The sequence below is a fragment of the Halictus rubicundus genome, unplaced genomic scaffold (genome assembly GCF_050948215.1).
Source record: "Halictus rubicundus isolate RS-2024b unplaced genomic scaffold, iyHalRubi1_principal scaffold0022, whole genome shotgun sequence".
Taxonomy (NCBI): domain Eukaryota; kingdom Metazoa; phylum Arthropoda; class Insecta; order Hymenoptera; family Halictidae; genus Halictus; species Halictus rubicundus.
In genome coordinates this window covers 1,880,422-2,024,600 of record NW_027488563.1, presented here as the reverse complement: position 1 = coordinate 2,024,600, position 144,179 = coordinate 1,880,422, and the positions used below count along the sequence as shown (strand labels likewise).

The following is a 144,179-nucleotide window of genomic DNA, read 5'->3' as shown; positions in this document are numbered from 1 at the left end:
TCCTAGAACGAGAACCGGGCGGGCGCTGCACCGCGCGATGCAGCTGTTCAGCTCGCCCAGGAATCCCCGAAAGTGATCGAGGCCAGAGTTCGGCGAGATGTAGATCCCGACAACTGCGATGTCTCCCCACTGTACCGCCACGAATCACGCGCCCCGCTCCCGAAGGGTGACTGACGGGGATCCGGGGCGCCCTCCCGCCACTATGACGACGGAGCCGACCTCGTCCCCCACCCAGAAGGGGGGTTCAGGGACGGCGTACGGCTCCACTGCAACTGCCAGCCCTGCCCCCCGCTCGCGCATGGCTTTGACGAACAAGTCCTGTGCCGCGCGTGAGATGTTGAGGTTCACCTGCATAACCGGAGTAGGATTAAAGGTCCCTACTCTGACATGGGCTCTACAGGCTCACCTCCCTGGGGGGGGGGCTGGGCCCCCGTCGCGGCCTGCGGCTGCTGCGCGGATGCAGCCTTAGGCGCTCCCTTCCCCTTCATTGCCGCGCGGCCCCTCTTGAGAGCCGGGGCACACGCTTTGGCCCCAAATCTTTTTACCCCGGCCTCCCATAATCCGCCGAAATGCGGCGCCGAGGGGGGGATGAAATGCCAAGCGACTCCATCGCTGGCGGTACGATTTTGAAAATCGGGGTCGCGAAGCGCAGCGCTGGAGGCCGAAACCAACTCCCGATTTGCTCCGACGAAGGTTGTTCCGTTGTCGGAATACATACACTCTGGGAGACCTCGACGGGAACAGAAGCGAGTGTAAGCGTTTAGAAACGCTGAGGTGGAGTAGTCCGCGACTAGCTCCAGATGCACCGCCTTGGTGGACATACAAACGAAGAGCGCGATGTATGCCTTGCGGGATGTGATACCGCGACCAGCGGAGGCGCGGATTTGAATAGGACCGGCGTAGTCCAAGCCGCAATGCGAAAAGGGTTTTTTAGCAGGGGACACTCTCGCTGCCGGGAGATCTCCCATGATCTGAATCGGTATCGCAGCTCGTTCTCGGATGCATCGGACACATGCGTGAATCACGGCTGTTACCTGACTCCTTCCCCGGAGAAGCCAGTATTCTTGCCGAAGAATGTGTAAGGTGAGTTGCACGCCGGCATGCAGGGCGCGGGCGTGCGCTTGCTCGATAATGAGGCGCACCAACGGGTGTGGCGACAATAAAATGGGGTGCTTTGATTGATGCGGAAGGGGGGAATTTCGCAGACGACCTCCCACGCGAAGAAGTCCGGTCTCGTCGAGGAACGGGTGTAGCTACTCGATCGGGTCCTTTGGCGGTAGCGGTTCACCATTAGAAAGCGAGGAAATGGCTTTAGCGAACTGGCTCTCTTGGATGCGTCGCAACCAGAAGAGTTTGGCCGCGGTGCACTCGCTCGCTGAGAGGGCGCGTCCTGGATGTCGTTTGCGATTGTCGGAGCGACATCCCCGAGAGTTTCGGACGAACCTTTGTATATAAGCCGTGACTCTTATTAATTTGGGCCAGCTCGAGAATCGGGAGTCTAAGTCCCACGCGGGAGTGGGGACCACGCTGTGATGCACGACCTTTGACTCGGACGAGTCCTCCAAAAGGAAATGTCGCGGTTGAGTTGGCCATTCCGAGGGATCGCAAGGAAGCCAGGCGGGGCCCTTCCACCAGAGGTGAGAGTGGAGCAGTTCGTCGCAGAGAAGTCCGCGCGACGCACAGTCAGCGGGATTGTCCGCTGTAGGAACGTGCCGCCATATAGCGTGGGGAAGACGAGTTTGTACGTCAGCGACGCGATTTGCGACGAACGTCTTTCATTTTGACGGGTGAGACTGCAACCACGAGAGTGCTACTGGAGAATCGGTCCAACAATGGCAAGGAGCGTCGCGAAGGTCAAGGGCGGACGAAACGAAATTCATTAAACGTGCCAGAAGGACTGTGGCCTGCAACTCAAGGCGGGGAATGGTCAATGGAGTCAAAGGGGCGACCTTTGACTTGCCAGCGAATAAAGAGACAGTGATGCGTCCGCTAGAGGAGATACAACGGGCGAAAACAACAGCGGCGTATGCGACTGTCGACGCATCCGCGAACCCGTGAAGTTCAATCCGCGAGGCCTCCGAAATAAATCCGATCCATCGGGAAATCTGGAGACCGTTCAGGACTGTAAAGCGATAATAAATAGATTTCCACTGCTCGAGAGACGGCGGCGTGATTGGATCGTTCCAACCGATGCGGACGCGCCACAATCCTTGTATGAATATCTTTGCGCTGATTATCGCGGGAGTAACCCATCCCAAAGGATCGTATAGCTTCGCGATAGTCGAAAGAATGGCTCGTTTGGTGGACGGTAGCGGCTCGGCTAAACTAACCTTGAATTGAAAGGAGTCGCGAGAGGGGTTCCAACTTATCCCGAGGATTTTGACTCGACCGTCGGGAGCGAGATTTTTGGAACATGCCAAACCGTGGTCTTCCGGATCAATATCGGCAAGAAAATCGACCGAATTGCTCGCCCACTTACGTAGCTTCATGTGACCACGTTGGAGAAGCTGGATTAATTGATCCCAGGAATGGCGAATAGCTAAAAGGTCGTTGTCTACCTGAACTTGATCCATTGAAATCGTTGCTTGTTGATTTTCATTTACATATTTCCGAACGCACTTCTGTGCTATTGACGTTAATTCTCTTGTTGTATTTCATATAAGTAGCTAATCATTTTCTATTTTCAAAATTCAAAAGCGGTATAAAATAATACAGTCAAACCTGTTTTTGTATGGTAGATAGGGACCGCATAACTTTATAGACAGCTATAATAAATAATTTTTTACAACATATTAAAGAAAATTTTTTATGCGGTGGAGAGGGACCGCATAAAAAAAGTCTCAGAAAGTATGTCAAAGATTTACGAAATAGCGAGAAAGTGCTTTCCAAACAAAATAAATAATTAAATTACACTTGCAAACATTTAATTTCACATTTTAAACATGGAGAAATTTTCGAAATGCACATAATTCAATGCTACTCGTCGTAGTCCAAAACGCGCATCTTCTTGTGATGAGAACATTACAAGGATGTTATAATGCCAACACCGTTGACATTCATATACCGCATAAAAAAAAATCGCACAAAAAAAAATCGCATAGAAAAGGACGGCACAAAAACAGTCTAGTTAATTTTAATTTAAAAAAAAAAAGGAAGCCTCGCACGGGAGAAAAACGTTTCGCACTACAATCAGCCTGTCGTAGGGTTCCCGGATGAGGAGGGGATAAAAAAGGATAGTATTAACCGACAATTAGCGGATAACAGTAATTGACTTATTGGTATGCGGCCGGGCTAAAACTTCTCGCAACCGTCCGTCGATCGTTAATTCCTGTTGAAGCCGAGGGCGTCGTGACGCTGACGATCCTCAAGGTGTTCGCGAGCGCGCCAATCGAAACTATAATTAGCGTGTAATGGTGGGGGCAGTCCGCGGAATCGGTCGCATAATTGCGGCCAGGAAGAGGAGGCCACGTTCACATACAATATATCGGATGACAGCGCATTCGCAATGCTTTATTCTTAGTCCGACGAAGACACGCCTCATTATGCATAGAGAATCCGCACACGGCCTGCATAATATGCAAAACTCCTTCCATTACCGTCCACGGGCGAACGTAATACGCCGGCCCGAAAGGGTACACGCACGATTCGACGGGAATAACAGGTCTTCCCCGATATTATACAGGGTGGCCCACATAACTCTGAACAGCTCAATATCTCGAAAACTATGCCATCGATGTTAAAGTTCATTGTTTTAAATTGCATGGAACTGAAGGGCCTTTCTGACTACATAAACGTGAAGTGGCCTCCCTTCCCCTTTAACGGGGGAGGGGAGGTACCTTTGTAATTTTAAATGGAACCCCCTATAAAATGTTACATATTTAGATTCTACCGGAAAAAACAAGTCAATTTTGTCTGAAACATTTTTTTGTCAGATACTTCCATGATGAGATATAACAGTTTGAAGTTTCGAGTTGTAGGTACTTGAAGCGCTCGGAAATAGCGTTATGGAATTATACGCGCTTGAGTCCTTTGCTTATTCATGAAGAAACACAAACAATAATATTTACAATTCTTGAGTTTGACTCACTTATCTATGAAAACGTTTTCAGTTTAGAGCTGTTATTCAAGCAGTAACATTGTGATTATGGCTACTTTTGACACAGAAGTGAATATGTTATTAACGTTAGGTGTTTTTTGAACGTTATGGGATCAAAAAATGTCATGCAACATTTCATAATTTAGAAAAGCGGCTTCGCGAGCACGGTGAATTGTGTAAAAAAACTCGCAATAAACCTAAAGCTGTCACTAATGAAAATAATAGTGCCAGTATTCTTGCTGCAATTACATTAAATCCTCATATTAGTCAACGTACACTTTGCACAAACATCACATATTAGTCGTTCATCAATTCAACGAATTTTGAAACGGCAAAAATATCATCCATATCACATGGTTTTATCCCAAGAGCTTTCGATAGCAGATTACGATCACCGCGTGAGATTTTGTGAGTGGCTGCAGGGTGTTGTGGAAAATGACTTTTTGTGCAAAATACTTTTTTCCGATGAGGCCACTTTTATGAATTCAGGGCATGTAAATAGACATAATCTGCATTATTGGGCCGTGGAAAACCCAAATTGGATGCGATGTGTTCCCTTTCAACATCGATGGTCTTTAAATGTTTGGTGTGGCCTAATAGGAGATTTTGTGATTGGACCTTATTTTTTTCAAGAAACTGTAACATCTGCAAGTTATTGTGATTTCTTAAAAAATCATTTGCCTGCGCTTTTGGAAGATGTGCCACTGCACGTTAGAAGAGAAATGTGGTTCCAACAAGACGGCGCTCCTCCACATTTTGCAATCATCACCAGGCAATTTTTGAACGAAAAATTTGGGAACAAATGGATAGGTCGTGGGGGACCTCGTCAATGGCCTCCTCGATCCCCCTATCTAACACCATTAGATTTTTTCTTATGGGGATATGTAAAGGACAAAGTTATGTTTGAACCACCGACGACAAAAGAGGATATGAAACAAAGAATACGTGACGCTTGCGCTTCAGTGACTCCCGAAATGTTAAAAAATGTTAGAACAACTTTGATGTTTCGAGTAAATAAATGTTTACAAGCCCGTGGTGGACATTTTGAACATTTAATTTAAAGTACATTTTATTTCTTCACGAATAAGCAAAGAACTCAAGCGCATATAATTCCATAACGCTATTTCCGAGCGCTTCAAGTACCTACAACTCGAAACTTCAAACTGTTAAATCTCATCATGGAAGTATCTGACAAAAAAATGTTTCAGACAAAATTGACTTGTTTTTTCCGGTAGAATCTAAATATGTAATATTTTATAGGGGGTTCCATTTAAAATTATAAAGGTACCTCCCCTCCCCCGTTAAAAGGGAAGGGAGGCCACTTCACGTTTATGTAGTCAGAAAGGCCCTTCAGTTCCATGCAATTTAAGACTAAGAATTTTTCTTCGCCTCTTTTTCTCTCCTCCTCCCCCTCTCTCCCCCTGTTTCGTGGTTTTGCCGTTTTCGCCGCTCTCCTCCGCGACTCCTCCGTCAACGATCCGCTCGCGGGAACGCGGAATTTCGTGAAACCCGAACGGTACAAGCCGTGATTCATCGAGCGAGGCGTATTCCGCGAACGCGTAAACCCGTCGCGCGAGTACCCCTTCCCTCTTTCGATTTCGTTCGCTGAATTTGCAAATTTGTCCACCTCCTCTTCGCAAACGAAGATACACCGTGATGCCTAACTGTAACTTTCCTTCTAACGTTGCTCGCGCGGATTGTATAATTTTATTTTATTTTAATTCCACATGTGTCACTTTCTTTCCTGTTGTCATTTTTCGCGCGGCATGACAATGAGACTGTTGCGCAACCACGCAGCATGGTGGACGTTACACACGGTCGATAATAATGTCAATTCTTATTGGAATGATTTCCTGTTTGTTTAGGACATTTTTTCCTATTCTCTGGCTATTGATTATTGGACAACTGTAAAGATTTCCTGGACGTATAATCATCTTGAAATTTTTCGTTTAGTTTCATTATAATTTTCTTTTTTTTTCCTTCTTCTTCGATATTTTTTGCAATATCCTGTGCAACGATCAGAGTAAATTGTGTACAGGCATTTAAAAATCGCTTGCGCCGTGCCATTCTCGTGCGGCAGTTAAAAGTAATAAAGTAGTCGGGCGATGTTCCATTGTTTTCCAGTTACCCAGCTCGCTGCTTTGTATTCAAGTAATTCACCGGCGTTGTTGTGACATTGTTTCTTAACGATATGGCGTTTGACTTGAATGTAACTCGAGAAAGATCGCGACGATGTGGTTTATTAAGTCGGTGCTGGGATAAAGGAATCGGAGAAACGAGGATCTACATCATCGTGTGTTACAGCTACGATAGTAATGACTATCGCTCCTTTCAATAACCGGCTAATTCTTCAATCGTGACATCCAATTACGGTGTAATTGCCGTTACAAACAACAAACTATATGCATAACTTCGAAGTGTTAAACGGACAGCACTGTCGAACGTCTCGAAATTATTATACCTACTTCGACTTATGTGAATTCCCAAAAAACTTTCTACAATGTTCAGCAACATTGTGCTTCATAGTTCCAATGTGTATTTCTAGGTGTGTCACACCTGAAATGTACCTCAAATTATGATCCATACAAGAAAATAGAGATTTATTTTACCTCTTATCAACAAGAACATTAAATAAATTTTGAAAACAAATTAGAAGTAGACACTTGGATATTGATACAAGGATTAAATTATAAAAATCGAAAAAACCAACGTCCATAAACGGTCAAGGATATATCTCCAGGAACCACAAATAAATATTGAGAATTTCAAACCTCTCTAAAACTTTCCGATCGCAAAACAAACACATCACTAAATAAAAGTAATCATGAATATTATCTGTCTAGCTGAAATATTCGCTTCAAAGTCTCCACTATTGACACAGGTGAGAAACAAAATTCTCAAACGATGCCCAAACACGTCGCGAAGAATGTCCTGCTTTGTATGCGTTCGACGCACATGCCAATTTGCAGAATCCCCAAAAAAACCGAGCACACAAAATTCTATCATTACAACAGCAATCTTCTAACCCACGAATTTACGTGAAGAACCATGTCCCGTCGATGATGTAGACGCCAAAAGCTAAGGGCTACTGTCAGACTCGTCACACCCTAAAAATTCACTTAAAAAACGATAGCCTGCTAGCACCTAATCCAGCAAACAGCTTGGAAACGGGCGAACAAAAGGACGATCCAGCAGACAATGTATCCGACGATCATGACTGGGATCATGAACCGCTTTGCGAGGGGGCCAGCCTATGGGGAGCCAGCGAAAAGCCTGGCCGGGTGGCAAACCCGTTATCATCGCCAATTTGCACCACTGTTCAACAGCCGAATTCGATTAGATACGTCTCGGTGATCTGGCCGGAGGTGTTGGCAGAAAACGCGAGCATAAAAGGTCCAAATGGAAAGAAGGAAGAAGGGCAACATGGAAGAAGAAGGAGGGTACGAAGAGCGGAGAAATAACGCTTTGAGCAACTCCACCGGCAATGTTCTCGCGGGTCCATGCGGACCCGGCATTACGCCTTGACGAAAGGACGAAGAAAAGAACCGCGGCTGCGTACCGCGAGATTATAAGGTTGTTAACGACGCGCGCGGTTCTGTTCTCTGCCAACTGAAACTCGATGCAAATTACGGCGTAATATACAGGCCGGCATGCTAATAACGTTCCAGTAAATATCACCGAGCGATCCGCGCCGGGAATACTGGCCGAGGACGCGTTCATTTTGCCCGCGAGACCGCGACGCTTCTTCTTTTTCAATGCGCCTAATGTGATAGAAAATCGGAGGCCGCGATCGACTCGCGCCGTTGCGTTCTGCACGGGATACACGCCAGCGGAACTGATGAGCCCTTACACAGTCTCGAGCTTGTAACGCTGTTACATTGTAGCATTAACCTTCATTTTACGATTTTTACCCTTGGCGCCAGAATCTTACCGCCAACCATCGAATTTTCGACCGTTCTCTTAAGTACACCGCTGAGAGTCTTCAACACCATTTACGGCATCGTTTGCCGATTTTTAGCGGAACGAATTTTCCATGCTGAAACGCCTTTCTGTTCCTCCTAATGGTACAGCCTCCAGGATTTGCCAGGAGCTCGGCCGCTGAATGGCAATTTTTAATCTCTGAATGGATCTCTGTTGTCCAAGGATTAATTTTCTTGACAAATTGACAAATTGTTCAAATTTTGTGTAACATAAATTTTAAAGAAACATCGCTCAGTTTTATCTCATTGTTGATCATCGAAACGCATGATATGCGGGGCGCTATAAACTTGCAGGGTTACTCAAACACTTGTTACATTATTTTTAATATTGCTCCTTTTTCATCCGACTGTTCATACTTTAAGACGTGGCGCATATGTTCGTCATGAATAATAAATGTTCACCTTGCAGCTGCAGACTTCCAAAAAAATAAATATGAAATTGCACGATACATACAAGTGCAAGGTGGACTTAGAAAATCATGCAAAACGCAAAGAGCGTAACAGGAAATAAATGTCGTCTGCGAACGTATGCTGGTGCCTACATCGCTTGCGGCGGAGCTTAATTGGGCATTAATTTTTTAAGTTGTTGCAACATTTTTCTATAACAGCGAATTATATGCGAATACGATCACATATGTGGTGCGGCTCGATCGTTTGGGCTGACGCGTGATCGCCATTGTACCCCGTGACAACGAGAACGAAAAGACAGTTCTGTCGTCCTGCTGATAACCGGCAATTAACAGAATGATTTACGGACCCGCCACGGACCGGTGCTCTGGTCATGCTCGACCGATTATTTTGTAAACGGCGCGGCGAACAGGTAGGCGAACAGGCGCCGCGACCAAGTCTGATATACTGCTGACCCTCTTTTCTTTAATTATCCTCGTTAATGGCGGCCCGCGATCGAACATCCGAAATTTCTGTGTTATCAAGCGAGCCACGCGACCGCCATATTGGTACGCGTTACTTCTCTCCAGGAATAACGCAATCCGTAATTTTAACCCGGAATAATTAACAGCCGACGATACGGCGTTCTGTGAGTAATGAACGAGAGGCAAACTTTCTGATTTGCGAAAAGAAGAAAGTGAAGAAATACAATATAAAAATACAGTTGGCTTAAGTCAACAATTTTCGCAACGGGCCGCAACCGAGCAATACTTCGTGCAAACATTTTGTTTACGGGAAACTTTCTGGAGGACACCGGGAAGTTCGGCGATATTTGTCGAACCGGAACGACAGCCCGGAAGTCGTCGATGCAGAAGAGTTCCATCCCCCCGCCCTCGCCGCCGAACGCGTAACCAATTACAGTCACGACAAACTTGTAATTAATTCGCGGCGAAGAAACTTTATCCGGTCCGGGATGATCGATTAATCACCGGCGGACCGTACAAATTGATTAAATCGCTTCCCGGCGAGTGTGCAGCGATTATAAACGACTCGGCGATGTCCGAACTAATGAACGCGCTGAAACAGATTAGGGTCAAACCGCGGATGAAGCGTCGGCCACGAAAAATCGTCGCTTCCGCGATTCCTCCGCGTTCCGGGCCACGATCGCGGTGGTTCCGCGTCTCGTTGCAACGCGACGCGATTAATCATCATCCGGCTCGTCTTTATCCCCCCGCCTTCATTCTCATTTTCGTCGTGTCGCGACGCGTGTGTTAGCGTCGCCGGTCGTGGATTTATTGGATAAAGTAGCGGGCCCGATCATTTTCCAAGCGACACGTCCCCCGGGTACACCGCGAATCATCAATGTTACGCAGGAAACTGGCCGCGATTAATCATCGGCGGGAACGCTGATCGAAACCCGAGCCGGCGGGTTTATCGCCTTCCGGCGGCCTCCTAATCAATTAAAGTCGTCAGGCTTGTATCCACTCTAAAATCGAGACGATTCGGCCCATTAATCCCAACTCTACGACGCTCGAGAGCGTGTGGGCTCGTGATTCAGGTGGGAGCATGCTGCTACTCGTATTGTTTGCTTGTAGTTGCTTCTGTCATAAATTACAAATAAAATCTCCTTGTTGAGGAACTCGCTTGGTCCTGGAATATTTTTAAATAATTTAGAAAGCAGCTGTCCTGTCGAGGATACTTTCGAGAGTCTAGAAAGACTCTTCTTAGAAAAGAAGTAACATTTTTCTCCTAGAAAGATTCTTTCTAAGAAGACAATTTTTTGGACATACTTTTAAAGAGAAACGTCTTCGAAAGATCTTCATGAGGATAACCATCTTTCAAGGATCCTTTCAAAGGAAATAATTTTTTAAGGACTCTATTGAAGACCTTTTCAGAGAAAATAATTTTTTAAGGACTCTATTGAAGACCTTTTCAGAGAAAATACTTTTTTGAGGACTCTATTGAAGACCTTTTCAGAGAAAATAATTTTTTAAGGACTCTATTGAAGACCTTTTCAGAGAAAATAATTTTTTAAGGACTCTATTGAAGACCTTTTCAGAGAAAATAATTTTTTAAAGATCCTTATAGACAAGGAAATTTTTTAAAGATCTTTTAGATCTCTTCAGAAAAGACAATTTTTAAAAAATTCCTGATGAATATTTCTTATGCCATGACAACTGAAGAAAACATTTAAACAGCTACTTAAAGATGAATCACCCTGTATAACAAATTCTAAATGAACCTAAAAATGCTTCAAGACCTATTTGGATAAACATGTTCAGCATCCTGATGATTGAACGTGCACTTCGAACATGTAGCAACCTATAAGACAGGATCGCCTCTTTTGAACCGCGCTGTACACCACGGCATAGCAAGAAGGTATAGTAAGGTCGTCGCAACAGTTGAACAACAGGTCTCGCTACCCCGTCTTCTTAATTATCGTCGGAACACCGGTACATCTACGTGTGTCCGTGTGCGGTGTTCCTCGCGGTGTTTCCTTTTGGTTCTGCTCGGTTCCGCTGATGTCAATCATGTCCTCTCGGTCCGGTCACTTGCTTCTGATTTATAACCGTGTAACAGGTCTTGTTGGTCGCGCTGCAATAGTTCGAGGACAGTCCCGCTCGGAATTACGCTTGACGGCTGGTTCTGCCGAGCGAACACCGAAAAATACAGATAACGCGGTTCGCGCCTAGAGTCGCGTGTTGCGAACGTTAGTCGCGTAGAAAATCTGTTTCCCCGATCGAGACCGTATAGATCATTTCGGAGGAGAGCTAATTTACATCGACGAGTGTAATAGCACGTTTAATAGCTTTCAATTATCATCTCGAGGAAAACTGATCGGTACCGGTCATTTTTTGCTCGTCTTCTGGATGCTTCGAAGCAGCGGTTTTAAATATTCAAATATTATATGAAAATGCATCTGGTCATCAAGTCGTTTAATTCAATGTTCGTATCATGGGAAAATTTAATAGGAAAATGTTGCTGGAAAACTGTTTAAAGTTCATTAGAGTTTGAACGTCTAATTGAGAATGCTGCAGTATGGTGATCATCAGACTATCAATTATTTTTAAATTAGTGCTTTAAATTTCACCTACTCGTGTTTTGGCGCTAGTGCATACGCAATTTCATAATCGTATTGTTAATGTTTTCAGTTTTGATTAACTAGACGTATGTGCCACACGGCTCAACGCCAGTTCGCACGTTACAAAGGCAGTCAACCTCGCACGCTTCACACCAACTCACAGAACACGGTGATGCAATAATAAAACGCTTTAAACAGAAGCAAAAGAAATACAGTATACCTCGCAATAAACTGCGATACGCAAAACACGTCTATGCACGACGAGATCACACCAAGGAGAGAGAGACAGGCGCAAACCCCACGCTACCCAGTCAAACAGACCTGCTTAAGCACGCGTGCCATCTATCGCACCACACGCGTATCTCCTCCCCACTCTTACTGTAATGCTCGTGTGTGGAAGGCGGACCAGTTAACTGTTTACTTTAACACGTATTTCTGCATCGGGAAAATTAAAATAAAATAAATTTCTAAATGGACGCGCTGACAAAACTAAATTAAAATCGTGTTCCTTGCTCGTTAACAGAGACAAAGTACAGTCGAATGCTACCGTGTTCGCCGATTAATCTATCCAATTTGTTCATTGCCTCGTATTTCCGACTTACAATCCGCTTTTAATTGAATATTAATGACCAGCATCAATCCAGTGATCCGACAGAAAATATGAAAGGTATCGCGCACTAAATATCCGTAATTTGATCGGAACATCGACGACAATCATCCGGAACGTGCTCCGAGCTCCGCCATTGTCCACCTGCTCTCCCTATCACGAGACTCTCATCTGTTTTGTTAATAGGCATCTTTTAATTACGCAAGGCTAACACACCGCGCTCCCGCTAATTGCGATGCGCAGACTCGCTGCCCGCTGGGCAATAAAAAACACATAAAAATGCGTTTGCATAATGTGCACGGCGTGGCCGGCCGTCAGCCGGCAGAACAAGACCAAGTTAAAGCTCTTATATCCGAATGTTACGTAGAAGCCAAGAAACCAGAATTTCCTAAAGTACGATTGCAAATGGATATAGTTCTTAAGTCAGACCACAGAAGTTTTTATTTTAATCCGAGACCCCTTTCCTATGCGGAAAAACGAGCAGTTACCGAAATTATAAATGATTTATTACATGGAAAAATTATTAGGTCGAGCGATTCACCGTACTGTAGTCCCACCGTGCTCGTGAGAAAGAAGTGCGGACAATTTCGCATGGCAGTTGATTACCGAACACTGAACACAATGACAGTTCGAGACAATTTTCCGATACCGCGGATTGAAGATCAGATAGATACTCTACGCGGAAAAATGTACTTTACCAAGTTAGATCTAAAAGACGCGTTTCATCATATTAGTATAAAAGAGGAATGTATTCCATATACGTCTTTCGTGACATTCCTGGGCCAGTTCGAGTATGCTTGTATACCATTTGGGCTTAAGAATGGACCATCCACTTTTATGCGATTTATTAATAAAGTTTTCCGTCCCTTATTGGAGAAAGGCAAAATATTAGTTTACCTGGACGACCTTCTGATTGCTACCGAAACAATAGAAGAAAATCTCTCTATTTTACGGGAAGTTTTATGGACCGTAACCGAGAATTGTCTTGATCTGAAATTCTCAAAATGTACATTTTTGTTCACAGAAATTACGTACTTAGGTTACCGAATAAATAATAAAGGTATACGACCGAGCAAGGAGAATATTAGCGCAGTATCAGAATATCCGACACCTCGAACATTCGGAGAACTCCAGAGCTACTTAGGATTTGTATCCTATTTTCGTAAATTTATCAAGAATTTTGCAACCACTTCCAAACCATTGTACGACCTGTTGAAGTCAAAGAGTGATTTTAAATGGGACGATGAAAATTTAGCCGCTTTTGAGAAGTTATAACAGATACTCATATCAGAGCCTATACTAGCAATTTATTCACCGACAGCGGAAACTGAACTACATTGTGACGCTAGTTCACATGGCTATGGTCCAGTACTTATGCAAAAACAACCTGACGGTAAATTTCATCCGATTTCTTATTTTAGTAAGCGTACCTCACAAACAGAATCACGTTATCATAGCTTTGAATTGGAAGCTCTTGCGATAGTTTACTCCCTTGAGCGATTTAGAATATATTTACAAGGGGTAAAATTCAAAATCATCACTGATTGCAATAGTTTAAAACAAACTTTAGAAAGAAAAGAAGTAAATCCGAGAATTTTACGGTGGTCTCTTATTTTGCGGAATTACGACTACGAGTTAGAACATCGATCGAATGAGCGTATGCGGCATGCAGATGCCTTAAGTCGTCAATATGCGATACTAATTATAACCGAGAATAGCTTCGAGAGAAATTTGACAATTTTACAAGGATTAGATAATACCATTATGGAGAAAAAGAAAAAATTAGAACAAAACGAAGATAAATATTTTGAACTAAATAACGGATTAGTTTATAGAAAATCAAAAAATAAACTATTATTCTATCTACCCTTAAGCATGGAAAACAACGTGATACGGGCAAGTCATGAACAAATTGGACATCAAGGAGTAAACAAAATTTCAGAATATTTATTGCGAGTATACTGGTTCCCTAACATAAAGAGCAAGGTTCAAAATTTTATTGCAAATTGTATTAAATGCATTACTTATAACACTACCATGAATCGAACAGAGGGAAAATTACATTGTCCGGACAAAGGAAATCTTCCATTTATTTGTTTGCACCTAGATCATTATGGTCCATTAAATCGAACGAACCATCGACAAAAATATATATTCGAAGTAATAGACGGTTTCACGAAGTTTGTAAAATTATATCCGGTGACTAGCACCAACTCAGACGAGGTTATTAAGCATTTGAAGTCGTATTTTAAGGTGTATAGCAAGCCTACCAAAATTGTAACCGATCGAGGAACTGCTTTTACTTCTGTTAAGTTTAAAGAGTTTATGGCGGGAAATGGTGTACAACACGTGTTAATCGCGACAGCCACACCACACGCGAATGGGCAGATCGAAAGGGTAAATCGATCACTAACACCTATGATAGCCAAATTAAGCAATAGCTCAGCTAATTGGGATAACATTATTAGCGAGGTAGAGTTCGCGTTGAATAATTCGGTAAGTCGTGCGACTGGGGATACACCGGCTCGATTATTATTTGGGACAAACCAAGTAGGAGTAGTAAATGACGAATTAAGAACGCTATTAGGAGAACAACAGACGGTAGATCGAAATTTAGAAAATATCCGATCCAACGCGGTGCAGAGAATAGAAACAAGTAATAAATATAATATACGATATTACGACAGTAAACACAAATCTCCAACCAAATACAATTTAGGCGATTATGTAATGTTAAGAAACGTTGATGTAACACCCGGAGTTAGCAAAAAATTATTGCCGAAATTTAAAGGACCATACGTGGTTAAGCGTGTATTAGATAAGGATCGATATGTTGTATGTGATCCGGAAGGAGAACAATTAACTCAAATACCTTTTGAGGGAATTTGCTCGCCCGAAAATATGAAACGATGGATAAAAGAAGAGTGCAATTGAGACAAGATGTTAAATGATAAGCGTAAATTATTATAAGAATATACAGTTAAGTTAGGTACGTTATACTTTAATCTTTTGTAGGTAACCTTTATGTAGTTTTCACGATAATATTATTATTATTAGCAATAGTAGTAGTCTTATGTACCCGTATGTATTGTCATGTATGGCTACGCATCATTGTGTAATCTTATGTACCCTTAAGCTGCGATATGATTGGGGACAATCATTTGGTCAGGATGGCCGAACTGTAGTCTCGATACCTAGGCTAGACGTACCGGCGAGTGACGAGTGCCCCCGAACGAACCGGCACGAGATCGGCCGACGATAGCCGAAGGTAAAAAAAGGAAGAAGACGACCGAGCGGCGACCATCATTGTAGTGGCCGCAGTTAGTCCGTTACGTACCCTTATGCGCCTTATGTTTTCTTTTGTCTCTCAATATATATACTGTTACTGTTCTCCATTCGCGTCAGTTATTCAGGTTTCCCTATTTTTCGCCCACATCCTGACTCAACCACTACAAGTAAAACTGAAGAAACAGCTTCGGCACAGGATTCTTCTATAGAAAAACTGTTAAAAACATTGATTGAAAACAGCAAGAGAGTAGAAGACAAGCCATTAGATAAAATTGCAAAGGAAATCACCATACAAAAATTTAATAATAAAACACAGAATGCAAGTCAATGGTTGGACGAATTTGAAGAAGAATGTGAAAGATACAATATATCAGAGAATAAAAGAAAAATTAAATTACTAAAGCTCTTCCTTGATAAGTCTTGCTTGGATTGGTATGAATGTGTTTTAATTAAATTAACAATAAACTCAGAGTGGGAGGAATGGAGAAAAAAGTTTTGTGATACCTTCGCAAATAAAGGCTGGTACTCAATCAGATATGCTATGATGTTTAGATATCAAACCGGTTCTCTGATAGAATATGCATTGAGAAAAGAAAAACTACTTTTAGAAACAAGAAGATCAATTGATACTGGGACTTTTTAATTGATCTCATTGCAGTCGGTTTACCGAATTTTGTAAGTGATAAAATCGATAGAGAAACTCTGCTTGAAACAGAGGATTTATACAATGAATTAGGAAAACTAGAGCATCTAGTTTACAAAAATTTTAGTGAAATCAAGAAGACAAACGGACAAAAGTTAAAAACAAAAGTGCCATGTGCTTTCTGCAAAGAAAAGATTTAAAAAATCCGTTTTCATCCAGAAGAAGACTGCTGGTTCAAAAATAAGGAAGGAACAGAGAAAAAAGTAAATAACTCTTTATTTGAAATTGAAGCAGAAGGACAAGACCCAAAAAACTTACAAACACACCATTAATCAGTTTGAAGATAATATTAAATGGAACTTTTGAAATAAATGGGGTATATGACACAGGATCGAATGTGTCACTTATCAACTCAAAAGTACTGAAACTAAAATTAAAAAAAGATAATGATAATGGAAAAGTTAATCTTAGAACAATTAATGGTGTTAATATGACAGAGCAATTGATAAAAATGAAAGCAAAAATTTTTGAAATAGAAAAAGATATCAATGTTTTCATTATAGACAATGAAAATTTTAGATTTGATTTCCTCATTGGTCTAGATATGATAAAAAAATTTAGATTAACTCAAGATGAAAATTTAAAGATAGCACAGAAAACGGAAGATGTTATCACTGGTCATGAAGAACATGAGAAAGGTGAAACAGAAATTCCTGATGGAGCTAATGAAATAGACGAAAATCATCAATAGAGAAACAAGAAGTTTTCTATGAAATAAATTTTAATGAAAATTTAGATACAACAAATTTTGTATCCATAACGGAACACTTGGATATTGAAAAGAAAAATTCAATCGATAAATTAATAAATAAGTATAAGCATGCATTTGCTAAAGACAAATATGATATTGGCACTGTAAAGGAATATGAAGCTAGAATAGATCTGACAATAGATAAATATTGCAGCAAGCGACCATACAGATGCACAATACAAGATAAGAAAGAAATAGAGCAACAGATATCGGAGCTGTTAAAGAGAAATCTTATGGAAGAATCGTATAGTCCTTTCGCAGCTCCAGTAACTTTAGCGTTCAAGAAAGATGAAAACAAGAAGTCACGGCTTTGCATTGACTTCAGAGACCTTAATAAAATTATAATACCTCAATCGCAGCCATTTCCGCGAATTGAAGATTTAGTAACAAAAACAAGAAATTGCAAATACTTTTCAAAACTAGATATTAATTCGGCGTTTTGGTCTATTCCACTAAGAGTAGAAGACAGGAGCAAAACGGGGTTCATAACTCAAGAAGGGCATTATCAATGGACATGTTTGCCCTTTGGGATGAAAACATCACCAGCCATCTTTCAGAGAATATTAAATAATATAATAAAAAAACACGAATTGTCGGAATTTACTGTGAATTATATAAATGATATATTGATATTCTCAAAAACCTTTGAAGAACATCTTAGACATTTAGAAAAGTTGCTGAAGGCTATCACAGAAGAAGGATTTAGACTAAAATTCTCAAAATGTATGTTTGCGTCGAATACAGTAAATTATCTCGGGCACGTTATAAGTTATAATACGGTTGAACCAATGAAAGATAATCTAAGAGCAATAGTTGATTTTCCAACTCCAACAACTCATAAAAATATACGTCAATTTTTGGGAAAAGTAAATTTCTATCATGACTACGTACCTAAGATCGCAGTCATATTGGAACCGTTGCACAACCTGTTAAGGAAGGATCAAAAATTTGTATGGTCGCAAGAATGCCAAAACGTTTTTGACCACCTATAGAAATTTTTATGTACTAAGCCAGTATTAACAATTTATGACCCTTCGTTACTGATAAAAATCTATACAGACGGAAGTATCCAAGGATTGGGCGCCGTACTAAAACAGCCTCAACCGGAAAGTGGTACAGAGAAACCAGTTGCCTATTTTTCAAAAAAATTAAATAATTCACAAAAAAAAAGTGTTAACGACAATTCGAGATTGCCTCGTAGCTGAGGCAACTACTGTCTGAGTCGTAATAAGAATAACTGGGAAAACGAAAAGGACGAAATCGACGGACAAACGGTGGATCGCAAGAAAGAAAACTCGATGCTCAACGTGTGTGGTCGTGATCGAACTGAGATCGATCAACCGTCGCGCGGCGCACGCGCCACACCCGCCCGCTCCCCTCGCACGCCGCGAGCTGCTCGATCCACCCGTGGCGCACGGGGGGGTTGAGGAGAGGTGCGTCGAGGCAGGCCGCGCGCACGCGTTGTCGATCAGCCTTTGTCGTACGTTTATTACAGTTATGTACATAGTCGATTTAACAATAAAATATAATATAAACTATAATGCCTTGCACGAAGTGGGTTTTATGTTATTCCCGAACAAAAAGAAAAAGGCAATATATATAGAAGCTCTAGCAATCGAAGAAGCAGTACAGTTTTGGCAATACTGGCTTATGGGTAGATCTTTCGAAGTTTACTCGGATCATAAGCCATTAAAAGACTTAAACATAAAAGCTAGACCGGATGAAGAGCTAGGCGACATTATATACTACTTGTCACAATATGATTTTACGGTGAAATATAATCCAGGTAAATTCAACATAGAAGCAGACTGCTTAAGCAGAAACCCGGTATTTGAAGCAGAAGAAAATAATGAAGATAACTTGCAAACCGTAAATCTAATAAATTTAAGGAGTATCATGGATGATCAGAATAAAAACGAAGATTTAAAGAAACAAAAAAATGTGTATGAGGAAAACAAGATATATTACAAGAAGAAAAAAATCATAATATCAGAAGAATTCAGTAAGAAATTAATAAGAAATCTGCATGATCAATTCTGTCATATTGGTGTAACGAGTCCGTTTCCCGGCGGATCTCGTCACAACGGATTCCTCGCGGCCGGATTTGGCTCGCCGTGCCAGGGTTCACGCAGGATAACGCGAGGGTTACGGCGGGACGCGGACGGTCGGGCACGGGTGATTAACGACACGAGTATTCCAAATGTTCGTCACTGTCCCGGCTTCGCGCTTCGGCGGTCGGCGGTCGCGGTTCGTGCCTCAGGTTACGGCGGGGTCGGGGCCGTACGCGGCGACGTATCCGGACCAGGGTAATTTCGGCGGGCGGAGAGCCCGTGCCCCAGGACGGCCGGCGAGGGGCCGGCTGCGGGTGGTTCGCTCTCCGTGGGTGTGTGGGCGGAAGCGGAGGTATCGGGTTAACGGGAAAGTAAGGTACTTACCCTGGGTCCGGTCCTCGATCGCTCGGCGTTCGGGGCGGCTCTCCAGGTGGTCTGGCACGCAGCGGCGTAGATCGGTGTTCGCGGGTCGCGAATAACTCGTCACACTCGCGGTTATAAGACCCGCGGGTAAAATAATACTCCGCGAGAATCGGCGGGCGGTTTCTCGGCGTCGGAACAGCGCGGGTTCGAGCGTATCCGTGCGGTCGATATCGGCGGCTGGGGAATACGGTTCGATCATACGACTGATCGCTATGACGGCGGAAAACCCAAGAGAGCGTTTTCCGGTTCGTCTCGCTCGTCTTGCCGGGCGAGGGGGTGTGGTGCGGTACGGTTCGCGGCCGGCTTTTCCGGTGTCGTCACGCATCCGGCGCGCCGGTGTCGCATCATGGCGGGTTCCGGTTCCCGCCAAGATCGGTTCGGTGATGCGGGGCTCGCGGGGGCGCTCGCGGGTACCAGCGGATCTCGGTATCCGTCGGTCGTGTTCGGGGGCTCGGATTCGGGCGCGTGCGGTCAGGAACAGGCGCAGCCAGGTCTGTTACACCCCCCCCTTACGTCGCGGTGGCGAGCGCGAGACAGTCTTTTTACTTCGGCAGGACGGGATCTTACGTGCTAAGCTTAACCTAACTTATCCTAACGCGGGGCTGTACACTTAACCTAACGGACTTGGACTACGCGGATCTGTACACTTAACCTATCTTAATCTACGAGGAGCTGTACACTTACTGCTAGCTTAGCCTACGCGAACTGTACACTTAACACTAACTTAATCTACGAGGAGCTGTACACTTACTGCTAGCTTAGCCTACGCGAACTGTACACTTAACACTAACATAAACTATGCACACCACACATGACTTAACCTAACTTAGCCTAGGGTATGGCGTCCGTTCACCCCCGCCGGGGTGAAGTCGCGGGTGCCCCGTGGGGCCACGTCCTCGCGCACCTCACTCACTGTCGTGGCAGCGTCCGGGTTGGCGTCGACGGCGTGGTGGGGCTGGTTCGGCCGGTATCCGGACGGACGGCGGGCGGCGGACACAGCGAGTCAGGCGGCCATCACTCCCGAACACCAGCCGCCAGCGCTCGAACCCGGGCGGTACCGTCACATAGGCGCGGCCTCGCGCGATTAGCCGCAGCGTCACCTCGGCCTGTCGTCCCGTCGGCAGCTGAAACCATGCGCTCGGGAACGTGGGGAATGGTCCCTGGAAGGGGATCGGATCCCACCGTATATGGGGGCGGTCCGCGTCGCGGACCGGGTATCCCCCGTTGGGGGGCGTCACTCCTTCCGCCGCCCCCGTTGGTCTCGCCTGGCGGCGCCGGGTCGTGGGTCCCTGGGACGGCCTCGGGGTTTCCCGGGTCCGGGCTGGCGTAGCTGCGGTGCGTGTCGGGGTCGGCGGGGCGTCCTCTGTTTGACTCCCGGTCGTCTGTGTGGCGGGGGTCGTGGTGGCGGCCATCGGTCGGCGTCTCGGTGCCGGTACCGGGCGCGGGATCCGCTCTGGCGGGGGCGGTTCCGTGACAGCCCAGACCGCGACGGCGGGGGCGGGCTGCGCCTCGACGGGGCCTGGCTCCACTGGCCTCCCCAGGGCCTCCGGCGGGAGGGGGTCCGACCAGTGGCTGAAACTGGCTGTCTGGCGCTCGTCGCGATCTGCTCGGCGCCTCCTCCTCGGCCTGCGGCGGCGGGTGCTCCGGTTGCTGTGCGGCGGCGGCGACGGCGTCGGGGTCCACCAGCCCGGGGAGCTGGGCGGGGTGGTGAGCCGGGGCCAGGGGCTCTGACCCAGCCAGTACGCCGCCGGCGGTGGCTCGTCGGGCACCGACGCTAGGGTGGTGAGGGAGTCCCAGTTCCTCAACACTGGGCCGTCCCGTGAGGTCGGTTCCTCGGCGGGTGGGTCGACGGCCGGGGTCGTCGGGTCGTCGCTGCGGCGGCGTTCCCCGGTGGTCGGCGGGTCGGCGGCGAGCTGGAGCTCGCGGAGCCGGTCGGCGGGGCCCCTACTGCCCTCCATGCCGTGGTGTCCTGGGTTGCCTGAGCAGAAATGAACGGGGGCGGTTAATTTCCGGGGGCGGCCTCGACGCCTGGGAACCGGGTTGTCCGCGGGGGCGGGCGTGGGTGGTCGGGGGGGTCCCGCGAGGGAGGGGCGGCGCCCGCGCGCGGCGCTTTCCTCCGGGGTGTGGTCGGGGTCGTCAGCAGGGCCGGCTGCGGGCTTGAGGTCCCGGACATGGATGTGGCGCAGCCATCGCCTGTTCCGGTCGCGCAGGTCCACGATGACCGGCGATACGACGCGCTCGACGGTATACGGGCCGCTGAACTTCGGCGCGAGTTTGGCGGCGACGCCTTCTTCCTTGTTGGACAGCGTGTGCTCCCTCTTCCAGACGGTGTCCCCCAGGGCAGGCCTCCAACCTCGACGGCGCAGGTTGTAGTATTTGGCCTGTCGGTCGAACGCCCGGGCCAGGTGTACTCGGGCCAGTTCCTGGGCCTCTCGGAGGTTCTTCCACCGCTGCTGCGGCGGGGCTGCGGCTCCTTCCGTGGTGGTCGATCCTGGTGGCCGAAGTTCCCGTCCTTGATTGAGGTACGCCGGGCTGTACCCTGTGGACTCGTGCCACGCCGTGTTGATGGCGAATCTGGCTTCGTCCAGTTTCTCGTCCCAGCGGTTGTGTCGGTTTCCGGTGTACTGGGCGAGCATGGTCTTCACGACCTTGTTGGCTCGCTCTACCGGATTACACTGGGGCGCGTACGGCGGGGTCCGGCGGTGCTGGGTCCCGGCGGTTTTCAGCAGAGCGGTCACGGGTTCTCCGATGAACTGACGGCCGTTATCTGAAATCAAGATCTGTGGGGCTCCGTGTCGCAGGATTACCTCCCTCTGGATCGCAGCTGCGACGGCGGTACTGGTGGCTTTCCGGAGCGGGGTGAACTCGACCCATTTGGTGAAACGGTCCATGGCCACTAGCAGCCACCGGTGGCCTTGTCGGGATCGCGGCAGCGGGCCGATCAGGTCGACGGAGACGGTGTGCCACGGTTCGGTCCCCGGGTTGGCGTGCAGCTGTCCTGGTAACGGGTGCGGCGGAACCTTGTACCGCATGCAGTTCTTGCAGCTCCGGACGTAGCGGGCGGCATCCCGGAACATCCCCGGCCAATAGAATCGCTGCGCCAGGCGCACGATGGTTTTGGCGACTCCCAGGTGACCGGCCGTGGGGTCGTCCTGGTACTGGGCCAGGGTAGCCGGGCGGTCCTCGTTCGGTACGCACAGCTTCCACGTTGTGCTCGGCTCGGGCTCGTTATAATCGAGCTGGTGCGGGATGCGTTTGTAGAGGCGCCCCTCTCGTATCTGGAATTCTGGTTCGGCGGCTGGGTCGGTCTGGGCGGCGGCTAGCTTCTTCTGGTACCACGTGTCGGTGTGCTGCTTCGGCCGGAGCGAATTCACTCCGGGCGGCGGCGGGATTCTGGACAGCGTATCCGCCACGTGGTTATGTTTTCCGGGTCGGTACCGCACCTCAAAATCGTATTGCTGGAGCTCTAACGCCCATCTCGCCAGGCGGCCGGTCGGGCTGTCGAGTTGGCGGAGCCATTTAAGGGCTTGGTGGTCGGTGATGACGGTGAAGCGGTACCCCTCCAGGTACGGCCGCATCTTCCTGATGCCCCAGACCACGGCGAGACACTCCTCGGTGGCGCTGTATTTGCGCTCGGTCTCGCTCATTGTGTGGCTGGCATAGGCGATCACCCTCTCGTCGTCCTCGGGGCCCTGCGTGAGTACGACCCCCAGCCCGTAGTCGCTGGCATCGGTCTGGAGGGTGAAAGGCTGTTCGAAATCTGGGCAGGCCAGCACCGGGGCGGCTACGAGGCGTTCCTTCATCGTGCGGAACGCCGTTTCCTCAGCGGAGGTCCACTGCCATCTGGCGTTTTTGCGGGTCAGGCGGGTTAACGGCTCGATGACCTCCGCGAAGTTCGGGACGAATCGCCGGTACCACGAGGCCATCCCGTGGAATCTGCGGATGTCCTTGATTGTTTTCGGCGTCGGGATCTGGGCGATGGCTGCGGTTTTCTGCGGGTCGGTCCGGATGCCCTGCTGGTCGACGATATGGCCTAAATACCGGAGGCTGTCGACACAGAATCGGCACTTTTCCGGATTCAGTTTCAGTCCGGCCGCACGCAGGCGCCGGAAAACGTCGTGGAGGTGGCGTCGGTGGTCGGCCACGGTCCGGCTGACGACAATAATGTCGTCCAGATAGGCGAACGCGTGCGGCTCGAGCTCCGGGCCGATCACGCGATCCAGGAGGCGCTGGAAGGTCGCGGGCGCGGAGTGTAGGCCGAAGGGCATCACCGTGAATTGGAAAAGGCCGAGCCCCGGAACGGTGAAGGCGGTAAGCGGTCGGCTCGCGGGCTCCAGGGGCACCTGCCAATATCCGTTCTTCAGGTCCAGCGTCGTGAGGAACCTGGCCCCTCGCAGTTTATCCAATGTGGCCTGGATGTGCGGCAGCGGATACGCGTCCTTCTCCGACCGTTCGTTCAATTTGCGGAAGTCGACGCAGAATCGCGGCCGGCCGTCCTTCTTCTTTACAACGACGACAGGCGAACTCCACGGGCTGCTGGACGGCTCGATGACGCCGTCGCGCAACATCTGCGCGACCTCTTCGTTGATAATTGCCTGCATGGCCGGGTTCCGGGGACGGTACCGCTGCTTGACCGGCGTCTCGTCGAGCAGCTTTATCCGGTGCCGTATAAGCGTCGTACGGCCCGTCACGGCGTTGAAGCGTTCCAGCTCGGTGTCGAGGAACCGGTCGAACGCTTCTCGCTCGTCTTTCGGCAGCGGTCGTAGTCCTAGTTGGAGACACGGCTCGGCGTGGTAGTCCTCGGTCCGGGCGGCGATTTCGGCGGGCGGCTCAATCCTCAAACGCAGGGCGGCGAGGGCGTGGATGCCGAGGAGCACCGGCATCCCCATCCTCGGTAGTACGTTGAACTCGGCTGTTTCCTCCCGGTGTCGGACTCGGAACGGCAGGCGGATGCGTCCCGTCGGACGCGTATCAGTTCCGTCGGCTAGGTTGACGAGGCCGGCGCGGTTATCCGCGGGGAATCTCCCTTGCTCCTGCGCCCAGGCCACGACGTCCTCGTTGATGCAGGAGATCTGTGAGCCCGTGTCGAGGAGGGCATCGAATCTCCGGCCGAGGATTCGGACCGATAACACGGAACGCGGCGTGTATCGGATTTGACAGGTCATCTAGCGGGCCCGGCGCTCGCCCCTCGGCGACGGGGCCCGTGCTCCGTTTCCCGGCGGGTGACACTCCCGGGTTAGCACTCCGTCGCGTCCGCACCGCGAACAAAATCTCCGGTACGCGTTCCGGCACTCGAAGCGTGTGTGTCCTCGCTGCTTGCACCGCCAGCAGTGGGTGTCGACGTCGTACGGTTCCGACGGCGGAGCGCGGCTCGTGGTCGGCGTTGCTAGCTCGGTCGCGGCGGCGTGGGCCGGGGTTCGGCGCGGCCGTCTTTCCCGTTCTTCGATACGCTCGAGTTCCTGCACACGCTCGCGGAGCGTCCTCACATCCGGCACGGATCCCCGGGGTATGAAATATTGAAACTTCGTCCGCATGTTCTCGTGTAGCAGGTCGAGTCTCTCGGACGGCGGCACCTGTGCTCGTCGCATCAGCGTGGTAACATCCGTCACGAAGTCCGTGAACGGCTCGTCGTCCCGCTGTCTCCTTTCCCGGGCAGCCCGCTCGTGCTGATAGCGGGTCTGCGGCGACGCATGGGCCCGGAGGAATGCCTGCCTGAACTCGTCCCAGGTGGCGATTTCCTCCCGTTCGTTCCGGTACCAGGCCTGCGCTCGTCCGCTTAACATTTCCGGTGCGGCTCGGAGCATGTCTTCGTCTGGGAACCCGTATGTCAACTGGAGGTCCTCCACGCGTTCCAGGAACGCATGCGGGTCTTTCCCGTCGGTGGTGCAACCGCTCTTCCGGATCCGGTCGATGTTGCGGAGCGGGTCCGGTTTCTCGGCCGTCGCGGCGGCGGACAGCATTTTCCGGGTCTGTACGCCGGGCTCCATTATCGCGTACAGATCGTTCGTCAGGCGGCTAATGCAGTCGGCCCACCGTCGTCCCCGGTCGTCCGGTGTCTCGGGGGATGGTGGTCCGTCGGCGTTTCTTCTGGTGCGGCTCGGCGTGGGTGTCCCTCGGGGCATCCACGTGGGTTTCCTCCGGCTGCGATTCAAACTTTCGCGCCCGCCCGACGTTCGATCGGCGGTCCTGCTTCGTCGCGGCGGCGGCAGGCGGCGCGCGTGTACCGGTAGTATTTCGGCAGGGCGACACTGGGCGGCGCGCGTGTACCGGCACTATTTCGGCAGGGCGACACTGGGCGGCGCGCGTGTACCGGCACTGTTTCGGCGGGCTCGCACTAGGTGGCGCGCGCGCGGTTCGGTTCACTTCACTCCGCGGCACACTTAACCTCACAAATTCCCACGTGGGCGTAATCCAGCCTGTCCCACGTGGTTAAACAGGTCCCTGTTCGGGCGCCATGTAACGAGTCCGTTTCCCGGCGGATCTCGTCACAACGGATTCCTCGCGGCCGGATTTGGCTCGCCGTGCCAGGGTTCACGCAGGATAACGCGAGGGTTACGGCGGGACGCGGACGGTCGGTCACGGGTGATTAACGACACGAGTATTCCAAATGTTCGTCACTGTCCCGGCTTCGCGCTTCGGCGGTCGGCGGTCGCGGTTCGTGCCTCAGGTTACGGCGGGGTCGGGGCCGTACGCGGCGGCGTATCCGGACCAGGGTAATTTCGGCTGGCGGAGAGCCCGTGCCCCAGGACGGCCGGCGAGGGGCCGGCTGCGGGTGGTTCGCTCTCCGTGGGTGTGTGGGCGGAAGCGGAGGTATCGGGTTAACGGGAAAGTAAGGTACTTACCCTGGGTCCGGTCCTCGATCGCTCGGCGTTCGGGGCGGCTCTACAGGTGGTCTGGCACGCAGCGGCGTAGATCGGTGTTCGCGGGTCGCGAATAACTCGTCACACTCGCGGTTATAAGACCCGCGGGTAAAATAATACTCCGCGAGAATCGGCGGGCGGTTTCTCGGCGTCGGGACAGCGCGGGTTCGAGCGTATCCGTGCGGTCGGTATCGGCGGCTGGGGAATACGGTTCGATCATACGACTGATCGCTATGACGGCGGAAAACCCAAGAGAGCGTTTTCCGGTTCGTCTCGCTCGTCTTGCCGGGCGAGGGGGTGTGGTGCGGTACGGTTCGCGGCCGGCTTTCCCGGTGTCGTCACGCATCCGGCGCGCCGGTGTCGCATCATGGCGGGTTCCGGTTCCCGCCAAGATCGGTTCGGCGATGCGGGGCTCGCGGGGGCGCTCGCGGGTACCGGCGGATCTCGGTATCCGTCGGTCGTGTTCGGGGGCTCGGATTCGGGCGCGTGCGGTCAGGAACAGGCCTGGCGCAGCCAGGTCTGTTACATTGGAATAAATCAAATGACAAGTATGTTGAGACCGTACTACTCAGCAAAGAATTTATCAGAAAATATTAAAAAATTATGCAAAAACTGTAAAATTTGTATTAAAAATAAAACCAGAGGTCAAGTAAAGTACGGATTAATGTCACAGCTTGGTCCAGCGAAAAAACCGTTCGAGATAATATCCATTGACACAATCGGAGGTTTTGGTGGCACAAGATCCACAAAAAAATATTTGCACTTATTGGTGGATCATTTTACAAGATTCGCATACATCATAACTTCAAAATCACAGTCAGCTCATGATTTTATAAAATTAACTAATATTATAGCAGAAAATGAAGAAATCGGAAAAATTCTAACGGACCAGTATCCAGGAATTAATTCAAAAGAATATAAGGACTTTCTAAAAAGCAAGAATATACCGATTATTTTTACAGCGGTCAATGCGCCTTTTTCCAGCGGTCTAAATGAACGGTTAAACCAAACTCTAGTAAATAAAATCAGGTGTAAAGTGAATGAAAATAATGGAAGAAAAGCTTGGACAACGGCGGCACATGAATGTGTGCGAAAATATAACGAAACGATACATACAGTGACAAAGTTTAGTCCAAACTACTTATTAGAGGGAACGATCACGTCAATATTACCAAACGAGTTATTACGAAGAAAAACACAAAGTGAGTTAGAAGAAGACAGAGAAAAGGCTTTGGAAAATAGCATAAAATACCACATATTTAACAAACAATTTTACGACAAAAATAGGAAGAACTACAATTTTCAAAAAGGCGAGTCAGTATATGTTGAGAACGGCAATCGTTTGAACAGAAGAAAATTGGACGAATTAAGAATAGGCCCATATAAGACAGAAGAAAAAGTGTCTGAATCAATTTATCGAATCAATACAGGACATACGAGAACAGAATCGAATCTCTTCCATATTTCAAAACTTATTCCAATACAAGATACGATGTATAAAGAAGGAGAACAGGATTTTTCTCTCCCGAAGGGGGGAGATGTAAGGAGTGCGCTCCTTAATTGATTTAAATCTTCCCGCTCAATACAGTGAGTCGATAAGTAAGGGCCCGCAGTAGCGGCAGAGAAATAAAAACAATGATTCGGCAGACACGTGTGAAGATTGCCAATTTAATAATCTCCAACGAGTTATTCCTTTTATAATAGAGTGAATGGTTCATACGAGGAACAAGATTGCGAAGAACAAACTTTGAATGTTGTTTCTTGTATTTTTACAGGTTTGTAACCATTGTAAATAGATTAGGCAAATAGTTTATGTTTGGGATCGGAAGGCGAACACTAAAGAGCCGCGGTTTACTGACACAACGACTTTATTTCACCGCGAGGATCGTCGAACTATAACCGATTACTTTGTACAGTTTGTAAACACAAATAAACACGTTTGAACAGTTAGCTTGACGTGGATATCTCCCGTCTATTTCGGGAGCCGTAGATAGCTCTTGTAGCACGAAACCGGTCAAAAAGACGCGAGGCGTTCACGCGAACAAGAGGTCGAGATCAAGATCGATTGCGAGATAGTTTGATAGAGCGTTAGAAACGAACTGGACGAGCAAGCGGGCCGGCGAAACGATGATAATCGATCGTAACCCGTCTCGTCGGCGCGGGCCAATTAGAGAGCGATCTAATAATCGATTCCTGATCTCGCTTCTCTCCGCGATCCAGCCAATTGCGGGGCGCCGATCCGCGTCGGCGCGGAAACGCTGCCGACACATTCAGCCAATCTCAAACATTTCCGCCCGCCTCGTCAGCCAATGACGAAATTAAACCGCTGTGTGGAGGTGGTGGGGAGATGCGAAACAGATGAATGGCTCGGCTGAATGGGTCAGCAACGTGTTGCGTAGTTTCTACAACAGAAAGAAGTGCGTAGTAATTTACGAAGTTACAAGTGACGAGTGAACGCGAAGATGGTGCCGAGTGATGCAGTGATGATTTACAGAGTGAGCTATGTACCAGGTGAGTGAAATGACTTCATGATGGAATGAGGTGAATCGACCACGAAATGAAAAAGTTACATGATTTTTTTTAGTTACGCCGAGAGTCCAGCCTCGAGGTTGTTCCCGTGGCCAGTCTCATCGATTTCCGGAGCCAGGAGCGGGATGAGCTTGTGCACCGGTCGCAGCAGTTGTGAAGTGGAGGTGCGTAAAGTGACCACGCGAGTCGAGCCGTCTGGCCCCGGGTGTACGTGGACGACGCGCGCTAGTGGCCATTGTGTGGGTGGCAGTATTTCGTTTTTTACTAGGCAGAGGGACCCGGCCTTGACCCATGCTTGATCTCGTCGCCACTTGCCCCTCGGTTGCAGTGAATTCAGATACTCCCGGGACCAGCGCCTCCAAAAGTGCTGCTGCATCTGCTGTACCAACTGCCACCGAGATAACCGTGAGACTGGCAATTCCTCGAGGCTGGGCTCTGGAATAGCGAGGAGCGGTTCCCCGACTAGGAAATGTCCCGGAGTTAGAGCTGCTGGATCCTCAGGGTCATCGGACAGCGGTAGTATTGGCCTAGAATTTAAACAGGCTTCGATACCAGTCAGGAGCGTGGCAAGCTCCTCGAAGGAAAGCCGCTGTTCGCCGATGAGCCTCCGCAGGTGGTGCTTGACCGATTTGACGGCCGCTTCCCAGATGCCCCCAAAGTGTGGAGCGGGAGGGGGATTGAATTTCCAGGTGATGCCCTCCCTGGAAGCTGCAGCGAATGGGCCACCTCCCTGTGCCACGGATTGCTTTAGTAGCGTTCGGAGCTCGTGGTTGGCTCCGATGAAGTTTCGACCACAGTCGCTGTGAAGTTCTGCGCATCGGCCTCGCCGAGAGATAAACCTCCGCAGTGCTGCCAAGAAGGTTTCGGTGGACCCATCCGAGACAGCCTCCAGGTGGACAGCCCTGGTGGCCAGACAGATAAATACCGCGATGTATCCCTTCGAGGTCAGCTTGCCACGACCCCGACTGGTTCGCACGTGTATGGGTCCTGCGTAGTCGATGCCTGATCTGAAAAAGGGACGACTAGGCGTTATTCGAGATAATGGAAGGTTTCCCATTCTTGGCGGGGCTGTTTGGCCTTTCCAGCGTATACAGGTGGTGCACCGATGGATGCAGGCCTTAACTAAGTGGCGACCCTTGAGGATCCAGCACTCCTGGCGCAGCGTAGCCAGTGTGAGCTGTGTTCCTCCATGCAAGCATCGTTTGTGGGCAGCATCGACCCACAACCTAGCTAAGGAGGATTCGTCAGGAAGGATCGCGGGATGAGTCCGGTCGTATGGGAGGTTCGCGGCCTGTATCCGCCCTCCCACGCGCAGCACCCCGTCTTTGTCCAGGATTGGACACAGCTTGGCTAGCCGGCTTCTGGCGGCTAGCGGTCGACCCTTCCGAAGGTTGGCGATGTCCTCCGCGAACGCTGCGGCCTGTTCCAGTCGTAGAAGGGTGAGTTTGCTTGTCCGAATCTCGGCTGCCGTGATGAATGACTCTCCTTGTCGATTTCCAGGAACCCATCGGCGGCACCAGGCCAGGACCCGGAGCAGCCGATTCAAACTTGAGAAGCGTTCGACTAGTTCCGAGGAACTGCTCTTCTCCCGGCTGGTGACGTGCAGAACCTGGTGCTCCTCTGCTTCGTGCGTTGCCTCTGACCTGGTTTCCTCTGGAAGTGGACCGGGTGAGGCGAGCCACTCGGGTCCTCGCCACCACAGCGAGAACTTCGGTAGTTCCGCCGGAGATAACCCTCGGGAGGCACAGTCCGCCGGATTCTCCGCGCTCCGGATGTGGTGCCACTTCGCCGCTGGAAGCATCCTCTGGATCTCGGTGACCCTGTTGGCCACGTAAGTGGGCCAGCGTGTGGGATGTCCTCGGATCCAGCTGAGAGCCACCGCGGAATCCGACCACAGATGTACGTCGACGGACGGCCAGTCCAGCACCCGGACGACGTGTTCGACGAGTCTGGTCAGCAGGAAAGCGGCGCAGAGTTCCAGTCTTGGCAGCGAGACCCTTTTCAGAGGAGCCACCTTAGACTTGGCGATGATGAGCGACACCGTCGCCACTCCCTCCGGGTTGACGCTGCGGGAGTAGACCACCGCAGCATAGGCGCGCTCGGAGGCATCAGCGAACCCATGGAGTTCGGGAGGCGAACTGCAGGAGCTGGTTCCGAGCCATCGCGGTACCTGGAGATGCTGCAGTTCCGGGATTCCATTCTGGAACTGTCGCCACAGCTTTTCCTCCTTCTCCGGTAGTGGCGTGTCCCAATCGACCTTCAGGAGCCACAGGGACTGGATCAGCACCTTGGCTACGATCGTGACTGGCGCCAGCCAGCCGAGTGGGTCGAACAGCTGCGCTGTCCCGCTGAGTACTGCACGCTTGGTGAATCCCGAGCTCGGAAGAGACTTCACAGCGGAGACCTGGAAACAATCAGATGAGGGCAACCACTTGATACCTAGGACGCTGTGGAGCGTGGGAGAGTCCCACTCGACGATGCCCTTCCTCTCGTCGCGGGACAGTCCTTCAAGTAGACCCGGCGCGTTGGCAGCCCACTTGCGCAGAGGAAAACCGCCCGCCATGAGGAGCTCCCGTAGTTCCCTTTGTTTGGCTTTAGCCTCTGAGGGTGTGTCCGCCCCAGTGAGGACGTCGTCCATGTAGACCTCCTCGAGTAAGATGCCAGATCCCAAGGGGAAACGCTGTGCCTCCACCTTAGCCAGTTGGTGCAAGCATCGGATCGCCAGATATGGAGCACTGGTGAGTCCGTACGTGACCGTGTTGAGATCGTAGTCAACGACGCTGCTTTTCCCTGCAGGCCTCCACAGGATCCTCTGCCATTTCCGGTCGTCAGGATGGACGATGATCTGTCGGTACATCTTCTCTATGTCCGCTGTGAACACGAGAGCATACCGCCGCCAGCGTAGAAGGATGTCCGCGAGATTCGGCAGCAAGTTAGGTCCCCGAAGCAGAAACTCATTCAGAGACTTCCCGTTGGAGGATGCCTTCGAGCCGTTGAAGACAACCCTGAGTTTCGTCGTGGTGCTCGATTCCCGCATTACTCCATGGTGCGGGAAATTGGATGCGCCGTCGCGGCCATATGCCCCAGAGCTTCGTAGGTTGCCAGAAATTCACCGTAAGCTTGGCGGAATTCGGCAGAACGCTGGAATCTGGAGCTCAGCGAGTCCAGTGTACGCAGTGCGATGAGGCGAGAGTCTCCCAGTTCTGGTGTCCTTGCAAACGGCAGACGCACCATGAACCGTCCGTCAGGAAGCCGTTGGTGAGTGTCTAGGAAGTGCTTTTCTGCCTTCCTGTCGTCAGCGGTGGCTGGAATCGAAGTTTCGACTTCCTCCTGCTCCCAGAACCTGGTGAGAAACTCTATTAATTCGCGGTCTATATTGCAGTGATGGACCGGAACCTCCGCCCTGCTCGATGACCCATCGGCGTTTCCCGAGTCGATGCCTCCGGTGAGGATCCAACCCAGAGCCGTTTCCTGCGCTACAGGAGTGTGTGGCGGCCCCCGTCTGACCCCCTCTCGAAGGATGATGTTGTAGGAGTCCGCTCCTATCAGGATGTCGACTGGATCGGCTAGGTGGTACCCCGGATCGGCGAGCTCCAGTCCTCGGATATGCGGCCAATCGACTCGAGTAGGTAAGTTGTACGGCCGGTATCGCGAGAGCTCAGGCAGGATATAGACAGGGATCTGGAAGCGGAGTTCTCCTCTGCCAGGGGGAGATATGACCAGCGTGGTTTTCCCTCGTGTGAACTTTGCCCTTGCACCTCCGACGCCGAGAAGCGGAACTCGAGCTTGGCTCCGCTTGACACCGAGCCGCTGCGCGAGCGCTTCCGTGATGAGGGAGACTTCACTGCCAGGGTCAATAAGAGAACGAGCTGAGCAGCCCTGTCCCCGTGGGCCTGAAACTGCTACGCGCGCTGTACTGAGGAGAACTGAGAAGGAGGAGCGACTCACGTGCATGGAGACGTGCTGCACGAAGGCTTCCGGAGACTTCGTTGACTTGGTGGATGGTGCGGCCTCGTGGATAGTCGTGTGGTGCTTTCCTTCGCACTTTTGGCATCGCTTGGAGGACGTGCACTCACTCGCAGGATGCTTCCCGAGACAGTTAAAACACAGGTTCAGTGTCTTGGCTGTTTCCTTCCGCTCGGCAGCAGTCTTCGCCTGGTACCGGCCACAATACAGGACAAAATGATTGCCCTGGCACAATGCACAGACCTTCGCGGACGAACTCGCCTTGGACATCGTATGCACCTTCGCAGATTTCACGTTGACTTTCCTCCCGTCGGACGCTTCGTCCGTCTGAGGTTCGAGCGCTTCACACGTTTGTATGCGCCCTTCCATAAAGGTTCTCAGCTGTTCCAGCGTAGGATGGTCCTTGGAGTGCTTGAGAGAATCCTCCCATTCCCGACGCGATTGCCGATCCCATCGCTCGACTGTCAATTCGACGATCCAGTCGACTGCATTAGTGACAGGCCGGCCAAGATTCTCAAGCGCGTCAATGGCATCGAACGTTTCGTTAAAGAGACGTTTCATCTCAGCGGCCGACTCCTTGCGCAGCGGAGCTACAGAAGATAGAGCTCTTATTTGCGCCTGAACGAGCAGCCGGGGATTGTTGAAGCGATCCTCCAACTTATTCCACGCGATGTTGAAATTGTCATTCGTAGTTCGAATGTTCTTCAGAAGCGCCATGGCTTCGCCCTTCATGCATGTATTCAAGTAATGCAGGCGCTCCACCGGAGACAACGAAGAGTCGTTGATTATAAGCGAGGTAAACAAGTCGCGGAAGGATGGCCAGTCCTTGTAGTGACCCTCGAAAGTAGGGAGAGCCATCTTTGGCAACACTGCGCGTGACCTCTGGAACGTCGCCTCGCCGGGCGTTACGTTCGAATCAGAGGGCACCTTAACGGCTGCCGCCGTTTCAAATTCGGCGATCATGTCGAGGAGAACTCCAGCTTGCTCCAAATATGTTGTATGTACATCGCTGAATTCGTCTTCCGCGATGTAAGCGCTATCCCTCAACTTGGCGTCGTTCTTAGCCGCTTTTCTTATTTTTAGATCCCCCTGGGAGAAGTCAGCCCAGAATTCTTGGATCGAAGAGTGAGCCGCCCGAAGCATTCCCAGAGTAATGTTCGCCTTACCCTTCTTCTTAAGGTTGATCGCGACGCGGGAGATTCGCTGCGCGAGCGTACGTTGTTCGTCGACAAGGTCAGCCATTGTCTCCTTCACGAATTCAACCGAAGTCTTTTACGATATATTTAACGTTTGCTTTTAGTGGACTGTATACTGGATCCGGCTCGAAGGACCAAATGTTTGGGATCGGAAGGCGAACACTAAAGAGCCGCGGTTTACTGACACAACGACTTTATTTCACCGCGAGGATCGTCGAACTATAACCGATTACTTTGTACAGTTTGTAAACACAAATAAACACGTTTGAACAGTTAGCTTGACGTGGATATCTCCCGTCTATTTCGGGAGCCGTAGATAGCTCTTGTAGCACGAAACCGGTCAAAAAGACGCGAGGCGTTCACGCGAACAAGAGGTCGAGATCAAGATCGATTGCGAGATAGTTTGATAGAGCGTTAGAAACGAACTGGACGAGCGAGCGGGCCGGCGAAACGATGATAATCGATCGTAACCCGTCTCGTCGGCGCGGGCCAATTAGAGAGCGATCTAATAATCGATTCCTGATCTCGCTTCTCTCCGCGATCCAGCCAATTGCGGGGCGCCGATCCGCGTCGGCGCGGAAACGCTGCCGACACATTCAGCCAATCTCAAACAGTTTAATTAATAAAAACACTTGTATTTTTACAGTGAAACGTTTCTGTTTGTTATTCTCTACAATCCTTTGACGTTCAACAAATAATTCAATCACACATTACATATATATACAAAATAACGCGTTGATTGCGACCGAACGAGACGACTAGAAAGAGCGTAGTACAAAAGTGACCGAATCGCACGACGGTTGAACAGCGAAGAAGGAAACCTATTTCTAAGACAGACCGAGTCTGCCTTCGTAACGATGGAGCGTCGCTCGCGTGAAGCGCGAGCGGTGCTCGCGGATGCCCTCTCCTGGATTCGCTCAGCGGCCAGGGTTGTGGAGAGGGCGCGGGTGTTTCGAAATGAATTGACAACGGATATGGAAAAATAGATTCCTTTTATTACGCCCGGCGGTTCGGGTTACCAGATGGTCCGGAGTGGGCGGGTGCGATCTCCCGCTCTGGAGCTCTTCGACACGATACGATATATATAAAGTAGTACGGATACTACTTTACAAACCCTCTTAAAGTTTGTCGCGGGACGGGTAGGTAGGTTAGATTACAGAGGAGACGAGAAACACGTGCACGAGGATAAGAGAGAGATTGAGACTGAAAAGTATTAAATACTATTAGTAAGAAATATAGGGAAGAATAGGCCGTAAATGCCGTTTCTCTATTTATAGGTTATGGATCTGTAAATATTATAAATATTGTTTAATTATTGTTTAATAAATATCATCTCTATTTATAGTGAAACCCAATTTGGTTTATTCACCCACAAAACGCCACATAAAAGAAAGAGACATTATAAAACGGCATTTTGCTTACTAGAACAATGGATAAACTACGTTTTGAAATTGAGATAAAAGCAGGTCAAGATCCAAAATCAAACATCTATGCCATAACCTCAATTGAAACGCCACGTGGAGAGGTTTATGGCATCCCAGAGGAGCACCAATATGCGGCATATCATACAGAACTGATAAAAACAGAAGCGTTTCAGAGAGCAAGAGCCACTATCAAATTGAGACACCAATCGAGGAAAATTTGGATAAAATTAAATAAAGAATTAAAGAAATTCCAATTAATACAGGATGAAAATTTGGAAATCAAACAAAAAATATATAAGGATATCACAAAAGAGAACTTAGGAAGAAATAAAGATAACAAAACTACAGATAAGTATTTCATAAATTTTAACGAACATATAAATACATCAAATTTTAGAATTGCTATAGATCATCTAGACTATAAAAGAAAAACAGAAATAAACAAATTAATAGAAAAGTATAGTGCAATATTTGCCAAAGATAAATACGATGTAGGGAGGGTGAAAAATTATGAGGCTAGAATTGATCTATTAATGGACAAATTCTGTAGCAAAAGACCATACAAATGCAGCATTGAAGACAAAAAGGAGATAGAAGCACAGGTTGCAAAATTATTAGAAAATAATCTGATAGAAGAATCATACAGCCCCTTCGCGGCTCCAGTAACTCTAGCGTACAAGAGAGAAGAAAATAGAAAAACAAGATTGTGTTGCGATTTTAGAGACTTAAATAAGATAGTTGTACCACAATCACAACCCTTTCCGCTAATAGAAGATTTAATGGTAAAAGCTAGAAATTGCAAATTTTTCTCAACATTTGACATTAATTCAGCGTTCTGGTCGATTCCTTTACGAATAAAAGATAGAAAAAAACAGCGTTTGTCACGCAGGAAGGACACTATCAATGGACGTGTCTACCATTTGGGCTAAAAACATCGCCAGCAATATTCCAAAGAATATTAAGCAACATAATCAGGAAACACAAACTTACAAATTTCACAGTAAATTACATAGATGACATACTAGTATTTTCTAAGAATTTTACAGACCACATACACCACTTAACAAAATTACTAGAAGCAATAAGAGAAGAAGGATTTAGACTAAAATTCACTAAATGCAAATTTGCAGAGAATTCAGTAAAATATCTGGGACATATAATTGGTAATAATTCAATAAGACCAATGAACGATAACTTGATTGCAATAAAAGACTTTCCGACTCCAAGAACACAAAAAAACGTCAGACAATTCTTAGGAAAAGTGAATTTCTATAATAAATATATACCAAACATAGCCAGAATATTGGATCCACTACACAACCTATTGAGAAAAGGACAGAAATTTATTTGGACCGAAGAATGTGAAAAAGCATTTGAAAATATGAAAAAATTATTATGCTCTCAACCTGTATTAGAAATATACGACCCAGATCTACCGATTTACATTTACACGGATGCGAGTTTACTAGGCATAGGAGCAGTAATGAAACAAAGACAACCAAATAATGAAGAGAAACCAGTAGCATACTTTTCAAGAAAATTGAATAATAGTCAAAAAAAGAAGAAAGCAATATACCTAGAATGTCTTGCAATAAAAGAGGCGATAAATTATTGGCAATACTTGCTAATGGGAAAATCGTTCATAGTTTATTCAGATCATAAACCCCTAGAAAACCTAAATATAAAGTCGAGAACAGATGAAGAGTTAGGAGATCTAACATATTATCTATCGCAATATGATTTCATAGTTAAATATGCCCCAGGAAAATGCAATTTAGAAGCCGATTGTCTTAGTAGAAACCCAGTATTAGAAGCTAAGGAAAACAAAACATTAAAAACTATAAACTTAATCAAGCTAAAAGATATAATTATAGACCAGGAAAAAAACAAAGAACTGCAAAATAAAACAAATAAGATGATAAAAAAAAATAACGTATACTATAAAAAAGTAAACAGAAAAGAAAAAATAGTCTTATCAGAAAATTTTAGTAAAGAATTTATTAAAAAAGTACACGAAGAATACTGCCACATAGGAATAAAACAAATGGAAAATAAAATTACACCATATTATACAGCAAAAAAATTAACAGAAAATATAAAACACATTTGTAAAAATTGTGTAATATGTATAAGAAACAAATCGAGAGGACAAAGGAAAAATGGATTAATGTCACATTTAGGACCTGCAAAAGAGCCATTCGAGATTATGTCAATTGACACAATCGGAGGATTCGGCGGATCCAGATCAACCAAAAAATATCTACACCTTTTGGTGGACCATTTTACGAGATATGGATATATTCTAACATCCAAGACACAGAACGCAAACGATTTTATAAAACTAATCAAGATGGTCACAGATAATAACGAAATTGGTATAATCTTGTCGGATCAATATCCAGGAATAAATTCAAAAGAATTTAAAACATTCTTAAAAGAGAAAAATATTCCAATAATATTCACGGCAGTTAACTCACCATTTTCTAATGGCCTCAATGAAAGACTAAACCAAACTTTAGTCAACAAAATAAGATGCAAAATTAACGAACAAACAAGAAACCGGGCATGGACAACAATAGCACAAGAATGCACAAGGAAATACAATGAAACGGAACATACAATAACAGGTTTTGCACCGATATATTTAATGCAAGGAAAAAACACAACAATTGTACCCGAAGAACTCCATCAAGAAATAAAAAACAACTTATACCAAGACAGAAAGCTTGCTTTAGACAGAACCATTAAATCGCATAATTACAACAAAACATTATTCGATAAAAATAGAAAAAAAATGGAATTCAACGGTGGAGATCGAGTGTACGTAGAAAATGGACATAGATTAAACAGAAAGAAATTAGATGAACTAAAAATCGGACCTTTTGAAATAAAAGAAAAATTATCCAACTCCATTTACAGAATTAATACAGGGCACAAGAAAGAAGAATCAAACATTTTTCACATTACGAAGCTCATTCCAATACCAGAAAGCATCAACGACGATGATGAAGAAAATCATGAGGAATACTAGCAGACTTGTTGAAGGATTTTGTAGCCAGAGAAAAACTCTTTCCGCGGTGGGGAGATATAAAGTAGTACGGATACTACTTTACAAACCCTCTTGAAGTTTGTCGCGGGACGGGTAGGTAGGTTAGATTACAGAGGAGACGAGAAACACGTGCACGAGGATAAGAGAGAGATTGAGACTGAAAAGTATTAAATACTATTAGTAAGAAATATAGGGAAGAATAGGCCGTAAATGCCATTTCTCTATTTATAGGTAATGGATCTGTAAATATTATAAATATTGTTTAATTATTGTTTAATAAATATCATCTCTATTTATAGTGAAAATCAATTTGGTTTATTCACCCACAAAACGCCACATAAAAGAAAGAGACATTATATATATATCCTTTATTGATTCCCCTCGGGGTTACAATCATTTACACTTCTCCTTCTTGCGATCGCTCTTAACCTAAACTTATTGTTAAACTTATCCTAACTTAACTTAACTTAACTAGCTTAGCTTAACTTATCCTATATACATGAGAGAGAGAGAGAGAGAGAGAGAGAGAGAGAGATCTTACGCCTAATGTCACCCCGCGTTCTTATTTCACCCTCTCCCACACATTCATATCTCTCTGATCCCCCTTTCCTAACCTCACTCATCCTTCCCTAAGACCTCCTGGACCCCCTCTTCCGGTTGCTCTTCTCTTTCATTCCATTCTTACTCATTCACTCCCTTCATGTAACATCTCCCGTGCCTCTTCCACTCATGCTCTTTCTCCACTCATCCACCTTCCTCAGCCATTCCTCTCCTTCTGCTTCCTCCCCTAATACTTCCCCCATCATCCCCTGCCAACCTCTTCCTTCACCCCCTCCCATACACATTTCCCACAAGTGCTTCCACGTTTCCGTCTCCCACCCACACACCCTACATAATTTCTCCTCCTCCTCCAACCCATACTTACCACCTCTCATCTCATTTCCCAACCTGTACCTGGCCACCCTTTGCCATCTGCTATCTCCCCACCCTTTCCTCAAATAACCTGGTATCCCCTCTCCCTTCACCCTCCCATACCACCTGTTGTACCTTCCTCTTCCTATCTTTTCCCATCTCTCCTCCTGCTGCTTCCTCTTCTCCCTCTTCACTATCTCCCCACTCACTGTCTCTATCCTCTCCTCCATCAAAACCTCCGCCTCCTCCGCTGTCCACCCCCTCCCTCCCCAAAATCCCCGTCCCTCCTTCTCCCAACCAGTTACCACCCCCCTTCTATCCCTTCCTCTTAACTGCTCCCAACATAGTCTTGCTAGCTCCCCCCCTTTCCCCTTCCTCAGCTTCTTTTCGTAGCCCCACGCGCTTAACCCCGCCATCCCCCTCAACATCTCCCTCTGCAGCTCTTCCCTTACCATACACCCCGGCGTGCACCTCTCTAACCCTAGCACCCACCTGAGGAACCTATCCTTTTTTCGCGAGGAAATGCTTTTCGCATACCCCGGCTCCCTGGGGGAAGCCGGGGTTATGTGGGACTACACCTGGGGACAATCCCCAGAGGCTACCCACTAAAACCTCATGCCCACCTAAGCTAAAGGGGAGGTGCCTGCATCACGCGAGTACTCAACAGGACACCCCCCAGCTATCATCATACCCCGGGGAGGTTGTTAGCCTCCCCCAATTCCTACTCTACAAGACTCCGGGCGGAGGGACCCCCCCCGGTGTCCCCATCCCTGGAGCCTTCGGATTGGGCTTCCCGAGCCCCAGCACGGTCCGCCCACAGCTCCCGGAGTCTTCGTGCCCCGCTCGGGGTTGGTGTCCCGAAATAACCATCCTCGGCCGAGGCAAGAAGACGCCGCCACCGGAAGGAAGGGCCGTCGGAGGCGCGATCCGGCACGCACCGAACCTTTCCACCCAAAACTCGCCACGGATCCCCCTCCCCTACGGGAGGGACGGACCGGTACCCCCCCCCCCCCACACCGAAAAATATAATCCCGGTGGGTGCCGTCCCTACACGGGGGGAGCCACGCTCCCCCCGGAGGCCCGGGTCAGCTCACATCCCGGGCCCCCAAATCCACCGCCCCCCATGACGGGGGCACATCAGGACGCGGGGAGTCCCCCCGCGCCGACCCCCACTCCCGGGGGCACCATTTGGTGCGGGGGAGACCCCCGCGCCCTCCCATCCCTCGTCGCCCCCCTCGTGGGGTCACACGTCGGAGCGGGGGTCGACCCCGCTACCATACTCTCCTAGCGGAGCCCGGGTCCCGCTCCCGGGCCCGCCCGGCGGCCTCCTTCTCCGTCATCACGCCTTCGGAGAAGGAGGCCACCGCCATCCACGACCTCTCGCCGGCGACCATGTGGTCGATCATGGCCGCCAGCGAGTGTCCCAGCTGCCCACTGCGTCTCTAAGGGGACGGCGTGGCTCGGCCCAGGCCGGGCACTTCTCTAAGGTGTGCCGCGTCGTGTCAACGCCTTCACCGCAGTGGTGGCACTGCGCAGTCGGTTCCCGCCCCATCTTGTGCAGCTACTGTCCGAAGCAACCATGGTCGGAGAGCACCTTTTTTTATGAGCTATTTCTTACAGTTTATTCACTTCCAAGTTTTTACATTGCTTAATCTGAATCTAAGTCTAATTCTAAATCTATCGCTGTTATACAACTATTTCCGCAATTGCCTAAAACTATCGCTCCCTCTCTCTCTAACTTATTAACTAAAAATAGTCCAAATCGGGGGTCCGCGCAAGAGGGAAGTGGGGGATTTTTCTTTATTAAGCCCCACTTTTTTGACGGTTTTGGATAGCCCTAGGGCTACCTAGCAATCGGCCTGTATTGAGTTTTTTGTGGACCCAGCCCTTCTCCTTGTAGGTACCGTTATCTCGAAAACGGTGCGGGGGGTGGGGATTTTCTTTTCACCAGGGGGGAACCCAGTTACCCTGTCCCCGCTACTGTCTTACGATCCCACCCCACACACGCCCACGCCCTCAGAACAAATTTTTCGCAAATATATTTCTCGGACACCCGTTATATGCCGAAACTAAAAGTCTTTCTATCTCTTCGAGATACGGCTCGTTGTGAAGCCCGGGCCGAGCACTCAAAGAGTGATCCCCACTCCTAAAAGAGTGGGGATTTCGGAAATTTGTCCCCAGGGGGGAGAATACTTCTCCGAATTCACCCTTGGTTACTCCCCACCCTCGGAAATATCCTGGTACAGATTTTCTTTACGATCGGAGTATTTCGAAGTGTTTATACATCTGTCCTATCGTATCATTTAAAATCTACACTATTCTATATCTATATTTACATTAACCTATACTAACCTATTCTACTTTTCTAACTCTAGCCTACGTTTTCCCTATATCTAACCTTAATCTTTAGTCCACTTTTCTTTTTTAAACACTTCACTTTGGCTACTGTCTATTCTGTTTATTGTCCACTAATTCAATGTTTATCGCGGTTTATCCCGGGTCAGGGGTAACTGTTCGAGTTTTCCTTCGAAAGTTATTTCACTTCACTTGTAGCTGGTTTACCGTGAATATTAAAATTTATTTTGTCCCTTTTGAATGTTCGCGTTCGTTAGCATTGTTCCTTTCAATAACACTATCTAATACTTTAATATCAACTTCCCAATCTCTACTCGAAAACTGGCCAATTTCGCAATCGACCGTTCTCTTCGAGCACTCAAGTCCGTCTAACGCTACAAAATTTCGGGTGGCTCGACCTCAACCCGGTCTTTCGCCTCGTAACGGTTTCCTTCTTCCTAGGTTTTTATTGTTTTTCTACTCTATTTTGGGGTTGGGTTATAATAATTAATTACTTATTTAATTAATTATTTATAGAAAGCTTCTTGCCGAGGAAACATAGCGTTAACATTTTGAACGCCCTTGTACGCTTTGCAATTTTCCCTAATCCAACTTAATTTGCTACTAGCTGCCAATTTCGTTTCTCGAGCAACCAAAAATACTCAGATCCTTAGTAGAGAGATTGCAGGGACTGCAGGGGTGTTCCCCCCGCCTTCTTTTTCTTCTTCTTCTTCTTTTTCTTCGTCGCCGCTCGCGCCACCGGGTCAAGGGCGTGCGTCGGCGGCACCGGAGGCACGGGGGACGGCGGTTGAGGGGCCCCATGCGCGCCCGAGGCCGAGGCAACGGCCACGACCTCGCGCCGCAGCTCCACCCGCATCTCGTCGCGGATGGAGTTCAGCCCCGCTTCCAGGAGCGCCTGCATTTGCGCCATCACGCCCACCGCCGTGGTATCCCCGCTGGAGCTGGGGGCTGGTATTTCCGGCCGGGGGGGAGGGTGGAAGCGTCGCGCAGTCGCTTCATGGCCATCAGCTCCCCCTTGATGGCCTCAAGCGTCTCACGCGTCCCTCTCAGCTCCCTCTCGAGGGCCGCACACCTCTCCAGTAGCGCGGCATTAGCGGGATCGGAGGGGACGGAGCCGGCAGCGGCTCCGCTTCAGCTCCCGCGCAGACTCTACGATGATGCGGGAGTTGTCCCTGAAGGCCTTTTGAAAGGTACCCTTCAGGTTCCCGCATCTGCCCGCCATATCCTCGATCTCGAGGCCACGCTCCACGATCTGGGCGGACAACTCCCCCAGGAGGAGGCTTCGGATCTCCGGCCAGGGCTGATACACGGGTCGTGGCCGTTTATCCACCGACGGGGTCGGTGAGGTCCTCCCCGGAGTCGCGGTCAGTGGGCGTTTCGCGCGCCGCGCCGCTGCAGGAGGGGCGAGCCTACTTGGTCGACTTCACCGAGGCTCTGTCCCCCTCCAGGTCCGGGTTATCACCTCCCGGCGTTCCCTTCCCAGGCCGGAGCTTAGGTCGGTCGGGGCCGAGGGTGGTCCCATCTTCGATGGTGCTGGCACCACCAATCTCTCCACGACTACTTCCGGGCGTGGTAACCCCTCGACAACCTCTTCAAGATTTCTCCGAGGCACGTCCTTTGAAAAATCCATAGTTATCTGTTTCGGATCACGCGAGCTCCGCGGCGGCACGAGACCCAAGTCTGGGCCAGGGGCAAGAGAGGTGACGGGAATGCCCAAACATAACAAGGCGCTAGACCACCGAGCCTCTCGTCACCTCTCCCCACCACCTTCAGCGCAACCGACTCCCGATAATTCGTTATATAATTAGTCCTTTGAATTGCGCTCTCTAACACGCATCGCTTAGCTAGAGTCTTGCTGTTTCGCTTAACAAAAGGAAACTCGTTGCGCTTCTTCGGGTCTCCGCGCCTCGTTTAGTTATAGTTTTCTTACTTTGTGTTACTCATAGTCTTAAGTTGGTGACGGTATTAGTTAATAAGTGACTCACGCAAGTTTTGAATAAAATAGACGATATATTTAGAACACCACAGTGCTCGCATCGAAGTTTCTTAACTCCCTCCACGACTCCTACTGCATCCTTTAACATTATCATTAGCGGGCCTGGTTACTACGCCCCCATTTCTGGAAGCGCCTCACTTGATACCCTAAATACAGCACGCGGAAAGGGGTGTCCACCGTGGCAGAGCCGCATGCCCCGGTAAGCCTAGGTACAATGGGAGGTCGGCAGGTGTCCCGAGGTTGTACAACGCTTAAGGGCTGGTGCATCCACCGCCCACCCCCGGCGCTTACTCCGGGAGTTTCCCATCGCCACGTTACGATAACTTGGGATAGAGACTTTTTTATAAAGGTTTATACTCGGCTCGTTACGCGTTCGTCTCGCTCTCATTTCCGTCTCTGTCGTTCTAGAGAAACCACGTGCGACCAATTGTCCCGAGTTTTGCCTTGCGCCACGCACGCGGACCGACTTTTGTATTTTGAAGGTTTCATTAAACCCACCGGTTATTTCAACCACCTTTATTGCCAACCGCAAAGTTACATACGTTCACATTAAGTGCGCGACCGTGTGACTTATAATAAAGACACGACCACACCACGTGTTCACTTTTCAAAAAGTGTATCGGAAAAGGTCGCCGACCGAACGATACATGAAATGAGGAGGAGCCGGAATCGCACAGCGCTGTGCGTCGAAGTTGAGTGAAAAAGAGTCTGTGACGAACACGTTTATTTTGGATGAAAGTGGACTGTATTTTGAACTGTATGAACGTGAAATGAATGTGAAAATGTACGAACACTGTACTTTGAAATATACAAGATATATACAGAATAACGCGTTGAATAACGAGTTTAAACCCAACGATTAGAAAGAGCGCAGAGAAACAGGACCGAGTCGCACGACGGTTGCACAGCGAAGAAGGAAGCAGAATTCGGAGCGCGACCGAATTCTGCCTTCCTGGAAGTCGCGTATTGGTCCTTTTTGGATCACGCGATGATCCATGGTCGATTATTGGGTCGCGATCGATGGATCCCGAGGGGAAAGACGGGGGTAACGCGAGCTGGCGTAACGGCTTTCCGCGACACCACGTTCGGTGGCCGACGTCACGGCGGGGCAAGAGGAGCGCGAGACGAAAACCCCACCGCGAACGTTCGCGCGATCGCGAACAAAAAGCTAGTTTTCTTTCGGTTCGACCAACCTTGAGCAGAATTCCCCCATTCTGGGATAGATCCAGCCACGAACATTTTTGTTCCTTCGAGCCGGATTTCGTCGCGGAAAATTCAGTTGAAGTGAACCGAAAGGCCACAAGTGAACATGAGTGCGTTAACATCCACGCTGACGAAGCAGACGTGCGCAATGCGGTCAATCGAGCGCGCTCTACCCAATTTTAAAAAATTGGGTAAAGAAAAGATGACCGCCGCGGTCACGAAAAGCCGCATGCAAACGGTGAAGGAAATCTTCGCCGAATGCACGAGATTGGACGCCCAGCTGCACGACCTCGTGAGCGACAAGGAGAAGGCGACCATCCCTTACTAAACGGACGACCATTTCGCCGCCAGCGAGACTACCTACAACGAGACCATGGACTTCATGGCGGAGTGGCTCACTGGTCTGGCCCCAACGAGGCCAAACCCTGCAGACGAAGGAAAGACGACCGCTTCGACATCCCGTTCCGGCAGCCATCTTCCAAGCCTGCAGCTGCCAACGTTCGACGGCGCCCTCGACCTCTGGGAGAGCTTCCACGATCAATTCGCGTCCATGGTAACGACAAATACAAATCTGTCTAGTGTAAAGAAGATGCAGTATCTGTGTTCCGCGCTCAAAGGTGAAGCGAAAGCCGCGATAATGCATCTTCCCATCACAGCCGCGAATTTCGACATAGCGTGGAAAATTATCATATCGCGATACGCGAACCACCGTCGACTAATAACAACACACCTCCACGCTCTGGTTTCCTTGCCAACCGTTTCAACCGAGTCGCCGAAGGAATTACGCAACCTTCGCGATCGGTTGAACGGAGCCATCCAAGCGCTTAAGAATTTAAACCGCCCGGTTGATTCTTGGAACGACATTTTGGTGTTTCTCGGGGTACAGCGCTTAGATCGATCCTCTCGCAAAGCGTGGGAATTAACTTTGGTAACCACAACAGAGTATCCCGCGTATAACCATTTCGACGAGTTTCTCGAGTCGCGAATTAGCGCGCTGGAATTTATTATTCCACTTCAAAAAGAAAGACCGATCGATCTAAACACCAAACCCACCAAATCGAGGGTCCTTCCCGCTCACGCCGCCACCGCTGTTGCAATCACTTGTCCAGTGTGCAAGGGCGGGCATTTAATTTACAAATGCGATCAATTCCTCGCGAAAACGCCAACCGAAAGATATAACTTCATAAAATCGCAACGTCGATGCCTGAATTGCTTCTCCGTGAAACACGACGGCGCTCAGTGCCGGAGCGTCCACCAATGTAAGGAGTGTCACCAGCGCCACCACACGCTCCTGCACTTTCCAACCAAATCGCTGAAGCAAAACAAAAGCGGTCAGGATGACTCGGCGACCTCTAACCAAAACACGAGCGAGACAAGTTCTCACACTGTCACGAAAACATGTACTAACCGTTCTGTCTTACTTTCGACAGCGCGAGTACATGTGTACTCGATCAGCGGTTACCCCATAAAAGCGCGTGCGTTGCTGGATCAGGGCTCTGTCGCGACACTGATCACCGCTGCCCTATCACGCCGAATCCGACTGAAGCGCGATCAGCAGTCCGTCTGCGTCCGGGATCGGATCATCAGTGTCGACTTCAACGCACTCAGCGATCGTGCGTCTCTCGTCCACGGATCAAGTTGAGACTGCATATTCGACTACGGCAATTATACTGCAAAATATAACTAGGTATACGCCGCAGTCCAACGTAAGCATCACTAATTTGGGTTACCTTGCAGGGTTAAAATTCGCCGACGACGATCCCATGAGTTCGGACCCCATTGAATTACTTATCGGAGCTGACCTCTACGGCCAGCTGCTCACCGGTGAGTTGCGCAGACGTGGCGATGACGAACCCATTGCGCAGTCGACGACATTGGGTTGGATCATGTCCGGTCCCATCATCCCTTCCTCAATTCCGACGCGAATCGACGTGCATCACGGCGCGGTTTTCGAGCGGCTGGATGAGAGCAGTCGGAAATTTTGGGAGGTTGAAGCGATAACCGATAAACCCGCGTTGTCCCCCGACGCTGAGTTATGCGAACACCACTTCCAGACAACGCACACACGGTCAACCACCGGACGGTATATCGTTCGCTTGCCATTCAAAACGACTCAACCGGTGTTAGGAGATTCGCGTTCCGCCGCGACGAGGCATCTCTTCCAATTAGAAAATCGTTTTCGTCGCGATAAGTCCCTAGCTGACGAGTACAGAGAATTCAAGCGAGAGTACGAATCGCTCGGGCACATGAGGCGCGTAGAATCTAGTGCCATCGCGGCTCCCGGATATTACATTCCCCACCACGCGGTACGTCGCGACCACAGCGAGACCACTGGCACGCGAGTTGTTTTTAACGCATCGCGGAAAACCACCAACGGTCAGTCATTAAATGACTTACTGTTGAGCGGACCGAAACTGCAGCAGGACCTGTCGGCTATTCTAATGCGATGGAGGCAATACGAATTCGTATACACCGCCGATGTCGCTAAGATGTACCGCCAAATCCTGATGCATGACGCCGACGTTGATTTCCAACGCATTCTATGGCGAGAACAACCGGGCGAACCGATCTCCGAGTATCAATTACTCACCGTGACATACGGTACTACGTCCGCCCCGTATCAAGCTATTCGGGTTTTGCAACAGCTCGCTCGCGACGAAGGGCATAATTTTCCTCTCGCGATACCGATCATCCACGAGCAGACATACGTGGACGATTGCCTCTTCGGAGCTGATGACCCAACTCAGCTCCGCTCGCATCGCGACCAATTAATCCGACTTCTCGAAAAAGGCGGATTTCGCTTGAGGAAATGGGCCAGTAACGGCCCCGCGCTCCTATCAGATATAGATCCGTCCGATCATGGCTTAGCTGGCGGAAAGGATTTTGCTAACGGCGATACACTCTCCGTCCTTGGGATCGCGTGGAACCCAGTCCAGGACAGATTTCAAATAACATCTGTCACGATCCCGGATGCGCCGCGAACAAAACGATCAATCCTATCTGTTATCGCGAAGCTCTATGACCCGTTTGGATGGATCGCTCCCGTCGTTGTCACCGCCAAAGTTATCATGCAGCAGCTTTGGCAAGCGCGCTGCGAGTGGGACAACGACGCCCCGCGCGAAATCTCAGAGCAATGGAAATTATATTGCAACCAACTTCCCTGCGTGAAAGAGCTGTCAATCCCGCGTCAAATAGCTTCCGGTGCTATCGTCAGTCGCGAGTTGCACGGTTTCGCCGATGCCTCGACCAAAGCCTACGCCGCGGTTGTTTATCAACGTAGCATAAAGGATAACGGCACAGTTGATATCGGGTTATTCACGGCAAAAACCCGAGTCGCTCCCGTAAAGACAATTTCTGTTCCGCGACTCGAACTGTCCGCAGCATTGCTACTCGCCGAACTTCTCTGTACCGTCCAAAAGGCACTTCGATCACATCGCTTCGATGTTTTCTGCTGGAGCGATTCAAGCATCACTCTGTGGTGGCTCAGTAAACCACCAAACCAGCTTAAAACATTCATCGCAAACCGAGTGACTAAGATTCACGAAGCCTTGCCCGATGCTTCATAGCGTCACCTCTCCACCGAGGAGAATCCTGCCCACTGCGCGTCCCGTGGCCTCCTCCCATCGGAATTAGAAAACCACCCTTTGTGGTGGCCCGGTCCACAGTGGCTACGCGAGTCGGAAGAAAAGTGGCCAAAGACGATGCCTTCGTTACCACCCGATACGTGTCGCGAAGAACGATCTACCGTCCCGTCATGCGTTACCGCAACCACCGAGTCCTGGAAGCTGGCCGAACGCTACTCGTCGTGGCCGAAGCTCCTTCGCGTAACAGCGTACGTGCTCCGATTCACCGCTGCAGCTCGAAAACGCGACCGCGAGCACTCGACGTCCAGAAATCCCAAGTCCCAATCTCCGCTTGTCCTGCTCCCAGAAGAAATCTCAAAAGCCAAAATCTTCTGGTTAAAGACCATGCAGGCCGAGACCTTCCCGTCCGAACAAACCCAGCTGTCCAACAACCGCCCATTGTCGAAGACCAGCGCAATCGGCTCATTGATGCCATTTATCGACGACGACGGGCTCATAACAGCAAGAGGGAGATTAAGGCACTCCTCGCTCCCGGCTGGAGAAAAAATCCAATTATTCTCCGCTCTCATCGCCTTTTAAGTTTAATCATTCGCGATACTCACCTCCAAACACTCCACGGAGGACCACAGCTCACGCTCTCAGTGCTGCGGAGAGAGTACTGGATTGTGAGAGCGAGAGCCACTGTCCGTGCAGTATTGTATCAGTGCGTTGCCTGCACACGTGAAAAGGCCGCAGTACCTACCGAACTCATGGGAGACCTTCCGACAGCGAGAGTCACACCTGAAAGGAGGGCTTTCATCAATACCGGAGTCGACTATGCAGGGCCAATTTTAATTCGCACCACGCCCGGTCGAGGCTACAAAACGCATAAAGCATACATGTAGGATTGAGACGGGTAACGGACTAACAAAGTGTGTAACAGACCTGGCTGCGCCAGGCCTGTTCCGAGCCGAACGCGGCCGACGGATACCGAGATCCGCCGGCACCCGCGAGCGCCCCTGCGATCCCCGCACCACCGAACCGATCTTGGCGGGAACCGGAACCCGCCATGACGAAGTACCGCCGCGCCGGATACCGGACGACGCCGGAAAAACCGGCCGCGAACCGTACCGCACCACACCCCTCGCCGTGAAGACGAAAGAGCCGAGCCGGAAAACGGTCTCTTTGGCTTTCCGCCACGCGCAAGTACGGACGCATGCTACGACAAGTGCGAACCGAACCGAACGCGAACCGCCGGATCCCGCCGAAGACCGCTCTGCCGCGACCCCGAAGCCGCCGGAGTCTAACCCGCGTAGTCCGCGTAAAAGTAGCATCGATAGTTTACCCGGGAGTGAACCGACGTGTGTCAGCAGACCACCGCACCGGCCACGCCGCAGCGTGCCGAGCCTCCCGAAACGCCGACCCGACCGCCGAGCGATCGAGACCGGATCCAGGGTGAGTAGCCCTCCATTCTATCACTCGGTACCTCCGCTCCCGTCCCCACACCCTCGGAGAGCGAACCACCCGCGACCGGCACCACGCCGGCCGTCCTGGGGCACGGGCTCTCCGCCCGCCGAAATTACCCTGGTCCGGATACGCCGCCGCGTACGGCCCCGACCCCGCCGTGATACGAGTCACGAACCGCGACCGCCGACCGCCGAAATGCGAAGCCGGGACAGTGGCGAACATTCCGCGTGAACGCGACACGGAACCGTCCTGATCGACCGCCCGCACCCCGCCGTGACCCTCGCGTTATCCGGCGTGAACCCTGGCACGGCGAGCCAAATCCGGCCGCGAGGAAATCCGTTGTGCGAGATCCGCCGGGAAACGGACTCGTTACAAGTGTTCAACAAAACAAGAATTTAATATGAAAGGTCCAGAAAATATGTTCAACGTATAATCAACTGCTCACGCTCGTGGTTCGAAGACGAAAGACCCCCAGGCCCGGCGCCTCCGCGCGTTTTATTTGTTTTTCCGCGTTCTCGAATCTTCGATGATCGCAACGGTCGCCACGCTTCTCGAAGCTTCCCGAATCACCGATGCGTCTCTATGGCGGGAACGATCGCAACGTTCCGAAACGTCGCATCGAGACGCCTTCGCGGAGGGAACGCTCGCGCTCCCACATACATAGCTGTCTTTGTATGCATGGCAGTTAAGGCAGTTTACATTGAATTGGTAAACGACTATTCGGCTAGTACGTTTGTCGCCGCGTATCACCGCTTTATTTCGCGTCGAGGAAGGCCTAGAGCCATTTATTCCGATAATGGCACCACGTTCCAAGGAGCAAACCGCGAGCTCTCTACCGCGATTCGATTAGCATCGCAAAACATAGATTTCGCGAACCATACCGCCGTGAGGGGAGTGCAGTGGCATTTTTTGCCTCCCGCTGCACCTCATTTCGGTGGGCTGTGGGAAGCCGCCGTAAAGAGCGTGAAGTATCATGTTAAACGCTGCATGGGGTCCCACACACTCACTGCCGAGGAAATGACGACGCTCCTATGCCAAGTCGAAGCCTGCCTTAACTCGCGACCAATATCCGCCGTATCCGACAACATCGACGACTACCAAGTCTTGACACCGGGGCATTTCTTAATCGGCACTGCGATCGTTACTGAGCCTCAACCTAGCGTGGTACACCTCGCCGAAAACCGACTCTCGCGGTGGCAACTGGTACAACGCATTACCGAGAACGTTTGGAAATCGTGGTCAAACGATTACCTCCATACGCTGCAACAACGTCCGAAGTGGAGAACGGTCCAAGGTCTCGCAAAGGTGGGGCAAATGGTGCTTCTCCGGAACACAGCACTGCCGCCCAGCACGTGGGAACTTGGACGGATCACGGCCTGCCACCCTGGAGAGGACGGGCTCACCCGAGTCGTCACTATAAGGACCAGCAGATCCGAGTACAAACGTCCTCTCGCCAAAATTTGTTTCTTGCCAGTTGCCATCAACGAGCACGATGAACACCGCAGTTCATCCCCTCTCGTTACCACTGCGTCCAAACCGACTACGCCGTCGTCAGTGTTATGACCGAACATAACCTCTCGACACCATGCGACACTTGCACGGAAAATTTTGTAAATAGTCGTATCTAGTCCATATACAACGTGTACATAGTGTAAATAATTAGATTAAGTTAGAATAATTAGGTTAAGTCGCGCTTACCGTCCTTTCCATCGCGATGTCGTCTCACCAACCATCAACTCTGGTTGTCACGTCGCTCAAATTGGACACTTTGTAACGCACTGCGTACGTGAAATGCGTAACACCGTGCCGAAAGGCACAAACCCCGCCACCGCGCGTGTGCCGCACCGATTCCCACCGGTACGGTTCGTTGAATGAATTCATTCAATAGAGGGGCCGGTGTGTTCAGATTTGAACATCGCGCCGGTTTGGCAGCTCAGCCGTCGCGAACGTAATGACGCGATTCGTCGACTCGGCCGAGTCCGCGACTTCGCAATTCGCGATTCCCGTGCGAGCGCACACACGCGTGCCAATTAATTAGGCCGGTGGTCCCCTCCCCCAAGACTAGGCAAGACGAACGTCGGCTCGTTACGCACTCGTCTCGCTCTCATTTTCGTCTCTGTCGTTGTAGAGAAACCACGTGCGACCAATTGTCCTGAGTTTTGCCTTGCGCCATGCACGCGGACCGATTTTTGTATTTTGAAGGTTTCATTAAACCCATCGGTTATTTCAACCACCTTTATTTCCAACCGCAAAGTCACATACGTTCACATTAAGTGCGCGATCGCGTAACTTATAATAAAGACACGACCACATCACGTGTTCACTTTTCAAAAAGCTAGTTTTCTTTCGGTTCGACCAACCTCGAGCAGAAATCCCCCATTCTGGGATACATCCAGCCACGAACAATTCTGGTTATTGTTTTGGCTAACAAGTATATGCCATATTTCTACTCGGAAGTTAAGGTGAATCCTGTACGTTTAATTGTGGATTTATCATTCCCAGAAGATAATTCTAGATATTTTCGCGACTTAGAATTAGAAGGGGTAGGTATTTGAAGTCTTAAACAATCTTTCAACAAAGTATCACACTACATATTTATAATTTTATATTTGCAGGTTGTCTGTGTTGCAGATAGTAGAGTTAATATGTTTTGTGATAGAGTAGAAATCGAATTGAGGAAAGCCGTTCCCGGTTCATGGGAGAAATTACATATTCCTAGAGGAAATAAGAAAATATTTGAAGAGATAGTCCATAATGATGAGGCCACCATTAGTGCATCAATTGTCGATCCCAATTGAACACGTGAACTGAACTGAACTCGTTGCGCGCGACACCTCTCGCTCGCCCCTTGCCCCCCGCGGTGTTCGAGCTACTCGGTCCACCCGTGGCACTCGCGGGTTCTGGGGGGCGAGGCGAGAGGCCGCCGGGTGCGCAACGTCAACAGCGTCGTTCGTGTCGGTTTATTGTCCTGAGTATATGTACAATTTTAAAACAATGTAAAGTGGAGACGGCGAATTACATGTAAGATATGAAATAAAGATGTAAGATATAGAGATCGTGTTACATGTATAGAATGTGAGACTGTGCTTAAATATATCTCAAACAATAATCTACATACTTTCTCTTTACGTGCAATCTGAAAAGGAATCAAATTATTAATATATTTCGCAAGTAAGATATAATCAGGTGCAGGAGGCGACGGTACGCAGCCGGAGTGGCCACCCAGGCCCGTGTAAAAATGGTGCCGGCGCAAACGCAGACACCACAAGGGGGACCGGCAATGCCACGGAAAACGTGGGCAAGCCTCGGACGAGGGAAAATTCTGGACGAAGAGGACCAGAAACCGGAGGAAGAGAGGCCAGGCACCGCCAAAACCGGGGGCACGAAAACAGCCGACTTGGACCTGTCATGGGAGGTGATCCCGGAAGAACCACGGGAAACTCGTGAGCCACCTGCAGCACCCGACACTGACCACGACGAGTCTTGGGAGTCATGCCGGTGGGAAGACGATCCTACAGTGGAAGTCCCCGACCTAAATCCCCGGGATCCACTAGGACTGTTGGCCCTTACGAAGAGTGCCATTAACAAACTCCTGGAGTCGCCACCGACAGGGGAGTAGAGACGCTGCAGTGATCCACATGGTCCACGAAGAAAGTGGTTAGTGAAGTTTCATGCACATACAGACTTTTTTTTGGTTTTTCTCTTTCTTTTACATTGCGTTGCGGTAAGATACTGCTTAGCAGGTCATAAATGACAGTGCTTTTATTCCTTTCTTTTTTGTTTCATCGCCATAAATATTTTTCCTTATACTGTAATGACTAAGATCGTAGTCAGTTTAGTTATCGAATTCAAGTGATCTCGCAGTCGCCAAAAGTACATTTTAAGTTACGCGTACAGCACTACAGCTGCATATATATTTTTTTCTCTTAGCGAGAGTTTAGAATTTTTGTTTAGCGAGACACACGGCGCGGTCGAACATCGTGACGTTTCCGTTGAAACACTGCGATACGCCATTTTTTTTTATTTTCGCAACAAAGACTGAGCAATCATTAAGTACTTTAGTACTTTACTTTGTTTTGTACTTTGCTTTGAGTTTTGTTTTTTGCGGTCTCCTTTGCGTACATATCTGCGATCTATTTGACGAAAACTATTAGACGAAAACCGGGGCCACGACGGGTTAGGCACGTTCGGCCGCGCGGAACGTGTTTCGCCCGGTGACAAACGGTATCCCGTAGGTTCGACTTTTTCCCCGACGGAAGACTTTACCAGGTTCGGGACTCGAAACGGGCGCCAGACACTCGCAAGTGTCACACGAACAATTTCGAAGATTACGCGAGACGCTAATTATTCGGCCGAACCTACGAGAACCGCGCGAGGGCCTGAATAGCGGCAGCCTGGGCCAGGAAACTACGCGGAGGGAATGCGGGACGTTTCCCGCGGCGGAAAGGTTTCTCACGAAAGAAAGATAGACGAGAATGGGCTTCGACTTTACATTTATTAATCTTGCTGATTACAGAAGGCTGCCGGGGCGACCCGGCAGCGATGGAAACGAAGCCCGCGCGGTATAGTACAATAGTTCGACAGTTGGACGGTCGCTCGCGCTTATTTCTCCCGATGCTACTCTCCTACGCGTCGAATCCGATCGTGGGCGCGATGTACGGCAGCTACGAGTGGCAATTAGCCGGTCGAGAAGCGACCGGATTCCGATAGAATACGCGGCAGCAAAGTTCTAAAGACTGTGACCGTCGGAAACAGCCGGAAACGGCGGTACGGCCTACGTCGCGTCGTCCCACCGTGGGTCACCCCCAGATTCGCAAATATCGCCAAGGGTCGGTATCGGAACGAATCTCTCGCCCGATGACCGACGGACGGTCTCACCCCCTTCGCGAATTCCCTCGAACCGCGATTCCCGGCGGGCGAGATTCCGTCTTTATTTCGACGGGAAGTCCGGCCGATTCGCAAAACGCTTACCGAGCCAACGCGAAAATAATAAGGGCACGAAAAGCCTAGTCGGCACTTACCACCCGGCAGCGTGGTTAATAAGCTGTGTCGCTCGCTCGGTGGTCTGCAGCGTTACCACGTCCTTCCGGCAGCAATAGGTCGTACAAAAACTGACTCTCTTAGGCAATTGTAAAAAGTCTAAACCCGACTAGATCTGGCGGCACAGTGACCCATTTCGCGAAGCCTCGCAAACGCGGAAGCGAGGCGTCCCCCACTTTCCTCATTTTTCCCGCTCCCACGCGACGCTCGGACCTATTACTCGCTCGCACGCGGCAGGGCCGCACCTAGCGGTCCGGGGCCTCCGGCAACAAACTTATTGGTTAACGCTCTTCCGATGACACGCGTCGATTGGCTAACTCCCGCTGAGGAAGACCTCGGGCCTATCCCTTCACGGATCCTCTTCAATTTTTCCGGGCGAGGCGACGACGAGGTCGAGACGAAGGCCTTCTCTGATCCGTAATTCCTCGGCGGCGCCTCCGGGTTGGCAAACCCGGGCTCGGTGTCGTCCTCGATGTATCCTTGCGGGCGTCCTTTGTAGCCGGCCCCTCAGCGTTCCTTTCCGGATTTTCCGCGCTCCTGGGAGAAGTGAAAAGTATCCGGGCCCCCCAGGGACCCGGCCACGGTCCTGCAACTTCTCGTCGCGCCAAGTGGCGCGGCGTTTCAACCGCGTCAATTTCTCGATCTGGGGTCTCGGGTGCTCCCAGGGAGATCGATCACGGCAGCCGTTGTTGCCGCGGTGCCGCCAAAGGGTGGCCCGGTCTTTCGACCTTGATCGGCGGGACGTGGACAAATATGCCACGTCACAGCACATAACGCTACTGCCACATTTATATATGTATTTTATTTATTTTTTTTTCTCTCTTTTCTCTTGTTAAGACTGCGATGCATTTAGTATTAGCAAAAGGAACATTTCAGTTCGTTCAGGTCAGAACATTGTGATAATTTTTTTTTTTTGACTGCGTTACATTCTCGTTATATTTTTTTTTGCGTGGTTCCTGCGTTGCTACAAAAACTGAATTGTCTTTACGGATCTCCGTGGTCGTGTTCGAGATTCCCAATGCATATAAACTGCGTACCTGCACTGGTAATCTCGAGCGTGGGGGAGGGGGTAATATGTAACCGTACAGGTTACATATCGATACACCCCATATATCGAACGTCGATGTCAACCCCACCGTAACACTCGGTGACGTAACCCGCGAGTCCTGACGGAGAGAAGGACCGCGAGATATCGCGACACTTGTCGCAATGCGCACGCATCGATCCCCACTCGATACCGATCGAAGGAGGTCGATGCGTGCCGCAGATAGATCACTCTACATCTGGAAGCGGTTCTAGCCGCACGCGTTCGCGAAGTGTCCCGTCGGCGAAACACGGTAGGCGATCGAGGGGTCAAACCGACCCGATAGAACAGGCAAACCGACTGTTCTATCCTCGACGCGTAAGCGCCTCAAACCGAGGAGTCACAGGTGCAAACTGCGCTGTGGCATTGCCGACGATTAAGACGCAGTTTGTGTTCTGTGGAATTATCACGGGTTATTTAGAATTTATAAATCGTTCGTCGTAATCGTGGTACCGAGTGGACACTTCGTCATCGTAAATAGCGTGGTTCTCGTTCGAAATGCCCATCACTGCTTCGGTAGGAATTGCACGGTCGTGATCATTCTGCCGCCATCAACAAGGAATACGTTCGGAGGCCACGTATCGTGCTGAAGAGCATAGTCCTTGGTAGCGTGGCGTGACTTACGGCTTGGTGTGCGTCTCTATCCATACCACTCATATGAGTATTCGGACGAGTGTATGGATGGTCTGACAAGTCCACAATCGTGCAGTGCTTAGTACGCATACGGATTGCTCGAACGAACTCACAATTTCCCTTCGGGTCGATTCGATACGACCGAACCCTGCACAATCCTTGTCATTCTGCCGCTACTTACACGGAGATTGCTCGGAGGCCACGTATCGTGCTGAAGAGTGAACTTCTTGGTCGCGTGGAGTGCCAGGCGTTTTTAGTGTGTGTCTCCACTTGGGCCATTTGTACGAGAATTCGGCCAGATACTTGGGTGGTCTGACAGGTTCGCCTTCGATCGGTTACGAGGTCGAAACGAGTCGTTCAACCGTCACTGCGTCGGGCACACGGGTCGGATTAGAGCGAGCGGACTGTGCACGATTCTTGTCATTCTGCCGCTACCGATACGGAGATTGCTCGGAGGCCACGTATTGTGCTGAAGAGTAAACTTCTTGGGCGCGTGGAGTGCCAGGGGTTTTTAGTGTGTGTGTCTCCAACCGGACTACTCGTACGCATTTGCGGCCGGGTGCACGGTTGGTTAGACAGGTCGCGAATTCGCATATCGCGAGGCGCGATCCGCATTCAAATCGTTAAAATCGTTCATTGAAAAACCAGGGGTAGAGGCAAAGCGAGCGAACTGCGTGCGTCGTAACACGGTATACACTGCGTGTTTACGTGTTACCAGAATTCGGTGCGGATTACCGATACGCGGTATTCAGCGCGTCATCATAAAGGAATTTATTGCCCCGTACGTCGGGAAAGATCACGGGCCGTCCTGTAAACAAATAGCTCGTCTCCGAGCATATCGGAGAGATCGCTCTTCGAAAGAGTATAAATAGTTCTTCCAAGAATATACTGCCCTTTTACCAGAAATTTGTCTACAAGCTTTATTTGTCTCGTCCAAACCTCGCCGCTTTCCAGTGCCTGGAGGCACGAATCCATCTCCTTCGCGAATTGACACGCTTTGGGAATTGGGAGTAGTAACCGGCCCCCGTGTCTTAGTATAAATAACCCTTAAGTCGTCGGAACAGGGATAAATCGAATCAACGCAGTCAAGAAAGGAATGTACGGTTACAGGTCCGAGGACCTGAGCCCTCTATAGTAGGACCATCTGTCCTACTGTCGAGCCGTCCTCTCTATTTGAGGGATCTCACAGGTCTAAAGTCCTCTCGCTTCACCTCCTCGTAGTGGACCCTGGGAACACACATAGTTGTGTGTTGCTAACGGAGCGAGGGGCATTCCGCGATAAGTAGTCCCAATGATGTGTGAGGCGATGCCGGCGGGATCTTCGGATCCTGACAGGGCCTTCCATGCCGGTAAGGCTCACACGGAGGGGTGAAAACCGTGGGCTTTCAATGTGTCCTACGAAGGACCGGGAGGTCGCCGCAGGGCCCCATGCCGTAAACCTGTGGTCATGTTTTACCGCGAACGTTCGCGCGATCGCGAACAATCTGTCAATCCTTCCGGTGTCCGGGCCTGGTGAGGTTTCCCGTGTTGAGTCAAATTAAGCCGCAGGCTGCACTCCTGGTGGTGCCCTTCCCTCAATTCCTTTAAGTTTCAGCTTTGCAACCATACTTCCCCCGGAACCCAAAAGCTTTAGTTTCCCGGAAGCTGCCCGCCGAGTCATCGTAGGAACTTCGGCGGATCGCTAGCTGGCATCGTTTATGGTTAGAACTAGGGCGGTATCTGATCGCCTTCGAACCTCTAACTTTCACAGTTAACTCTAACATTTACCTCTAACATTTTTGGCAAATGCTTTCGCTTCTGTCCGTCTTGCGACGATCCAAGAATTTCACCTCTAATGTCGCAATACGAATGCCCCCATCTGTCCCAATTAATCATTACCTCGGGGTTCCGAAAACCAACAAAATAGAACCGATGTCCTATTCCATTATTCCATGCACACAGTATTCAGGCGAAGATAGCCTACTTTGAGCACTCTAATTTGTTCAAAGTAAACGTACCGGCCTACCTCGACACTCAGTGAAGAGCACCGCGATGGGATATTAGTTGGACCGCCCCGTGAAGAGCAAGCCCACCGGTAGGACGTACCACATAATGCCAGTTAAACACCGCGAGCGGTGAACCGACTCTGTGACACACAGATTCAACTACGAGCTTTTTAACCGCAACAACTTTAATATACGCTATTGGAGCTGGACTTACCGCGGCTGCTGGCACCAGACTTGCCCTCCAATGGATCCTCGTTAAAGGATTTAAAGTGTACTCATTCCGATTACTACAGATAAATTTTAACATTTCTATGTTATTTTACACAAAATAACCAACTTTTCATAATTCACCGAACTTTGAAAATTTGTCTAAGTCCCACCACTAAGAGGAAAATTATTACGTATCGGTCCTAGACGATTTTCGACGTGATATCACTGTAATATAGACGGTTTCTAACAATATATATCATAACACCAAACTCGCTACTACTATTATTTACCGAGTTATTAGCAAATAATGGACGGATGTACTACTCCGTCGACACAACTCTGGAAATTTTTCTAAGTCCCACCGCTAAGAGGAAACTTTTTCCGTATCGGTTGCAACGAGGCACGTACGTCTCGTTGCGAGCGAGTTTGCGACCATGCCCGCACCAATCACCGACTAGGACCAGCCGCGCGCCAATCCGCGAATCCGGCCCGGGCGCGGACCACTCGACGTGTACCGAAGATTCGCGAACGAGCACACGAGGTCCGCGCTCGGGCTATAAAGATCGCGACGAAACCACCCGAGAGCGGAGTTGCTCTGGAGCAGCTCTCGGGCGAACACCCGAGCCCAGATCCTCTCGCAGCCCCGCAGAATCATGCTAGCCTCGGTATACTACCGGACGAACACGCCGAAGCGCTGGGACCGGCCGAGGCGTACGTGGGTTTACGTCCCATACGCCGAAACCGAGACCGCGAATAGGTTCTGGGAGGCAGTCGATCGACGGCCTGCTCTTTTCAGAGCACCGTAGTTTCGACACTCCGGATCGTCATCCCCCACTCCTCGGACCCGTTTCCGCATCCCGCGCTCCTGACCGGAGATTCCGCGCCGCGCTCCAGGAGTCTAGTCTCCCACCGACCGCAGCAGCGTGTCGAGCTCGCCTCACGGTATACTACCGGGGACGAGCGACCTCGCCGGTTTCGAGTCGTAGACACTAGGTTTACGTCTGCGTCTACGTACTCGAGCCGCGGCCGCGCGGGGACGAGAAACGGAGCGTTCCGCGAATCCCGCAAATCCTCTCCGCGCTCCGCGAGCCCAGCCGACGCAGGAAACGTCACCGATTCACGATCTTTTGCTGGGCCGCGGCCGTTCCGATCACCTCGCTGAGGCGACCGCGCGACGGGAATCGTGGGGGTTCGGGACCGCGCCGAGAACGCCCGATCGCCGTGCCGACGCCAGGCGAGCCCGACTCGCCCCGCGTTCCCCGCACCGCCGTACCGCGCACCGTACCGAACACGACTCCGGTTTTCTGCCGCCGTCCACCGACGGACGGCGCCCACCGCGATACTCCGGACCACCGATACCAGTACCAGTACCGGAGATAACGACGCTCCGCGTATAGATTAAGATTAAGCCCGCGTTAGTAGGAGATAAGTGCGCTAGATTTAGGTGTTCTACCGATTAGGTTAAGCTCGCGTCATTCGGCAATAATTACGTTAGATTCGCGTCGTTACCGGGCGTCCACACTCACAGTTTATTTTGTTTCTTTGTAACCAGGCCGGCCGAGAGATAGGCTCCCTCCGAGACTCCGTCGCCGGACCAACGGGGAATCCGGCCGACCGAGATTAACCCTTTGCGGACGGGGGCGCTCGACGGGCGAGCGTCACTGTGGACGACAGGTATTGGAGCGCGCAGTAAAGAAAATGTTCACGTCGCACGTTTGCGTTATAAAATCTAAAGCTTTATTCAAATAACATTTTTATAAAATCCAATAAAATCATAAAGAAACAAATTTAGTCGTCTGTACAGGGTGTCAAAAAATTATATGTCACGGCCACCATAACGTGATTCTACACCTACGATTTTGTGGAAATTGACATAAAAAACTCCCCGCAAAATTGACCTCGACCTTGAAAATCAAGGTCAAAAAACAAGAATTTTTTGTTTAATCGTGTTCTACTAGTCATAACGTTCAACTTTGTGAAAGAAACCGTCGCATCTCAACCGTTCTCTTAAAAAATGATGTTGCATTTCTTATCATTTTTGCAGCTTCTTTCTTTCATTCTGTAGTTAGGGAAATAGAAGTATCATGATTATGATAATTTCATACCGAACGAGATTCCTTACTGATGGTACCCGCTGTATGATAGTACGCTATTTACTTATATATTGGCGCTGGATGTAAAAAATTGACAAATAAAGAAGCTGCAAAAATTATAAGAATTGATTTCTAAGATTTCCTTGATTTTCAAGGTCAAGGTCAATTTTGCGTGGACTTTTTTATGTCAATTTTCACCAAATCGTAGGTGTAGAATCACGCTATGGTGGCCGTGACATATAATTTTTTGACACCCTGGACATAGGCGATGTTTTATATTCGTGCTTTGTTTGATATAATTCGAAACAATCACCTATGAAACAACCCACCATGGTCTCGCATCGTAAGTTTACACTATAAGGAAGATAAGATCTTATCGATACAAAGACTATAGGCCGACACTCGTCCGCAAAGGGATAACTATGCGTATTATATCGTTCAGAACGATAAACATATGCCAGCCGCAGCACGAGAATTGGGCGGCTATATGCCGACACTCGTCCGCAACGGTAAAAAGACTAGGGCGGCTATTTGCCGACACTCGTCCGCAAAGAGTTAATAATAAACTATTATCATTTCTTTTTACTTTAATTGAGCGTTTCTCATTTAGTCACCTTGTCCCCCCTCCCCAAAGAACCCTGGCCGCTGAGCCAATCCGGGGAGGGCTCGCACGCCTCGCCGCGCTCCACGCAACGAGGCATGCACCGTTACACGGTCCTAGACGATTTTCGACGTGATATCACTGTAATATAGACGGCTTCTAACAATATATATCATAACACCAAACTCGCTACTACTATTATTTACCGAGTTATTAGCAAATAATGGACGGATGTACTACTCCGTCGGACGTTGGACGAAAATTTTTCTAAGTCCCACCGCTAAGAGGAAACTTTTTCCGTATCGGTCCTAGACGATTTTCGACGTGAGATCACTGCGATATAGACGGTTTCTAACAATATATATCATAACACCAAACTCGCTACTACTATTATTTACCGAGTTATTAGCAAATAATGGACGGATGTACTACTGCGTCGGACGTTGGACGAAAATTTTTCTAAGTCCCACCGCTAAGAGGATGTCACGTTCCCGTGCATTTCATGCAGCAAACGCAACGATTTGGCCGAAAGTCGCCCAGAAGACACACTTTCGACGCTCCTGCCTGACGCTGAACGCGGCTAACCCCCACCACTCGCGTGCCGCTGACCCCAATAGCTCTGTCTCTCGCACCAACACATAGTACCTCTCTCTCGCACGCGCAGCGTTCACTATAGTAGCTCTGTCTCACTCGCACCCACGGTCAGCATAGTCCCGCGTTCTCACTCGCACACGCGGCTATCGCTTTCCCTCTCGCACCCGCGGCCAGTACCGGTTTGCGTCTCCCTCACAAGAGCGTTCCCCGCTACGCTTCATTCACACAGGAACGATCCCGTTATATTTCATTCATAAGCTTTCACGTACATCTCTCTCGCGCCCGTGAAGCTTGCACGATGCGTTCTCACTCGTATGTTACGCGCTACCTAGAGTCTCGCGCTCAGTATATATACACATATATATTGTAACGGGTATATCGAAGGCCCGCGACTTCCCCGCCTAACACCGCGCCTACTACCGCCCCACTCCCAGCGAGCGCGCCGCGAGACCACGGCCGAGCACAGCCTCCCGTCGCGGCCGCGAGGTGGCCACCGCGACGATACGGCTGCTCGCGAGTGGAAGTGGGCGGTGGGAGGAATAAATAGGCCACGAGAACAGCCAAACGGGGCAGTTGAGGCAAGGCATCCGATGCGAGTCCGAGAACCGATCTCCGCCGAGCACCGCTACTGCCACGTAAGACCTCCGCTGTACCTCCAACCACACCGCACCCCGTTCCTAACGAAACCACCGTTCACGCCAGACACCCCCGTTCCCGCATCCGAGCCTACACCGTGCAAACGGGCAGGAATCCCTCCCCCGAGGGGCGCAAGCCTACGGGAAACTAGTCCGAGCCGGCACCGTGCAAACGGGCCGGAATCCCTCCCCCGAGGGGCGCAAGCCTACGGGAAACTCGTCCGAGCCGGCACCGTGCAAACGGGCCGGAATCCCTCCCCCGAGGGGCGCAAGCCTACGGGAAACTCGTCCGAGCCGGCACCGTGCAAACGGGCCGGAATCCCTCGCCCGAGGGGCGCAAGCCTGCGGGACCGTCCTGCTAAACCTGACCGACTCCCCGACACCCCGAGGCGATACCGCCGCAGGACCGTCGCGAGTCCGAACCGCCGCCGCGATACCGCGCCGTCGCGCTATCGATCCGCCGCCGCGATCACGCCACCTGAGGGCAACCGTTGTACATAACAGGGACAATAAAGACACAAGCATTCTACCAGAAAAAGACTACTCTTCATTCCTCCTCGAGGCACTACCGACCCCTGGCAGCCGGCTGAGTCGGCACTTCCTCCACCCCGACGGATACCCGTCACAATATATATACATATATTCATTCATATAAATATACATATACATATATTATATACTACGACTATTCTCTTACCGTTATTATAATTATATCTTTTACTTACTTTCATTATCATATATTAATTATCTAAAGTATAGCTATTATTAAATAACAATACACATGCGTTCTTTATTAATTAAACAATCTTCTTGCGTTTTATTATTTATCAATACATATATATGTCGGAGGTTGGGCGGACTCTTCCGTCCTCGGACCCGCCGGAGATTGTCCAGCGTCGTTCTCCATCGATTCGACCCTTTTGCGCTTACGCGATTGTCGTATGGACTCTACGTACACGCTATGCCCGATCTCGTGGTGCAACGAGAGACACGTCAACGAGCACACGGGCCTCACAGAATGTTCGCGTACGTCTTTACGTTTTCTACCCACGAAAAGTGACTTTCCTCAAAGCTGGTGTTCGGCCTACCGTTGCCCAAACTATTCTGCCGCCCGTGGTCACGTTCAACAGGGTCCCAGCCCATCATTCCAGGCACCCTGTCTCGCATCTCCCTTTGCCCCGCGCGCGAAGAGGGGTAGCGCAGGTACGCAGTGACTGTTTTATTGCCCCTTCGCAGGGCAATTATCAGGGTACGGTAAATCGTTATTTTACGATTAAACTAAATCCTATACGCGTTACGCGTTGTTGCCGACGGGGTGCATCGCTGCCATCACGCCCCGACATATATATCTCATGCGTTCTTTTACATATATACATATATTAAACATGCGTTCGTTCATTAACAACTTACTTTATACTGCGTTCTTTTATATTTTATAATTATATCTTGCGTTACGTCTTAAACAGTTACCTACCGCCTGTATGTTACCATCTGCCAGTTATATACCTACGTTCTAGACGTTACCGTTCGTCTTTCGGTTATCCACCACCTATATATTATCATATCAGCAAACTTACCTTTAGCTTCTTACCAACAGTCACGCCCTACTTATCACGAGAACACCAGCGACATCCCAGAAACCAGAGAGTAACTACGAAGTGGCGCTATCTCTCTCGTACTCGTAGCCCAAAACCTCTCACGCACACTCATTAACTCTCAGCGCTAGTGCGATCGCACTCACACCAATGGCCAGTGCGCTCTCACTCGCACCCATTGCATCTCCCCTCTCACTCTAAACAGATACCGCCTCGCTCGCACGCCCAGCCGAATACAAGACTAGTATTTTCTCCCTCGCAACCATTCAAGCATACAATCATGCTATCTTTCTGGCCCTCATCGTGCTCCGTCCCATTCATTCTAACAGCCACTTTTGCTTTTTCTCTCTTCAGGCCTTTTAGTTCCTTTTTCGGAAACTAGATGGTCAAGGACCCAACATTTTTCTCGCTTCAGAAACTGAATCTCCTGAGATACACCCTCAGGACCCGAGCTTTCTCGCTGCTAAAAATATTCGAGGATACCTATAAGTACCCCTAGCGGCGAGAGCAGAAGACGGAAAAGATCTCTACAAGCTAAGCTTAGAAATCTCTACCCCAGCCTCCACGATCTTGCTCTCGGTGCGTGTCACTAGCACGAGGACGAAGACTGAGACGCTGCCCCCTTATAGAAGCACATAGTTAGTATACTAATGACCGGCGTTGTAATATCTCGAGTAATTAAGAAGAAGAAGACTAGGCGCGGAGGACGCCGACACCAACTGAATCAGCTTAAGAAGCTGTTCTTTCAAACAACCCCTGGAGAAGCAGCCGAAGAAGAAGTCATATCGCCGAAGAGAAGGAAGAACAATCAACGCCACCCATCGAGCCACTCCCCCTCCCCACCTGGAAGCTCACCCCCATTTCTTTCCCCGTAACGAGCGTTCCAGATTTTAGACAAGCCGTCAAATCGGATCCCCGTATTAAATTCTATGCGCGAAAACTGTTCCCTGTTCCCCCTTCTAAAGTTAAGGGCCAGTTTTCCTACGTGGCCTTGAGTCGCCACGCTCCAAACAGGAACTAGGAGAAGCTTCCTAGCGATCTTCACGCTACAAACGGCTGCATAGGAGAAGCTCAAATGACAGTGTGTGTGCCGTGTGCGTGCCGTGTGCGTGCCGTGTGCTTGTGCCATGGTGTGCTGCACACAACGCTAGATCGTACAAGGTTGCAAGGGTTCGGGAGGCCACGATTTATGGCCCGATAATGCAAAGATCGGGCTTTTCAAGGGTGAAAAGCGTTAGATAAAAGATAAATCTAGATCGCTTGACTACCGGCAGGTCCTACTTTTGCGTTTTCTAGGCGTAATTTGCAAAATTCAGACATCGTAAACGACGGCCCTGCCGTAGCTTCGTTCGAACAGCCGTGTCGCGGCACGCTCACACACCGCCAAGTCGGCGTGTACGTGTACCGATGAGACTAGCAAGGGTCCGGGATGTCGTGTGGCCGACATCGTAAACACGTTGCCTCGACACACTCACACACCGCTAGGTCGGCGCGTACGTGTATCAATGAGAATAGCAAGGGTCCGGGATGACGTGTGGCCGACAACGTAAACACGTTGCCTCGACTCAGTCACACACCGCTAAGTCGGCGTGTACGTGTATTTCCGAGAATCTCAAGGGTTCGGAATCCGTATGTTATTTCGGGATAATGCAAAATGGCAGAGTTGGGCAAAATATTTATCTACATAAAAATTTCGATTAACTAATAAAAGATAAAAAAATTTTTATTCTTCATTGGAATGTTCGAATAAAGAAAGTATCTTTATTCGACGAGAATTTATCCGACGAATAAATATAATTTTTTTTATTCGAAAAAAGAAAAATACAAACAATCGTACATTAAAAAAAGAATAAACATATAAACGTGAATATAATAGAATATAAATATAAATAGACGAAAAAAAATATAAATATTATAAAATATATAAAAAAGAATATAAATAAATTACAATTTTAAAATAATTAATAAATTGTAAAATTAATGATGCGGCTGCCGTGGCCGCCTCTTCAGTGGGAGTTCCTTTTGATACCCCGCCTCAGCTTGTTCTGAAACATGTAAAATGTAAATTAAAAAGAAGCAATCTAACAAATATTTTGTTATTTTGTACAAACATATGTGGCTTCGGTAACTCACCAATAGTGGCTCGTCGAATACTTTCTCTGGCTTTCCACTATCGCCTCGGAATCTGGGTGAGGCGGAGAGCAATCGGCCAGTGTGGTCCTTCATCGTCTCGACGACGAAGCAGCCCAGATGATTCGTGGCTGCAACTGAAACAGAAATCAAATATAGAAAAAGAGAAAAATGTTGAAATCCACGCGACAGTGTGAAAAGTAAAATTGCATTTGTCTACTTATATTAGCAGCTGATGCTGCATCCATTGTCGCCTCGGAATCTGGGTGAGGCGGAGAGCTGTCGGCCATTGTTACCATGCCAAAAATGTCGCTGAAATGAATCAGCGATTCTGCACACTTATTTGCATGTGTGCAGTTCGACGTCGAACAGCTTTTGGATCACATACGATCCTTGGGCTATAATTGTAGTAACTTTATAATTTCATATTACCAGCTGATCGAGTCAGTGGTACTGCACTAGTATGTGCAATTCGACGTCGAATAATTGCAACTGTATAATATTTGAATATTATTTTCATTCGCTGATGGAATCAGCGATACTGCACACTTTTTTGCATGTGTGCAATTCGACGTTGAACAGGTTTTGAATCATATACGATCCTTGATCTGTAATTGTAATAACTTTAAAATTTCTTATTACCAGCTGATCGAGTGAGTGATGCTGCACTAATAAGTGCAGCTCAACGTCGAACAGTTGCAACTTTTCTTTTTCTTTGTGAATTTTGTATTGCTTCGATAATATATTGGGGCTCCCGAATGGACATGCCTCTCGTATATCTACTGTCAACTATTTCGGGCAACATACAATCTATATAAAAGCGCGTCAATTTTGGCTCCATTTTATGTTGCCAAAATTCGTCATCTCTGTCAACTTTAATGGACTTTATACCTTTCCTCGTCCATATACGGAAGAGGCAGTACTTTCTGGCAGTGATATGTGTTCAGGATTCAAGCGTTGGAATTCGGCGGCTATTGTCTTGGCGGGCGACCGCTGTTTCATACGGTTTTTGTCTCGTATGTCAACACGCGGCAAGAACGCGTGTCGCTCTAATTGACCGGATTTCAACGCTTGAATCCTTCAAATCGAGACAAACAAGGATTATCCGATTCGGGAGCACCAATCACGGTGCTCCACATTCGATGGTCCTTGTGATTTAAGGCACCTGCGCGTGCCTTCTCGCTCTCTTCATGTTCGCCTCTCGCATCGCTCTTGTAACTTTCGTCAGTCGTCAAGGTATATTCGAATAGTACTGTACTAGTTCTCGCGCCCGTTCGCTGATCTCTCGCGCTCTCAAAACACTCGTTTGTATTTTTCTCGCGCTCTTTCGCGCCGCGTTACGAGCCTTCTGCTTCGCGCCAAGATCTCCGTCGTTCGCGTCGAAGATTTCCGCCTCGCGACGGCACGTGTTTCGTGTCGTTCAAGATCTCCGCTTCGCGATCCGACGGCAGAAGTTGGCTCGCTCAAGATCTCCGCTCGTCCGCCGGCTCGCGCCTCTCACGGCGCATTGTAAGTGCGAGTACTCTATTAAAAGTGCAGTTCCACCTTTAATCCTCGCTCTCTCTCTCTCTCTGTCTCAACCTCTCATTGACCCATCCTGTGGATTCGTTTGCGCGCTCAAATCTGAGTGGTCCCGGCAGCAGGCTGCTCCGACCGTCGGTCGACGCCGAAACATTCTGGTCCTTCGAGCCGGATCGCAAACATCCACGTGGTCAGTAAGAAACGAGAGAGAGCTCGCGCATTATGGAGGAAGTTCTCGAACGTCAGCTGTTGGCGCAGCGCGCGATCGAGCGCGCGCTCGTCAACCTCAATAAATTGGGGAAGGCAAAATGGACCCGCTCGACATTGCTGACTCGGATGGACCATCTGAAGGCCAACTGGACGCAGTTCGAGGCCGGGCACGCTCGACTCCTCGCCTCCACCTCATCGGACAAGAAAGATGCGCTTCCGTACTTCTCCGATGACTCTTTCTCGACGACGGAGGAAACGTACCTCGATGCTCTGGCCTCCATGCAAGCCGTGCTCGACGAGCTCACCGGCGCTTCTGTAAGTCGTCCTAATTATTCTTCCGACGGACAAGCGAGTCCCACGACCGCCGCTCCGCACCTGCCGAGCATTCAGTTACCTGAATTCGACGGCCGTTATGAAGCGTGGGAGACGTTCCGCGATCGTTTCACCGCGCTCATTATCGCGAATCAATCACTCGCGAAGGTCACGCGCCTCCATTATCTCGTGTCGTCGCTCAAGGGCCGTGCCCTCGAATGCGTCGGGAATCTCCCCGTGACGGCCGACAACTTTGAGATCGCGTGGAACGCGCTCACCGCGCGTTACGAAAATCCTCGGCGTCTCCTCAGTTCGCATCTGACGTCACTACTCGCTTTGCCAGCGCTGCCTCGTGAGTCCGCGTCCGACCTTCAGAATCTACGCGACCGTGTTTCGACTATTGTAGCGTCACTTCAAAATCTCGGGCGTGGCCCAGCCGATCTCTGGAACGACTTTCTCGTTTATATCGTGTCACAAAAGTTGGACGCGCCGACTCGCAAGGCATGGAAAATCAAGACAGGTGACGATGCCGAGTCTCCTTCGTTCGACTCACTGACGAAATTCATCGACTCTCGCGTTCGCGCCCTCGAGGAATTCGCGCCCAGTGCATCGGCGAACTCTTCTGCGTCTCCCGCCGCATCGAGTCGGTCCTCTGCCGGTCGATCTCGCGTCCATGTCGCCACTGCGTCTCCGTCGGATAAAACCTCTAATCCTCCGTGCCCCGTCTGTCGAGCTTCGCATATGCTCAGCTCTTGTTCGCAATTTAAAGCACGCAGCCCTCGCGAACGGCGCGATCTCGTACACCGTTCCGCGAGATGCGAAAATTGCTTAAGCTCAAAGCATCTTGTACGGGATTGCCCGAGCAAATATACGTGCCGCGTGTGTCATAACCGACACCATTCACTCCTCCACGACACTGAGGCTCTCCCAGCGTCGATTTCTCCGGTATCGACACCTCTTCCAGAGGTGAATTCTCATCTTGCGTCCACTCTGACCGAGCCGCGCTCCGCCGTCTTGCTCGCCACCGCGTGGGTCCAAGTTCACGTCCCGTCGGGCCAATCGATCCCTGTTCGCGCGTTAATCGACCAAGGATCAGAGGCGAGCTTCATTACTGAAGCTATGGTTTCCCTCCTGCGCGCGAAACGCCTCCGGGTCGAGACCTCGATTTCGACCGTCGGTGGCGTGCATGCCGGTCGAGTGCGTCACGCTGTGCGCCTCCGCGTGTCACCCCGGACATCCTCGATCCCTACGATCTCCGCGGTCGCTCTCGTGCTTCCGTCGCTCTCGACGTATTCTCCGAAGCGTCTTCTCGACTCGCGTTCTCTCGCGCATCTCTCGCATCTCAATTGGGCGGATCCAGACCCATTCAGTTCCTCCGCGATCCATCTCATCCTCGGCGCGGACGTCTACGCTGACCTCATACTCGACGGCGTGCGTAAAGGCCCACGAGGACACCCGATCGCTCAAGATAGCGTTTTCGGCTGGATTATTTCTGGATCCTGCTCGCGCCCGGATCGCGACGCTTTCCGTTCTCGCGCTTCTCCACACGCAGCATCTCGCCTCTCAATGCATCACTGCATTCCAGAGGACACTCTTTCCCACGATTTGACTCGATTCTGGGAAATTGAGGAAATCCCTCGTCGGACTCTCCTCACGCTAGACGAAGAGCAATGCGAAGCTCATTTCCGCGCCAACACTACACGAACGGCCGACGGCCGCTACGTGGTCCGTCTTCCCTTTCGCGACGGTCCTCCGATCAGAATCGGACACTCCTACTCGGTTGCCGCGAAGGTTAGTAGATCGCTCCATCGCAAGCTTTCGTCAAAGCCCTCTCTCGCTCTGGAGTATCGGACCTTTCTCCGTGAATACGAAGAAATGGGTCATATGCGACGCGCTCTCTCGTCTGCTCAACCCTCTCCGCAGTGCGTTTACATACCCCATCACCCCGTCCTCCGCGAAGGTAGCGCGACTACGCACCTACGCGTAGTCTTCAATGCTTCAAGTGTCACCTCAGACGGCACGTCATTGAATGACCACCTGTTTCCAGGCCCGAAGTTACAGTCGGACCTTCCCTCCGTAATCTTACGGTGGCGGAACTTTCGCTACGTGTACACAGCGGACATCGCTAAGATGTACCGTCAGATCCTCGTCGATCCTCGCGACATCGACTATCAGCGGATCCTTTGGCAAGAGTCTCCCGCAAACGCGCCAACTCCGTTCCAACTTTTGACGGTCACTTATGGGATGACGTGCGCCCCTTTTCTCGCGCTTCGAGTTCTCCAGCGCCTTGTCGAAGACGAGGGCTCTCGTTTCCCGCTCGCAGTTCCGATCTTGCGCTCGAACATTTATGTCGATGACGTTCTCTTCGGCGCCGATGACGTACAATCTCTCCTGCAATCTCGATCTCAGCTTAATAATTTGCTACAATGCGCTCATATGACCCTGCGGAAATGGGCTAGCAATCATTGCGCTCTCCTTGAGGACATCGATCCGTCGGATCATGGCCTTGCCTGCTCCAAAATTCTCGCTCCTGACGATCACGTCAAGGTGCTCGGGATTAGTTGGAATCCTTCTCGCGATTCCTTCCAGTTCAACGTCTCGTTGTCCGAATCGCTCCCCTCAACCAAGCGGACGATTCTTTCAATTATTGCTAAATTATACGACCCTCTCGGATGGGTCACGCCTGCCATCATTCGTGCGAAAATACTCATTCAGGATCTCTGGCGTCTCCGTCTGAGTTGGGACGACCCGATCTCACCTCCTCTGCTCGACCGCTGGAACGCGATCTATACGCGTCTCCCGTTACTAAGCGGCGTTCAACTCTCTCGTTGGACCGGTCATTCTCCTGCCGATTCCCAAATGGAGATCCATGGCTTCGCGGACGCGTCGACGGTCGCTTACGCTGCCGTCGTCTATGCTCGCTGCATTTCAGCCGATGGTCGCGTTACCGTCTCTCTGCTCGCTGGCAAGTCCAAGGTCGCTCCACTCTCCCCTATGACCATACCGCGACTCGAACTGCAGGCTGCGGTACTGCTCTCACGCCTCGTGACCTTCGTGCTCTCCTCCTTCGACAATCGGGACATTCCTTGTTTCTGCTGGACCGATTCAACGGTCGTCCTCGCGTGGCTCCAATCGCACCCCTCTCGGTGGAAGACCTTTGTCGCGCACCGCGTTGCCGATATACAAGCTCGCTTGCCGCACGCTAGTTGGAGGCATGTGACGACCGCGGATAATCCCGCTGACTGCGGCTCGCGCGGTCTTCTCAGCGACGACCTTCTGAATTTCCCCCTCTGGTGGCAAGGCCCTGTCTGGTTGCACCACGACGCCTCCACCTGGCCGCCTCAAGTGCTCCTTCACGAGGACACTGACCCACCAGAGGTTAAAGTATCATTCCACTGCTCGGAAACCCCTCTTCCCGAATGGGACTTAGCCTCTCGGTTTTCGAGCTGGTCCAAACTGCTTCGGGTTACAGCCTACGTTCTGCGTTTTACCCGATACTGTCGCAGGGATCGCTCCCACCCTTCGGGACAAGCATCAGAGCGCGCGCTCACTGCGGACCACATTTCCTCTGCCAGACGCTTCTGGATAAAGCATCTCCAATCCGTCGCGTTCTCCGATGAGATCCGCGCTCTCATCCGAGGTTTGCCCCTCTCCACCAAAAGCCCACTTCATTCGCTCAACGCGTTTATTGATTCTGACGGCATCATTCGGGTAGGAGGACGATTGCATCACGCTCCTTTCCCTCACAGGATAAAACATCCAATCGTGCTCGCTCCTCATCGTTTAGTGACACTTCTCGTCGAGCAGGCTCACTTTCGGACTTTGCACGGTGGTGTGCAACTCACTCTCCTCACCCTTCGTCAGGACTATTGGCTCCTTCGCGCTCGAAGCCTCGTCAAACAGGTGATTCACCGCTGCATCACCTGTGTTCGGGAGAAAGCCGCTGTTCCCGAACAATTAATGGGAAATTTACCTGTTTCGCGAGTCTCCCCTCCGACCCGCTGTTTTGCTCATTGCGGTGTCGACTACGCCGGTCCCTTCAATGTTCGCGCCTCCGCCGGTCGCGGTATTACCTCGCGGAAATCCTACATCGCGCTGTTCGTGTGCATGGTCACCAAGGCCATTCATCTGGAGCTGGTCGTGGATTATTCCACCCCGGCTTTCCTAAACGCGTACTTGCGATTCTGCTCTCGCCGCGGTCTTCCTGAAGCCGTTTACTCTGATAACGGCACCACGTTCGTGGGTGGTGACCGCGAGTTATCAACCGCCTACCGCGCTGCGCTTCGGAACCCTGAGTTCCAGAACAAAACGGCTGGCGACGGGACCGCGTGGCATTTCATCCCCCCTTCAGCGCCCCACTTCGGTGGCCTGTGGGAAGCTGGGGTTAAAAGCGTGAAGTACCACCTCCGCCGCGTCATCGGTGACCGCACGCTCACGTTCGAAGAGTTCAGCACACTCCTCTGTGCGATAGAAGCGTGTCTCAACTCGCGACCGCTCTCCGCGCTATCGGACACTCTCGACGACTACGAACCCCTTACTCCGGGGCACTTCCTGGTAGGTTCCGTGCTAACCGTCCCTCCTCAACCTTCATTTCTGGATCTCGGAGAAAATCGCCTCTCACGCTGGCAGCTCATTCGTCACGCTGCTCAACGCTTCTGGAAGCTGTGGCAGGATGACTACGTCAACTCTCTCCAGCAACGCGGGAAGTGGCGTACAGCGCGCCCCGCTATAGCAATAGGGCAGTTAGTCCTAATTCGGAATCCTACCATACCCCCGTGCAAGTGGGATCTCGGTCGCGTCATCGAGCTGCATCCCGGCGACGACGGCCACATTCGCGTCGTGACTGTACGCACTGCTACGTCCACGTTCAAACGTCCGCTCGTAAAAGTGTGTCCTCTACCCGTTGCGTGCGGTCCCGACTCTAATTCATAAGTGCGTCGATTCCGAAAGTGTTCAGTACACGCACCGTGCTCTACGTGTCAAACTCAATGTTATTCGTGACTCATGTACCATTGCGATTATCTCTACTCTACTTTATAATGTATCTCTCTTTTTGTGTTTTAAGCGTCTCTCGCTATTTTCCGTCACACCGCTCAACGTGTGTACAACTCGCGCCCCCGAGCCGACAAGGCGGGCGGCCCTTTCGTAACTTTCATGTCTCTGTTCCGTATTGGAAAACGTTCGCGTTTAGTTCTTAGCCGGTACTCGCACGGCGGGCGGTCCGTCACTCGCTCATGGGGACAGGCGCTCGGGCATTGTACAACGCTGTCTCTTTATCGTTTAAGTTCGCTAGGCCAAACTTGGCCGCTCTTTCGCGCTAACGCGCTTCCGTGCGCCTCCACTGCATTTCGAAATTAATATTTCGAGGCGGGCGGTATGTTCAGGATTCAAGCGTTGGAATTCGGCGGCTATTGTCTTGGCGGGCGACCGCTGTTTCATACGGTTTTTGTCTCGTATGTCAACACGCGGCAAGAACGCGTGTCGCTCTAATTGACCGGATTTCAACGCTTGAATCCTTCAAATCGAGACAAACAAGGATTATCCGATTCGGGAGCACCAATCACGGTGCTCCACATTCGATGGTCCTTGTGATTTAAGGCACCTGCGCGTGCCTTCTCGCTCTCTTCATGTTCGCCTCTCGCATCGCTCTTGTAACTTTCGTCAGTCGTCAAGGTATATTCGAATAGTACTGTACTAGTTCTCGCGCCCGTTCGCTGATCTCTCGCGCTCTCAAAACACTCGTTTGTATTTTTCTCGCGCTCTTTCGCGCCGCGTTACGAGCCTTCTGCTTCGCGCCAAGATCTCCGTCGTTCGCGTCGAAGATTTCCGCCTCGCGACGGCACGTGTTTCGTGTCGTTCAAGATCTCCGCTTCGCGATCCGACGGCAGAAGTTGGCTCGCTCAAGATCTCCGCTCGTCCGCCGGCTCGCGCCTCTCACGGCGCATTGTAAGTGCGAGTACTCTATTAAAAGTGCAGTTCCACCTTTAATCCTCGCTCTCTCTCTCTCTCTCTCTCTCTGTCTCAACCTCTCATTGACCCATCCTGTGGATTCGTTTGCGCGCTCAAATCTGAGTGGTCCCGGCAGCAGGCTGCTCCGACCGTCGGTCGACGCCGAAACAATATGTAATTGCCCTTGTACTTGGTAGAAGTACGCGTGGCTTTTATTCATAACGCTGCCAGTACTGTCTGTAAATATTTTAGTTACTGCTTCTATTGTTGATATTGCCTCTTCTGGTGTAACTTTTTCCGCAGTTTGTGGGCACTTTATCTCCACAATGCCGTCGTCATCGATTACACCATCTGGCGATGCTCCCAAATAGGGAATCGATGCATCGATAAAAAGACCACATGGTCTAATTTCGATGTTTTCCTTTCTGAACAATTCTTCGCGAGCTGTGTCTTCATTCTGCTTTCCATACGCTACAGCGGAAACGTCTAGCAGGCGTGGATATAGCAATGTCCGCACTAATTTCGAACATAGCGTTGTCTTCCTTCTTTGGCACACGGCGCGGAAGTTGGACGCTGTCAAAAGTTTAGTTCTGTACGCCATCCACTATCTGTTCTTGGCCTGTCCAATAGTTTCTTGTTCAATCGTCTCTCTATCTTTCTGCCAATCGCTTAGCATTTCCATATGCTTTTCCTTTTGCAGATTGAACATGCATTCGTCCATATCTGCCTTGTGGGCATTTGGTCCGTAATCGGAATCTTGTGTTGCGCCGAACTGCTTCCTTGTGTTTCTCGTCGTGCTGTTTTGTTGAGCTTGTTGCTCGAGTTGTCGTTTCTTTTTGTGCCGTTCTTCCATCTGTGTTACAAGTAGAGGCGGCTTCTTTTCCATGGCCCGTTGTAGACGAGATAATACTTCTTGCGTATTGTACTGGATCACAGCAGCAGCACATCTTGCAGTGTAAGATCCTCTTTGGCCGAAATTTAATCTTTTTCCAGCAATATATTTTGCAACAATATTATTGAAACTCTCCACTGCGTTGTTGTTGCTTCGATAGAGGATGCTTTCTCCGTGCGCTGACAGTGACCGGATGATATCTTGGATGTTCTGGTAAACTCCAAGGTCCAACAATTCCGGAACAATATTCTGCTCATCCTTCTTCCTGGTTCCATCGCAAAAGTATCCTATTCTACTACAGTGTTTGTGCTCTCCAAACACGTGGCTGGGCATATTCATTATATCGTCGCATAAATTTTTTATTTTTTGTACCATCGGCAGATTCTCTTCGAATCTATACTCCGCAGCTTTCATTATCCCCGAGCGCATCCGCCGAATATTATTTTCTACGGCTTGCCTGTAGTGACCGGGCGGAGCCTTTTTCGCAACATCTTTCATTTTGTTGCAAAAGTTGCGCAACAAATGATTTGTGCATTCAATTTTCTTCACGCGGATCATCCATGTTTTATATGGATCACAGTCGAGAATTTTCTTGTAGACACTGCTGTCACCGTCAGCAATTAATGTCGAATAAATCAATCCACGTTTTTCCACGCTGGTATTGAAACCTTCTGCGATGGCGTCACTCTCCATTCTGGTGGACGGCTGGTTTCTGCCCCAGTTTTTGAAGCATGCGTGTTGCCGCGGCTCTTCTTTCTTTTTCGCCGCGTTCAAACAAATGGAGCACGTTTTGTTTCGTACTCCAACGAATAGAACTTTCCTCGTGTGATAGCCTATTATCACGCCGACACCAGAGATTGAATTGTACTTTCCTGTGCGGTAGGACCGCTTCATCCAACTTCCGTCAGCCACGACGGGAATGTGTGGAATTCCACATGCTAACACGTCGCCTCTTCCAACGGCTAGTCTTTTCTCCTTTTCAGTCGCTGCTACCATTTCCGCTTCCGCAGTACGGATTAATTTCTCCACGATGTCGTCATGGCATTTGCTGTATCTCTTCGTTGACATACCGGGGACATTAATGGCAGTGAGGAATTGTTCCATTTGTGCGTAGCCGCCTCCGTTGAGAATTGTTCCTGCCGCTGCATTCCGATTGATATCCATGACCTGAGGATCATCAGGTTGACTGTGGATATCGGCTCTATAATCGCACATCATGCGTTTCACGGTCAGGGTGGTCTCCAACCCCGTTCTCTTCATACGTATTATGTTCAAATCTTCCATCGAACAATCTAATATTTCGGAATGTTTGCTTATGCGTTTCATTTCTTGAAAAATATGAGGAATGTCCACAATGCTGAGAGATCCGTCCCGAAGACACAATTCTTCCTGTGGGTCGACCGTCGTTTCTCTTTCCACGACGAGCTGGTGGGCCTGCACCTCCGCTTCTTCCTTCAGGATGTCTTTGATGGTTTTTTTACGTTTGGCTATTTTTTTTGTCATTTCTTGACTATGCCCGGCGTCAGAAGAGGTATTCCGTAATATTTCTTTCTCTTGTCCACTTGACGACGGCGTTATACTTTCCATCGTGGATGGCTCGATCGTCGTTTCGTTTTCCTCGACGAAGTGCATTTCTTCGTCGGTGGCAGTTTGCTCCCCGAGTTCTTCAACGTTATCGGTTTGTTGTGTAATTTCTTGACTACGCCCGGCGTCAGAAGAGGTTGTCCGTAATAGTTCCTTTTCTTGTCCACTTGACGACGGCGTTACATTTTCCATCGTGGATGGCTCGACCGTTGTTTTGTTTTCTTCGACGAGGTGCACATTTTCTGCTGACCCTGCCTCTTCATATGTTTGGAGACGGCTTGAAGTATCCTCCACGGCAAAATTCGCTATCCGCTTCATTCTACATACAGATTACAAAAAAAATTGCTTTAGGTGGATACGGCCCCCCTTTACAGATGCGTTTTTAAAAATGGTAACACTTTAAAAATGGCGAAATTACAATTATTTCAAGTGAACGCTGCATCGCAATTCAGTTGTTCATCATAATGTTGCGAACTTCCAAGTGTCACAACATTTCTCATGCGGTCGGTACTTCTCGAATACTGTTGCTCTCGCGTCTTCTTCTTGACTCTTCGTTTTGGGGCTTCGATACTTTACTTCTTTCTTGAAGACGATTTGCGCACTTCTTTCTTGCCGTCTTCACGGGTGTTTTCCCCTCCAAACAACCACCGAAACTTCTTTCAGGATGCTCCAATTACCGCAAAAATCAATCTGCAGTAATGTGGGAGCCGGTGCATCGCTTTTTGTGGACCGGTCGGGAAAGGGGGTACCCTCCTGGGGACGTATCCCCGCGAGGATACCACTTCCTCCCCCGAATACCTGGGACCGTATCTTCCACAAATGAAAGGAGTTCGATGCGTTGGTACAGAGATCACACCCTCGCCTTCTGTGACGACACGTCCTCTTCACAACGAGTCATTTCTTCCGTCTTCATTTCCGTCTGTCTTCTTCATTATTTCCTAATGGAACGTATCCTCCACTTTCTCATGATGTCCATTGAGCAATGAATAATAACTGTTTTACGATGCAGCGTCCAATTGAAATAATTTTAATTTCGCCTTATCATTTTTAAAAACAGGTCTGTAAGAGGGAAACTGTAGAGAAACACCTCCTTTGTTTAAAATAATTGCAGAAACTTAACCCTTAGCACTCGAGTGGTTACTCTGAAGCACCACTGGAGATTGTTGTGACATTATTTCAAAGAAATTACAAAAAATATTACAAAATATTTGTTCTATTGCAAAATTTGTATTTCATAGATTACTAAACATTTCAATATTATATGTGGAAATCGGATCAGTTTCGTATGAATAAAATGAAAATATTCTAAGACGGAAGAAAAATTTAGTTTTAGAATGAAAATAGCGCCGAGTGCAAAGGGTTAATTATTGCCTAATATTCTAATCTAATAATTGAACGTTCCCACACGATACAATCTTACCGCTCGGATTGTATTAATTAAATTATATATGACTTACGAGGCCTATAAATCTTAAATTCAAATCAACACAGATTGCAACATTGAAAACAAATTGAAACCATACTCCGGGGGTAATAACCCCCTCGCCGGCGTCTCGCGTTGCTCGCAGCCCTGGCTGATAACAACAAATTAGAGCAAATAGTTGACCACATGACGTGAAGAAAAATATTTTGAAAGAAATTCTAGGCGCCCTCCTATCGGCGCCTAACACCTGCTAATTACCCCGTAGGCCCTAATGTTTTCGCGGGCATGCTGCGCCAACCCAACATCTTTGCCGCTCACACAGGCACGCACGCACACACTCACCCGCGCAAGGTCGACGTACTCAGCAGAGCCCGCCGATGTCCGTCAGCTGTTACGGTAACGACACACAGTGGTTCAGATAGGAAAATCGTGTGACATTTCCTTAAAAAATCGACTATCGCATATCAATATTTAATACTTATATACTATTTCTTAAATGTCTATCAGTCTATTTGATCTTTTAGTGGCAATGTACAAAATTATGAATGGTATTACATGCCAGCGTCGATTCATAAATTACTAGTACATGGGGCGGAAATTATAAAAAATGCGTTGTTGCCAATAGGGCAACTTTCAGAGGAGTCCCAAGAAACGCGTCATACAGATTTTACGGAATTTTTTGTTACCTATGCACTTAAGGGTTAACCTATCCGTAGGTTAGCAATTCAACATTATCTGGTTCAAGTTTCACGCTAATATCACATACGGTTTAAAAGTCATACAAAAATGTCGCACGATTTTCCAATCTGAACCACTGTACGACAGTTTGCTTTCTTTTTTTTCCGGCGATCAGCTGAGAACGTCGATCCCCCCCCCCCCCCCCACACCTGTGATGCTCGATGAATTACGTTGTATATATATGTATATACAGTGACAGTTAGCAGGTGTTAGGCGCCGACAGGAGGGCACCTAGAATTTCGTTCAAAATTTCTTTTCCACGACATGTTGTTAACTAATTGTTCTAACTTGTCGACAAAATCCAAATCGTATGATGCAATATTAACCCTTTTAGTGCCGGGCGAAAAATAGGTGCCTATGCGAAGTTAACCGGCCGGATTTCACGATTTTACTAGGATTTGGAAAAAAGCTCATAAAAACCAAACGAAAAGCAATATTTATATAATTCAAAAAACAGTGTATTAAGGACGAAATAGATAAGAAAACAGTGACGCTAATTTTTCTACATTCATTGAAAATTAATCTAAATGCAATGCAAACCTAACCCAATCGGAATTTTATAATATCGTTGTTCGGATCTGGTCAACAACTACCACAAAATACAGTCAGTCAAAAAAGTCTCCGTACAGAGACTGTGAGCGTGTAAATTTATTTCCTTTGTTAACGGTTCAGCTGAATGGTTACAAATAACTCTCAAGGAAACACTCTATGGTCAAGTACAATTTAGTTGCTTGGCTGTTAGCAAGAATAAATAACGTTTTCGCGAAATAATTTCTCCGAAATGGAAGTAGCACTTGCGACCAGAGATTTAACTTTAAAATTAAGAGAAGATGGATTATCTATTAGAAAAATAGGTCAAATAGTAAAAAGGACAAATTCTTCAGTACAATATATTCTTGAGAAATACGCAAAAACTAAATCTATTAAAAGTTTACAACGTACAGGTCGACCACAAAAATTAGAAACTAATCGTAAACGTGCAATCCTACGAACAATTCGTTGTGATCCACAAACGAGTGCACCAAAATTGGCCAGTATGATAGAAAATGACTATAATATAAAAGTAGTGCCCGAAACTATTCGAAATGTTATAAGAAAAGCTGGACACAATGGTCGTACAGCCAGGAGGAAACCGTTCGTAAGTGAAGTTAATAAAAGAAAACGTTTATATTTGCAAAGGCACACGTTAATAAGGATCAAAGCTTTTAGAATAATGTTATATTTAGTGATGAATGTAAATTTACTATTTTTACTTCGGATGGAAATGTTAAAGTGTGGAGAAAACCAAATGACCAGATGAAACTCGAAAATTTACTCCCATCGTAAATACGGAGGCGGCAGCGTGATGGTGTGGGGGTGTATGAGTGCAGCAGGGGTGGGAAATTTAGTCTTTATTGACGGTATAATGGATCAGCATAAATATTGGAACACTTTGAAAGAAAATTTAAAAACCAGTGCCAGAAAATTACGTCTTAAAAAGTCGTTTATCTTCCAGCTGATCACTAATTAACAAATTATGAATAATAGTGTTACATGTACGGACACTTTTTTGACCTCGTTTTCATTGAGTTTTACTTTTGCCTTTGTTTATTTGTCAACAAATAAATGTAATATAGCTTTTTTTGCACTGTTAATAAATGTTATGTTTATGAACATAATAACGCAAGAATTATTTATTTATTACCATATCCTTTAAAATTATGCAACTTTAAATAAATTCTTGTACGGTGTACAGAGACTTTTTTGACTGACTGTATATAAAAGTCTATAATTTTTAGTAACGTAAAATTCAGCTGATAATTAAGAAACCAAACCTTCATCATTTATGTATTTAAAAAATAATTAGTTGTCTTAATTTATTATAATGTGTTTATAGTAAATAATTCATTTAAATGTAAATTAGAACAGAACACGACTTCGAAAATAGTTTGTCGCTAAATGATGATTGTGGCGGCCCGCGCAAAGAGCACGCCGACCACCGACAACATACATTGTATACGCGGCGGCGACCGTCCTCGGAAAGCCGCAGCGAAACACGTGAAGATCGGCTTCGGGGACGGTCGCCATCTGTTAAACAATCTACTGACGCGAGGGAGAATTGGTCGGTCGAAGGCATGCGATCGACACTCGCTCGCGAACGTCGGTATAGGACGGTTGACGGTCCACCGACGAATAAAGACGTATACCCGCGAACACGGCCTCAGTCATTTCACCCGACTCCCACAATGATTGTTTGGTTTCTTATTTATTTGAAAAGTTCACACAGTATATGGATTGTTTGTCACTTACCTATTCAGGTGTAATCTTCTTCTGCTGTATCTTTTCGCTGAGATGCGAAGTTTTTTGGTTGATGCAGTCGCCTTGGATGCTCGCTTGGCCGCCGTTTTTCCCGCGTGCTCAGTAGAAGACGAATCACCAAACTCCATTTTTTAACAGTTTTCACACTTTTTCACAAAAACTGCAAACTATACACACTCCCGCTGACAGGCCAGTTCTGGCATAAAGCGTAATAAAAAAAAAACTACACACACTCGCGTCACCACAAGTCCGTATACTTATCTTTCCGCGCTGTGTATAAATTGTTTAACAAATGAAACAGGAATGATTCGCACGCGACACGAATGCGTTCCTGTCCATCAGTAAACTGAACGAAACAAACAACGCCCCAACTAGCTGTTGCCAGTTGCGTCATCGCCCCCCCCCCCACCAACAGGTCTTTCGCTCTTGATTTGTTTATCTGTGTATACTGAAAAATGTGTTGTAATTTTTAAATAATTTTTTTTTCTTTTTTCGGTATAGCCACCTACGATCCTCAAAAGTGACCCCCGAATCAAATTGATTTGTAGTCACACCGTGCCGAACAAAAAATTACGAAAAAATTCATGGATATTCTACTTACTAGCATACATGAGTGAGATTTTTTCCGAATTTTAGGTGGAAAAATCGATTTTTACACAAATCCGAAAGCATAAAATGCCCGATTTTATATCAAACTTCTCGATTGACCCCCTTATATTGTTATGTTCGCTGTGTCTTCATTGTGATTATTAATGTGTATTTTTTTACAGTTCTTTCGGATTATGCAAACGTGTTTGTTTAAAAAAAAGTGGAAATCTCCAAACATTCGAAGAAAGTGCGTATTTTGTATTGAAGTTTCAGAGACACCGGTTTCATAAAAATTCAGTAGTTTCGAAAATTAACAAACAGCATAATTTCTGTTCATAAACCTTAATCAATTAACTGTTTGTGATGGGGTAGTTAAATTTTCTACACCCGTAAAGTCATTTCGGAAATAAAATAATTTTGCCATCCTGCAAACGTCAGGGTAGGTTTTATTACCTTAGACCCTAACATCTGCAGGCGGTCAACTCTAACATCTTGCGATGCGAATCGCGTACCGCTACACACGCACAAATTCGAAGTATGAATATTCGAGAATTCATGATGACTCGTGTGTAAATTGTAGAATATGATCTTGTAGAATTAGTAAAAAGTAATGATGTTGAAATCGTAAATTCGGTATCATTGCAGTTCAAAATTGGTCATTGCTATTGAGTTTAGGTATACAATTAAAAATACATGTTCTAATATGTTAATATTTTTATAAGTACGCGACATTAATTACCAACCAAATTAAAATATGGCTTGATCGTCTAGTGGTAAGCAAAGGATTACATGTGGTAGCATTTGGAAAATATTCTAACATTTAATTACAGGGAACTGTTTTTGTTACTTCGAAAAAATAGTCAAATTTGCATACATTTCTAAGCCGTTTGTTATGTTCCCAGTGCGTTCTAGACAATTTTTTTTCCAAACGTCGAGAATTTATCTAACTGTAATGCTAAAAAAGAAAAAGTATAATTTGGTTGGTAAATAATGTCGCGTACTTATAAAAATATTAACATATTAGAACATGTATTTTTAATTGTATAACTAAACTCAATAGCAATGACCAATTTTGAACTGCAATGATACCGAATTTACGCTTTCAACATCATTACTTTTTACTAATTCTACAAGATCATATTCTACAATTTTCAAAAAGATAAACAAATTTTTATTCGTTATTCGAAGGTTCGAATAAAAAAAGTATCTTTATTCGACGAGTATCGAATGAATAATTTTATTCGACGAGAATTTATCCGACGAATAAAGAAAATTTTTTTTATTCGAACTTCGAATAATATTTTCATCTTCTATCTGTATCTTTTATTCGAAGGCTTCGAATAACGCATAAAGATGAAGTGTCTTTTATTCGAATCGTTATTTAAACAATTTTTTATCTGAATAATGCCTAACTCTGGATTGGGACATCTGGTTATGGCATGGGTATTGCTTTACGCTCTTGGAACATGACTTTTGGGATTTTTAGAAATTAAGTACGGAGTGGCCTTGTCACCGTAAATTTAGCTAATTTCCCAATCGTGTCCGTTCCCAAGGCGTACAGTTAGCAATTGTATGTAGTTTTCTAGGACCGTGCCATAAACTTGCCAGAGGTCCCATCCTGCCCTTCTTTAGCTTTGCGCTTGACGATTGCCAGACGCTCTGGGTTTTTCCCAGGGTCTAGCAACTCTTTGTATTTAGCAAGTGGTTGATGGCGCTTAGCCGATCAGGAGGGCCTTGGGGCTATCAGGATGTTCCTCAGTCCCATCTCCTACTTTTCTACCGTCCACTCCCTACTGGTCCTCGTCCTGGCCAATCCAGGGATGTTTTTTGTCATCTAGGAAGGGAGGAAAAATCCCGAAGCAATAGGGAGGATCTACGGTTCGCTCGATCCTCCAAGTCAATTCGGTTCCAAACGCGCCAGAGCCAACGACGAATTGAAATTAGTCAAGAGTTTTCCTTGAAGAACCACGCAGTCGTACGTATCCAACTTGTTGTAGAATATACAGGGTGGCCCACATAACTCTGAACAGCTCAATATCTCGAAAACTATGCCATCGATTTTAAAGTTCTTAGCCTTAAATTGCATGGAACTGAAGGGCCTTTCTGACTACATAAACGTGAAGTGGCCTCCCTTCCCCTTTAGCGGGGGAGGGGAGGTACCTTTGTAATTTTAAATGGAACCCCCTATAAAATGTTACATATTTAGATTCTACCGGAAAAAACAAGTCAATTTTGTCTGAAACATTTTTTTGTCAGATACTTCCATGATGAGATATAACAGTTTGAAGTTTCGAGTTGTAGGTACTTGAAGCGCTCGGAAATAGCGTTATGGAATAATACGCGCTTGCGTCCTTTGCTTATTCGTGAAGAAATCAAATGTACTTTAAATTAAATGTTCAAAATGTCCACCACGGGCTTGTAAACATTTATTTACTCGAAACATCAAAGTTGTTCTAACATTTTTTAACATTTCGGGAGTCACTGAAGCGCAAGCGTCACGTATTCTTTGTTTCATATCCTCTTTTGTCGTCGGTGGTTCAAACATAACTTTGTCCTTTACATATCCCCATAAGAAAAAATCTAATGGTGTTAGATCGGGGGATCGAGGAAGCCATTGACGAGGTCCCCCACGACCTATCCATATGTTCCCAAATTTTTCGTTCAAAAATTGCCTGGTGATGATTGCAAAATGTCGAGGAGCGCCGTCTTGTTGGAACCACATTTCTCTTCTAACGTGCAGTGGCACATCTTCCAAAAGCGCAGGCAAATGATTTTTTAAGAAATCACAATAACTTGCAGATGTTACAGTTTCTTGAAAAAAATAAGGTCCAATCACAAAATCTCCTATTAGGCCACACCAAACATTTAAAGACCATCGATGTTGAAAGGGAACACATCGCATCCAATTTGGGTTTTCCACGGCCCAATAATGCAGATTATGTCTATTTACATGCCCTGAATTCATAAAAGTGGCCTCATCGGAAAAAAGTATTTTGCACAAAAAGTCATTTTCCACAACGCCCTGCAGCCACTCACAAAATCTTACGCGGTGATCGTAATCTGCTATCGAAAGCTCTTGTGATGAAACCATGTGATATGGATGATACTTTTGCCGTTTCAAAATTCGTTGAATTGATGAACGACTAATATGTGATGTTTGTGCAAGTGTACGTTGACTAATATGAGGATTTAATGTAATTGCAGCAAGAATACTGGCACTATTATTTTCATTAGTGACAGCTTTAGGTTTATTGCGAGTTTTTTTACACAATTCACCGTGCTCGCGAAGCCGTTTTTCTAAATTATGAAATGTTGCATGACATTTTTTGATCCCATAACGTTCAAAAAACATCACTGCTGCACGCCGATAATTTTTTTCGCATTCACCTAACGTTAATAACATATTCACTTCTGTGTCAAAAGTAGCCATAATCACAATGTTACTGCTTGAATAACAGCTCTAAACTGAAAACGTTTTCATAGATAAGCGAGTCAAACTCAAGAATTGTAAATATTATTGTTTGTGTTTCTTCATAAATAAGCAAAGGACTCAAGCGCGTATAATTCCATAACGCTATTTCCGAGCGCTTCAAGTACCTACAACTCGAAACTTCAAACTGTTATATCTCATCATGGAAGTATCTGACAAAAAAATGTTTCAGACAAAATTGACTTGTTTTTTCCGGTAGAATCTAAATATGTAACATTTTATAGGGGGTTCCATTTAAAATTACAAAGGTACCTCCCCTCCCCCGTTAAAGGGGAAGGGAGGCCACTTCACGTTTATGTAGTCAGAAAGGCCGTTCAGTTCCATGCAGTTTAAGACTAAGAACTTTAAAATCGATGGCATAGTTTTCGAGATATTGAGCTGTTCAGAGTTATGTGGGCCACCCTGTATATTAGTGTTGATACTTCTAGTTAGTGTTGATTAGTGTTGATATTTGACTGACTGTGGCAATTCTTCAGATGGAGAATATACACTTTGCGGCGGCACCAGCACCGGCGGCTACGGCACCTGCACCGGCAGTACCGGCGGCGGTGATGGCGGCCGTCGCCCGCCTATCTTTAAAATCTAGGCGTCAAGAAAATGTAGTGAGTAGACGGTATATTTCGTCATTCCTAAACGTTTATTTATTTCTAAAACTTTTCATTTCATTTACAGAAAATTGTAAACGGCCGCTCCGGCGAGGGGACATCAATAGACTTGAGGACCGCGCCCAACCCGCCATCCAGCCCGGTCGTACAAATGACCGAAGATATGTTCGTGAGTACAGAAACATAAAAATGTTATATACAGTAAGGAGCAAAACTGAGTCCACACTATTTGAAACAACATAACTTTTTTTATAATTAGATCAAATGACTTGAATGTTATTGAGAAGCTAGAAGGATTAGTTTATTAGACGAGGTGTAAAAAATTTTTGAAAAAATTGAAATTGGTCGGAATCGCAAAGGAGATAGTAAAAGTTGGATTTTTCACCTTTTTTTCTAAGCCTGTATTGAAAATTTAAAAAATGTGTTTGATTCGCTCGAATAAATTATATCCATGCTGAAAATTTCACCGATATTGGTTAATTCGTTTACAAGTTATAAACGCTTAAAAGTGGGAAAATTGCCATTTTTATAACTCGTAAACGAATTAACCAATATCGATGAAATTTTCAGCATGGATATAATTTATTCGAGCCAATCAAACACATTCTTTAAATTTTAGATACAGGCTCAAATAAAAAAGGTGAAAAAACCAACTTTTACTATTTCTTTTCCAATACAAATTTTTTTCAAAAATTTTTTATACTTCGTCTAATAAACTAATCCTTCTAGCTTCTCAATAACATTCAAGTCATTTGATCTAATTATAAAAAAGTTATGTTGTTTCAAATAGTGTGGACTCAGTTTTGCTCCTTACTGTACATGTTGCATATAAATGTTGTATATAAATGTTGTGTATATCTTTCAGACCAAGATAATGAAGGAGATGAAAAGAAATTCGTACCGCCGAGGAGGCTGGAAACAAAGGCGCGGTGGCCGCGGGGGGCGTGGCGGCGGCGGGTGGCGTGGCGGCCGCGGGGGCCGCGCGGCCCCTTACATAAATATTAGTTTGTAACTAATAAATATAGTTTATTATTTTTAATATATTTAAATATACTTTATTCATTTATTGTTCCCCTCAGGGTCACATTTCTATTACGCCTCCTTCCATTCCCCGCTACTATCCTAACTCTAACCCTACCTAAGAACAAAATAAAATAAAGAAAGTTGTCTTTTTTCTCACACATCTACGCCTCCCCTTCCCTAACAAGCGGAAAGAAGGACCTGCCGGTGGTCAAGCGATCTAGATTTATCCTTCGTCTACCGCTGTTGACCACTGACAGGCCCCACCTTTGTATTGTAGAGTCAGGAATCGCGGCATCCCGGACCCTTGCTAGTCTCATCGGTACACGTACACGCCGACTTGGCGGTGTGTGAGAGTGCCGCGACACGGCTGTTCGAACGAAGCTACGGCAGCGCCGTCGTTTACGATGTCGACCACGCGTGCCCAGATCGCGTCTATTGTCAGAGATCATGCGATCGAATCAAAGAGGATACTCGGAAAATGCCACTCGACACTGAATGTGGAAAGTGCACCCAGCTCCCCATACTGGACGAAAATGTTACTATTTAGCTTCTTCTAGTGGCCGTTATGGCGGTACTATCGATTCTTCAAGGCCACCTGGGAAAACTGGCCCTTAAGTAAATTAATGTAAATATTAGTCAAGAATTTTAATTATAAGTTAGTCATAAGAGTCAGCTATTGTTATTTTTACACGCACAAATAAATCTTGTTAATACCAGTTGTTGTCAAGAAGCCTCAGTATCACCCTCACCTTCGTTGCTCCGTTTTGGTTCCTCCTCAGACGAAATTACGAACAAATCCGCCCTTACTCAGGCCTCGTTACAAGCTCTACTTCAGGGAAGGCTTAGCACGTGACAAGGAAACTTTTTCCGTATCGGTCCTAAACGATTTTCGACGTGATATCACTGTAATATAGACTGTTTCTAACAATATATATCATAACACCAAACTCGCTACTACTATTATTTACCGAGTTATTAGCAAATAATGGACGGATGTACTACTCCGTCGGACGTTGGACGAAAATTTTTCTAAGTCCCACCGCCAAGAGGAAACTTTTTCCGTATCGGTCCTAGACGATTTTCGACGTGATATCACTGTAATGTAGACGGTTTCTAACAATATATATCATAACACCAAACTCGCTACTACTATTATTTACCGAGTTATTAACAAATAATGGACGGATGTACTACTCCGTCGACAAAACTCTGGAAATTTTTCTAAGTGCCACCGCTAAGAGGAAACTTTTTCCGTATCGGTCCTAGACGATTTTCGACGTGATATCACTGTAATGTAGACGGTTTCTAACAATATATATCATAACACCAAACTCGCTACTACTATTATTTACCGAGTTATTAGAAAATAATGGACGGATGTACTACTCCGTCGACAAAACTCTGGAAATTTTTCTAAGTGCCACCGCTAAGAGGAAACTTTTTCCGTATCGGTCCTAGACGATTTTCGATGTGATATCACTGTAATATAGACGGTTTCTAACAACATATATCATAACACCAAACTCGCTACTACTATTATTTACCGAGTTATTAACAAATAATGGACGGATGTACTACTCCGTCGACAAAACTCTGGAAATTTTTCTAAGTGCCACCGCTAAGAGGAAACTTTTTCCGTATCGGTCCTAGACGATTTTCGATGTGATATCACTGTAATGTAGACGGTTTCTAACAATATATATCATAACACCAAACTCGCTACTACTATTATTTACCGAGTTATTAGAAAATAATGGACGGATGTACTACTCCGTCGACAAAACTCTGGAAATTTTTCTAAGTGCCACCGCTAAGAGGAAACTTTTTCCGTATCGGTCCTAGACGATTTTCGATGTGATATCACTGTAATATAGACGGTTTCTAACAACATATATCATAACACCAAACTCGCTACTACTATTATTTACCGAGTTATTAGCAAATAATGGACGGATGTACTACTCCGTCGACAAAACTATGGAAATTTTTCTAACTCCCACCGCTAAGAGGAAACTTTTTCCGTATCGGTCCTAGCCGATTTTCGACGTGATATCACTGTAATATAGACGGTTTCTAACAACATATATCATAACACCAAACTCGCTACTACTATTATTTACCGAGTTATTAGCAAATAATGGTCGGATGTACTACTCCGTCGACAAAACTCTGGAAATTTTTCCAACTCCCACCGCTAAGAGGAAACTTTTTCCGTATCGGTCCTAGACGATTTTCGACGTGATATCACTATAATATAGACGGTTTCTAACAATATATATCATAACACCAAACTCGCTACTACTATTATTTACCGAGTTATTAGCAAATAATGGACTTGAGTAGGGTGACACCCGAACGTACTACATTCTGTTCTACAAAATGCACGGGTAAACGGCGGTTGCAAATGATGCTCCGTATTGTTAGGTAGTGTATCCCTGAAGGTCTATGCGTACCGCAGCGTTGGATTGACGAGATTCCCTCTGTCTCTATCTTTTGGCGGGGACAGCTTTTTGGCTTTCTCATGGGTCGAAAGGAGCGCCTCTGGCAGTCCAAACAGACCGTATTGCACTCACAGAGCTGCTATGGTGCGGTGGCTATGACATAAAAGTGAGTACGACCGGCAAAGCCCGGTCGAGACTGGTTTTCGCGTCCATCTAAGCGAACCAGCGTAGCGGCAACGCGTATATTGTGAATACAGGCTGAAGGAATCATTTCTGCCAACCTTCAGCCGCTGAGGGACACGGCCCCAGCAAGAAAAATGCCGCTACAACTAAAGCAATACGTGTCCGGGAGGATTTGCTAAGGGATGAGCTCTTTTCCTCGGAGAAGCCGGAGTTGTAAAGGAACACTATGTGTTCTAGCTGCGCTTGTGCCTCCACGTGGTACCGCTGGAAAGCAGGCTCTTCGGAGTCGAGCGAACAAAACGAAGCGCAGTGGAGTGGAGGAGACAACCACTCAAAGTCCACGTCTCCCACGTGTTTGCCGTGCGTGGCGACCCTTGTCGTCGGAAAAGAGGATCCTGGGATCTGAGGGGGCCCTCTCCTGCGGGAGAGACGTCGCCAACACGTACCTTTGGCCATCTGCTTCGACTAGATGGGCGGCTAAGCGAGATAAAGTAACCCTATGCTTAGTCAATCGGCTTGGAATATCATGAGCTACTAGCGAGTGGTGTTCCGTTTGGGCGAGGAAGTGGATGGTGTTCGAGTAATCGGCTCCAATATCCGCGGACTATATTCCGGGTGATGTCCTAACCTAGCGGGATGCAGGTTCCATTTGAGGGTCCGAGGAGGCCGGGACACGCAGCGGAATGAAAATCTCACAATATCACATGGGTATTACACGAAAATCAAAGCGAGTCAAGACGGTGGGTCCAGCGCCCGGCACTGCCGGGGGTGAAGCCACCGCAACTAAAATCGAGAGGGCCGAGGTAGATAACGATGTAATCGTTTTGACACCTTGTGTGCCCCTCGTAAGGTGCGATGCACTTTTGCCGGTGAAGGTCGAGGTCGAGGCTGATGGGAAGGAAGAAGATGTACCACAGCCGAAGCCAAAACCGGAACCGAAACCGAAGAAGAAGAAGGCGACCAAGTCGCCAAAGAAGAAGGGCTCTTCCTCAACGTCCGGGAAGAGCACAAAAGATCAGGGGCAAGGTGCTAACCTTGTCTCTGACAAAAATGGCACGGTGCTCGACGGGGATGAAAACCCAGAGCCCAAAGGTGACCATGGAAAAGGAGGGGATAAGGAACCGGTCCCCTCCGAAAAAGACAAATTCGACCCCAAGCCAGCACCAGGCAAAGGGAAGAAAAAGAAGAAGGGAAGGAAGCCGAAGGAGGCGGCTTCCGGGCCCAATGAAAGGAGCCTCGATCTCATTAGAGAAGAGGCCTTTCAAAAAGTCTCCGAGGTCACAAAGATCTGCGTGCGCGGGAAATCGCGTCTCGCTAAGATCACGGCCAAGGAGATTATCGAACAGGCAAACGCACTCAACGAGCTGGTGATGGAGCTCATTCTTCGGAATGGCTACCTCGAAGGGCAGCTCGTAGCGGCAAGAGCAGAGAAGGCTCGAACCGCGGTGAGTGCAAAGACTGTGTCGCTGACTGCCCCGCGGTCAATGCCGACCGGTCAAGCTGGTATGCGCGTACAATCGACCTACGCCGACAAGGTAAAGGTCGATTGCAAGAAGGTTTCCCAAGACGCGGTGAAGCCACCACAACATGTGGTGAAGATCTTCCCGCCGAAGGGCAAGAAGCAGGACAGCGAAGCGACCAAGCGGACTGTCCTCTCCTTGGTGAAACCCAACAAGGAGAAGATCCGCGTGAAGTCGGTTCGACGCATCCACTCCGGTGGCATAGTCGTCGAGACTGAACGCAGTGAGGATCTTCGGGCCTTTACGGGAAGTAACAGCCTGAAAGATGCAGGACTCTCTGTCTCTCTGCCAACCAAGAGGAACCCGTCACTCATAGTGTACGATGTTCCTCGAGAGTTGACGAGAGACGAGGTTGCTTCCAGTCTCTGGAAGCAAAACCTTCCAGAGATGACCCAGAAAGAGTTTGCCTCTAACCTGAAGGTCGGCTTTCAAGTCGGTCCCAAGGGCAGGGAGGCGGCCAACTGGGTCATCGAAGTCAGTCCGCAGGTTCGCCGGCGGCTGAAAAGTGGGGAAGGCCGAGTATACATGGGCTGGTCGTGCTGTCGTGTACAGGACTACGTCTCGGTAACTCGGTGCTTCAAGTGCCAGAAGTTCGGCCACACGGCCAAACGATGCAAGCATAAAGAAGACGTATGCGGTCACTGCGCCCAATCGGGGCATACCTTTGCCTCGTGCAAAAACAAGAAGAGCGGACCCGTCTGCTCTAATTGTAAGGATCGAGGCAAGCCGCACGATCATAAGTCGAGAGACAAGCTGTGCGAGTCCTATCAGGTCGCGTTACAGCAAGTAGTAGCTCGAACCAATTATGGTTAGACACACCGAAGATAGACGATCTCAGAGGCAGATTCGAGTTGTGCAGCATAATATGCAGCGCTCTCGGGTCGTGACCGACGAAATCATTTCTTTGCTGCATACCAGGAGACCCGATGTGTTACTAGCACAAGAGCCGTACAGCTGGCGGGGCAAATTGCCCGGACTGGGCTCAGCGGGAGTGCACACGGAAGGAGACCAACCTATGGCGGCAACAGTTGTCATAAACCGGGATCTAACCGTGGTCAAACTCACGCATTTGTGCGACACGCATCTCTCCTGTGTAAGCATTCAAGGCAATTTCGGAAACGTCTACCTAGTCAGCCAGTACTTTCAATGTTCGGAGGACATTGAACCAAGTCTGGCTCGACTGGAGAATGTGCTTGCGGCGCTAAACCATAACCGAGTCGTGATTGCAGCCGACGTCAACGGAAAATCTACCCTTTGGGGGAATTCGAAGACAGACGCGAGAGGCCGAAAGCTCGAAGAGTTCATGGCCCGACACGACTTAGTTATTTTGAACGAAGCTGGTAGTATGCCCACGTACTCCAGCTCACTGGGAGAGTCCTATATCGATGTCACATTAGTGACTAGCGACATGTCCGACAAAGTGCGAGACTGGGAGGTCCATGACCTAACATCCAGCGACCACCGAGTCATTGAGTTTTCGTTGCAGTTCGCAGTAGAAAGAGAGAACCGGGGCCAATTGGGGCGGTTCAACCTGAACACTGCGAACTGGCCCAGATTCGAACGAACGCTGCTGGAAAGCAGGAGGAACTTAACCCTCCGGCCCAACGGCCGAGAGGAGGTCGAACGCCTCGCACTGGGAGTCGAGCAATCGATTATCCAAGCGTGCGAATCCTCCATGCGATCCAAGCGGTGGCACTCTAAATCTGTCCCATGGTGGACACCAGATTTGACGAGACGGAAGAAGCGGGTCTACAAATGTAGACGCGCCTTCCAAAACCCGAGATGTTCGGAGGTCGAGAAGGCAGAACGGAAGGCTGAGTATCTCAAGCAGAGAAAAGCCTACACGGCTGCCGTGCGAGCTGCGAGGATACAAAGTTGGAAAAACTTTGTAACCGAGCAGGGGAACAAAGAACCGTGGGGTCTTGTTTACAAGATCACACGAGACAAGCTGAATGTTGGAACAGTGATGTCCAACATTCGCACAGACCAAGGACACACGGTGGACTTCGAGTCCACCGCGTCCGCGCTACTGGATGCGTTAATCCCGGACGATTCGTCCGAGAGCGACACTCCAGAACAAGCGCGAGTCAGACGGGAAGCCACCACCGAGCCGGCGAGTGAGGACGATCCAGTCTTCACGAGCAAGGAGCTTGAAGAGGCGGTGAAACGTCTGAAGAGACGAAAATGCCCAGGCTTAGACCGGATAGAGCCGGAGCTTGTAAAAGGCTCGGTCGGAATACTCCGCACCGAGCTGCTTCGGCTCTATAATGGTTGCCTCGAGCACGGGACCTTCCCCTCCAGGTGGAAAGTCGGCTCAATCAGAACTATTCTGAAAGCGCCTGACAAACCGGAGACGGAGGTGAAGTCCTATCGTCCGATTTGCCTACTATCCGTAGTAGGCAAAGTTCTTGAGAAGCTAATCGCTATGCGATTAGCTAAAGTGTTCCTAAGCCCGGAATACGCATCTGACCGGCAATACGGATTCAGACCTGGGCGATCCACGGAAGATGCCGTGGTAAAGCTGAGGGGTCTGGTATCCAGCTGCGAAGATAAGTATGTCCTGGCGCTCGCCTTCGACATCTCAGGTGCATTTGACAATGTCTGGTGGCCGAGCATCCTCAGCGAGCTGAGGAGGCGAGGTTGTCCACGCAATCTCTTTCGGCTAATGGTGGACTATTTCTCCAACCGTGTGGTGACCATAGTGTCTAATCACGGAGAAGTGAGGAAAGTCGTAACCAAAGGCTGCCCACAGGGATCAATTCTCGGTCCAAGCTGTTGGAACTTAGTCTTTGACGGAGTTCTACAGCTCTTATCGAACACCGGGCTCGCTTGCGAGCCCATAGCCTATGCGGATGATCTCCTCGTACTTGTCAGTGGCAACACGAGGAAGGAACTCCGGCTCAAAGGCCAAAAGGTAGCAGATGCGATTTCTGCGTGGTGCAAATCACAAAAGTTATCGCTATCTGCTCCTAAGACCGAGATGATCTTGCTAAAAGGCTCTCTGCATAGAGAAAGGCCGCCTGTGGTGAGGATTGATGGAAGAAGTATCGCCGTAAAGGATACCATTCGGTACCTCGGCGTACACTTCGACAAGCAACTGGGAATTACCTCCCACGTTGCGTACGTGAGTGCTAAGTCTATGGAGACGTGTAATGCGTTTTCAAAGATTGCTCGTTCGAACTGGGGATTGGGACACCGGGCCATGCGTACTATGTACCGTGGCCTATTCGTCCCAATCGTGGCGTACGCTGCTGCGGGCTGGGCAGACCTTCTCACCTTTGCATCGAGAAAAGCTCTCATCAAAGCGCAGAGGAGAGCTCTGCTTGGCTGCATCAAGGCCTATAGAACGGTATCGACGGATGCGGTCCCTGTGATCGCCGGTGCGGTACCGATAGACTTGGTGATAGCGGAGCGAACATGCGCCTACAAGATACGAAAAGAACTCGATATCGAATATGAGACATGTCGTATTAGTCAAGCCGATCTGGCTTCCGGAGCTGTGACGCCCACCGATGCACTAGCTGAGGTAAGGCGAGCAGCTCTGGCTGTGTGGCAACGGAGATGGTCGTCATCGACGAAGGGAAGGACTACCTTCCAATACTTCAACGATGTATCAGACCGTCTCCGCGCGCGATGGGTGATCACCGATCACTACGTCACACAATTCCTAAGCGGACACGGAGATTTCCGTGCGAAGCTCAAGGAATTCACTTTGGTGGAGGACGAGCACTGCGAGTGCGGCGAAGTGGAAACACCTAGCCACATCTTGTACGCTTGTCCGCAGTACGATCAAGCGCGAGAACTCCTACGCCAGGAAGCTGCTGCTAAAGGTCACTTGTGGCCGGTGCAGCCAGCACTCCTGGTAAGCGAAGCACTATTCAAGAGCTTCCGGAACTTCGCGCGAGACGTACTAAAACTAAAGTGGAGTCGAACGCGTGAACGATTGGACACCACCAGCGGTTAAGATCCTTCGGGATCTTAACTCCTCGGGCCAGGATTCAAGCCCCTCCCGCTTATAGCGGGAGTTCCTGGAAAGGGTTGGACTCGAGGTGGCAGTGGAATCGACGTTGCATGTCCCTCCAATAAGGCAGGCAACGAGAGAGTAGAGCCATAACATCTGGCATGACGAAAAGTAGTAGTAGCCGGTATGAACTGAATGTTCGAGGTACGGCGCAGCCGGGGCAACCCGACTCATATTCTACAACACTATCTGTCTCTATCTTTTATGACAGAGAAACTAAACGAGCTATCTGCAAAGATAGACTCCATGCCCGAGAAGAGTCGCGGCCAGGAGGTTCCACCTCCGAAACCGTTGCTCTACTCAGACATCATTAGAGCAAATAAGACAACAAGACAAGTGGCCAAGAAGACTACCGTTAAGGAGTCGAAACCAGTGGCTGCAATCTACCCCGCAAAGGGCAGCAAAATAAAGACAAGCGAAGAGACAAAGAAGCTCCTGTCGGATTACATTAATCCGACAGAGCAGAAAATAAGGATCCGGAATCTGAGGAAACTCGGAAACTCCGGAATCCTTATCGAGACAGACACAGCTGGGGACCTTGAGCAAGTCCTCAGCAACAAGGAATTACTCAACCAAGTGGATATTAGCCCTCTCCCCAAGAGGAGACCAAAAATCATAATATTTGGAGTCCCCTCGGAGACATCTGAGGAGGACATCCAAAAGGCAATTAAAAACCAAAACTTGGAACTCGACCCAGAGGCAAAGTTAGAAGAGGAGTTTAAACTCCTCTTCAAGACAGGAAGAAAAGATAGAGAAGTCACCAATTGGGTGGCCCAGGTTACACCGAAAACCCGGAAAATCCTGCTGAGCAGGAACCGAGTATTCATTGGATTCCACGCATACGGACTCAAAGACTACATTGCTGCGAGTCGATGCTTCAAATGTCAATCATTTGGGCACGTCGCGAAGCATTGTAAAGCGAAAATAGACACCTGTGGCCACTGTGGCAAAGACGGGCACCAATACAAGGAGTGCCCGGATAAGAAGGAAAAACCAATTTGCATTAATTGCAAAAGAGCTGGCAAGCCAGCCAATCATGGCTTAAGAGAAAACAGTTGCCCGGCATATAAACATGCAATAGAGAGATGCCTCAGTCGCATTGACTTTGGTGGCGAAAGAGGAACTTGAACACGGACCAAGACACACAACCCTGACGATCCCTCGCAGGTAATACCCAGGTATTCGAGATCGTAGGGTTTAATAGGCAAGCACGGCTACCATTTTTTTTTTTTTTTTTTTTTTTTATCGTGAGGAAATGTTTTATACATACCCCGACTCCCTGGGGGAAGCCGGGGTTATGTGGGATTCTCTCCGGGGGCGAGCCCCCGGAGACTACCCACTAAAACCTCACGCCCACCTAAGCTAAAGGGGAGGTGCCTGGATCACGCGAGTACTCAACAGGACACCTCCCAGCTATCATCATGCCCCGGGGGAGGGGTTAACCTCCCCCACTGCCTACGCTATAAGACCCCGGGCGGAGGGACCCGCCCGGTGTTCCCATCCCTGGAGCCTTCGGATTGGGCTTCCCGAGCCCCAGCTCGGTCCACCCACAGCTCCCGGAGTCCTCGTGTCCCGCTCGGGGCCGGTGTCCCGAAGGAACCAGCCCCGGCCGAGACAAGAAGACGCCGCCACCGGAAGGAAGGGCCGTCGGAGGCGCGATCCGGCACGCCCCGACCCTTCCTTTCCCCAAACCCCCCACGTATCCCCCTCCCCAATCGGGGAGGGACGGACCGACACCCCCCTACACCGGGAAACTAACCCGGGGGGTGTCGGCCAATCACGGGGGGAGCTACGCTCCCCCCCGGGGGCCCGGGTCAGCTCGCACCCCGGGCCCCCACAGGTGGGGGCGAAACAGGGCGCGGGGATACTCCCCGCGCCAAACCCCCTCCGCCCCCCACTCCCGGGGGCAATGGTTGACGCGGGGGAGACCCCCGCGCCCTCCCATCCCTCACCGCCCCCCTCGTGGGGGGCACACGTCGGCGCGGGGGTCGTCCCCGCGCCCACACCCTCCTCGCGGAGCCCGGGTCCCGCTCCCGGGCCCGCTCGGCGGCCTCCTTCCGGGACATCACGTCCTCACAGAAGGAGGCCACCGCATTCCACGACCCCACGCTGTCGACCATGTGGTCGACCACGGTCGACAGCGCGAGGTCCCACCCGCCCACTGCGGCTCGCAGGACACGGCGCGGCCCGGCCCAAGCAGGGCACTCCTCGAGAGTGTGCCGCGCCGTGTCGACATCTTCGCCGCAGTGGTGGCACTGCGCCGTCGGCTCCCGCCCCATTCTGTGCAGGTACTCTCCAAAACAGCCGTGGCCGGAGAGCACCTGCGTGAGGCGGAAGGTCAACCTTCCCCGCCTCCCGCACCATATATAAAATATGGGCAGGAGGGCCCGGACAATCGGACGTGTGGAGGGCGTTAGCAGCGCCCTCCACTCCGATAAACTTTCCGTCCGGGCCTGGCGATTCTGGCCCTCGAGCTCCTCCTCCTCCTCGCGCGTGAGTTCCACCCCCGGCGGGCGGCGGAAGGAGCGGGCGATGTGGTATAGCCTCGCCCGCTCCGCCGCCACCACAGTGAAGGGTGGAATCACGGCGAGGAGTCCCGCCGCCTCGGTGGAGATGGTGCGGTACCCCCGTATGACCCGCAAGGCCAGCCGCCGCCGCACTCTTTCAAAGAGCTTGCGGCTGGGCGTGCTGGCCTCGAGCGAGCGGTGCCATACGGGGGCCCCATACAGGGCTATAGACCGCACCACCTCCACATGGAGGCGGCGTACTTTCAAATCCGGCCCCCCGACATTCGGCAGCAGCCGCGCCAATGCGGCTGCCGTCCTCTCTAGTCGGGGGGCGAGGAGCTCAAAGTGTCCATCAAATCGCCAGCGGCCGTCTATGATCAGGCCCAGGTACCTCATCCTGGGCCCGATCGCGACGGAGGTTTCAGCGACGCGAATCCGGAGATCTTGACCTCGGGGTAGCCGCCACACCCGAGGCGAATATAACCTGTGACGTTGCAATTTTGGCGACGTCACTTCTTCGTATTTCCGCGAACGGCGAAGGGACCGGGCTGCCGTTGGCGCCAATTACGACTGTTCGAAAGGGCAGGAGGTGCTCCCCGAGGAAGTACAAAATCACCCCGGGATACAAAATAACGAATTTCCGCGCGCCGAGTATGGCACATTCGCAGGAATACTCGACGATGGCGACCCAGGAGGACCAGGAAACCCGGTACCGGTAACTTCTTCGGATGGGACGAGACACCGAGAGGCGAGCTGCAGGACGAGGACCCCCCTCACCGAACATCCAGACATTTTGTCGCGGTCCTGCCGCCGCCTCACCTCAGCCACTTGAAAGGGGTCCCGGCGGGGGTGGTGTAAGCGGACCCATCGGGGCAGATCGCGAATCTGCCTCCTTTCGCGATTCGGGAAAGAATTTCCCAAGAGGGTTCGGGGCCCGCGTATTCCTCGAGTATACGATCCTGTGCTCCCGGAAACTCGCGAGAGGCGCGCCCCATTAGGGAAAAATCGGCACTAGGGCGAGGAGTGGGGATACCTAGTCCTCGCGACCGAACTACGAATTCCGAAGGATCACTGTCGTGGTACCTCCCGCTTGAATACGTCACGTTACGAAGTTCCGAGTCTCGCGTTCCGACGATAAACGCTCGCGCCCCGCGTGTTCCGTGTTCCCAAAACGCCCGTGTTTCCGGCCATCCGATCACGAGATTTCGCCAACGTTCCGGACTAGGAGCTTTTGGACGAGGGGCAATAATCCGGAGAATTAGAGACTTCTGAATTGACCGTCCCAATCCCGAACTACGGAAACGGTAAGTCCGCGCAGTGGTCCTTCTGTCCGACCCTTCTTGGGGCGTTTTATTCTCGCGAGTTGGTTCGAAGATTTCGCGGGGGAGCGAGGCGGGTGTTCCCCGTCGCGTTCTCCAGGTTTCGCGCGCCGAGACGGACCACCGTCTCGAGCGATATCCCTCACGCCGAACCGTCGGCGTTTTGAGACAACCGGTAAAAGGCCCTTCGCGACGTCTTCCTCGGGGGAATCCGTCCCAGTCGTAATTGGAAAAGGGATCGATCGTACCGCGTAATTACATCTGCGCCGTTCAGAACATCGTGTATGCGTTCCGTATGTCCGTGCGAGAAAACCGCGACAGTCCCCTTGTTATCGCGCCGACCACCAGCGTGCCGCGAGATTCCGTTCCGACGGACGGAATACGGTACCGTATTACCGTACTCGTGCGGAGAATCACGTTTTAACGAATGACCACGCGCGGCGAGTCTTCCACCTTCTCGCAATAATTGTACAAAGAGCGCGGGCTCTCGGGTGCGGCCACGTGGCCGGGTGCTTGTAAACGACCCGATTTTATAATAAAAGACCTAATAGAGCCGACGTCATCTCTCGTTATTACAACCTGCGCGATCCGCCCTGCCGTGAGGGCTGCCCCCGTTATCCCGTGTCCGAACCATTGGCCCCTTTCGCGTTTTCCGTCGTTCCGCGCATCTCGGAGATTCCCTCCGCGAATTTCGCGTGGCACCCTTCCGGTGCCTGGCGCCCGAGCAGAAGGCTCATGTAACGTAATTTCGTCGTGCGTTATTTTCCGGGGAAATTTCCGAGATCGCTTTGTACCGGGAGGACCGTGCATCGCCACGGCCGAGCGCGGCCCGGCCTACGAGCCTATAAATTCCCGGAGTCGTCCCCGATTCCCGTCCTAACACGCGGCGAAAAAGGGACGACGTTACAATTTGGCGCCCGAACAGGGACCTCTCTCTCGAAAGGGCTCTTCCCGAGAAAGGAGAGAGGCACGGTAATAGCGACGGACTCGCGCAGGAGGTTCCGTGATTCGCGAATTCGGGGAAACTGTCGCGGGACGCTTAGGCTACGGTCGATCCAAATTCCGACGACGAACCAACTCGACAGAACGAAAATTGTGTAAAATCTTAGTGGGTGGCATTTGTGTTAATTTATTATATATCATTTGGTGTACGTGGAGTGTACGTGAGGTGGCTGGGCTAAGAAAGTGCCCCGTGTTTCCCGCTAGCGATTTACGTGTAGTTCCAGTAGGTTGTTTTTTTTTGTTTTTTTTTTTGTTTTGTTGTTTTTTTTCTTTCATATCGCGTAGCGACCGGAACGCGTAAATAGGGATAATAGGTTCCCCGTTAGGGTCGGTTGGAGCGATACGAAAGCGAGAAGTAAATATCGCGAACAATAATTGTTTACGCGACGCGATTCCGACACCGATTATTGTTGAAAGATAATCGCTTGGGTTTGAATGGCAGGTCGGTTGGGATAGCGAGTTCGGACGGGGTTCAATAGTAACCGTCGTAAACGCGTAAACATTCCGAACGACCGCGCGCCCCTGCCGTCGCGTGTTTACGACTTCGAACGCGGGCATACCAACGGTCGCGCTTTGTTTGGGTTACGGTTCGTAGAAATTCTCGAGAATGTTGGCGGACGAGGAGCGTTCAGATTACGAAGAGTGTTCGGGCGAAGACGGGGGAAGGGATGCGTGGCCACCCCTAGGGGACGGACGTAAAACAGACCTCCCGGAGAAATTCGAACATTTTCCGGAAAATACGAAATCGGCCCTAAATCTGCCGAGGGGTCCATTGTACCGCACAATGGCGACCCTCCCCGTACCGACCCCTCGACACTCTCGGGAAGCGGATTTGCACCGTCCCACCCGCACGAACGAAACTGGCACCGGCTGGGCCGTGCCCTTGGGAACGCGAAAGCCTGCGGCGTACGAGGTCATGCGCGACTGGCGTTTGCATTTTTCCGGGGCGCCCGGAGAGGATCCCGAGGCGTTCCTGACGCGTTTAGATCGCATGCGGGGATGCGCCGATTTAGATGAGCGCGACCTCCTACGCTGCTTGCCGATGTGTCTCTCCGGCATGGCCGCCCACTGGTATGAGACCAGCAGCGAATTCCGTACGTGGGATCAGTTCGTGCGCGCGTGGCGGGAAAATTACGTTGGTCCCGATTACCAGGAACGCCTGGAACGCGAACTCTTAACGCGAAGGCAGGGCCGCGACGAACCGGTCCGGGATTACGTGACCCTTATGCGGGTCATGATGAAACGGCTCGCGACACCGTGGTCAGAGTCTAAACGAATCGACACTGTATATTGGGGGGCAAGGGAGGAATTGCGCGCCGTGGTGTCCCTACGGTTGGCAGCCTCGCTGGAGGATCTCGAAAGGGAACTCCGAGAAGCCGAGGTTCGCCTCCGTCCCGCCGACCCGGCCCCGTACCGTACTCCGGGAAAGAGTTATGCGGAATTCGCGTACGATCCGCGAAGATACCACCCGCGGACCGGGGGCAACCCTAAAAACTCAGATCCGGTACCCCCTCGATACGAGCGTGTAAATATGGTGAGCGAGGAGCGGGGGGAGTCGCGCGGCGAACCGTGGTATGAGTCCGGGCCCTCTCGTCCCCGCAACCCCCGGGAGGCCCTATCGGAGAATACCGCCGTAAGGCGAGCCGTCTCGCCCGCAGAGAGATCACGGGAAGGGCCGAACAACACCGAGCGCACCCGACCGCGGTCCGATATGCTTCGTCCCGCCGAGCGCCGGGGAACGGCGACGAACACCGATTCCCGCCGAGCCGTTGTGCCGTCGGACAAACAACCGTCGGCCAACGACACGTGTTGGAATTGCCGTCGACCAGGCCACAGGTCCCGGGTCTGTCCCCAACAATTACGAATTCATTGCTTTGGGTGTGGGCGACCAGGGGTACGAGTTCCGGATTGTCCGCGTTGCGGCCCGGGGTCGGAAAACCGGCGGAGGAGCCGCTCGGGGGAACCGGGGCGGCTCCAATCCCGTTAATTTCGGCGCGCGTAGTCGACCACGAATACGAGAACTTTCGCGAGTTGCGCCCCTCCCTCCTCATCCTCGACGCTCACATTGAGGGAAAATCTTTCCGCGCTCTTATCGATTCCGGGTCGACGGTATCATTCATAAGCCAACGGGTGATCGACGAATTAGGAAATACCGGGAGGGTTATCGCAGCGGAGCGCCCTTGTTTCTTTCTCCTGGCCACGGGGTCGGTAGACCGAGCCTCCGAGCAGGTAAATCTCGCGATACGCATCGGGAAAGAAACGCGGAAAATGACCACATACGTTTTAGAAAATCTCGTGAACCCCCTCCTACTCGGAATTGACGCCATAGCGACATTCGGTATCGTGGTCGAATATCATCGAGCGATTTGGTATTTCGCGTCGCGGCCGCGAGAGGAACACCCCTTCAGTCCGGTTTCCCGTGAATCCCTCTGTTGCGGGTTACAGATTTTAACCGCGGATGAACAGGGGCGGTTACGAGAATTTTTGGAAACCGAACTCACGGATTTTGCCGCGTTACCTGGGCTAACGGATTTGACAAAGCACCGGATTGACGTTGGGGAAAACCGTCCCATAAAACAACGGTACTATCCCGTCTCGCCCAAAGTTCAGGAGGCAATATACCGCGAAGTCGACAAACTTCTTGCGGAAGATATAATCGAACCGTCGAACAGCGAATGGTCGAGCCCGATCGTGATGGTTAAGAAATCTAACGGCAAATACCGGTTTTGTTTGGATTTTCGGAAAGTGAACGAGGTTTCCAAAAAGGACGCGTACCCGCTCCCAATTATGTCAAGTATTTTGGATAAATTACGGGCCGCGCGATATATTTCGACCCTCGATCTCAGCCAGGCGTATTTTCAGATTCCGCTCGAGGAATCTAGCAAGCCAATTACCGCGTTTACCGTCCCGGGAAAGGGCCTATTCCAATTCAAACGAATGCCGTACGGGCTTTCGGGAGCTCCCGCCACGTTCCAACGACTATTAGATCGTTTAATCGGTCCGGAGATGGAACCTCACGCGTTCGCGTATTTGGACGATATAATAATCGCAACGTCCACCTTCGAGGAGCATCTTTCGTGGCTTTCGCGAATTTTCCGGAGAATAAAATCGGCGGGGCTCATCGTGAATCCGGAAAAGTGCGAATTCTGTCGGGAGGAGGTGCGATATTTGGGGTTCGTGGTCAGCAGGGAGGGGCTTAAAGTAGATTCCGAGAAAGTCGCGCCGGTGCTGTCCTTTCCCGTTCCCCGGAACATAAGACAACTGAGGCGATTTCTTGGGATGGCTTCGTGGTATCGAAGGTTCATCCCGGATTTCGCTACGGTCGCGGAACCGTTGAACATCTTGTTACGGAAGGGGCAGCCCTGGAAATGGGAGGACGGACAACAATCCGCCTTCGAGAAAATACGGCACCTTATAGCGACAGCCCCCACCCTCGCCTGCCCCCACTTCGACGTACCATTGGTCCTCCAGACAGACGCGAGCACGGTTGGATTAGGGGCGGTCCTGGTACAAGAGATCGAGGGAGTAGAAAGGGTTATCGCGTTCGCGAGCCGTGCATTAACCGAGCCCGAGAGGAAGTATTCCGCGACAGAGCTGGAATGCCTCGCGATTGTCTGGGCGGTTCAAAAATTCCGACCATACCTCGAGGGTTATCATTTTACGGTCGTCACTGACCATCACAGCCTTCGATGGCTGCGTACTTTAAAAAACCCTTCCGGACGATTAGCGAGGTGGGCACTACAGCTGCTAGAATACGATTTCGCGATCGCGTACCGTCAAGGCGCGCTAAATCACGTTCCCGACGCTCTGTCCCGAATGTTTGAGAACACCGAAGAGGGTTCCTCCGAGGGGGGCATTCCGGTCGTGGCCGCGATCGAAACAAATTGGTATGACGCGAAGTTCAGCGCAGTTACGGAAAATCCGAAAGGGCATCCGGGATGGGAAATTCGCGGGGGGCAGCTCTATCGTCGGAGAGCAGATCCATGGGTGCAGGAAGTGCTGGGAGACGATCTCGACGAGTGGAAACTCGTCGTACCAGAAGACCGAATTCCCGAAATATTACGGGAAGCGCACGACGAGGAGCAAGCGGGCCATTTAGGGGTAGAAAAAACCTACCGCCGTATAATAACCCGTTACTTTTGGCCGGGAATATTCCGTACCGTGACCGAGTACGTGCGGCGTTGTCCTACCTGTCAGCTTACGAAGGTGGAACAAAAACCCCCCTCCGGGCTGATGGGGCGACGCCGCGTAGAAGTACCGTGGGTAGTGATCGCCGCGGATATAATGGGCCCGTTTCCTCCGAGTCGTGCCGGCTTTCAATACTTGTTAGTAATCCAGGATCTGTTCACCAAGTGGATCGAGTGTTGCCCCCTTCGGCGAGCCACCGGGCCAAAAATTTCGGAAGCGCTTGACGATCTTATATTTTCGCGATGGGGGACGCCGGAGGTTATTCTGACCGACAACGGTACCGAATTCGTGAACCGCGCGATACAAGATCTCGCAAGCTCGCGTGGTATCGCGACAACGACAACCCCGCCTTACCACCCCCAAGCGAATCCCGTCGAGAGGGTTAATCGAGTCCTTAAAACGATGATCGTATCATACATCGGAAAAGATCACCGTAACTGGGATCAGAATTTATCGAGTTTTCGTTTCGCATATAATACCGCGTATCATTCGGCGCTCCAATCCTCCCCGGCGTTTCTGAACTTCGGACGAGAGCCGCGCCCCCGCACGTGCCGACGAGCCGAGGGAGAAGGAATACCGGAGCTGGAGACGGCGGATACGGAAAACTGGGGGAACCGCGTCACGCGCTTAACGACCCTACGGGCCTGGGTCGCGGAAAATCTAGAGCAGGCCTATCAGTCCCAGGCGAAACACTATAACCTGCGGCGCCGAGATACGCAATTCAAAATCGGCGATCTCGTTCTACGGAAACAAAGAATACTGTCATCGGCCGCACAGAATGTCGCCGCGAAACTATGTCCGAAATATTGCGGCCCCTTTTGCGTGGGAACAAAGTTATCCACGGTTGTATACGGGCTACGCACCATGGAAGGGAAGGAGGCCGGAAAAGCTCATGTGTCCGACCTCAAACGATACACTCCACCACCCCCGAAGAACGTCACCCCTTCTACCTCTGCTTTACAACCTCCCACAGATGCCGCATATTTCCGAGGTAGCCGCCCGGGGGCAATGCCAGGCGATCGTCCGGCAAATCCGGAGGTTCCGCCACAACCTCAAAGTGGTGGAGGATTTCTTCACGTGCCTGCCGGACGACTTCCAGTGGCCGCCGACCGAGTCCTCCGACGACGAGGACGTCCCCGTGGAGGACCTCCTAGGGCTGGGGCTCCCAGAAAAGAGAAAGCTGCCGATACCGCTGCAGCCCAGGAATCGACTAGTTCCGGGGAAGAGCGAGTCCCGCGCCACCGTAATCGTAGAAACGATCCCAACCCCTAGCGAATCGGCCGACCCAGCCAAGGAAACAGCCACCCCGGAAACCCCGTCCGAAGAAACGCCACTTACCGAAGCTCCGGCCACCGTAATCCCGGCTCCGAAGGACAGGGCCACGCAAAGTCCGGAAACGAAGGCCCGACCCGAAAGCATCCCGGAAGAAAGGGAAGCCCGAACGGAAAAGACCGCAGCCGCGGAGCCTCCGATCAAAAAGGCCGCGACCGGGGAAATTCCGGCCAAGAAGTACTCGGCCGAAAAGGCACCGGCCAAAGTAGCCCCGGCCAAAAGCGGGAACGGGTCACGGCCGCAAGCAACCACCAGTGATACCCCGAAGGAAGGACCTCGACGGGCCACGGAGCGCTGGGTGGAGTATTGGCGAAGGCAGGCAGGGGAGAGAAAACCAGAGGTACCACGTCCGGACCAATGCTGGAACTGTGGGGAAATCGGACACCGGCGTAAAGACTGCCGACAACCACCGCGGCAACACTGCTACCGGTGCGGCCGAGCAGGATGCTCGGTAAATACCTGTCCGGTATGCGGTCCGGACTGGTGCCAGGAAATCCTGGACCATCCGGAACTCTTCGTCCGTAAGGAGAGAAAAGGATAGCGGAATTACGCGGCGACAAGATTGCGGACCCCCCCCATGATTCCCGACTATCCCGAAGTATATTTTTTTCTTCTTTTTCAAGTTTTTTTTTCCCTCTCGAAGTATTTTAGGGGAAGCGCCCCACTTAAAATAACCAACTTACGGAAGTATTTCGTTCTCCCTTTGAGGGGAAGCGCCCCACTTAAATAATTATACTACGGTAACATTTTGGAGAAAAATTTGTTTTTTTTGTTAAGTTAATTTCGGTTCCGCCGTTCGGAACTCGACTTCGGAACGTTACGTAGCTTATCCCGTCCGTGCCCCCCCTAACCGAGGAAAAATCAAAAAAAAAAAAAGAAAAAAAACCGTGTGGCGACGATTCCGGGGCCAACGTTGGCCAGGGTGTAAGGACAGGAAACGGGGGGCACGAGACAGAAAAATAGAAAATAAGATTATAATAAAAGAGCATATTTTTCAAACAGTATCACCATTCATTTAATCACCTCTGGCTTCCGTCCCACTCACAAGACGCGAATAATACCTCTCGTCCGAGATCCGTAAATAGGCCACCCCGTGCATGTTCGTTTTGTCGATTGGGATTATTCGTCCATCGGTAAGGGTTCCCAGTACTGTAAGAGAAAGACTTCCGAAGGGAGATGCCTCCGAACCAGCTGAGCGGGGGGATCAGTGCGCGGACCACCGGGCAGTCCCGGTCCACTTTAAGGGGGGGGGGAGTTGTGACGTTGCAATTTTGGCGACGTCACTTCTTCGTATTTCCGCGAACGGCGAAGGGACCGGGCTGCCGTTGGCGCCAATTACGACTGTTCGAAAGGGCAGGAGGTGCTCCCCGAGGAAGTACAAAATCACCCCGGGATACAAAATAACGAATTTCCGCGCGCCGAGTATGGCACATTCGCAGGAATACTCGACGATGGCGACCCAGGAGGACCAGGAAACCCGGTACCGGTAACTTCTTCGGATGGGACGAGACACCGAGAGGCGAGCTGCAGGACGAGGACCCCCCTCACCGAACATCCAGACATTTTGTCGCGGTCCTGCCGCCGCCTCACCTCAGCCACTTGAAAGGGGTCCCGGCGGGGGTGGTGTAAGCGGACCCATCGGGGCAGATCGCGAATCTGCCTCCTTTCGCGATTCGGGAAAGAATTTCCCAAGAGGGTTCGGGGCCCGCGTATTCCTCGAGTATACGATCCTGTGCTCCCGGAAACTCGCGAGAGGCGCGCCCCATTAGGGAAAAATCGGCACTAGGGCGAGGAGTGGGGATACCTAGTCCTCGCGACCGAACTACGAATTCCGAAGGATCACTGTCGTGGTACCTCCCGCTTGAATACGTCACGTTACGAAGTTCCGAGTCTCGCGTTCCGACGATAAACGCTCGCGCCCCGCGTGTTCCGTGTTCCCAAAACGCCCGTGTTTCCGGCCATCCGATCACGAGATTTCGCCAACGTTCCGGACTAGGAGCTTTTGGACGAGGGGCAATAATCCGGAGAATTAGAGACTTCTGAATTGACCGTCCCAATCCCGAACTACGGAAACGGTAAGTCCGCGCAGTGGTCCTTCTGTCCGACCCTTCTTGGGGCGTTTTATTCTCGCGAGTTGGTTCGAAGATTTCGCGGGGGAGCGAGGCGGGTGTTCCCCGTCGCGTTCTCCAGGTTTCGCGCGCCGAGACGGACCACCGTCTCGAGCGATATCCCTCACGCCGAACCGTCGGCGTTTTGAGACAACCGGTAAAAGGCCCTTCGCGACGTCTTCCTCGGGGGAATCCGTCCCAGTCGTAATTGGAAAAGGGATCGATCGTACCGCGTAATTACATCTGCGCCGTTCAGAACATCGTGTATGCGTTCCGTATGTCCGTGCGAGAAAACCGCGACAGTCCCCTTGTTATCGCGCCGACCACCAGCGTGCCGCGAGATTCCGTTCCGACGGACGGAATACGGTACCGTATTACCGTACTCGTGCGGAGAATCACGTTTTAACGAATGACCACGCGCGGCGAGTCTTCCACCTTCTCGCAATAATTGTACAAAGAGCGCGGGCTCTCGGGTGCGGCCACGTGGCCGGGTGCTTGTAAACGACCCGATTTTATAATAAAAGACCTAATAGAGCCGACGTCATCTCTCGTTATTACAACCTGCGCGATCCGCCCTGCCGTGAGGGCTGCCCCCGTTATCCCGTGTCCGAACCATTGGCCCCTTTCGCGTTTTCCGTCGTTCCGCGCATCTCGGAGATTCCCTCCGCGAATTTCGCGTGGCACCCTTCCGGTGCCTGGCGCCCGAGCAGAAGGCTCATGTAACGTAATTTCGTCGTGCGTTATTTTCCGGGGAAATTTCCGAGATCGCTTTGTACCGGGAGGACCGTGCATCGCCACGGCCGAGCGCGGCCCGGCCTACGAGCCTATAAATTCCCGGAGTCGTCCCCGATTCCCGTCCTAACACGCGGCGAAAAAGGGACGACGTTACAAACCATATCGCCTCGGTTTTTGTGGCGGCCACGGTCAACCCCATTCTCCGGATTCGCCCGACCACGCAGTCCAGGGCAGCCTCACCCAGGTGCCTGGTTCTCCTCCAGTCCTCCCCCTCGGCATAAACCAGGGTGTCATCTGCATAGCAGATGACACCCGTATCCGGGGGGAGGACAACCCGCAGCACCGCGTCGTACGCCAAGTTCCACAGGAGCGGTCCGAGGACCGACCCCTGTGGAACGCCGCGGTGCGTCTCCCTCGAGTGCACAGTACCGTACCGGCCGGTAAATACCACTTCTCTGTCGCGGAGATAGTCACCGACCACCTCCCGGAGATAAGGGGGCACCTGGAAATAGTCCAGCGCCCCCATTATCTCCGACCAGGGCAGGGCGTTGAAAGCGTTGGAGATGTCCAACGACACCGCGATCAACACCCTGCCCCGAGCGACAGCCTGCTCACGGAGGAGGCGCAGACGCTCCAGAGCGTCTATAGTGGAGCGCCCCCTCCGGAACCCATACTGGCTGTCACTCAGGTCGGGACCACCCCGCGACAGATGCTCGACGAGGCGGGCGGCAATTATCCTTTCGAATATCTTGCCCGCCTCGTCGAGTAAACAAACCGGCCGGTATGCAGAGGGAGACTCTGCGGGTTTCCCCTCCTTTTGGAGGAGAACCAGGCACGCCTCTTTCCACACCGTGGGGAAGACTCCCCGGCGCAGGCTCGCGTCCATGACGCTCCTGAACGCCGGGGCGAGGACCTCCATAGCTAAGGCCATTACACCACCGGGAACCCCATCGGGGCCAGGGGCCTTCTTGCCCCTGGCCCGGAGCTCCCGGACGGCCTGGTACAGCTCCCACTCGGTGACCCGGAATTCGTCCGACCATTCAATGGCCGGACCCGGGGCGCGTTCCCTCCCCCCCTCACTCAGGGGGAAGAGGGTATCCACTACGCGCCCCAGAAGTTCCGGGTCTAACCGCTCCGTGACCGGGGACGCCCAGGGGCGGAGCTTCCCAAGCACCGCCTTATACGGGCGTCCCCACGGATCCTCACGGAGGGTGAGCAGGAGCTCATCCCAGGCCTTGGCCTTAGCAGCGGCAATCGCACGCTTGAGGGCCACGGCCGCCGATCTGTACTCCCTGTACAGCTCGGCGACCCTCGGCTCCGCGTCGCCGCCCAGAAAATGGCGGCGACGGGCGCGGGCATACTGGCGGCGGGCTCGGCCGGCCGAACTGCGGAGTTCGGCCAGCTCCCCCGACCACCAGTAAACTGACTTTCTCGGGGGCTGAGCTCGGACCCGGGGCATCGCCACGTCGCAGATCATCTGCAACGTGCCCCGGATCCAAGTCGCCCCCTCATTTACCCCGCGCTCCCTGGCCGAAGGCCAGGCGGAGCCGATTATCACGGCCCTCAGGAGGTCCCCGTCCAGTCGTTTCAGCGCCCATCTGGGCGCTGACGGGGTGCCACGTCGGAGGGGCGTGTCCAATGGCGAGTCCGAGACCACAGCCACGTCCATCAGGACGTAGCTGTGGTCCGACAAGGTCTCTCCACTCCAGACCCGCCAATTGGACACACGGCGTGAGGCGGCGGCCGTCGCGAATGACACGTCCACTATGGACCAGCCATTCCACCTCACGCACGTAGGCACGGAGCCCCGGTTTAACAACCGGAGCTCCATCCCCTCCGCCCAGTCTTCCAGGACTCCGCCTCGGGCGTTGGTCCCGGGGTTACCCCAGGTGGAGGACCTCGCATTGAGGTCCCCCAGGACCAACACTGGACCGGCTATATACGGGGCTATCATAAGCCCCAGCCGGTCCAGGAACATCCCTAATTCGGCGGAGTCGTAACTGGGTGGGCTGTAGCACCCCACGACCAGAAATCTTCCCCACTTTACCATAACCATCCCCCTGCCCCGTTCGACCACGGAGCAGGGGGGCACAGTCGCCGAGTGGCGACGCCACCATATCGCCACGGAGCCGTCATCGTCCCCGGACCAGTGTGGGTGGTCCGGGACTCTGTACGGCTCCGTGGCGACGGCCAGGCCAACCCCCCACTCCTCCAGGCATTGGACCATTAGGTCCTGCGCCTGGCGGCAGTGGTTGAGGTTGGCCTGGAGTACCGGGAGAGGGGACCAGCGCGGAATATGGGCCATTAATTGGCCTTCGCGCTGGTCCCCTCCTTAGCCGCCGATGCGGGTGGCGGGGGGTCATTACCCCCCGCCCCGCTGGGGGCCGCCTCCACCTCCATACTTTCCCCCTCCTTGGAGGTTGGGGGAGCGGCCGCTTTCGCCACCGGGGTATCCGGTGGCGTAACTGGGGTGGGCGCCACACCGCCCGCCCCCTTTTTCCCCTTCTTGGCCTTTGGTGGCGGGGAGCACGCCTTGCTCCCCGCCTTGTGGCCCGCCGGTCTCCCCAAGGCCGCGCAAACGACGCAATGGGGCGGCGCCTTACACTCCACCGCCCGGTGGGTGGCGTCACCGCAGCGGTAGCAGTGACCGCTGCGGTCGACCTCCGCAGTGCACCGCTGCCGAACATGCCCAAGGGCAAGGCAGCGGAAGCACTGCAGCGGCCGAGCCGCCAGCACAACCACCTGGGCGGTGGACCACCCCACGCGCAATTTCCCGGCCTTTTCGATGGCCAAGGCCGCCACGGCCGGGCACTGCACCCATACGGTGCCGAGCCCGCTGGGGGGAGCCTTAAGCTCCCCTACCCTAACGGACTCGGCGGTGCAGCCCCCGGCTTTTGAGACCGCCTCCACTACCTCCTGGGGGATCACGGAAACCTCCAGGCCCGTGAGGCGGAATTCCGCCTTCTTCACGGGCCTGGATACCTTAACGTCCATCCCCCCCAGGACGGCGGCCATCTTGGCGGCCAAGGCATCGGCCTTGGGGCCCCCATCGGCACCGGGGACCTCAATAATGAGGCCCCCGGTTACCGCCCTCTTCCAGTGGAGGGCCCCGATGCCGAGGGCGTCTAAATCGACGCCCTGGCGGGCCCTCCTAATGGCCTCCTCATACGAGGCCCCGCTCCCCTCCGGGACAGTCACGGTGACTGCCGCGGAGCGTGGCGGGGCCCTGACCTTGGCCGCTGATTTCCCGCCCTTCGGGGCGGGAACAGCGGCCCTCCTACCCTTTGGGGCGCCAGCCGAGACGGCTGCCGCCACCTCAGCCGCGGCCTTAGCAGCGGCCTTGGCCGCAGAGATGGCCCGCCTCCCGACCACCTGCGCCCAGGTCCCCGGCTTAGCTGGGGTACCCGGTGTGGGCGCAGGGGGCGGGGCCGGGCGGGCGACCGAAGGCTGGGGAACCTCCCCAACCTTCTTCCCCTTCTTCTTCTTCTTTTTCTTCTTCTGCCTCTCCCCCGGCCCCGGGGCAGGGGCAGGGGCAGGCGTCGGCGGAGCAGGCGCCGGAGCGGGCCGCGGCGGCGCCGGAGGGCCCGGCGGCGGCGGCCGGGGGTCCCCACGGGCACCATGTCCGGCTACCCGTCGCAGCTCCCTCCGCATCTCCTCGCGGAGGGATCTGAGGCCCTCCTCCATGAGGACCCGCATCTGAGCCACCAGGTCCAGATGCATTGTCGGGGTCGCGGTGACCTCGGCGACCTCGGGGGCGGAGACTAGCGGCAGGGGGGGAGCGTCCCGCAACCGCTTCATCGCCATCAATTCTCCCCTGATGGCCCGAAGCGAGTCGCGGGTCTCCAACAGCTCCCTCCTCAGAGCCGCATTCTCTAGCCGCAGTGCGGCGTCACCAGCGTCCGCCTGGGAGACAGGAGCGCGGGAGTCGGCTGGGGGTCCCACCTGGACGCCCCTGCGCTCCATCTCCCTCACTGCCGCCTTAATGTCCGCGGAGGCCTCGCGGATCCCCTTAAGGTGAGTACCCTTAAGGTTCCGGCTGGCCTCCGCGAGCTCCCGGGCAAAGTCCGATTTTTCCGCGATAAATGCGGACAGCTCGCCGGGGAGCATGGACCTAATGTCCGGGCGGACGTCGTCCCCCAGCCGCTCCCGTTTGCCGACCGATGGAGTCGGCGACGTCCTGCCCGGAGTTGGCGGCAGTGAACGTTTGACGCCCGCAACGCTGGGGATGGGGGGGGGCCGACTGGGTCGAGACGATGGACAATCGGTCCACCGACTCGCCGCGCCGGCCACGCCCCCTCGTTCCCCTCTCCGGCCGGAGGAAGGGCCGGTCCCCAAGAGCTGGGGTCCGGTAAGCACGGCTACCATACCGTCGCCGCAACCTGCTAGAGACCGAGCGCTAAGCTGGTAACTCCGCCTCCTCGTGGCCCCCGCTGGTAACGCTCCTGGGTCGGCGCAAGTCGATTCGGTAGCGGCTAAGCGAGTTACCTCCCGTACGGGACGGTCTACCCTTGTGATGATCCTTAAGTGGTGAACGAGGGGTTTTTCCAATGCCCAAGTCCACAACATCTACGGGCTGTTTCCTTTGCAACTGATGGAGCTAGAAGACCGTACGCCACCAGTAGTGCGGTGCAACTGCAAAATGCAAAAACTGGTACTCAACCTAGGTTGAGGTGCGTTGATCGTGCATCAAAACGATCCCTATCCCTGCGTTCCGAACGCCTTTAGGAACAAAGGGGAGGCGTGTTGGCCAACAGGCTAAGGTACCGCCTTTGGAAGAAAACGAAGACACTGTCTCTATCTTTTTTTTCTCTACGATAGCATGTATCGCGATGACAAACGACTAGGGAGCGTGTTTACCGAGTTATTAGCGATCCGAGTGACACCCGGCCGTACTACATTCTGTTCTACAAATTGCACGGGTAAACGGCGGTTGTAAATGATGCTCCGTATTGTTAGGTAGTGTATCCCTGAAGGTCTATGCGTACCGCAGCGTTGGATTGACGAGATTCCCTCTGTCCCTATCTTTTGGGTCTTATAAGCGTCAGGGACTTATATCATGGTATAACCCTGACGCACCAACCCCTCCTTCACGTGGTAGGACCTGGACACCTTCGGGTGACTAACGGGGCTCTGGTAAGAGAGTTCCTGCGAGAGTTCTCGCCATGCGACAACCGCAGCTCTGGGAAGAGAGCTCTTGCGGAGTTGTCGCATGGCGGGGACCGCGGCTCTCAGAGAGCTCTGCGACAACCGCGGCTCTCTCATTAAGAGAGTTCTGGCGGAGTCATCGCTTTGCGATGACCGCGGCTCTCAGGGAGCCCATGCGTGTGTTATCGTTCGCGATAACCGCGGCTCTCACCCGGAAGACGCCCCTCTGCCGCGACGACCCACCGGATACATCCGGTGGTATGTTGCAGAACGGGAGAAACGGGGGGCTTACCTTAACCGGTCGGCCTAACGGGGAGGCGAACCCCTTGAACAAACCCTTAACCTCTAAGCTGAGAACGCGGCGAAAGAGGTCCCGTGCTTACACAGGCGGTCGGTGGGTCCATCGACCATTAGCGCAAACCTCAGGATACCAGGCGAAACCTGAGCGTAAAAAAGCCTTCTCCCCGGAAAGGGCGTAACCCGGGGAGCGACCGTCTTTCGTCCCTACTCGTGGGAACAATTATGAACACTAATACAAAAACTCAAAATAAAACGAAGAAGAAGGGAGGAAAGAAGGAAAAGAAAGGAGAAAAGAAGACGGGCTGGGAGGTGGAAAAAGAAACAACCCAGACAGGCGGGAACTTAGCTACTGTCTGGGACGACGAATCTGACGAATACACGGACGATCCCTACGATTCAGAGTGGGACATAAGTCAAGAGGACTTTAAATGGGAATTTCCCATAAATAGAAAGAGGAAAAATAAGCGACCAGGTGACTCGTGCAACGAGTCACACAAGAAACTTATTAAAGACGTAAAGATTGAGCTGGAGCGGCTCGAAGAACTGACTCTAAGTCCAGAGGAAGAACTTAGAAGGTTCCTCAGGGGACTCACCGAGGAAACCGATCGAAAGAGAGGCATAGAACTCCTCGACACCCTACTTAGGGAACACGAGGAGGTAGAGACGGAAGCGAGGGAGTTCAATATCGAACTCATTAGAGACAACAAGTCTCTAAAGGAAAAACTGGACGCGCAAAAGGAGCAGAGCTCCATGCAAGACCAGATGGCAAAAATAACAGAGAAACTAAACGAGCTATCTGCAAAGATAGACTCCATGCCCGAGAAGAGTCGCGGCCAGGAGGTTCCACCTCCGAAACCGTTGCTCTACTCGGACATAATAAGAGCAAACAAGGCAACTAAGCAGCTGGCCAAGAGGACCCCTGTTACAATGTCCAAGCCATCTGCAGCAATCTACCCTGTAAAGGGTAGTAAGATAAAGAACAGCGACGAGACCAAAAAGGTACTGTCGGATTGCATCAATCCGACAGAACAGAAAATAAGAATACGGAACCTGAGGAAACTCGGGAACTCCGGTATTCTTATAGAAACCGAAACAACCGAGGACCTTGAGCAAGTCCTCGGGAATAAGAAACTCAAAGAGAAAGTGGACATTGGCCCTCTTCCGAAGAGGAGACCAAAAATTATAATATTTGGAATCCCCTCGGAGACATCTGAGGCGGAGATCCATAAAGCAATCAAGAATCAAAACCTTGATCTTGAAACAGAGGCAAAATTAGAAGAGGAGTTCAAACTCCTCTTCAGAACAGGCAAAAAGAACTGCGAAACCACCAACTGGGTGGCGGAGGTGTCAACCAAGACCCGGAAGATCCTGCTGGACAGGAACCGGGTCTTCATAGGATTCCAAGCCTACGGGCTGAAGGACTACATTGCTGCGACACGCTGCTTCAAATGCCAGTCATTTGGGCACGTGTCAAAGCATTGTAAAGCAAAAACTGACACGTGCGGGCACTGTGGTAAAGACGGGCACACATACGAGAAGTGCCCGTCGAAAGAAGAGAAACCGACTTGCATAAATTGCAAGAGAGCTGGAAGACTAGCCAATCACGGGCTGAAAGACAAGAATTGCGCTGCGTTCAAACACGCAATGGAAATATGCCTTAGTCGCATAGACTTCGGCACTTGAGAAGTAAAGGCAAAATAACCCTGACGATCCTTCGCAGGTAATACCTCAACAACTGGGTATTCGGGATCGTAGGGTGAAATAGTCATGAGAACGGCTACCACACCGTTGACGAAACCTGCTAGAGACCGAGCGCTAAGCTGGTAACTCCGCCTCCTCGTGGCCCCCGCTGGTAACGCTCCTGGGTCGGCGCAAGTCGATTCGGTAGCGGCTAAGCGAGTTACTTCCCGTACGGGACGGTCTACCTTTGTGATGATCCTTAATTGGTGAACGAGGGGTTTTTCCAATGCCCAAGTCCACAACACCTACGGGCTGTTTCCTTTGCTTGGTCAGCCAGAAACCGTACGCCACCAGTAGTGGGGTGCAACTGCAAAATGCACTCCAAACTGGTACTCAACCTAGGTTGAGGTGCGTTGATCGTGCATCAAAACGATCCCTATCCCTGCGTTCCGAACGCCTTTAGGAACAAAGGGGAGGCGTGTTGGCCAACAGGCTAAGGTACCGCCTTTGGAAAAAACGTAGAAACTGTCCCTATCTTTTTTTTTTCTCTACGATAGCATGTATCGCGATGACAAACTTCCTCTTAGCGGAAGTTTGGAAGTTTTTCTAAGCCCCGACCCTTCCTTTCCCCAAACCCCCCACGGATCCCCCTCCCCAAACGGGGAGGGACGGACCGACACCCCCCCCCAAACCTGGAAATTAACCCGTGGGGTGTCGGCCTATCACGGGGGGAGCTATGCTCCTCCATCCCCGGAGCCCCTGTCTTACTTGCAACCCGCTTAACATTCTCTTATCCTCGTTTCGCGATTACCTGGGCCGTCTTGCCCATTGTATTTGTAGCGGCCCGGCTGCCGCCACACCGCTCCCTTTTGTATACCGAAGGGTACCAGGGTTTTTCCCGAGACACCGGCGTGACCTCGGTATGGACATACCTGGTACCTTCCTCTACGCGGTTAGACTATTATAAATAGCGCCCAAAAAGTCTACCGAGTTCAGTTGGTCGCTCGCTGCTGATCAGGACCACTCCTGTCAAACGTGTACCACAACCGAAATAATAAACACCGTATATACATCCCAAGCGACTTTCCTACCTCGTGTTATCGAACCAAGTCTCTACAGTGGTGACCCCAACGTGATTTAAGAAGATAACTGAATCGAAAAGTGATCGTGAAAGTGCGGATTTTCCTTTACACGTTTAGACTCCAAATTTTTCCAAAAAGAACAATAAAAATGAGCTTCACCATCGCTTGGGCAAACACGGCATGTAAACGATGTAGTTTCCGCATCCCGGATTTCACCCCAGATGATCCAGAACTCTGGTTTTGCATACTAGAGCAAACCTTTCGAGCAGCCAACATCACATCAGACGGCGCTAAGGCGAGTCTCCTTACCGGATCATTAGGAACGCGTTTTGCTACGGAAGTGCGCGACGTTTTAGTAAATCCTCCGGAAACCCAACTATACGAAGCATTAAAAAGGGAGTTAATAAAGCAAGTGAGCGTGTCACAAGAACAAAAAGTGCGCAGACTATTGGAATCGGAAGAGATCGGCGACCGCAAGCCGTCACAATTCTTGCGTCACCTCCAAACCCTCGCGGGTAGCTGCAGTACCGAACCGTTCCTGAGAACTTTGTGGCTCAGACGTTTACCCGCGAATGTGCAAGCCATCCTGGCGACCCAGAAGGATGCCGGAATAAGCCAAGTTGCTGAATTAGCGGACGCTATTATGGATACCGCACTCAACCGACCAGCCATCGCCGAAACGGTGTGCACACGATCAGCAGTTCCGCCAGTCCCGCCGACCGATGGCGTAACAAAGCAGATGATGAAGCTCATAATCTCACTGCAGGAACAAAACGCGGAAATAAAGGAGCAGATCGCAGAGATACGCTACTCTCGTAGAGACAACAGGCGTTACGACAGATACGACGATCGACGACACCCGAGGAACACATCACAGAGACGCTCACCAGCGAGGCTGCATGCACCAAACGGAATGTGTTGGTACCACGATAAGCATGGAGCCAACGCGTACCGCTGCACCGCACCCTGCACATTTCAGGGAAACTCGCGGGGCAGTCGTTAATGACGGCTAACGACTCCAACCCGACGTTCCGCCGTCTTTTCGTTCTCGATCGAACGACGGGAACGCAATTTCTGGTCGACACTGGCGCCGACCTCTGCGTTTTCCCCCGAAGGTCCATGCGTGTCCCATGCCTGAAAGCGGAGTACGAACTTTCCGCGGCTAACGGCACGCCGATCGCGACATACGGAACGACGAACATGATCCTAAATTTGGGCCTTCGTCGAAATTTTACATGGAGATTCGTCATAGCAGATGTCTCCAGGGCCATCATAGGCGCGGATTTCTTAGCCCATTATGGCCTACTAGTCGACGTGCGCAACCAGAAATTAATCGACCAGACAACGACACTGACCATCCGAGGGACAACAGTGCTGGGAAACACTTCCTCCATTAAAATCATTCAGGGGGAGTCCCAATATCACCGCCTACTTCGACGGTTCCCGGAAATCGCCAAACCTGGAGTAACCCCTATGGAAACACGCCATAGCACCCTCCACTACATCAAGACGACACCCGGACCACCCGTCGCCAGCAAGCCGCGACGCCTCGCTCCGGATCGACTCCAGATCGCAAAGAAGGAGTTCGGGACCATGATGCGCCTTGGAATAACGCGTCCTTCTCAGAGCCCTTGGTCGTCTCCCTTACATATGGTACCAAAAAAAGACAGCAACGACTGGAGACCATGCGGCGACTACCGGGCCCTCAACGCACGCACAATACCGGAACGATATCCAATCCGGCATATCGAAGATTTTGCGCAATCATTAGAAGGTAAAACCATATTCAGCACGATTGATCTTGTTCGCGCATACCACCAAATACCGGTAGCCGCAGAAGACATCCCAAAAACGGCATTAACAACACCTTTCGGCCTTTTCGAATTCCCCTTAATGTCTTTCGGTCTTCGAAACGCCGTGCAGACCTTCCAACGGTTTATTGACGAAGTCCTCCGGGGATTAGATTTTTGCTTCGCATACATCGACGACATTCTTGTAGCGTCGACCTCCGAAGTCGAACATACCAAACACCTGGAAACAATTTTCGAACGTTTTAAGCAATACGGCGTAGTAATAAATCCATCCAAATGCAGTTTCGGCCAGAAAGAAGTCAAATTCCTAGGCTTTGTAATATCCGAGGCCGGGTCACGCCCTTCACACACAAAAGTAGAAGCCATCGCCAATTTCCCCATGCCGGAGACGGTTAAACAGTTACGCCGTTTTTTGGGTATGATAAACTTTTACAGACGTTTTATACCCAAAGCAGCTGAGACTCAGGCACCCCTAAACGAGTTATTAAAAGGAAACGTTAAAGGCAATAAAACCGTTACCTGGGCGGAGGAAACCCGCGCCGCCTTTCGTCGTTGCAAAGAAAGTTTGACCCAAGCCACCCTACTAGCCCATCCGCAGGCAAATTCCCCTTTGTCGCTCATTTCGGACGCCTCCGACTTTATGATAGGGGCAGCCTTGCACCAACGTCATGGAGATACCTGGGAGCCGTTAGCCTTTTTCTAAAAAAAATTAGCGCCGAGTCAACAAAAATATTCAGCCTTCGACAGAGAATTACTAGCTATTTACGAAGCCATTAGACATTTCAGATATATGCTCGAAGGCAGAGAATTTACCATTCTAACAGACCATAAGCCACTTATTTTTGCTTTCCGCAGCTCACCCGACAAACATACGCCAAGACAAACTAGGCAATTAGATTTTATAAGTCAATTCTCTACCAGTATCCGTCACATCTCTGGAAATGACAACGTAGTGGCAGACGCGCTATCCAGAATTGAAACAATAGACGGAATCACTAACTTCGATAAGCTAGCGGCATCTCAGGCAACTGATCCAGAACTCCAAATTCACTTACAAAACAACACCAGTTTAAAGCTAAAAAAGATTCAAATCCCCGGTACGACAAAGACAATATACTGCGACCTATCCGCAGAATCAGCGCGCCCCTTCCTTCCGACTGCTTTTAGACGAGCCGCTTTCAACTCATTGCACAATTTAGCCCACCCCGGCACCAATGCGACAGTCAAACTCGTGACGCAGCGTTGCGTCTGGCCGTCTATCAAATCAGATTGTAGAGAGTGGACACGTAATTGTTTGCCGTGTCAGCGCGCTAAAATCACGAGACACGTTTCGGCACCTTTCGGTTCCTTCCCGGCACCCTCGACAAGATTTGAGCACGTCCATATAGACATTGTTGTTCGCCCCGTCTCCGAAGGATACAGATACTGCCTTTCGTGCGTTGACCGTTTCACACGATGGCCAGAAGCGTTCCCTCTAAGGAACCAGGAAGTTACCACAGTCGCCCGAACCTTTTACGGGGGTTGGATATGCCGTTTTGGGGTACCGCTGCGGCTCACGACGGACCAGGGACGGCAATTTGAGTCGTATCTTTTCAAGGAACTATGTACCCTGACAGGTACGACTCACCTACGTACTACCGCCTACCACCCGGCGGCCGACGGCATGGTGGAACGGTTCCATCGCCAACTTAAGGCAGCCATACGATGCTACGAAAATGCGTGTTGGACCGAGGTTCTCCCGACCATACTACTGGGCTTACGCGCAGCTTGGAAGGAAGACCTTAAAGCCACTTCGGCCGATCTAGTTTACGGCGAATCATTGAGACTGCCCGGCGAATTCCTCCGTCCAACACATATTTCTCCAAATCCCGAGGCATTCACAAGAAGTTTGCGAAACCATTTGCATAATTTAAGCCCAACCGGAGGTACGCACCACAACGTGCAGCGCATATTTATTTTTAAGGACCTAGCTAATAGCGACTATGTATTTTTAAGACACGATGCGATTAAGGGAATCCTGCAGAATCCGTATGACGGTCCGTACAGAGTCATCCAGCGCGGTAACAACACATACAAAATAGATATCAAAGGCAAACACGTAACCGTATCAATTAATAGACTTAAGCCGGCTTATATCACTTCCGAAGACATCCCTACCCCAAATAACCAAACTATAATTCCATTCAATCCCACACCACTGTAACCGTTTTATTCTATTTCTCCGTGTTCCTGCCGTGTCTTTCCACGCGCACGCTGTCGCCTCCACACTATGAAGGCACGTGAGAGAAATCGTATCAATGTTGAGCTTCTGATAGATAGATAGGGACGGTTACAACCCTAGTAAGATAAGGTTCGTGCCTCCAGACACTGGAAGACGGAGAGGTTCAAACTAACTTGAATCATTCGGAGACGATATTGGAGGTAGAAGTAAGATATATTCTGTTATACTTGATATATACAATAATCGAAATCTTTATAAGTACAGTAACCTCAGTACGACGGTTGCGGGATCAATATTGTTCGCAATTCGCGCCTAGTCGATCGCGACTACGTCGAATCGTGCCTTCGCATAGGCTGTTGCCCGAGCCCTATCCTGGCTCCACGTCTGGGTCCCTTTCCGATGCTTTGATCGTGTTACCGTATCGCGAATTTCCCGAACGAACGTGAGCCGTCGTAGCATACGAGCACTCGTTGCTGACGCAGGAAGTGCCCGAATGACGACACGTACAAGGAATCGGTCAGACACCCGACCCTGAGGATCGTCTCCGTCGTCACTAGTCAGTGGGTTCGGAGACTATCCGGTATCGGTGGAAAGACGTTAACCGTACTTACTCTGATTACCGTATCGCGAATTTCCCGAACGAACGTGAGCCGTCGTAGCATACGAGCACTCGTTGCTGACGCAGGAAGTGCCCGAATGACGACACGTACAAGGCGTCGGTCAGACACCCGACCCTGAGGATCGTCTCCGTCGTCACTAGTCAGTGGGTTCGGAGACTATCCGGTATCGGTGGAAAGACGTTAACCGTACTTACTCTGATTACCGTATCGTAACTTTCCCGAACGAACGTGAGAATCAACTTCCTTTTGTGGAGAATACGACTCGAGACCGATGCAGTTTCCCTCGTCTCGCTGGAGTTATTATTTGATTAATTGCTACGGCCGATGATGCCGCTCGTAGAACTTTATGGACTCGTGTCGTGCGGTTTATACGACACTTCCTCAGTTTGAGGATATCACGAGACGAAGGAACGCAGTCGGTTTGACTGTATCGCCCCTGAGTCGGTTTGACTCGCTCGCTGCGTACCGAACAGCCCGAAATTCCCGAACCCGAACAAGCTCGCGCCCAGACGTAGAGTGGCCTAATTCTGTCCCGCATCGACCTCATTCGATCCGTATCGCGTGGGGATCGATGCGCGCGCACGCTAATTAGTGGGGGGATCCTGCGATCCTTCCTTAAGAGAAGGATGACAGGACGACCAGGGACGTCGTGGTGGGGGTCCGCGTTGCTCATGCGACACGTCGCCCGATCGATACATATCGACATGTAATCGATACGGTTACACCACCAGACACCGCGACAGGGCTGTTACGTTCGCGACGATATTCCTAGTTACGGGCCGATCGCGACGCAAAATACTCGTCCTTATTTTTCGGGTCAAGCCACTTAAGGAATTTACCCCGGGATCGGGACTCGGGTAGTGAATCGTAGATTGGGATAACTGCTGGAGCCGTTTATTCAAGTCGATGTCGCACAAGAAGGTGTTGGCGGTTCGGAATTCGGAACTGAAGTGCGTGTCGGTTTGTACTTTGCTACTAAGTGTTTTTTGTTACATTTCTATTGGTTGTCTGCGGATGAGTGTCTATTTTCCTGCTTGGCGTAGGTGTAGCTGTGGGTGTGGTCTGTATGGGTCGTTGGGGGTAGAAGGTGTAAATATTCGGGATTTATGGTTTTTCGGTCGTACGGGTCCCCAACCGTTCTGCAATCTTTGGAAAATTACTTTACAACGGTTCAAGGACTCGGCCAGATGCGAGAATTTTTCTGGCCGCTCGGGTCGCCAAGTCTGGTACGCACGTGACACCTCCCCCTCATTTGAATCAAATATATGAAGTGGTTTGTGTAACAAGGTATTTCGTATGTTTGATTGTCTGGTGATAAATGTGTTTAATTTGGGCAGTGTATACGCGTGTGTTACTTAATATTAGGTGTCTTATAATACATGTATGTGTTATAACGATGTGATGATTATTATGTAGACGCTTATTATTAACTTACGAGTTAGTTCGCTCTTTACATTACATGTACGTGTTACTTATGGACTAAGTAGGATATAGCTAAAATTGGTATCTATAAAATATGCGCTAATTTTAGTTTGTCGGTGTGTACAACGCGAGGTTTTCCGTTTATGAGGATCTTTACATTGTGGTTTGCCATGGTTTCTATTATTTTATAGGGTCCGGTGTAATTGTTCGATAATTTCCCTTTTTTAGGTTCCTTCAGTAAAAATACAGAATCATTCAACTGAAAGGTTTGCGGATTAACTTTTTTGTCATAGTACTGTTTCGATCGCTGTTTTGACGCTATTAAGTTTTCGCGAGCCAATGTTCGGAGGTCGTACAGTGTTTGAATTACATCGGTAATATAATCGCCGTAATTTCGCGTATCGGTGTCTTTGTATGGCTGACTGGAAGGTTGCCGTGCTAATTTGCCAAATATTAGTTCGTAGGGAGTGAACCCGGTTGCTTCGTGTACGCTAGTATTATAACAAAACGTTGCTAATTCCGGAAATTCGTCCCACTCATGTCTACTGTCTACGTATTGTTTAATATACTCTATCAGGGTCGCGTGAGATCGTTCTAACGAACCATTTGATTGAGGGTGGAAAGCTGTGGTTAAGTATCGAGTTATACGGAAGTGTCTGGATAATTCTTTCAACAGTGTACTAGTAAAATTGGTACCTCTATCCGTGAGTATGGCTTTTGGTGCTCCAAAAATACTAAGGAAATGCTTTACGAGGGCTTTTGCCACGCTTGCTGCGGTTGCTGATCTCATCGGTATGGCGAAGGAAAACTTTGTTAGGTTATCTTGAAGTGTGAGGAGGTATTCGTTTCCTTCTGCTGTTCTCGGTAGTGGGCCTACCATGTCCATGGAGACCTTGTCAAATGCTGTGTCGGGTGTGTCGGTAATGACCATGGGCTGTTTTGTTTTGTTCCTGGATATCTTCTTTAATTGGCACTGGATGCAATTCCGGACGAAATTTTGTACGTCGGTTTTGAGATTCTCCCAGTAAAATCTTTGTCGGATTCTATTGTAAGTTTTCGTAATTCCCTTATGTCCACCTACGGTTGAGCAATGGGCTTCTTCAAGAATATTTCTTCGTTGGTGACTTTCTGGTTCGATAACCGTTCCGTGACAGACTATTATTTTTATGTGTTTTTCTGTAATGGAATTACGTAGTAATTTTATTGTTTCTTGCCAGTCAATGTCGTCTATTTTGTTGAATTTTGCGATTCCTATTGTTTCAATGTTGTATTCCTTGAGTCTTCTGTTCAGTTTTTGGAAGGCTTCCGCGAATATTTTCGGTGTTGTCCTTTCTCCCAAGGTTCTTTTGCAGATTACTATTATGTGCCATTTGTTTCCTTTGTTTGTAAAAATGACATCCCCGGTGTGGGGGTTCTGTAATTTGGGTAGTTCTCTCTTCCCTTCGAATTCTTTTGCTCCTTCGTCTACTGGATCTCCGTTTTCGGTAAGGAAGTACAAAGAGTTATCTTTTCTCATGTATAGTTTGTCGCGTTGGTTTAATACTGTATTCCTTATGGATCCTGTTTCTCTGTTGTGTGGGAATTCTTGGTCTTTGATTATACTGTCGAAATTATCGTGGTCTAATTCGTCTTCAGTGCTGTGGTCCGTTTCTCCCTCTTCTTCTTCTTCCGAATCGAATATATTTTCTATGGTTACTGGGTTTTGTAATTGTAACGTTTTTGGGTTTTTGGCTGTTCTCCGTTCTGGGATTTGAAAGGTTTGTGGCCTTGGTTTATGTGACGTTAGACGTGCCGCCAAAGGGGTGTCGTCGTCGTCGTCGTCGGGTTCTGTTGACGGAAGAAATGTGGTGGGTGAAGGTTCTCGGTGGATCATTGCTTTAACTCTATATCGTCTAACGGAGCGCTCGCGAAGTTCTTCCTCTGTGAATGGTATAGGTCCGTCTATATCTTGGGCAGTTTGGCTTCTTGTTTTCATGTTTGTGCGAGCGATAAAAGGTTCTATTTCCTCCCTCATTTCCGCAATTTGTGGTGACGGAGTTTTGAGTATCCTCGCATGGTCATTCCTTTCTCGGATTTGTTCGTCTTCGGGGTCCGAAAGTATGTCTAATTCCTCTGTATGAATTGGGTATGCGGGCCTTTCTATGGGATTTCGGGACAGTGCGTCGGCATTAACATTTGCTTTTCCTGCCTTATACGAGATATCATACTCGTATTCAGCAAGTTTTAGTCTCCATCTCAGTAACCGTGAGGTAGGATCTTTAACGGAATGCAGCCAGGTGAGCGGCTTGTGATCTGTTATTAAAGCGAATTTCTTTCCGTACAAGTATGGTCGAAAATGATTTACACAGTATATTATAGCGAGTAATTCTTTCTCTATTGTGGGGTAATTTAATTCTGAACCGTTTAAAACTCGGGATGTATACGCTATTGGTTTGTCCTTGCCGATCGGACCCTGGCTTAGAACTCCTCCTACTGCAAATTCTGATGCATCGGTGGTCAAAACAAAAGGTTTGTTAAAATCGGGGTATTGTAGTACAGGTTCTTCGCACAGTTTATCGCGTAGGGTTTGGAATGCGTCCTGTTCCCTTTCGGTCCATTTAAATGATTCACCCTGTTTTAATAATTGCGTCAACGGTTTTGCGATTTTAGAAAAATTTGGGATAAATCGTCTATAGTACCCTGCTAATCCGAGAAATTGCTTAATGTTCTTTTGCGTTTTGGGAACCGGGAATTCCTGTACGGCTTCCAGTTTTTTTGGATTTGGTCGGACACCGTTTTCGCTAACAATATGTCCGAGGTAGCACACTTCCTTTCTTAAAAACTCGCATTTGTCGGGCTGTAGTTTTAAATTAACCATGCGCAGTCTATCCATTAGTTTTCGAAATTTAATTTCGTGTTCGCGTAATGAGCTTGAATATATTACTATGTCGTCCAGATACACAAAAACCTCGTTGCCCTGTAGTCCTGACAATACCCGATCCATTAAACGTTGGAATGTCGCGGGGGCGTTTTTCAGACCGAATGGCATTCGCTCGAACTCGTAGTGCCCATGGGGTGTTGTGAAGGCCGTTTTATGTTTATCATCCGGATGCATGCGCATTTGATGAAATCCTGACGCTAAATCAAATATTGAAAAGTATTTCGCGCCGCCTAATTGGTCGAGGATATCGATAATGTTGGGTAGTGGGTATGCATCTCCGATTGTCTTTTCGTTTAGCATTCGGAAATCCAATACCATCCTCCATTGTTTGTTCCCCTGTGAATCTAATTTTTTGGGTACTATCCAAACGGGCGTGTTGTAGGGGGAATCAGATGGTTTTATCGCTCCGGTATTTAATAAATCGTGAACTTGTCTCTCAATTTCATCTTTGTGGATGGGCGGAAAACGGTATTGTCTTTTATTTATGGGTTGGTCGTCGGTAGTCAGTATTCTGTGCTCTATTGCAGTCGTAAACCCTAGGGGTTCGCCAGGTATGTGAAAACAATCGGCGTATTCTTGCACCAACTTGGTAATGTGCGCGCGTTCCTCTGGATTCAGGTGGTCTAACCTTAATAGGTTCCTTATTTTTTGAGGGCGTTTAATGTTTTCTGGATCTTAGCTGCGATTTCCGCGCGCGTTTGTGGACGATGGTTTCGCTATTGGGGGTTGGAGCGAGTTGATTGGAGTTTGGTCGTATTTGGTAGGTTGGCCGATAGGCAATGATTTGGATGCTCTGTATCTGAGGAATCTTGAATCTGAAGGATCCATGTTTGGATTTGAAATAAGGGAGCATTTTTTAGTGCTATCGGACTTGCAAATACGTTCTTGGCCATGAGGGTATTTATTTTCCTGAATGAGGGAAACTTCGTGGATTTTTACCGTAGGGACTACAATTTCGATGTCGCGATGGCTTGTGTTAGTGATGTCTAGGTAAGCTCGACCGTCGTTAACCGTTGCCAGTACGTCACCCAGGTATATTTCGTTATTTCCCTTTACTCGTAAACGCGGGATGTATCCTTGACCGATTGCCGGGTTGGCTATTTTGACGTAGCCTAGTGTTCGAGACCTCGCGGGGACCACTAAATTTTCCTGGGATTCGAATGGGATTACCTGAGTGTCGTATTCCAGGCATTTATTTTTATAGTCGATGCGGGCATTCTGCTCTACGAGAAAGTCGGAACCGATGATGCCCTCCTGAGTAATTGGGAAGTTATTATCTACCGCGTGAAAGGTTACGAGTCGCCCTAGGATATTTATTTTTAATTCCCCTCTGGTCAGTACCTGTTGTGTCGTAATGCCGCTCAATTGTAGAATTTCGTTTTGGTTAATTTTAGTGGAGGGGTTGATTGAACGGATTTTTATGAGATTGGGACCTGATCCACTATCAACCATGAGATTTGAGGGCGAAATTAAATCGAAACTGTTGATTCGCACAACTGGCACGTAACCACTTCGGGTTAAATTTATTCGCGCGCTACCGATTCGGCGATCTCGGACTCTATGTTGTATACTTGGCGCTCTGTCGGGTAACCGCGTGGTGCGCCCGTCCGCACGGTATTTGCAAAGTTTCCCGATTGGGCCTGATTAAGGTTTTGAGCCTGAGCATTGCCTGCTGCTCTACTGTTATTATAAGCGCGTTTCCTACATTCTTCGATAACGTGTCCGTTGTTTTTACAATATCTGCAAAACTTGAGGTTGCCCGAGTTTGGATTGGGATTTTTAAAGGGTCTGACAGCGTAATGCGTACCGTAGTTGTGTTCGGGGTTATTGTTTGTACGTCCGCGAGAGTTGGAAGTTCGGCGTTGCGTTTCTAATACAATTTGGACTATTTTTTCGTAATCTGGACTGTCGTTATGTGAGGACTGCGGTTTCTCTGGATTGTTTCCTGGTGTCAGGAGGTTTTTGTGCATCCAACAATTGGATGCTTCATGCCCTGTTCTTTTACAAAGTTGGCAAGTGGTTGGATGGGGTTCGATTTTGAAGATTGAATTGTTCTGTTCCCTCCCCTCGAATCGGTCAGAGGATCCGCGCATGGTTAAAATGGCGTTATTTTCCTTTTCGACTAAGATTGCTTTGGAAATGGCCTCGTTAATATTTTTAAATTCTATATTCGGCATTCGTATCGAAATTTCCGGTTTTAACCCCCGTAAAAAACATTTCTGCAAATTCTTATCGGTGCTGTCAACGAACGCGGGTGTGATGCACCCGCCTTCTTTTTGAAACGCGTCTGTAATACTTTTACCTAATTCCCGGACCCGATTCGCAAAAGTTATCACCTCCTCGCTTGATTTTTGGAAGACATTAGACAGTTTCCCTAAAGCTTCGTATACTGTTTCGTGCGGCGCATATATAGACCTAAGGTACTCTACTAATTCGCTCACCCTGCTGAACTTCATTCCGAGAATCGACCGTCGTGCATCTCCTTTTAATTTGTTCCTGATGGACCTCACCAGGCTGTCTTCGCAGTGGGACGGGATCATGTCCGTAGCTTCTTCGCATCCCTCGGCGAAACACACGAAGGCCATATTTTTCCCATCGAACTCCGGAATGGCATTTAGTGCGTCTTTGTACAGCGTGACGTAATATCCGTTGTTGCCCATCGTTGCCGAGGATAGTCCTTCTTGCTGCTGCGCGGCTCCGTGGTTTTGATGCTGGGCTTGTTGAGCTGCTAGTTGCTCCTGTTGAAATGCCAACCGTCGCTGCTCTTCCACTAGTTGGTCTTTGCAGATTTGTATTTGGGCCAGCTGGTTTTCGAGGGTTCCATACATTTCCTCAATCTCCCGACTTCGTTCTTCCAGTGCTTGGTTCTCTGCTCCTAGTAGTTTCGGACTTGGGGTTCTTGTCAGAGGCATCTTGAAAATGGTTACTGCGTGTAAAGGTTTTCAACTTGATTCACGTCACTACCACAAACGATCCCACCGCTGTCACCAATGTTACGTTCGCGACGATATTCCTAGTTACGGGCCGATCGCGACGCGAAATACTCGTCCTTATTTTTCGGGTCAAGCCACTTAAGGAATTTACCCCGGGATCGGGACTCGGGTAGTGAATCGTAGATTGGGATAACTGCTGGAGCCGTTTATTCAAGTCGATGTCGTACAAGAAGGTGTTGGCGGTTCGGAATTCGGAACTGAAGTGCGTGTCGGTTTGTACTTTGCTACTAAGTGTTTTTTGTTACATTTCTATTGGTTGTCTGCGGATGAGTGTCTATTTTCCTGCTTGGCGTAGGTGTAGCTGTGGGTGTGGTCTGTATGGGTCGTTGGGGGTAGAAGGTGTTGTAAATATTCGGGATTTATGGTTTTTCGGTCGTACGGGTCCCCAACCGTTCTGCAATCTTTGGAAAATTACTTTACAACGGTTCAAGGACTCGGCCAGATGCGAGACTTTTTCTGGCCGCTCGGGTCGCCAAGTCTGGTACGCACGTGACACGGCATACCCCCAACATACCACTACCCATAAACACCGAACCAATTGTACCCCCAACACACTCGGAAACATACGAGCGTTATACAACACGTTCCGGCAGACACGTAAGATTCCCTGATCGTTATCAAGCGGGTTTCTCTTAATACAACGCATATACCACATGTAGGACGTAGGATATAGATTTCACATTAGCCGTAAATAGGACATAAGAGCCCTTGTACAAATAGGATTAGCACATAATTTCTTCTTTTTCTACTGGCGTAATTTTCGTAATATATACGAAATTACTGGTAGGGGGGTGATGCAGCGGCCCGGCTGCCGCCACACCGCTCCCTTTTGTATACCGAAGGGTACCAGGGTTTTTCCCGAGACACCGGCGTGACCTCGGTATGGACATACCTGGTACCTTCCTCTACGCGGTTAGACTATTATAAATAGCGCCCAAAAAGTGTACCGAGTTCAGTTGGTCGCTCGCTGCCGATCACGACCACTCCTGTCAAACGTGTATCACAACCGAAATAATAAACACCGTATATACATCCCAAGCGACTTTCCTACCGCGTGTTATCGAACCAAGTCTCTACATATTCTTGCACCCGCTGTGCATGTTACTTCCAAAATTAAATTTATTTATTTCCTTTTCCTCATTGATTGATATTTACCTTTCTTTATTTGACTTTCTCATTCTTGTTCTTATTTCATACCTATCTCTCTTCTAAGGCAGAGAGAGGCCTTTCCTGTCTGTGGATAATTGATTTTTGGAAGTTTCTCTCGGTATCCATGTTCGTTTATGCGCAAGTTTCGCTCTGATAAGGGAGTGTTCTCTTAGTTTATTAAGTTGTAATCTCGAATTTTACTTTAACTTTTGATCTACAAAATTATTTCTACTTTTGCTTTTACTTTCTTCTACTCGTTACCTTTTTCGAATATTACTCAGTATCTTCAGCTACAGATTACATCCCGTTCACTCTCCTTACTTTGTTCCACTTTGCATTTACAGTAAACTCTTTTGGTTTTCGTTATTCCCTGTCGGTACTGTCTATTTTCTAGTTACCGCCTTCTGTTTGCTCTTCACTTGGATTCCGTATTTATTTAATAATTTCTTTATACACTAGCTTCACCCTAGTAAGGGAGTGTTCATTTTGTTTCATTAAAAATGTAGTCTGTTATTCGAATATTGTTTTTAAGCCTACTAGTTTAAATTTCTCCTTATTTTAATTGATCGGATAATTTCCTTTTATCGATGTTGCTGTATATTCGACTAAGCTATTATATCTCATTCACTCTCCTTACTTTGTTCCACTTTGTATTTACATTTATCCCTCCGGTTATCTCTACTATCTTGCTTACTATTTTTCTCATTTCTGCTAGGTTTTTTTTGTTAACTGATACTATTCTTATCTACCCTTTCCTTCTTATACCCGGCTATTCCAGGCTTCTTCTCTACTTTGTTTGTCTTATGTTTGACTTACTTTTTAATTTGTTTCAGATTGCGGATGCAGCAGCTGTCTGGTTCAGGCGAGGGAGAGGGGGAGGTAGAGAGGCAGAGTGGAGGAGCGCGGGGGCTCTGTAGGTCTGTGCTCGTTCCTTGTTCCTCTTTCCGTACACTATGCAATCTCATCCTTCTTTATGTTTTCATCTTACAATCTTACAAACACCCTGCTTCCTCTTTCCTCTCTCCTTCCCATCCTTCTTGTTTTCTTGCATTTGGGTTCCTGACTGCCACCCGTCGCGGCGCAGCTACCGTCTTGGCTCAGTTTACCTTCCCTCTATGTTCCCTTCTCCTAGCCTGGTCCCGCTCTTTAAGCTTTTCCACAGGCATCCGAGGGGGTTGGTAGAGGGATTTCCCGAGCGTCCCGGCCGCATACTCCGTTCCGTGTGACGTTCCAGTCTCATTTCTCCTTTGTCGCCCCTCCTCTCCTCGTCCCTGCCCGCTCCAGCGCCGCTGCAAGTATTTTATATCACTACCTGGTTCTTACATTACTATGTACATTGTATTATTCAATTAGTTAACTTAGCTTGTGCTATATCTAAAGGTGTTGCATCCTGTCTGGATCACCTGATTCTAGATCCTCGGTAGTTCCCCTGCCGACAGGATTATCCCCCTTTTCTTGTTCTCTTCTTCTTTCCTCTTTTTCTTTTTTCCTCATCACCTGTCCGCAGAAGTTGGCAAATTCCCTCCATTTGTCTTCGTTCTCTGTAATGGTCTTCATTATCCTTTCCATAGTCATGGCCTCGTCCATCAGTTTCAGGCCCCTGCTCAGCGTTTGTCTTTCCTCCCTCCACATATGGCAATCAATGACCGTGTGCTCGGCTGTATCGGTTTCCTCTTGCTGGCACCAGCACTTCTCGTTCGTTGTCTTGCCGATCCTTTTTCTAAAAAAGTTAAAAACCCCATGTCCCGTTAATACTTGCGTCATATGAAAGTTCAGTTCACCATGCTTCCTCCTGTTCCACACGGACAAGTTAGGGATGAGTTTGAAAGTCCATCTCCCTACACAATCTCTCTCCCATTCTTCCTGCCATTTGGCTTCCGTCATTTCCTTCACCCTTCTTCTGAGTCCTATTTTTATTCTTCTTCCTATGTCCTCTAGTTCCTCTTCCTCGTTTTCCATCCTTTCCAGCGTGATGCCTTCTATGCAGGGGTGGATTTCTCCTATATTTACCCCCCCCTCTCATTGCCACTTGTATTCTTCTCAGGGTTTCTTTAAGGAGTATCTCTTTTTCTAGTTCGAATGACTGTTTTCTTTCTTCAATTTTTAGATGCCATGGTGGGACTGAGGCCAGCACGCACAGCGTTTCCGCGGGGACCGTTTTGTAAGCGGCTGTCACTCTGGCTAATCCTATCTTTTGTGTTTTCTTCAGTAGGGAGTGGTTTGCTCCTATGCTGGCCGCCTCCGCCCATACCGGAGCTCCGTATAACACAATAGATTCTATAGTTGTATAATATAGCTTCCTAATCGTCATTCTGGTTCTGCACCCGTTTGTCATAATACAGCTTAATGCTGCCAGTGTTCTGATTGCTTTATTTGTCACCGTTTCGAAGTGTTTTCTAAAAGATTTTTTATCATCAAAGATGACTCCTAGATACTTTAGGTGCTCGCCTGGGGTGATCTTAGTTCCACCTATCTCTATCTGGAATCCGTCATCTATTTTCTTTTTATTCATCATGATCACTTCTGTCTTATGTTCCGCTAAGACCAGTCCCGTGTCTTTCATCCACTTCTGTGTTTCATCAATAGTTTCTTTAGCCCTACTCTTGAGTCTTCTCTGCGTTGCCGCTTGCGTCGTAATTATGATATCGTCCGCGAAGGCCGTTAGCCTCGTCATTGGAGGCACTGGTTTCCTGAGGAGCCCGTCATAAACCAAGTTCCATAGGAACGGTCCTAATACTGAGCCCTGGGGGACTCCCATATTCATTTTTGTCCATATAATTTCGTCCGTTGCTGCATAGCAAACTTCTCGATTCTTAAAATAATTCCTTGTCTGTTTTATAAGATACTGCGCAGTTTCTCTAAACTTCATTTCTTTCATAATTGCGTCCCATTTTAGTGAGTTGAAAGCATTTCTAACATCGAGAGCGATCATCGTACCGAATCTCTGTTTCTCTGACGATGTTATTGCTTCTTTGCTCACCCTCACCATGGCATGGACCGTAGACTTACCTTTAATAAAACCGAACTGGTTTTCGTCGAACATTTTTTCGCCCAGTTCCTTTTCGAATCTATCCCTTATAGCATATTCCAACATTTTTGATATCGCATCTATTATGCATATTGGTCTGTAGGCTGCCGGTAACGTTGGATCTTTACCTTCTTTTCGGAGGAAAATTGCTCTTGCTTTTTTCCAATTTCCAGGTAATTCTCCTCTTGTTATAATACCGTTGAACAGTGCCGCGAATCTGTCCGGTCTGTTTTCCGCTAGCTTCTTTATGATTGCCGGTGGTATACCGTCTAGTCCTGGGGCTTTATTAATTTTTTATTTTTTGGCTGCCTTTAAGATCTCTTCCTCCTTTATTCTTGGTATTGCCTCCATTGCTGATGAGCTTCCGTCATCCGGTCCACCTTCCGCATCTTCTGCCTCCTTTCCCCACTCCCCCTCTTCTGCCTCTGCTTCTGGGAATAGTTCCTTCAGGACCGATCTAGCCATTAATGCTGAGGTTGCGGCTGGTGGGGCATTGGGCCTTATTCTTTTCATGATCGTCTTATAGGGTTTCCCCCAGGGGTCTTTTTCAACTGTTTCGCAGAGTTCTTTCCAAGTTCTGTCCTTTTCCTTTCTTATTTTCTTTTGTAGTTCTCTTTTTGCCTTTTTGTACAAAAAGCCCAGGATTTCCGCTATATCTTCGTTATTTCTACTCCTTTCCTTTTGCCTTTTCCTTCTTAGTTGTTGAACCTTCCTTCTTTGTTCGTTGATCTCCTCGCTCCACCAGGGGTTATTCTTCTTGCTCTGTTTTTGCTCATTGTCCATTTTCGCTAAGGCCTTCTCGCACCAGCCTGGAATTAGGTCTAAGAACGTCTTTTCGTCTTCCGCATCAAATATTTCTTCCTCGTTAATTTTTTCCCCTCTAAGAGCATCGTTCATGACTCTTATGATTTTTGATAGTCCTCTCTGCGTCACTTTCCACCTAGAAACAGATACATTATTAATTGTTCTTTTTTCCCCGGTCTCCGGAATTTTAGTAAGTAGGTATTTATGATCCGAAGCTGATTCGGTATCCAAAACCCTTGTCCTCGCATCCTTTTGCCTCGCTAGGCTGTTTGAAATCGCAATAAAATCGAGGTTTGAGGTGGATTTCCCCCTCTCGAACGTGTGTCCCCCGTCTGGAATTATTGGATGGATTCCTAGTTCCATAAGGTTGTCTAGGAGGATTCTTCCCTTTGCGTTCTGTTCTTTCGAGCCCCATGCCGGAGACTTTGCATTGAAGTCCCCTCCTATTACTATCCTCCTTCCTTTCTTGGATTCTTCTTGTAGTACATCCTTTAGGATGCTGATTCTGTAAGCGTAGTAATCTGATGACATATTGCGTGATATATAAATACTCACGTACGAAGTGTCGCCTATTCTAATTAACACGAAGTCGTCTTCCTCTCTATCTCCATCTTTTTGTCTTTTTCCTCCTTTTAGATCCCATATCCATATTGCTGCAGTTCCCTTCTTAGATAAAATCCAGTCACCCGGATTATACAGTGGTTCTGCTATTAATACTAAATTTACTTTCGATTCTATAGCTGTCTGAGTTAGTAGGTAGTGCGCTAATCTGCAATGGTTGAGATTTATTTGCAGTATATCGATTATAAATGTTTATTTTCCCTTGTTTAGATCCGGTATATATTTCTTGTATTGCGGGCAGTTTACCGCGCCCGCTACATGCTCGGCTTTTGCTGCGGGTAGACCCGCCCTTATGCATAGGATGCAGCTTCTGACCGCCTCGCATCCATTGGCCGGCGCCCCCTGATACCTATCCCGTCCTCAAGCCTGGCAGGAATCCCACTGATCCCTATCCCGTCTTCATGCCTGGCCGGAGTCCCCCTGATCCCTTTCCCGTCCTCATGCCTGGCCGGAGTCCCGCCGATCCCTATCCCGTCTTCATGCCTGGCCGGAGTTGCCCTGATCCCTATCCCGTCGTCAAGACCGGCCCACGTCCCCCTGATCCCTGTCCCATCCTCAATCCTGGCCGGAGTCCCCCTGATCCCTATCCAGTCCTCAAGCCTGGCCGTACTCCCCCTGATCTCTATACCGTCCTCAATCCTGGCCGGAGTACCCCTGATCCTTATACCGTCATCATGCCTGGCCGGAGCCCCCCTGATCCCTATCCTGTCGTCAAGCCCGGCCCACGCCCCCCTGATCACTATCCCGTCCACAAGCCTGACCAGAGTCCCCCTGATCCCTATCCCGTCCTCAAGCCCGGCCCACGTCCCCCTCATCCCTATCCCGTCCTCAAGCCTGGCCGGAGTCCCCCTGATCCCTATCCCGTCCTCATGCCTGTCCGGAGTCCCCATGATCCCTATCCCGTCCTCAATCCTGGCCGGAGTCCCTCTGATCCCCATCCCGTCCTCAAGCCTGGCCCACGTCCCTCTGATCCCTGTCCAGTTCTCATGCCTGGCCGGAGTCCCCCTGATCCCTTTCCCTTCCTCATGCCTGGCCGGAGTCCCGCCGATCCCTATCCCGTCTTCATGCCTGGCCGGAGTTGCCCTGATCCCTATCCCGTCGTCAAGACCGGCCCACGTCCCCCTGATCCCTGTCCCATCCTCAATCCTGGCCGGAGACCCCCTGATCCCTATCCAGTCCTCAAGCCTGGCCGTACTCCCCCTGATCTCTATACCGTCCTCAATCCTGGCCGGAGTACCCCTGATCCTTATACCGTCATCATGCCTGGCCGGAGCCCCCCTGATCCCTATCCTGTCGTCAAGCCCGGCCCACGCCCCCCTGATCACTATCCCGTCCACAAGCCTGACCAGAGTCCCCCTGATCCCTATCCCGTCCTCAAGCCCGGCCCACGTCCCCCTCATCCCTATCCCGTCCTCAAGCCTGGGCGGAGTCCCCCTGATCCCTATCCCGTCCTCATGCCTGTCCGGAGTCCCCATGATCCCTATCCCGTCCTCAATCCTGGCCGGAGTCCCCCTGATCCTTATACCGTCCTCATGCCTGTCCGGAGTCCCCATGATCCCTATCCCGTCCTCAATCCTGGCCGGAGTCCCTCTGATCCCCATCCCGTCCTCAAGCCTGGCCAACGTCCCTCTGATCCCTGTCCAGTTCTCATGCCTGGCCGGAGTCCCCCTGATCCCTATCCCGTCCTCATGCCTGGCCGGAGTCCCGCCGATCCCTATCCCGTCTTCATGCCTGGCCGGAGTCCCCCTGATACCTATCCCGTCCTCAAGCCTGGCCCACGTCCCTCTTTTTTTTTTTTTTTTTAGTAAATGAATTTCCTTTATATTTCTCTTGTCTATTTACATTATAATCTTATTTCTATCGTATGCTTCTTAATTATTATATCTAATCGCTAATTTATCCTTATAATTTTATTCTATGTTTATTCTTGGCCTGCTCTTATTTAACTAGTGCGTATACCCGCTGGTATTTCTTAATAATCTGCTTATATTACTATTCTTATCCTTATTCTCTCTTCGCCACTCTCTTTCTCTCTCTCTCTCCTACTATTTTTCGCTTACTCTTATCCGTTTTTCTATTTAGCGAGCCCACTTATTTTGCAGCGAACTGCATCTTCGCGCGTCTATGTTCGCATTCCGATGAGACGGCGCGACGTATAGCTTCGACTCTCTCGCACCCGTCTGTTGGTATTATGCCAACACGCGCGACCTTGCTCTCGCTATTCGGTACCGATCGCGCGTTTCACGCGACGCGGTCCGGTATAACTTTATTTCTCTCTTTCTCCTTTTCTTATTTTCCCCACTTTTATTACTTAAACTTCCTAAATTAGGTTCCAAATTTCTCTTAAAACTAAATTCGCTATCGCGTAGATAATAAAATATTAAATGTTTTATGTCTAGTTCTACTATTCGCTACGACGCTTACACACTAATTATTTTATTATATTTCCGCTTCTAATGCTAATTTCTTTGAATTTCAAATTTTTTCTAACGCCTTGTATTATATACTAAGTATTTATCCAAAAACTAAATCTCTAATTTATCCTATTCTGTTTTCTTTTTTCACTTATAAATCTAACGCGTGTGTTGCTTTACTAACACCTTCTTACGTCCTACAAAAATTCCGTGATTTTTTTCCGGATATTTTTTCTATGTTCTCGCACGACTGATCTCAGAATTTAAAAATAGATTGTAAATTTATCACATGTACCTTATCACTATTGTAAATATCTAACTCCTAACCTAAATTATATTGTTTGTTCGTCGCTCTTTAACTATATTTTTTCTAGTTTCTTAGTCTATAATTTCGAATTTCCGATTTTTCTCGCCGCTATCTTCTTTCTTACACTCTATAGTTAAGCTATTTAATACGCCCCGGTCGCTGGGCTTTACGTTGCGCCCTATATCGCGTGCGGCCCCCCTGCGTTCTGCCTTTTTGGCGATTTTTAACAAACGGTTGTCACACTCTCGGTGTTCTTAGTCCGTTTCCAACCTTTTCTTATCGCTAAATCTTAATTTTTTATCTTTCCCCGTTGGGCGCTTCCCCCCGTACAGGATCCTCGCTGTGTCTACCCCCTCCCTTGGAAGGTCGCTCGATACCCTTAATTTAGCGCCCTATCCCGTTTCTTCGAAAACGGTCCCTTTTGCGAAATTTCGCGAAACATAGATAAAACACCAGGGGAGGCTAAAGGCCAATCCCCTGGGACCGGTCGATAACCGAGTTGACGATATAATATTAATATATTATATATATTATATACGTCAACGAGGTTATCGACCGATTTTGTCCCAATCGTCTGTAAGTCCTAGAAAAACGACTTTTTAGGTATTTTTTCCGTTTCCGGGGCTCTAAATTTTTGGAGGGTGCTTCTGTGGTTCCTTGAAGCCTCCCTGTCAATTTTTGTTATTATCCGGTTGGTTTCTCTTACTAGATTTTCTTAAAACTCGATTTTTAGCGTTCCCTTAGGTTTTACCCTTCTTTTTTAACGTTGGGGTTATTCTATGCTTCGCAGCGGTCCCTCCCTTCACGATTTTAACCCTTTCGGGCGCTCGTGGGTCGCGCGAATTGCTCCAGCTACTACAAATTCCGGTTTCGGCGGTGTTTTTTCCGCCGATCCACTATATAGCTATCCTATTTTATTAGTTCTAACAGTTTATTTCCTGTTTACTCGCCTCACTCGCCCTTAGGAACAACCGACCCTTCTTTTTCCCCGTTTCCTCGTTCTATTTTTATCAGGTTAGGTTTTCCCCGTTGAGTGGCACGTAATCCCGGTTTCCTTTTTCTCTATTTCCCGTCTTCTTATTTGAAACGTAGCGGAAAATTGCCTAACTCCGTTTCTTTTTTGTTTCAGGACCCGATTCCCAGCTGTCCCTTTCGGAGGGCGGTTCCTCCTGGTATTCCGGTCGTCGGAGTCCCACCAGCCCTGTCCGTTCTCACTCTATCGTCTATGCTACTAGAATTTTTCCGGTAAGTATATCCCAAACTGATTTTATTTTATTCCTTTCAATCTAGTCTATCTACTCCTGGCTTTATGAACTGTTATTCAGCCTTTTAGCTATTTAAATTGTTGCCCTGCCCTATCTTGCAACCAAGGAGCACGCAGCCTAGGATGTACCGAGCGCGCGAGCAGCTCGACACTATTCACTGCAGCTACCTCGTTACATTAAATCTAAATCTTACTCTTATTTCATCTAGAATAAACAATTCTACAACTCTATTCGAAAACCGCACTCTGTAATTACCAATTACTCGATTACTATTCTATATCAACTACACGCTACCGCGTTTCGTATCTATCTCTGGCCCACGTCCCTCTGATCCCTTTTTTTTTTCGTGAGGAAATGTTTTATACATAACCCGACTCCCTGGGGGAAGCCGGGGTTATGTGGGATTCTCCCCGGAGGACGAACCCCCGGGGACTACCCACTAAAACCTCACGCCCACCTAAGCTACACGGGAGGTGCCTGGATCACGCGAGTACTCAACAGGACACCTCCCAGCTATCATCATGCCCCGGGGGAGGGGTTAACCTCCCCCACTGCCTACGCTATAAGACCCCGGGCGGAGGGACCCGCCCGGTGTCCCCATCCCTGGAGCCTTCGGATTGGGTTTCCCGAGCCCCAGCTCGGTCCACCCACAGCTCCCGGAGTCTTCGTGCCCCGCTCGGGGCCGGTGTCCCGAAGGAACCAGCCCCGGCCGAGGCAAGAAGACGCCGCCACCGGAAGGAAGGGCCGTCGGAGGCGCGATCCGGCACGCCCCGACCCTTCCTCACCCAATACCCCCCACGGATCCCCCTCCCCAATCTGGGAGGGACGGACCTACACCCCCCCACATCGGGAAACTAACCCGGGGGGTGTCGGCCTATCACGGGGAGAGCTATGCTCCCCCCCCCCCCCCCCCCGGGGAGGTGGATGGCTCCTGGTCCAACCTCATTTTTTCTAATTTATTTCTGTTGGGTTCCATAAAGCTGGAAAAGAAAAAAGAATTACTAAAATATCAGGTTCAAATTGAATTATAGAAGGGGTAAAATGAATATATGTAAAAAAAACGTTTTATAGCAACCAGAAGGAAAATAATATACAAATAAAATAATAATTGATTTCATTTGTTGGACGCGTGTTATAGCTTTGTGCGGAATTTAGAAGTGTGCGAGAACGGTTTTTTCGGGATCGTATCGGATTCTCGAACAAAGATTGTAAGTCATTGCAGGTGTGCAATAATTCGAAAGAATCGGTTACCCAATCGTTGGGACGGGTCGGAAATCCGTAGGATCGAGATGAATCACTGAGGAGCAAAATTCATCACTAATTCGTCTCGACCCCATGGATTTCCGACACGTCCAAACGATTCAGTACCCGACTCTGTCGAATTATTGCACACCGGCAGTCACTCACAATCTTTGTTCGCGAATCTGATACGATGTCGAACAAAACATTCTCGCACACTTCTAAATTGTATATATCACTATGCTATAACACTTCACCACGTGTCCAAGGAATCAAGTCTATTCGCGTAATAAATAAAGAAGAAACTCCATTTTATTGCACTGCTTTCAAATAGTTGCACTTACAAACGTTTTTTTTCACATCTATTCGCGATAGACTTTACTGTACTTACGTTATTTCCACTTTCGAAGTCACACTTGGAATGAGCACAGATAAAAGAATTGTGTAACGCGACGAAAGCGTCCTGATCCTTCGACACCCCCCCCTGATGTAATAGAAGAATTGCGCCCCGAGGCACCGAGGCCGGCGGTTCGAGGGGACCGCGGGGTCTGGAATCTTCTAGACTGCTAGTAACGTGTTATTGATAAAGTTAGCAACGAATTATTTACGAAACGAATCGCGATACCAAGAGGGGTAGCTTCCTGGCCGCCTGAGAGTAGGGACGCCTGGTTCCTCTGTACGTTTCGGAGAGGACGGCCATGAAGGCCGGCCGCCGAATGGACATGAGAAAACCGGCGAAACCGAGTCGTCGTCGTATCCCCAGGGAGAGAGTACGGTTAAAATAAACCGGACGATGAAAGTTACTTCCCATTACAATTACATTAAAAATTAGTGTAAATGTGATCCCAATTATATCGCATTTGATATCATTTATAATGCCACAAATATATTGGTGAAAGTTTCAATAATAAAGGAGTTTTCGCCTGCGCTCACGCGGGCTTTGATCTGTGCCGGCGGCCGTGTCTCTCCGCGGTTCTTTCCTTCAGATACGCTGTCCTTCTCTGTGTTTGAAACTTTTATCGCTTGTTACACAAGTAAATATCATCGGAATTATATCATATTTGATATCAGAAAAATGCCACGAATATGTTGGTAAAAGTTTCATAAAAAAATTTCGAAAAATAAAGAAGTTTTGTAATTGGATTAGTGGTGGTCTTCTGTTCTCACACCGATATAGCCGACAATGTATGGCACACTCCTCGGCGGCCGCAGGCACATATCAAAGCCCGCGTGAGCGCTGAAAAATTTAACTTCTTTATTATTAATAAAGAAAACCAAAAAACTCCGAAATAGCTCCGTTAGGATTAGAGATATAAGAGAATGTTAGGAATATGGTAATATAAAGAAATGTTCCAATAGTAGTCGTTTTCAAGGTTTTTCGAATGTCATCAATACGTCGGTTGGTCACGAAAGCTCGAACCCCCCTTCGTCTTGTAACGAGTCCGTTTCCCGGCGGATCTCGATACAACTGGTTCCTCGCGGCCGGATTTGGCTCGCCGTGCCAGGGTTCGCGGCGGGATAACGCGATGGTTACGGCGGGACACGGACGGTCGGGCGCGGTTGGTTAATGACGCGGCTCGGCTACACGTTCATCACTCCCCCGGCTTCGCGGTTCGGGGGTCGGCGGTCGCGACTCAGGTCTCGGGCGCGTGTCGGGTCACGGCGTGGTCTTGGCCGTACGCAGCGGCGTTTCCGGACCAGGGCAACTTCGGCGGACGGAGAGCCCGTGCCCCTGGACGGCCGGCGTTACGCCGGTCGCGGGTGGTTCGCTCTCCGAGGGTGTAGGGTGGAGGCGGGGACGTCGGGTTTAACGGGAAAGAAAGGTACTTACCCTGGTTCCGGTCCTCGATCGCTCGGCGTTCGGGGCGGCTCTCCAGGTGGTCCCGTACGCAGCGGCGTAGATCGGGGTTCGCGGGTCGCGAGTAATTCGTCACACTCGCGGTTACAAGATCCGCGGGTAAAATAATACTCTGCGAGAATCGGCGGGCGGTTTCTCGACGTCGGAACAGCGCGAGTTCGGGCATATCCGTGCGGTCGGTATCGGCGGCTGAAGAATACGGCTCGGTAACACGACTGGTCGCTATGACGGCGGAAAACCGAAGAGACCGTTTTCCGGCTCGTCTCTCTCGTCTTGCCAGGCGAGGGGGTGCGGTGCGGTACGGATCGCGGCCGGCTTTTCCGTTGTCGTCACGCATCCGGTGCGACGGTGTCGCATCATGGCGGGTTCCGGTTCCCGCCAAGATCGGTTCCGCGGTGCGGGGGTCGCGGGGGTGCGTTCGCGGGTACCGACGGATCTCGGTATCCGTCGGTCGTGTTCGGGGCGGTTCGAGTTCGGGGCGCGTACAGCTAGGAACAGGCCTGGCGCAGCCAGGTCTGTTACAGTCTTTCGAATTTCCCGCGACTGCTGGCCGCAGCACGAAAGAAAAAAACTGAAAGATGTTGTTTACTGACGAAGAGAGACGCGTTCAGTGCTGTAATTGTTCAAAACGCGACATTTATTTCTTATTATTCAAATATGACAAAAATTGTGAGAGAAAGTGACCAAGATTGTGTATCGTCCGCGTCGATACGATATGCGAGGGAGTGTCCAACAAGCAGGCTTCGTCTTTCCAGTAGAAGATGCAGTGTAAAACAAATAATGAAGGAAAGGTAAGTGTATATTTGTATTACTATGTCTAGCTTGTATTGGGTAATTCTTCCAACCCCGTAAAAATCTGAAAAAATCGGAACCACTGTTTTTATATTTATTTACCTTATTTTATCCTTCGATATACAGTGAGTGTAAAAAATATTCGTCCACCTCTTATAGTTTTAGAAAACCATATATTTCTTTATGTAATTGTACATTCTTTTATAAAACAAAAACACAATTACGATTATTATATGTTTCAACTACAAAATGTGACATGAATAAACTAACGAAAAGTTCGTTAATCAAACGGTCTGAAGTCTCTCAAAATTAGCACACAAAAAGTATTCGTACACGTAACAAAGGGCCTAGCCGATTAAGATGGTCAAAACTGCCCTTAGAGGTTTTTCAATGATTAATGAACCATTCGAAAGCTGACCAAGAAAAACCCCTCTGAGCAAAATTTCAACCCTCTATCTTGCCCGTGAGGGTAGTTACAGGGTAAATTAGATTTCGCGCTTTTCCACGCATTTTCCACACTCTGATGCTTCCTAAAATTCTGAAAAAATGTGGCATATTTTTTTCTTGCAAACTGTGGTCGCAAAAAATGAAAAACCTCAAAAAAATCGGAAAAATGTACATTTCTCAAAAATATGAAAACATGCTATTTTGCTGTTTAGTGCCCCGATAAAGTATCATAACAGGCAGTGTCCTTATTTTTTTTTAGATTTTTTCTTGTGGGCACTTCTTGTCTAGACAAGAAAAACCGAATTTTTTCGCCGTTTCTGCTATTAGGAGGAAAGTTACACTTGTTGGTTTTATCGTAGGTATATATTAAGTCATTTTAAACATTATTACATTAAAACAAGTAAGTGTTTGACCTTTTGTTTATATCACTCCGATTTTACTTCGAATTTAATGATATTATTTTCTTGCATTAGGCAATAAATTTATATTTATATTATTGTGTTCGTCCACGATTTCTGCCTGATATGAAATTGCTTGTGAAAATTGGTAAGATTCCGTGAAAAGAATTTTTAAATCTACTTCTGTCATTTCCGGAAAATCAAGAGTATCTACCGAGGATACTGTTTGAAATGGAGTCTTTTTGTAGTTCCAATTGTTTCCAATTTTTGGAAAGGTTTTGTTGTCTACTTGTTTGTGTAGGAGCTGGTACTTTTGACCTAGTATACTATGAATTGCCTCTGCATCCCACCGAAAATAATGAACTTCCTGATCCGTATCATAAATGTCCACAGAACAAGTCTTTCATTCAAGTAACTATAAACGGGAATTACTTCCTCATGTACCTTACAATAAAGAGGAATGGCTTAGGCTTATTTGTACCTGATACCTCACTTTCAAAATAGTGGTAGTATGTAGCCCTTTTCTCTCAATTTGACAAAAACCAATACTTTGCTGCGTGTTATTTATTCAGAGTTCTTCTTATTACCTCCCTAATTTCTGAAGACGCAAGGCTTAGAAACTAGATTAATGAATTTTAATATTAACAATGTTAAAAAGGACCGCAATGATGAACATATACAATTAGAGAATCGAGGAAATAATAGATACTGCGAAACTATTTTTGTATGTATTTTAGTTAAAAATGTTATCTCAATATTTTTAAAACATTAAAAAAATATTGTTAAAATCACATAAATAAACCATATAAGAAATTGAAAAAATAAAGATGACGTATGGAAAAAAAACTTTCCCACCGACGGGATTCGAACACCAGCGTATCCGCTCCGTAGTCCGACGCCCTAACCGCTGTGCCAACCGGCGATGTTGTAAACGTTACGAACATTCTGGTATATACCGTACAAAACACAATCCATTTTTTCTCTTAAAACATTTTTTAGGCCAAACACTTACTTGTTTCAATGTAATAATGTTTAAAATGACTTAATATATACCTGCGGTAAAACCAACAAGTGTAACTTTCCTCCTAATAGCAGAAACGGCGAAAAAATTCGGTTTTTCTTGTCTGGACAAAAAGTGCCCACAAGAAAAAATCTAAAAAAAATTGAGGACACTGCCTGTTATGGT

General features: G+C 49.5%; 2 protein-coding genes and 1 long non-coding RNA gene across 3 annotated transcripts; all 3 read right to left on the bottom strand.

Annotated features, from left to right (window-relative positions):
- Positions 1–28,812: 28,812 nt before the first annotated feature.
- LOC143363106 (uncharacterized) lies at positions 28,813–31,794 on the bottom strand. The gene has a single exon (XM_076803723.1). The coding sequence runs from the start codon at positions 31,792–31,794 to the stop codon at positions 28,813–28,815; it is 2,982 nt and encodes a 993-aa protein (XP_076659838.1).
- On the bottom strand, positions 31,794–33,965 carry LOC143363105 (uncharacterized). Its single transcript, XM_076803722.1, has one exon. The coding sequence runs from the start codon at positions 33,963–33,965 to the stop codon at positions 31,794–31,796; it is 2,172 nt and encodes a 723-aa protein (XP_076659837.1).
- Positions 33,966–39,808: 5,843 nt separating this feature from the next.
- LOC143363114 (uncharacterized) lies at positions 39,809–138,808 on the bottom strand. Its single transcript, XR_013083736.1, has 2 exons — positions 138,679–138,808; positions 39,809–39,876 (listed from the first exon to the last, which is right to left on the bottom strand). It is a non-coding gene; the product is annotated as an uncharacterized LOC143363114 (long non-coding RNA).
- Positions 138,809–144,179: the final 5,371 nt, after the last annotated feature.

Excerpts from the sequence above, each read along its gene's own strand:
- LOC143363106 (XM_076803723.1), bottom strand. The coding sequence starts at position 31,794 with ATGCGGGAATCGAGCACCACGACGAAACTCAGGGTTGTCTTCAACGGC.
- LOC143363105 (XM_076803722.1), bottom strand. The coding sequence starts at position 33,965 with ATGGCTGACCTTGTCGACGAACAACGTACGCTCGCGCAGCGAATCTCC.